Genomic DNA, 144179 nt, shown 5'->3' with positions numbered 1-144179 from the left:
GGAGCATATATGAAATAAACTAATAGAGAATACTTTATTTACACAAAAGGTAGTGGAATGCTTAAAAAAGAATGTTACAGAAAAAAGAATGGTTACAAAGGTACATACAGCAATATAAAATAAAAATGGTAAAGGTAGACTTACGGAAAACACGCTGCGTTAGAAACACATAGCGTTCCGCCCAGGAGGAATGATAAGAAATGCAGAGACTGCAGGTTAAACTTCAATGCGACAAATTGATCCCCCAGCTTGAACACAGAACACAGGGCTTCAATCCATTTTATCAGAAGGGTATCACACCTCAGGTGAGGTCATCACATCCTTTCTGATTGGTGGATTAGCTAATTGAAGGTCAGGAACCTCCCAGCTAAGTTTAAATATCTTTAAACTTATAACAGAATAAACTTAATAACTTCCCCTGTGGATGGACTACCTACAATATGGAGTGTTCCTAATACTTGTCCATATTTTATCTGTTATACAAGTGTAAATATGATGTGGTTGTCATAGTGCATTCCTGAGATATCTCATATCTTCAAATCTGTATGTCTCAGTGATCTGGGAATTGCACACAACCTGGATATGGAGTCCAGTTATATGTATATAATTTTCCAAGCTTCCAGCTATCACTGATACATCATTTTTGTCACATAAACCATCCAAATATGACTGATCATTGATCTGCCATATCTCATACACCTGAATGTCAGCCTGTTACTCTTTTGTTATACACCCCCTATGGTGCTTGCTTCCTATAGCCACAAACACAAAGGGATGAGCAATCTACATGTCCTGGTGACAACGTTATCATAATTGAAAGGAAACACATATAGGCTCTAAAGGTGCCCACACATATACCGATGTGCTCACGATACGATTTTATGGCCAATTTCCTCATGAACTTTCACGGGAGCTCCCTTGCCGTCGTGATCACGATTTGGGAAAAAAGACACCCAATCTGTCTTACGATCTCACGATCTATCAGATCGTACGCATCGTGAGATTGGACATAACAAATCGTGAGTTTAAAAAAAAAAAAAACAGGCTCTTGACTATTGGTGGGAAATTTAAATAGCCATAACAATGGGAGGGGCTATCTAGGGAGTATAAACAGCAGGAACCCTTTAAACTCTGTGTACATTCTGCTCTGCTACTAGATGAGGCTAGGTGTATTCCTGCTGAATCCCGTACATTGCTACTGTGCTCTTTGTATTTGGCTTGCCTTATACAAAGTTTATTCTACCTGCAAGTGTGTGCTACCTACCTGCATTCTATCCTGTTCCTGAATTCTGTACTGATGCGTCCCTATCAGTATAAAGTGTTGGTCGCTGAAGCCGGGGTCCGGGAGATTAGGAAGAGGGCCCAGCGAAGAAGGACGAGAGCATGCTGGACCAAGGAGTGGCTGCTACAAAGGGATACCTGCTCTCACATGTCCCTGCTGATAGAGATCAAGGAGAACAACCCGGAGGACTATCGGAACTACCTGCGCATGGATGACGCCAGCTTCCAAGAATTGCTGCATCTGGTGACCCCCCACATCAAGAGACAGGACACAAGGTGGCGGAGGGCAATCCCTGCTGAAGACAGACTGGTGGCTACCCTGAGATACCTGGCTACAGGAAGGTCACTGGAAGACCAAAAGTTTGGGACACTCATCTCACCACAGTCTTTGGGCGTCATCATTCCGGAGACCTGCAAAGCCATCGTAAAAGTGCTACAGTACCAGTATCGCAAGGTAAGTTAAAAAAAAAACACCACACATTGGTTTCTTGTGCAAAGAAACATTTTTATATTTATTTTTTACTCAACATATAAAGCAAGAAATTGCCTTCTTTTAATACAATGTGCACTGACCTGCAGGCAACTGAAAGTGTGCACTAAACTGTGTGCAAAATACTTTTTTTTACAAAAGAACATTATCACCAAATGTTATGAATCTCAATAGGTAGCCGGCTGTATGTGATAGGGTGGGTCAGACGCCAGTTTGAACAGGCCAATACACATATGGCACAAGTACACATTGTGGCCCCGGCTTCCAGCTATGTGTACTTGTGCCATGTGCGTAGTGACCTTGTTCAAATGGCGTCATCACCACCCTATCCCATGCAGCAAGCACCGATTGGAATTCATAAAATTTGGTGACATTAAAATCAAGACAAGAAAACAACCAAATTAAATATCACCAAATTTAATGAATCCCAATAGGTAGCCGGCTGTATGTGATAGGGTGGGTCAGACGCCAGTTTGAACAGGCCAATACACACATGGCACAAGTACACATTGTGGCCCCCGGCTTCCAGCTATGTGTACTTGTGCCATGTGCGTAGTGACCTTGTTCAAATGGCGTCATCACCACCCTATCCCATGCAGCAGCACCGATTGGAATTCATAAAATTTGGTGATATTACAATATAGAACAAATTTACATCTCTGTATATTGGGACGACTCATCTGCTGCATCCAGCAGAGCATTATACAAGGTGGTGCTGGTGCTTGGGGTGCTTGGTGGGGGAGTAATATCTAACTGGGCAGGGGGGGGGCGGACATACCTATTTGGGGCAGGGGAAAATAGCATTGGATCTGCAATGTATGTCGAATTTGAGATATTTTTGCTCATACAGCGACTCAAGAGGTCGTAGTTTAACCGTAAAAATTTTTTGGGGATATCTGCATCCAGATTTCTCAATGTGCTGTTCACATGAGCTGTGAAATCATCAATTGCATCTGGGGGTTTCTGCAGCAGCCGTTCTGCGTTTTGTAAAAAATGGTCCTCTCGTTCTGTAAAATTCTCCTTTCTGCCTTTTTTTTTCTTTTTTTGGGGTTGTTGCGAAGATGAGGGTCCAGGTGGAATTGGAGTTTCCACTTGTGTGCTATTCTCCGGATCACTATCGCCACCGAGCAGACTGAGGTCCGGTGTGGATGTTAAATCAGGGTCTTGGGTGGGAGTCTATATAGGGAAAAAAGATATAAAAAATATTATAGTCATGTTTTAACATCTTTTTTCCTATTTTTACAGTTTCCTAACACCGTGGAGGAGTGGACTAGCATCGCGGAAGATTTTGAACAACGTTGGAATTTCCCTAACTGCGGAGGAGCCATCGATGGGAAACACATCCGCATCAACCCACCTGCCAACACCGGATCATATTACTACAACTACAAAGGATTCTTCAGCATCGTTCTCATGGCAGTGGTGAATGCCAACTACGAATTTCTGTTTGTGGATGTCGGCAAGAATGGGCGTGCTTCAGATGGTGGATCCTTCAAAAAGACGGCTTTCTACCAGAGACTCGCCAACAAAACCCTCAACCTGCCCTCACTGGACCAGACAAAGCACGGCCTAAATTACGTTTTCGTTGCAGACGAGGCTTTTGCATTACATGAACATGTGATGAAGCCATTTGCACACAGGGGCCTGACCAGAGAGAAAAGGATATACAACTACCGTCTATCCCGGGCACGGCGCATTGTGGAAAATGCGTTTGGAATAATGAGCAACCGCTTCCGCATTTTCCACACCACCATCAATCTACATGTGGAGAAGATAGACTGGGTCGTGATGGCGTGCTGTGTGCTGCACAACTTTCTGCGAAGAAAATCTACTCAACGAGGACCAGTCCCAGCTAGACCAGAAGATGTAGGACCCCTGGAGGACATTGAACATTTGACATCTGTGTCTGCACCAACAACTACAACAACATCCACCGCATGTGCCAAAGAAGTGAGGGAGGAGTACATGACCTATTTCAATGGACCAGGTGCTGTACCATGGCAGGAGGACTATCTGTGAACTACTGACTAAATTGGACATTTGGGATTTAACAACAAAAACATTAAGGATTTTGGTTTAAACTGTGTCACTACTTACCAAGACTTCTGCAACCTCCTCATCTCCCTCACGCTCAGACATCAAGATGATTGATTCCCTTTGAGGCTCTTGTTCACTGATGAATGACATCATTTGGTAGTACCACAGCGCAGGAGTATATATTTCATCTGTAGCCGCTCCTGATTTTTTGGAGTCATCCACCTTCTTTTTTTCTTTGATGTATACTGTCCTGAGATTTTGTATCTTTTGCCGTACAGTTTTCAGGTCTGCATCAGATATGTATGTTTTTGTATACACCAACAGTTCCTCGAGTGCGGCCAACTTCTGCGACTTATTGTGGTACTTCTGAGAACTGATCTTCCACAGACAGTCTTTCGAGTGCAGGATTTCAATGAATCCTGTAACAAATTCAGGTTCAGAATCCATGGACATTATCTATGAATAAGAAAAAAAAGGACATTTAAATATTTGTGTATATAGTTTTGTAAAATGTAATGTTGTTATAGTTCACATTTTTAATGTTTTAATATTTTCTTTTTTACAGGTTTTTAAAGGTTTGTTATGGTATTCTAATCATGTTTTCTTTTACAGGAATGTTATGTGTTTATTGCTTGGTAATATAATGTTTTTCTTTGACAGTATGGGTTTTCCACCTTTGGGCCTGTCGTTGTGGTAGAACTACAGATCCCAGGATGCCCTAAAAATAGTTTCAAAGGTGGGTGGCAGGTCATCCTGGGATCTGTAGTTCCACAACAGCTGGAGACCGAAAGGTAGAAGACCCCCAGCTTGAAATAATGTGTGTTTTTAAATGTAATGTATGGTGTTTTTTTTGGAAAAAACGTGTTTATTTATTTATTTGAGGTATTACACACATTGGTGGGCAGTGGGGGAGCTTAATGCATGACCCAGCCACCGCCCACCTCAATACGGCGGGCGGTGGCTGGGTCATGCATTTATTGCCTAGGGGCATACATTGGTGGGCAGTGGGGAGCACATATTGGTGGTCAGTGTGGTTGCAAACTGTACAAATACTCACCAAATATCCAACAAAACAAATATCCAGTGTGCAGGCTCCCAAAGTGCGACTGACTTGCTCCATACACGATGCTGCACAAGATGGCGATGGGGCGTGTCCAGGCTTCTGTCAGTCAAATTCTGCATTGTGTGATGAATCGTACGATTCATCGTGAGGAAAAAAACCCTCACGATCGGCGTCGATCGGGTTCATGGTTGGCTAATCTGCCCTACAGCACGGCAGATCAGAAGATGCGATATACGACGAGCGGGGACGCGCATCGGCATCGTGCTCGTGAGTATAAATTCACGATTTGTACTTTTTTTACCCGATTCGTCGTCACGATTCGTCGAAATTGGCCAAATCGTGTAAAATGTCGCTATGTGTGTGGGCACCTTAAGCTAGACAAATCTGTGTTGTATTTCCTAATTTCATTACCAGGCTAGTGGGACTTGGCCTGTATCTGTTAAATTCATTACCTGGGCAGACTCTAACCAACAGGTTTCCTGACTTGTAAACTTCAAAAGAATAATTACCATGTGAGTCATGACATTAGCATCTTATTGATCAGTGAGGGGCCAGAGCTCAACAACAAATTATTATGGAACAAACCCAATCAAATAAAATCTATAATTCTTCACACCTCCCCATTTAAGAAGAGGTGCGGGGATATGATCTACCAGATCATTCCTCAAGCGTCTCACCCATATCGCCCTGACGAGAAAGCCCAGTGATTCTATGGCTTTTAATTACCAATCTGTTATGATGTGAAAACTATAATTCACACTATGTGCCATATCGCTATATTCCTCACATCCAGCATTGACATTTCCGATTGGATCCTTCCCCTATCGCTACAATATAGTGACTTTTACGTGCTATGGGGCATATGTATCAAAGCTTGATGTGAGATAAAATTGTGAAATATATATCACCAACCAATCAGCTCCAAACTATCATTTCTTAAACACAGCCTGCAAAATGTAAGTTAGAAGCTGATTGGTTGGTGATATATATCTCACAACTTTATCTCACTTCAAGCTTTGATACATATGCCGCTTAGTGCGCCCTCTAAGTGTTATTTTTGTTATTTCTGTTATTTTTTGTTCCCACTAACAGGGGAGCTAATTGAGGTGCTGCATCATTGTAGCGCAAGACAAGGGCATTGTTTTTATACTTGTACAATATATATATATATATATATATATATATATATTAGGGGTGTGCAGGTTCGGATTTCTGAAATCCGAACCCCCCCGAGCCCTCCCGATCCAAGGCCGATCCGAGTCAGGCTCGACTTTTTCCGCCTGACTTGGATCTGAAATCGAGGCAAAACGTCATCATCTCGCCTTCCGGGTCTCGTGGGTTTTGGATTCTATATAAGGTACCCGCGTCTGCGCCATTTTCTCACTCGGCTGTGGACAGTGAAGAGGGAGGGTGGGAGTTAGGGCTGGGCTGTGTAGTGTAGTGTTGTGTTGTGCTGCTGTTGTCCATAGGGGCTGTGTCCACTCCTCCAAAGTCCATAGGAGCTGGCTGTGTTGTGCTTTGCTGCTATTGTCCATAGGGGCTGTGTCCACTCCTCCAAAGTCCATAGGGGCTGGCTGGACTGTGTTGTGCAGTCAGTTGTCCATAGGGGCTGTCTCCACTCCAAAGTCCTGTGCAGTGTCCCAGTCCTAAAGGGGTGCTGTAGTGTTGTCCAGGGGATGCTCTGTCCATCAGGGGTGCTCCCCCCAAGTGCAAAAAAATAAATATTTTTTCTGTGTTTGTGAATTGTGTGCGCAGTAGCCGCACGTGCATCAACAAAGTAGTGCCAAGCGTGCGCCTGTGTCATAAGTAAAGGGCCGGCTGGCTTGACCGTTAAAGGGTGCTGTAACCCCCAAAGGGCACTCCAAACAAAACACAAAAATATATTTTTTTGTGTTGTGAATTGTGTGCGCAGTAGCCGCACGTGCATCATCAAAGTAGCGCCAAGCGTGCGCCTGTGTCATAGGTAAAGGGCCGGCTGGCTTGACCGTTAAAGGGTGCTGTAACCCCCAAAGTGCACTCCAAACAAAATAAAAAAATATTTTCTGTGTTTGTGAATTGTGTGCACTGTGGCTGCACGTGCATCAACAAAGGAGCAGCGCCAAGCGTGCACCTGTGTCCCATAAGTAAAGGGCCGGCTGGCTTGTCCATTAAAGGGTGCTGTAACCCCCAAAGGACACTCCAAACAAAATAAAAAAAATTTTTTTTTGTGTTTGTGAATTGTGTGCGCAGTAGCCGCACGTGCATCAACAAAGCAGCACCAAGCGTGCGCCTGTGTCCCATAAGTAAAGGGCCGGCTGGCTTGTCTGTTAAAGGGTGCTGTAACCCCCAAAGGGCACTCCAAACAAAATAAAAAAATATTTTCTGTGTTTGTGAATTGTGTGCACTGTGGTTGCACGTGCATCAACAAAGGAGCTGCACCAAGCGTGCGCCTGTGTGCCATAAGTAAAGGGCCGGCTGGTTCATTTCTTAAAGGGTGGTGTAACCCACAAAGTGCACTAGTCTCCAACAAAAATAAAAAATTATTTTCTGTGTTTGTGTGCGCCTTAGCCGCACGTATATATCAATATAACATAAATGGAGGACCAAACTTTCTCCGATAAAAATAAAATAGGGAAAGATCAAGAACCACTTCCTCCTAGTGCTGTTGCTGCTGCTGGGAGTTGTTCATCATCCCAGAGAGGAAGTAGGAACACCACTACTTTTACTAAACAATTGACCCTCCAACAGTCCTTAGCGAGGAGGATGAAGTACGACAGCAGTCATCCTGAAGCAAAACGTATAACTGAGGCCTTGACTACTATGTTGGTGTTAGACGTGCGTCCGGTATCCGCCATTAGTGCAGTGGGATTTAGACAATTGATGGAGGTAGTGTGTCCCCGGTTCCAAATCCCGTCTAGGTTCCACCTGCATCCTCAAAGCAGCAGCGCCAAGCATGCGCCTGTGTCCCATAAGTCTGTTAAAGGGTGGTGTAACCCCCAAAGTGCTCCAAAAAATAAAAAACAATATTTTTTCTGTGTTTGTGACTTGTGTGCGATGTAGCCGCACGTGCATCAACACAGTAGCAGCGCCAAGCGTGTGCCTGTGTCATAAGTCAAGGGCCGGTTTGGACATCTGGTCCAGACTGAAGGACGTGCCAACAATTTCTGACAAGTCTACTGTCACTGCATATGATACTGTCCTCAAAGCAGCAGCAACAAGCGTGCGTCTGTCTGTTAAAGGGTGGTGTTACCCCCAAAGTGCGCTCCAACAAAATAAAATAATCTTTTTTTCTGTGTTTGTGTGTGAAATGTATGCGCAGTAGCCGCACCTGCATCCTCAAAGCAGCAGCGACAAGCGTGCGTCTGTCTGTTAAAGGGTGGTGTAACCCTCAAAGACTAAAAAGTGGAATGTTATGCAATGGCCAAGTCAATCCCCTGACCTGAATGCGATTGAGCATGCATTTCACTTGATGAAGACAAAACTGAAGGGAAAATGCCCCAAGAACAAGCAGGAACTGAAGACATTTGCAGTAGAGGCCTGGCAGAGCATCACCAGGGATGAAACCCAGCGTCTGGTGATGTCTATACGTTCCAGACTTCAGGCTGTAATTGCCTGCAAAGGATTTGCAACAAAGTATTAAAAAGTGAAAGTTAGATTTAGGATTGTTTAGTTTGTCCCATTACTTTTGGCCCCTTAAAAAGTGGGAGGCACATATAGAAACCGTTGTAATTCCTACACCGTTCACCTGATTTGGATGTAATTACCCTCAAATTAAATCTGAAAGTCTGCTGTTAAAGCACATCTTGTTTGTTTCATTTCAAAGCCATTGTGGTGGTGAATAGAGGCCAAAATATGAAAATTCTGTAAATGTCCCAATATTTATGCACCTGACTGTCACCATCGACAGCACGCCCCCTTTGGTGCGAGACCCATACTATGCTGGTCTCGCGCATGCGCACGACGGATCTCCCTCCATCGTGCGCATGCGCATTAGAGCATCATCGGTCTGAATTAGGCCCACTGTGAATAACTGTTTCAATATTATGGGTATATAAATATATAAATACCCTTCACTCATTATACTTAGTATATATGATCGAATTCATCCCTCCTTTAAGAAAATCCAATACCAATATATGACTGTAATTTATTTGTAAACACTGATGATAATTTTAGGAGGATTAAATGTGAAAGTTAATTTACAATCAATGTGGTTGCTTTAAATTATCATAATATAGATGAACTAAGCCAGTATATATCGCTTATTTAAATTTTATGTTTGTTAGTCAGTGTTCTTTGGGATATAAACAGTGGCAAAAAGTAATTACCAGCTGCAAAATACCCCTAACTTTCAATAGGAAGTATTAGAATAAAAAAGAAAATTATCGGCTCATACAGAATCAAACTTAACCTATAAGATAGATAGCAGCTTAGGGAATTGTGAATAAATAAATCTCTTGGTGCTGTTAATATCGTAGGATCTTCACACCCCTGTTATTAATGTCCAGCTTTCATCTCTACCAAGGTTGTAAAGGGACACATATTACATTAATTTGATAATGTTTTAGGTGTTAAAATGTTCATCTATTAAGGGCATCAAAGGTATGCATTTTCCTTTAGCATAAAGTTTCTATAAGGATAATAAATCATGGCTTCACACACGCTCTGTAGATCTTCAATCAGCGGTGAGAGTTCATTTACAATCAATATGGTTGTATTAGATCATCATGATATAGGTGAACATAGCCAGTATATACCACTTATTTAAATTGTATGTTTGTTAGTCAGTATTGTTTAAGATGTAAGTAGTGGCACTGAGTTATTACCAACTGCAAATTACCCGACATACAAACAGCACTTCTAATGCTGGCCATACACTATACAATTATCGGGGCGATCCTGCCGATATCCGCGGATCGCCCCGATAATTGTACTGTGTGTGGGGGCGACCAAGATTAAAATATCGATCGGTCTGGCATGCTAAATCGACCAGCATGTCGGACTGATGCGATATTTGCAAGCTTGTAGTCGGCCGCATCGGGTAGTGTATGCAGTCACTGCCCGAGCGACCAACTTTTCCCCCAGTTCTCTGCATGTGCATGCACTCACCTTTCTATCCCCAGCGACTGCAGAGCTATGCGCTGAGCGGACGAACTTCCGGGTAGCCACTGTTCACTTCCGGCGTCATAGATTAGTTGAAGTCTAGGCAGTCCCGTGAGCCAATCAGCGGTCGCGCTGACTGTAGAGCGCCTGCTGATTGGCTCCGGCTACTGACAGTTCCCACGTGGTGTGACTCAGCCCACGTGGGAACTGTCAGTTGCCGGAGCAAATCAGCGGGCGCTCTACAGTGAGCGCTGCCGCTGATTGGCTCACGGGACTGCAATGCCCCGTGAAGAGCCGAGAGCTGCCATTCGGGAGCTATGTGTATGTGTGACAACACACATACACATAGCTGTGTTCCGTGGATCGGGTAAGGACATTTTTTGTTTTTAAACACCCATGGATTACTGCGGAGACCAGCGCTGGATGTAGGTGAGTATGAAATCTTTTTTTGCAGGCCCATTTTTTTTGGATATTCTACGTGGAGAAAGGGACAGAACATCTGGTATAAGTAAGTATGTGTGAATGGGTAGGTGTATGTAATAAACTTATACTGGGCACGGTGTGTGTGTTTTGGATTTTTTAACCTATTTATTTTACAGTGAAATTACACGTGCCGCATGTCTGCTGGCACTTGTAGTTCCACAAGTGCAAAATGGCAGGCATGCTGGCACTTGTAGTTCCACTGTAAAGTACAATAGTGCTACATTATTTGGCCCCCCTATTACCCCCATACCTACCGCTCCAGGGGTATGGGGATGATCCCCAGGCTTCAGCGTAAGCCTGTGGTGCTCGGGAGAGGGGGGACCCTTTTTTGGGGGGCCCCCGACTCCCCCGAGATCACCGGCTTGCGCTGACCGACTTGGGGTGTAATGCTTTGGACCTGGAGCCCCGGTGATTGGGTCTCTGGGCTGTGGCATTACACCCCGGTCGGTTGGGTCTGGTGCTGGTCTTAAATATAGGGGGTACCCCACGTCTTTTTTGCCCCCTATATTTAAAACCAGCACTAGTCCCTGCAGCCTGGTGTTGGTTTCTAAAATACAGTGGAACCCTACACATTTTGTTCCCCGTATTTTTAGAAACCACCACTGGCTGGCAAGCCTGGGGCTGGTTTGCCTTTTGGGGGGGACCTTATGTCATTTTTTTTGTAAATTTTTGCTACTTTTTTTTACAGGTTCAACAACAACGGGAATTTTCGGGAAATATTCTAGGGACCCCCCCTAAAGATGTGTAGACATGGGGGATCACTATGGGTCCCCCATTTATAACTACTGAATGAAGTTGTGGTTTATAATTGCCGCGGCAAGTGCATAAATGTGACTTTGAAGAAAGTGATGCAGAAGAGCATTTAGAATTTTTGCGGGGCAAAAATAACTATGCCCAGCAAATTTGGGGTACTTGAAAATGGGGGTCAGCATATTTTATAGTTGCTAAAGTGCAAATTCTTTTGTCCCTCCCCTGTGAGGGAACAAAAATATGACAGAGCTTGGCAGATTTTTGCTTGAAAAAATCTGTTGGTTGTGCTAAAATATCTGTCAGTGTATGGGCAAGATATCTGTTGCTTTTAAATTGGTCTGTTGGTCAGACAGATATTTTTATCTGTCAGTGTGTGGGCAAGATATCTGTTGCTTTTAAATTGGTCTGTCGGTCAGACAGATATTTTTATCTGACAGTGTATGGCCAGCATAATTTGGATACTGAATTTCTCCTCCACATAAACTGATACATATGTTTCAATAGGAAGTATCAGAATAAATAGAAAATAAGCTGCTAATACAGAATCAAACTGTATCTTTTATCCACACATACACATTAATTCCAAGACACATTAATATATGGTGATAGTGTCTAGGAATTGGTTATCCTATTCGGGGTCTTTATTACCCAAAAAGTGGATAGCAGCTTATGAAATGGTGAATGAATAAATCTCTTAGTGCTGTTAATATTATAGGATCTTCAAACCCCTGTTATTAATGTCCAACTGTTATCTCTACTACGGTTGTCAAGGGACACATATAACATTTATTTAATAATATTTCTGATGTTAGTGCTTAAATAACATCAATGTTCATCAGAGGTATACGTTTAACTTTAGCATAAAGCTCCTGTCAGGGTAATAAATCGTGGCTTCACACACGCTGTAGATTCTTAGTTAGCGTTCCGTGTTATAACCAGAACCCTTGTCCCCTGAATAACCCCACACATTCTAATGTATGTTTCAATGCTTGTCTAGTGGACACAGTTTGTCTCTATAATATTCAAAATTTGGGAACAAAGCCACTGTATCCCATGTGTTCCAGCACCCGTGCACAGATGCCAAAACTGCCGTGCAGAATATGCCTCTCTGGCATGCAGATTGCAGCAGCCGCGTTTCAATTGGGACTGATATCTAAGCTGTCCACATTGATTATTTTCACATATTATCACAAATTCACATATATAAATCAGAGCAGCACAAGTGGTTAGCGTGTTGTTCCGCCGACGTACATTTCACTATTTGACAGTTTTTTCAAGGCAACCCTACATTCTAAACATGAATATGGGTCCTGGCTCAAAGAGTCACACCCAGGGATATCAGTTAATAAGCACCTGGAGATAGACAAAAAAAGTTTGTTTTACATTTGAAAAACATGGGAATGACTGTGAAGTGGTGGTCATCTTAACAAATTATTGCAATATTTTGGAACCAACATTTCCAGGATTCAAAGGAGTTGCAGTTTGAAAAGCAAGTGAGTGCCGAGTTTGTATGATTTTTTTTTATGTAGATGGTGTGGTCACATACCATGGGCACCCCAGATGGTTGAGTGCCATGGATTAAGCCGGTCATTATTTAAATTTTGTGGTCACACTTGCTAGGGCACCCTGTTTTTCAAATGTAAGACAAACTTTTTTTTGTCTATCTCCAGGTGCTTATTAACTGACATCCCTGGGTGTGGTCCTGTCTCTTTGAGCCAGGACCCATATTCATGTTTAAACTGTATGCAAGCTTGAGCCAAAGGTGGCATACCAAGATCATTTATCTGAGAATCAGTGTAGGGACTGGCCAGATGGGAATGACCGTGAAGTGGTGATCAGTTTAACAAATTATTGCAATATTTTGGAACCAACATTCCCTGTATTCATAGGAGTTGCAGTTTGAAAAGCAAGTGAGTGCCGAGTTTGTATGATATATATATATATATATATATCTATATATATATATTTACTAGTTACTATTTAATTTAGAGATGTGTGGTCGGTTGGTTCTCCAGAAATCAGAATCCACCCTAATTTCGTGAATCCGGATAAATCCGAGTCGCGGTTCTAATCTCCTGAGGAGACCCGGGTAAATCCGGGTCGCGGTTCTGATATTTTTGTGATTCGGATTTTAAATCCAAATTTTGGGTTTTAATAACCAAAACCAAATCCAGATCCAAAACCTTGAAGGAGATAAAGATCAAATACCAAAATACAGGGGTCGGCGCACATCCCTAATTTAATTGAATGTAACCATCCAAATTTTCTTTCCTTTATTTTGTCTAGCACAGTGGTTCCCAAACTGTGCGCCATAACCCAAATCATATTATTTATGGTTAATGTAATTTAAATATCTGGGCAAACAGAAGTGCAAACCTGTCCACCACCACATAACTGAACCTAATGATGAGAGATAAGCACAATTAACTTCACTTTACTACTTAATTTCATTTTTTTTCTGAATTTCTCAACAACAAACTTAAACTTAGAGGTGCCGTGAAAACAATGTGATACTCTAGGGTGCCGTGATTCCAAAAAGTTTGGGAACCACTGGTCTAGCACAGTAGAGTAGATATGTTGGATAACATTTTATGCTATTTATATCGCACCTCCTATATGTTTTTTTGTGACGTTTCTGGACTTGACCACAACTCCAATGACATCATCTACCACCTCTACATCTCAAACATTGCCACATTATGGGGCCTATTCATCATCGAAAAATGGCCCGGTAACTATGCGGAAACACTAGTTTTTAGTTACTGGGCCATTCATAATCATGGGTCCCATAGGACCCCCTGATATTCAACAAATTCTGAAAACTGAAAGTTTTCAGAGTTTGCTCACAAGGACAAGCGCCATCTTCAGACGGCGCTTGCTCTCGTAGCCCTGCTCCTTCCTATGGGAAGGAGTTCCGGGGATGTGAAGAGGGATCCCTCCGCCATCTTCTCACGGACTCCCCGGCAGCTTTGCGCATGTATGACCTCCGATCACGCATGTGTAGCCGACCCAATTCTTGACCGCATATATGAAGAGGGATGTAGTTATCACACCGGTGGACGGGATGCCGCCAGTCTAAGTCCCGACGGAGGAAGCCGACACAGGACTTAAGATAGGCATCAAAATATTGACGCCTATCTTAATCTCATTGCTGGAATACAGTCAGATGCCATTCCAAATGAAGTAAGCTGTGGGGGGGGTCTTAGCTGTGAGCCACGTGGGGGTAGGTGTTAGGCAGCATAGCGGGGTTAGGGATAGGTTGTTTTGGGGGGGAGGTTAGGCACACCTGGGGGGGTTAGGGTTAGGCACACCTGGGGGGTTACAGTTAGGCACTAAGGGGGAGGGTTAGGTTTAGGCATGAAGGCGGGAGACTTAGGTTTAGGCACTAATGGGGAGGGTTAGGGTGCAGGGGGAAGGGTTAGTGCTAGGCTACAAGAATGGAGGGTTATAGGGAGAAGGGGGAAGGGTTAGTATACTTACCCAACCCCTGTCGGGATACCGACCATCAGAATGCAGCTGTCGATATTTTGACATGAGGCATCCTGACTGCTGGTATTATATACCCTTTCCATCAGAAGCATCCATACAGTTTCATATTTTTTCATAAATGTCTTAATTTTTAGCATCATGAAATTGTACACCTGTACCCATGCTTTGTACTATGTATAGCATAACTTTCATCTTTTCAGACTCCCAACTACTGTACCCACTCTGTACCCATTACCTCTGGTCTCGCTGACCTTGTTGGACCTCACAGCCTGTTCACATTCTGAGGGTCTCCACTCATAAAATAAAGATCAAATCAAGCAAAATATATTTTAAAATATATTTATTATGAGTTTTTGCCACAAGTAAAATTACACTCTTTGTATATGCATTACAGAATTAGGAAATTATTGACCAAGATTGTCTACTGGTTATAAGCTTGTCCTATAAGACAGCCAAGCTGGTGGAAGCCTCTTAACTCACAAAGAGTCATCCTTCAGCACTCAGGAAAGGAAAAATCCACTGTGGAGGAAACCTCTGGTGACCCTTGGCATGAAGGACTGCCCGTCCCTCTGGGCACTAAGAGGCTATGCAGAGTTACATTATCAAACTTATACAAATACACCATACTAATAGCTAACATTGACTGATGTCATTAATATAGCTCCTGTCCACATCTCCTAACACTACCCAATTTAAATTCCTTGCAAAGCTGCACAATTTGCTGAAGAGGACGGTCATCCTCATTTGAGTAGCACCAAATTTACACCAATGGCTAAGATACAGCGATAGCTGTGTTGTCCTACTAGAACCTCAAATGGAAGAAATAAACAAGCTCAAAGTCATATTTTAAGGTAGTCAAGCTCAAAGTCTGCAGGCACATCTAAGTGAGGCTCATTTGTCTTTGACGAGATACTTACCTCACGGGCATCTTTCCCCCTGTGGTCTGGGTGTATATGAGGAATATATCTGGTTGCAAAAGATGTATAGTGAGTATGTTAATGACAGCAATGATAATGCTATGTCAGTGTCCTGGGTGTGTGAGAGAGGCAGCAACAGCAAAGAGTTACCATTATGACATCACAGTATGACCTCTATGATGGTCTACATTCCATAAAGGAGAGAACATAATCTCTAGCGATGTGTGATATGTTTATATTCCTCCATCACCTCTGCTTCCCATTATACACCTGCCATTTATTACACATCTGTCCTTTACCATCTCCATATTCACCAAAGTTCTCTTTTACTGCATCCAATCATTCAGTCAATCAGCTCCTATCACCGCTTTCTTATTTCATTAATTGGAAGCTTCTGTCTACTTTCCAATTTTCAAGCTGCTACTTGGTTAAAAAATTTCAACAATATTATGAACAGTTATATAGAGCAAAATCCATGGATCCTGTTCTCCAGAGTAGGCTTTTGGTTGAAGTCAGATTTCCCAGGTTCCCAGATCCAGAGAGATCTTTTGGAGGAAGAAATCTCTATGACAGAACTGACTAACACCATCGCTGGTCTCCGTTCTAATAAAGCCCCAGGCCCCGATGGCTTTACAGGCGAGTATTATAAAATATTGTGTCATAGTATTTCCCCTATTTTGTTAGATCTTTATCAGTCAATTCATAGGCAGTCCCCATCTTATCCCTCATTCAGTAATGCCCACACCATATTTTTGCCTAAGCCAAATAAAGATCCCCAATTGGTGGCCTCTTACTGCCTGATTACTTTGCTCAATTTGGACTTTAAAATTTTAGCTAAGATAATGGCCAATAGACTACAGTCCATTCTCCCTGACCTCCTTACACCACATCAGTTAGGTTTTGTAAAAGGCCCACACTCGGTCAGAGGCATTCGCACAGCCATCGCTGCTACTATAGCCTCTAAACAGGATTCCTCCTCTTCCAACATGCTTCTCAGTCCCGATTCCCATAAAGCTTTCGATACTTTCCTTTGGTCGAACCTGTATGAAATTTTGACTTGCCACGCTTTTGGTCAGGATTTTATTGGTTTGATATGCTTCTTTACTACTTCACCATTAACATTGTTATTATTGAATGGTCTGCGGGGAGGTGACATAACCATGAGTAGAGGCACTCGCCAGGGTTGCCCCTTGTCGCCGTTACGGTTTAATCTCTCTCTGGACCTCTTACTCCATTTAATTCATCAATCTCCGATAATTCATGGCATTCGAATAGGCTGCAGAGAAACTAAGATTCGCCGATGACATTTTGCTGTATCTTTCCCATCTCCTGTCCTCTCTACAGAATTCTATGTCTTTGCTTAGGGACTTTGGAGCGGTTTCTGGCCTACAGGTTAATTTAGAAAAATCGGTCGCTTTTTATTTTAAACCAGGCTTTATACGACCTAGCTGGCTACAACTCCCTTTGCATGGGATAGAAGTTTTACTTATTTGGGAGTGCAAATTACCAAGAACCCCTCATCTTTATACTCTTTGAATATTTCTAAAGCTTTGGCATCCATGCTTCGGGATCTTGATGGGTGGCGTCATCTCCAGCTCTTCTATTTGGGCAGGGCCAGTTTGATTAGAATGGTTTCTTTTCCTAGATTGATGTATTTATTTCAATCTCTCCCTCTGTTACTCACTGTGGCAGACACCAAAAAACTTAACACAACCTTCAGTAATTTTATTTGGAAAAATTGCATAAAATTGTCCTGATTCATTTACAACAGCTAAAAACCCATGGGGGTATACATTTTCCCATTATAATGAATTATAATCATGCTGCCCTGCTACGCCACCTTCGTGATTGGCTGCAGGGTTCTAGTGTCTACACCGACTTGGTATTGGAAGCTAATTTTTTAGATGAATGGAACTTGTGTTCTTTTCTCCATCTCCATGATGCCGAAAGCCCCTTGCAGTTAAGGGAGAATCCTCTCCTCTGGAGTACACATAAAGTGGGGCACATATTGCGACATAAATATGGGTTCAGTGCATATAATATGCTTTTCCTTCCCTTTCTATGCAACCCAGAATTCCAAAAGGACTCGTCCTCTAACCCCTTCCTTTTATGGTCTGAAAAGGATATTACTTCTATTATGTGTTTGGTTGATAAACGTAATAAACGGCCCCTCACATTTCATCAGGCGGTGGACAAATATGACTTTTTAGTTTCCTACCCTTTTGCATATTTTCAGGCTTATCGTTACATTAGTCATGTTGTTTGCAATTTTTCTGATTTGGATTGGGATAATCCCTTGGATAATTTTTTGTCGTGTCCCACTCCTAAATGTAAAGCTCTCTCTTTTTACTCTGCTTTTTTACAGGATAATTTAGACAATACCAAACTTCAATCAGGCCTGCCTCAATGGTTACAACACTTCCCAAACTTAACAATTGACCAATTGCTCAAGGCCCTTGATGACTCCTGTTGTCTCCTTCCTATGGGCTCTTATAGGGAATTATTTTTAAATGTTTTCCACAGAACATATTGTATATTGGCCCCCATCGGGGCTTTTTAATGGATTCTTCCCATTCCCATAGATGTCCTCATTGTGGGGATGATAATGCAGATTTATATCATTGTCTATGGTCTTGCCCTTTAGTTAGAGCCTTTTGGCTCCAGATTCGTAGATTTGCTTTAGGGCATTTGCTCAATTTTGTTCCCTTTACTCCTGAATGGGCAATACTAGGGATCCTACCTCAAGGTCAGAGAGTGTCTCCTGGAAGTCAAAAACTCTTGCTTGCTTTGAGTGCAGCCGCTAAAAAGACTATACTACTGGTATGGATTCAGCTGGGGATGCCACTCTTCTCTTTATTCAAGGAAAAACTATTTTATTTGTTTAGAATGGATTAGGTGGAGGCTTCTCTGTGTAAAGAATCTAAAGTGTCAAAAAATTTTAAAGTCTGGGAAAGTTATATAGTTACACTCCCATCGCAAACTCAGTGGTTGCTCATCCAATGTTTTTCGTCCACCTCGTGGCATTTGTCGCACCTAATAGATAACGACCCTCCTATTTCACGGTTAGGGGTTCCCTAGTCCGCACGGCACGATTATGTTCAAATTTATGTTTTTTTAGGTTTCCCTTTGCAATTTTGTATAATATATATATATATATATATATATATAGAATGCTGTTGGACCGGCACTCCAATCCACGTGTGATACTGCCTGTGTGCCTTTGCTCAAATTAAAATACACAGAAATGTGTTCTCCCTCCGGGGATGAAGAGCACTGCACGGCACTACAGGTCTTGAAAAAAGTCTTTATTTCCACGACGTTTCGGGGTCCGCAACCCCGTCCCCAGGTGAATATACAGATAAAAAGACAAACAAATAATGCCTACCTTATATCCCTCACCACGCTATGTGATTTGCTCCCACTCTCCGTCCAGGCTCCGGACTCCAGCGAGCTTCCGGCAGGCGGCGGCCGATGATGACGTCAGCCGTCCTCAGGAAGACAGTTGCTAAGCAACACCAAGCTGGATACCGGAACCCAGCGGCTGTAGGGTAAAAATACAAAACACCATAAATACACTACTCCAAATAGTAAAGCCTTAAAGGGTACAATAATAATAGATGTTAACTCAATATTGAAAGTTTAGAACCATATACAAAACTCATTATATATAAAAAATTATTAAATGGGCTAAACAGGGAGTAACTAAAAAAATGGCTATGCAAAAAAAAGAAGATACACAGGGAGATCCAGAAAAGTAAACTTAAAAAATATATATCATATATCGTTAATCATAATGAGAAATATTGTAGATCATAATACGGTATTCCAAGAAATACGTTCGTTGAGTCCTCTAGGGGCTACTGTGTCGAGTTTGTAAATCCAAGAAGCCTCTCTCTGCAAAAGTGCTTTTGATCTATCTCCGCCCCTGAGGGTAGCGCTGGGGGACAAAGTGAAATAATAATTGGTGAAAAATGCATGAACATACTTAAAATGATGCTAATAGCTTAGCTAAATGGTAACATAGTAACATACAATGCGATTTAGGATTGCAGAAAAGAATCTTATACAGTAATGCTAAATATGTATGAAATCACCCATCGGGGCTAATAATCTATATTAGACCTACAAGACATTGACTGGTAAACGCAGGAACAAATCAACTCACAGGCAGTCCGAATGGTGGTATCAGTACATAGTTGTAAATTCTATTATAGATTATTGGTTATTATAAACAAAAGAATAAGGTATCCTTATCCGCATAATGCCCAGGATATCTTCTCGTTAAGGCCTCGCGGATGTACTGTGTCCAGTAGAGTAATCCATTTAGTTTGACCTACGTAGTTCAAGCCACAAGGGCATGAGAGTAGATATATCAGATATCTGAACGTACAGGTTAAGACATGCTGTATATAGTACTTCTTTCCAGTATGAGGATGACAAAAAAAGGTGGAAGGTACCATGTAGCTACACGTGACACAGGAGGCGCAACGATAACAGCCAGGTTTTTTATACATAGTTCCACTTTGAGTAAACATGGGGGAGTGTGAAGTTATGTCTGCTTTCACCAAAATGTCCTTTTGGTTTCTACCTCTCTTGTAACTGATGAGAGGGGAAGTTTTAGACAATGAGGCAAGATCTTTATCCATACGGACTATCGGCCATAGTGCTTTGTTAGCTTTAGAGACCATCGGACTACTGAGGGTAAACTCAGTGACAAATGGAATACTATCCCTCATGGTGGATTTTGCTGTTGGGTATAGCAGTTGATCTCTTGTCATCATTAATACTTCCTGTTTATGTTTTAAGAGTGTACCCTTATTATATCCCCTAGCAAGGAACTTCTGAATGATTTTGTCTATTTCTATCTCCATCTGTGTGGAGGTATTGGTGATGCGAGCCACCCTCATCATCTGGGAGTTGGCAAGACCATTTTTGAGTGCTGGCGGATAAAGCTTGTTGGAAACCAAAAGGGTATTTCTATCCGTTTTTTTCGAATACAGTGAAGTAAAGATTTTGCCTTGATTGAGGGTAATGCATACATCAAGAAAATGTACTGAAACTGGACTACAATTGAAAGTGAATTTAATCGGGGTATTATCTTGATTGATCCTGTCAATGACATCGGTCAACTGTTCCTTACTCCCAATCAATATCAAGAAAAGGTCGTCTATATATCGTGTGTATGTAAAAATATATTTGGACGTTTCAGGATCCGTGAAGAAAATTGATGTTCTTTTTCGAACATGTAAATGTTCGCGAACGATGGCGCTACGTTCGATCCCATCGCACATCCCTTCTTCTGTCTAAAGAACTATCAGTTAAAGTAAAAATAGTTACGCGTTAGGGTAAATTCTAGCAATTTGATGTACAGGTCAATATTGTATTGATCAAAGGCATTATTAAGTAGAAACCGTTCCACTACTTGCAGACCCTCTGTTTGGGGGATGACGGTATAAAGACTCTTCACGTCTAGTGTGCACAGGAGTGCATTTTTGAGGTATTGCCGTAAGATCCTTTAATTTAATCAGAAACTAAGTAGTGTCCTTAAGGTAAGTGTATGTTACTATGTTACCATTTAGCTAAGCTATTAGCATCATTTTAAGTATGTTCATGCATTTTTCACCAATTATTATTTCACTTTGTCCCCCAGCGCTACCCTCCGTGCGCAGCGGGAGCCGCTTACATTGTTGGACTGTATTTGGCAGTTACCATGGAGACAGCTTTTGCCCTGTCTCTCCCCTCCTTCTACACGACGCCGTTTGATGACGTCACGCAATGGGCGACACTCGCCACACGGAGGCGCGCCGCCGGACAAGAGACCTCATTCGTTTGTTCACTAGATTTAAGGTAAGCACTTACTCAACTTTTGTTAATCACACCTTGATAAAAAGGCCGTTGGGGCCTTGAAACGTCGGTTTATGTTGGATTAAAACCACTTTCTTGTTTTACCAAGTCCGGAGGAGTGCCGCCTATTTTTGTTCTATGGAGCAAGAGACATGCTATATATATATATATATATTTTTTTTTATTATTTTTTATTTTATTCTTGTTTATTTATATATTGTTTTTTTTTAGATTTATGTTTGATTGATTTAAAGTTACATCTTACAATTTGTCTACTATGTGATATTTGTATCCATGTTTTTATTTCTATGATATTCTATATTGTATTGATTTTTTTTTGTCAAAGATGCTATTGACATATATTTACAAAAAAAAAAGAAAACAAGCAAGAGATAGAAATAATACCAAAATACATAATTAAAATATAAATACTGTTTTATGCAGTTTATACATTGAATTCAAGTTAATAGTGAGGCCAAGACTAGATATTTTAGCACCTCTAAGGAAAAACGAGCTAGGTTTTCCTGCCAGATAACCAGCGTTACATCAGTGTGCAAAGTTTTGACAAAAACTTGCTACTAATGGTATCTTCCTCATAGGGGTAAATTTACTAAGAATCATATTTGGTCAAGATTGCAATCTTCGTTGTGTTCAGGCATTTTTTCAACTTACAAATTTACTAAAGGCAAACTCAGGTGAGTTTGGGAGATTTCTCTGTTTACTCTAAAACACTCGGGTGGGATTGCAAACATGATTAAATGACCATCGGCCACACTCAAAAGAACTTTCCCTGAAAAGTATACAACTCAGGATTTTATCGTGTTTACAATTACAGGTATAATTGTAGCAAACTCTGACCTAAATAGAAGTTTCAAATAGACCACCTCCTGAGGGGCGTGTTTTGTTGAAAAATATACAGATCAGGTTGATCTGTGTATTTTTATGCATCAATATATTGTTTTAAGGGTTAATTTAAAAAAAAAAATTATGTGGATTCCAGCAGGGATTAGTTAAAACTGCATTGTGTGAAGATGATGTAAACACTGATGAGGGTGAGGATGATAATGACCACATCTTGCCCCTGTAGAGATCATTGATAGCACTGTTAGCTTCGCTGCTTTAAGCACATCATTAACACCACTGTTAGCTACCTTAAGCCCATCATTAACAACACTGTTAGCTGCCCATTGATAGCTTGTTTTGTGGAGGGCCCAAACATACCAGTCACTTCAGCCACAGACTGTCATCCCGCTTGCCACTGCTGTGTGGCAGTGTTTCATAGATGCCCTAAGTTGTTTACCTGGAGCCACAGCTCCAAGGAATAAAGAGCGCATGCTGAGAATTGTGAAGGCAGCAAGAAAAGATGGAGAGGTGGATGTCATTGTCCACCTAGGGACAAATGACCTGGCCAATGCTGAAGTCATGGCAGTAACAGATGAATTCAGGAAGTTAGGGACTGCTCTAAAACAGGTGGCAACCACTGTAACTTTTTCAGAAGTACTGCCAGTACACAGAGGGGCAGATATAAATCATTGCATCAGAAACTTCAATGTTTGGCTACAGAAGTGGATTTATGAGGAGGGATTTGGATTGACAGTCCATACCCATGCCATCTGGCAAGATAGAAGCTTATACAAATATGATGGCCTGCACCCATCTTCAAAAGGAACTAGAATACTGAGTGACCAGTTTGAAAGTTTCAACAAGAACTATTTAAACTATTTAAACTATTTAAACAGTGAACCAAACAAGAAAAAAGAAATCTGCTCACCCAACGAATAGGTATTATTTCTGCTGGCAAATGGAACAGGAAGTATATCCACAGCAACAGAAGATAATTCAGAACAAAACCAAATAAACATAGGCAGACAGATGAACAGGAGAAGTAAGCAAAAAAAAACAAAACTATAAGAGCAATGTGTGCAAATGCTAGGAGCTTAGGAAATAAAATCCCCAAACTAATTGCAATAATGACAAGGGATGATCTGGATATTGTGGCTATTACGGAGTCATGGTGCAATGAAAATCATGACTGGGACATAGCTATACCGTGATATACTTTATTTAGGAAGGACAGAATGGGAAGAATAGGAGGAGGAGTAGCAATGTATGTCAAGGAAAGCATAAATACTATGTTAATACATAGTATTGAAGACAAAACCGAGTCCCTTTGGGTGACTATAGAAACATGGGAGAAAGTGATTCTTCGTATTGGGGTGATCTACAGACCACCAGGTCAGGAAGAGGAACTGGACAATAAACTATTGCAGGACATCACTAAAATGGCATTAAAAGGAGAGGTTATAATAATGGGAGATTTTAATCTACCCGATATAAACTGGGTGTTGTCTGTGGCAAGTTAGAAGTAGGGACATCCTGAATTCATTGCAGGGAGCCTGTCACAACCAGAGTTTCTTGGCATGGTGGTCGACGGGTATTACCTGTGAGGTCATTATGGCAGGGGGCGTCTGGCGGTGGCGCTGGTGTTTGGCGAGGGGCATTGGTTTTCCGTGGTTCTGTGCAGGACTACCCTGCATCCTCCATTACCTTCCCCTTGCCTGAGTACCTGTGTCAGCTGTACCCTGCACCCTGCCTCCTCTCACATTTCCTCTGGACAATTCACCTCAGCCTGCAATTCACCTCTTCTACCTGCAAATCACTTCAACCTGCAAATTCATTGCAGCTTCACAAGACCCGGATTACTGGACTGCTCCTATCTGCCACTACCTGGACTTTTACTCATTGCTTCACCTCACTTCCTATTTGCACTTTAGTGCCATCCCTGGACTTTATTTTCTCCCATTGTTCATGTCTGCCAAACCACTCATTAAAAGTTCCACGTTTTGTTTTAAATCTGCTTCTGTGTCAGCTCCTGTCACCACCCCAGGCCCACAACAAAACCAGAACCTCACAGTTTGCACTGGCCCCATGGATCCGGCCATGGAACAGGAGTCTGGAGTAGATTTATTTCGGTGCATTGCTGGCCGTCTGGAAACCATGCAACACCAAATGGCTCAGTTTTTGCAAGAAATGTCTAAACGACAGGATAATCTGCAAATATCCTTGTCCACTTCTGGGGTAACAGCAACTACACCCACTTCTATGAAGGGTAATACAGGAAGCAGGGCATCCCCTCGCTTACACCTCCCTATGCCAAGCAAATTCGACGGCAACCCTAAACTCTGTCACGGGTTCCTGAATCAGTGCGATATACATTTCACCTTACAGCCTGATAATTTTCCCACTGCAAGAACTAAAGTAAGCAACATAGTGTCCCTGTTGTCCGGTTCGGCCTTGGATTGGGCTTCCCCACTCTGGGAGCATTCAGATTCTCTGCTGGATAACTACGCAGGATTTGTATCATCATTCAGGAGGATTTTTGACAAACCTGGACGTACAGTATCAGCATCGTCCAGTATCATGACCCTGAGACAAGGAATCCGTCCTGTCAGCCAATATGCTGTACAGTTCCAAATTTTGGCATCAGAACTCAAGTGGAATGAGGAAGCCCTCACCTCTGCCTTCTGGCATGGACTCTCGGACTGATTAAAAGATTACCTGGTCACTCATAAGCTTCCTACCAACCTAAATTATGTGATTTCGCTCTGTAACAAGATTGACCTACGCTTCAGAGAACGTCAGGCTGAAAAAGCATAGGCCTGACAGGCAAAGGTCATCTACCCTTCCGTTGGCTACCCGTCCATCCCCTCCTCCTATGGATGAAGAGCCTATGCAGGTGAATTACACCCATCTCTCTAAAGAAGAATGTCAGAGAAGGATATTAAAAAAACGCTGTCTATACTGTGGAGATACGGGTCACCTGGTGGTCTCCTGTTCCCGTAAATTGGGAAACGCCCGATCCTAACTGATACTGGAGACATCAAGTTAGGAGTAATGAGTCCGTCCTGAAATAATAAAGACTTCGTAATAACCTTAGTTATAGACCCCAAGCCTAAACCTGCCTTTGTTACTGCTCTACTAGACTCAGGAGCAGCCAGAAATTTTATAACCCCAGCCTAGTTGACAAACTATTGATTTCCTGTTCATCTCTCAATCATGCGCTTTCCTTCACTGCCGTAGATGGTTGGCCTCTGGCCAATGGAATTGTCACCAAAGAAACTCAACCAGTTCTAGTCCATATTGGAGCTCTCCATTTTGAGTCGTTGAAGTTCTTAGTGATACCTGAGGCGTCCCAAAACATCATTCTAGGATTACCCTGGTTACGCCAGCACAATCCTAGGATAGACTGGTGCTCTATGCAAATTATTTCATGGGGGGCTGACTGTCAGAAATTCTGTCTTCCCAAGATACGACCTGTAAGGAAAACAGCTTCATTAACATCTCCAGCAATTCCTAAGGAGTATCAAATGTTCACTGATGTCTTCTCTGAACAACAAGCAAATATCTTACCTCCTCATAGAGAATGGGATTGCCCAATTGATCTGTTACCTGACAAGATGCCACCTCGTGGTTGCACCTATCCTCTGTCCTTGCCTGAGACCAAAGCGATGTCTGAATACATCCAGGAGAATTTGGAGAAAGGATTTATTTGCCCCTCCACCTCTCCTGCTGGAGCTGGGTTCTTTTTCGTTGCCAAGAAGGACGGTGGCTTACGACCTTGTATAGACTACCGAGGCCTGAACGATATAACGGTCAAGAATCGATATCCACTTCCAATAATCACAGAATTATTCGACAGAGTCAAAGGGTCCATCATATTTTCCAAGTTAGATCTGAGAGGGGCCTACAATCTTATTCGGATTCGCTCAGGTGACGAGTGGAAAACCGCTTTTAATACCAGAGATGGACATATTGAATACCTTGTAATGCCTTTTGGCTTGTGCAATGCCCCTGCTGTCTTTCAGGGCTTTGTTAACGAAATTTTCCGGGACTTATTATACATTTCAGTTGTTGTCTATCTGGACGATATATTGATTTTTTTGTCTTCTCCAGGGGAACATCATAAACATGTGAAGGAAGTGCTGTCTCGTCTGAGGAAGAATAACCTCTATTGCAAACTGGAGAAATGTGGCTTTAGTGTGCCTAGTGTGCCATTTCTTGGTTATGTCATTTCCGGCTCCAGCCTAGAAATGGATCCCAAAAAAGTGCAGGCAATCCTGGATTGATCCCGACCTCAAACCTTGCAAGCCATCCAGAGACTACTCGGATTTGCTAACTACTATAGATGTTTCATCAAGGGATTTTCCTCACTGATGGCTCCCATTACAGCTCTGACACATAAAGGCACTAATCCTGCTCTATGGTAACCCGAAGCGGAGACAGACTTCCATCTTTTGAAACAAGCCTTTATCACAGCCCCAGTCCTAAGACAACGAAACCTGGACAGACCTTTTTTATTAGAGGTTGATGCCTCATCAGAGGCAGTGGGAGCGGTCCTATCCCAGCGTTATGAAGATAACAGAGTTCATCCTTGTGGGTTCTACTCCAAGAAATTTTCTCCTTCTAAAAGAAATTATGCTGTAGGTGAACAAGAACTCTTGGCAGTGAAGTTGGTGCTGAAGGAGTGGAGATACCTACTGGAAGGGGCTAAATTTCCCTTCACTGTCTTCACTGACCATCGGAACCTCCTCTTCCTCAAGAATATGCAGGAGATATTCGCCCGATGGGCGATATTTTTTGCTCCTTTCCAGTTCATCCTGACTTTTCGATCTGGAGCTCTCAATCAAAAGGCAGATGCCCTATCTATATCTCTCCTCTGTAAGGACAATTCGGAGACCCTACGTAGTGCTCCTGTGTTGGAATCAAGAGTGTTTGTCACTGTACAAATACAGCCCCTACTGGGAAGACCTTTGTGGCCCTGGAGTTAAGGAAGCAGCTCCTCACCTGGGCTCATTCCTCTCGCTTTGCAGGTCACTCAGGTACTCGGAAAACTCTGGAACTTTTAAAAAGAAGTTACTGGTGGCCATCCATGAAGGCTGATGTGTTGGAATTAATTTCTTCATGCCCCTCGTGTGCTCAGCATAAATCTTCATGTCAAGCCCCAGCTGGTGATTTGATTCCCCTACCTATTCCATCACGTCAATGGATGCATCTATCCATGGACTTCGTAATGGATTTGCCGAGCTCTCAGGGCTACACCACCATCTGGGTTGTGGTGGATCGATTTTCCAAGATGGCCTATTATGTCCCTCTAAAGAAACTACCTTCTGCTCCTGACTTGGCTCATTTGTTCATCCAACACACATTTCGTCTCCATGGCCTTCCTACCGAAATAGTTTCTGATCGTGGTGTGCAATTTGTGACAAAATTCTGGAGATCTCTATGTTCCGTTCTGCAAGTGAAGTTAAACTTGTCAACGGCCTACCACCCCCAAAGCAATGGATCCACGGAGAGGGTTAACCAAGACCTTGAGACCTTCCTAAGGATCTTCATGTCTTCATCCCAAGACAATTTGTCTGAACTACTGCCATGGGCGGAATTTGCACACAATGCCTCCTATCATTCTGCTACCAACCAAACTCCATTCCAAATTGTCTACGGTCTTCACCCTCGGATTCCTGAATTTCAAAGTCTACCTGTCTTTGATGTGCCAGCCTTGGAGGATGATACTGTACGAAGATTTGTATCCATATGGACTCAAGTGCGTACTGATTTGGAGAAGGCATCCTCTCGCTACAAACTTCAGGCAGATAGGAGACGTAGGAAGATGCCATGCATGCAAGTTGGGGACCAGGTCTGGTTGTCCACCCGGAACCTACGCCTTAGAGTGCCTTCAATGAAGTTTGCTCCCCATTTCATCGGCCCCTTCTCCATTACCCAAATAATTAATCCTGTGGCTTATCGCCTTCAGTTGCCTGCTTACCTGAAAATTCCCAACTCATTCCATATCTCCCTCCTAAAACCCCTAATACTGAATAAATTTCGCAAGGCCCTTCCTGCTCCCCCTCACATCCAGACTGAGAGAGGCGTGGAGTACGAGGTCCTGGATTCCCGTATCCACAGAGGACGATTACAATATCTTCTGGATTGGAAGGGTTACGGCCCGGAAGAACGCTGTTGCACTGATACTTGAGACATCCATGCCCCCGCCCAAGTCAGGAGGTTCCATGTTGCTCATCCAGAAAAGCCTGGTGAGTGTCCTGAGACCACCGATAAGGGGGGGTACTGTCACGACCAGAGTTTCCTCGGCATGGTGGTCGACGGTATTGCCAGTGAGGTCATTATGGCGGGGGGCGTCTGGCGGTGGCGCTGGTGTTTGGCGAGGGGTATTGGCTGTGCATGGTTCTGTGCAGGCATGTTGTTACTTTGGGCTGGTGAGGCCTGGTGATGCTTCCGTTCTGCTCCAGCATGGGCGCCGCCATCTTGCCTCCGGTCATGTGACCTAATCGCCCAATCCTGGTTTGTCACATGCTCTCTGTGGCCAGTCACGGCACAGCACTTGGTATTTAGGGAGATTCAGAGCCTCACTTCATTGCCAGTGCAACATGTTTCTCAGCTTAGCTGAGAGAGAATTCCCTGTGCTCACCATCTGCTTTCCTGTGATACGCTACCTGCCTGTCTGCTTGTCTGCTTCAACCCCACTGGACTACCCTGCATCCTCCATTACCTTCCCCTTGCCTGAGTACCTGTGTCAGCTGTACCCTGCACCCTGCCTCCTCTCACATTTCCTCTGGACAATTCACCTCAGCCTGCAATTCACCTCTTCTACCTGCAAATCACTTCAACCTGCAAATTCATTGCAGCTTCACAAGACCCGGATTACTGGACTGCTCCTATCTGCCACTACCTGGACTTTTACTCATTGCTTCACCTCACTTCCCATTTGCATTTTTGTTGCCATCCCTGGACTTTATTTTCTCCCATTGTTCATGTCTGCCAAACCACTCATTAAAAGTTCCACGTTTTGTTTTAAATCTGCTTCTGTGTCAGCTCCTGTCACCACCCCAGGTCCACAACAAAACCAGAACCTCACAGTTTGCACTGGCCCCATGGATCCGGCCATGGAACAGGAGTCTGGAGTAGATTTATTTCGGTGCATTGCTGGCCGTCTGGAAACCATGCAACACCAAATGGCTCAGTTTTTGCAAGAAATGTCTAAACGACAGGATAATCTGCAAACATCCTTATCCACTTCTGGGGTAACAGCAACTACACCCACTTCTATGCCGGGTAATACAGGAAGCAGGGCATCCCCTCGCTTACACCTCCCTATGCCAAGCAAATTCGACGGCAACCCTAAACTCTGTCGCGGGTTCCTGAATCAGTGTGATATACATTTCACCTTACAGCCTGATAATTTTCCCACTGCAAGAACTAAAGTAAGCAACATAGTGTCCCTGTTGTCCGGTTCGGCCTTGGATTTGGATTCCCCACTCTGGGAGCATTCAGATTCTCTGCTGGATAACTACGCAGGATTTGTATCATCATTCAGGAGGATTTTTGACAAACCTGGACGTACAGTATCAGCATCGTCCAGTATCATGACCCTGAGACAAGGAATCCGTCCTGTCAGCCAATATGCTGTACAGTTCCAAATTTTGGCATCAGAACTCAAGTGGAATGAGGAAGCCCTCACCTCTGCCTTCTGGCATGGACTCTCGGACTGATTAAAAGATGACCTGGTCACCCGTGAGCTTCCTACCAACCTAAATGATATGATTTCGCTCTGTAACAAGATTGACCTACGCTTCAGAGAACATCAGGCTGAAAAGCATAGGCCTGACAGGCAAAGGTCATCTACCCTTCCCTTGGCTACCCATCCATCCCCTCCTCCTATGGATGAAGAGCCTATGCAGGTGAATTACACCCATCTCTCCAAAGAAGAACGTCAGAGAAGGATATTAAAAAACCTCTGTCTATACTGTGGAGATTCGGGTCACTGGTGGTCTCCTGTTCCTGTAAATCGGGAAATGCCCGATCCTAACTGATACTGGAGACATCAAGTTAGGAGTAATGAGTCCGTCCTCAAATAATAAAGACTTCGTAATAACCTTAGTTATAGACCCCAAGCCTAAACTTGCCTTTGTTACTGCTCTACTAGACTCTGGAGCAGCCAGAAATGTTATAACCTCCAGCCTAGTTGACAAACTATTGATTTCCTGTTCATCTTTCAATCATGCGATTTCCTTCACTGCCGTAGATGGTTGGCCTCTGGCCAATGGAATTGTCACCAAAGAAACTCAACCAGTTCTAGTCCATATTGGAGCTCTCCATTTTGAGTCGTTGAAGTTCTTAGTGATACCTGAGGCGTCCCAAAACATCATTCTAGGATTACCCTGGTTACGCCAGCACAATCCTAGGATAGACTGATGCTCTATGCAAATTATTTCATGGGGGCTGACTGTCAGAAATTCTGTCTTCCCAAGATACGACCTGTAAGGAAAACAGCTTCATTAGCATCTCCAGCAATTCCTAAGGAGTATCAAATGTTCACTGATGTCTTCTCTGAACAACAAGCAAATATCTTACCTCCTCAAAGAGAATGGGATTGCCCAATTGATCTGTTACATGACAAGATGCCACCTCATGGTCACACCTATCCTCTGTCCTTGCCTGAGACCAAAGCGATGTCTGAATACATTCAGGAGAATTTGGAGAAAGGATTTATTCGCCCCTCCACCTCTCCTACCGGAGCTGGGTTCTTTTTCGTTGCCAAGAAGGACGGTGGCTTACGACCTTGTATAGACTACCGAGGCCTGAACGGTATAACGGTCAAGAATCTATATACACTTCCACTAATCACAGAATTATTCGACAGAGTCAAAGGGTCCATCATATTTTCCAAGTTAGATCTGAGAGGGGCCTACAATCTTATTCGGATTCGCTCAGGTGACGAGTGGAAAACCGCTTTTAATACCAGAGATGGACATATTGAATACCTTGTAATGCCTTTTGGCTTGTGCAATGCCCCTGCTGTCTTTCAGGGCTTTGTTAATGAAATTTTCCGGGACTTATTATACATTTCAGTTGTTGTCTATCTGGACGATATATTGATTTTTCGTCTTCTCCAGAGGAACATCATAAACATGTGAAGGAAGTGCTGTCTCATCTGAGGAAGAATAACCTCTATTGCAAACTGGAGAAATGTGGCTTTAGTGTGCCCAGTGTGCCATTTCTTGGTTATGTCATTTCCGGCTCCAGCCTAGAAATGGATCCCAAAAAAGTGCAGGTGATCCTGGATTGGTCCCGACCTCAAACCTTGAAAGCCACCCAGAGACTACTCGGATTTGCCAACTATTATAGATGCTTCATCAAGGGATTTTCCTCACTGATGGCTCCCATTACAGCTCTGACACATAAAGGCGCTAATCCTGCTCTATGGTAACCCGAAGCGGAGACAGACTTCCATCTTTTGAAACAAGCCTTTATCACAGCCCCAGTCCTAAGACAACCAGACCCGGACAGACCTTTTTTATTAGAGGTTGATGCCTCATCAGAGGCAGTGGGTGCGGTCCTATCCCAGCGTTATGAAGATAACAGAGTTCACCCTTGTGGGTTCTTCTCCAAAAAATTCTCTCCTGCTGAAAGAAATTATGCTGTAGGTGAACAAGAACTCTTGGCAGTGAAGTTGGTGCTGAAGGAGTGGAGATACCTACTGGAAGGGGCTAAATTTCCCTTCACTGTCTTCACTGACCATCGGAACCTCCTCTTCCTCAAGAATATACAGTGTGTGAGTCCTCGTCTGGCCCGATGGGCGATATTTTTTGCTCCTTTCCAGTTCACCCTGACTTTTCGATCTGGAGCTCTCAATCAAAAGGCAGATGCCCTATCTCTCCTCTGTAATGACAATTCGGAGACCCTACGTAGTGCTCCTGTGTTGGAATCAAGAGTGTTTGCCACCATACAAATACAGCCCCCTACTGGGAAGACCTTTGTAGCCCTGGAGTTATGGCCCATTGTTCATGTCTGCCAAACCACTCATTAAAAGTTTCACATTTTGTTTTAAATGTGCTTCTGTGTCAGCTCCTGTCACCACCCCAGGCCCGCAACAAAACCAGAACCTCACAGAGCCTCCCTCCAGCAATAGGGAAGGGAGCCCACTCGCAATATTAGACTTAATACTTACAAATGGAGACAGAATATCTGATGTAAAAGTGTGTGAAAACCTGGGATCCAGTGATCATCAAGCAGTATTGCTCATAATTAAGACAGATGCTGACTCACCCCATACAAAAGCAAAGGTGTTAGATTTTAGGAAGGCTGATTTTGCAGGGATGGGAAGATGTGTAAGCGAATCTTTGGCAGAGTGGAGGAAATTGAAAGGAGTGCAGGAGAGGTTGGAAAATTTAAAAAGTGCAATATTAAAGGCAACAGACCTTTGTATAAAAAGGGTTTTTAAAACAATAAGGAAAAGGAAGCCAGTGTGGTTTGGGAAAGAGGAAGCAAGTATTGTGAAAGCAAAAAAGTTGACCTTTAGGAAATACAAGCAGATGCAAAATAATGAGGACAAAGAGGTGTATCTTGTAAAACAGGAGGAGGCTAAGAAAGTAATCAGATGTGCAAAGGCAAAAGCTGAGGAGAAAATGGCACAGTCAGTTGGTAAAGGGGGCAAAACTTTTTTACAGTATATAAGTGAAAGGAGAAAAACAAAAGGTGGAATGAAAAGACTAAAGACAGAAAGAGGGAGTCTTGTTGAGGGAGACAATAATAGCTGATCATCTTAATAATTATTTTTGTTCAGTATTCACTACTGAAAGAGAGGGCAAGGGGCCACAGTTAAGTTGCAGGTGTTACCTGAAAAATGAGGTAGGAACAAGCACATTTACAGAGGAGAAGATCCTAACAGAACTCTCAAAACTGAAAGTGGATAAATCAATGGGGCCAGATGGGATACATCCAAGGATGCTAAAAGAGCTTAAAGGGGTGCTGGTAACACCATTAACAGAATTATTCAACCAGTCACTAGCTACTGGAGTAATTCCAGAGGACTGGAAAAGAGCAAACGTCCCACTGCACAAAAGTGGAAGCAAGGAAGAGGCAAGCGACTACCGACCAGTGAGCCTTACATCAGTAGTAGGAAAATTGATGGAAACACTCTTAAAAGAAAAAAGAAAATCTCAAATCCAGTAAATTGCAGGATCCCAAACAGCATGGATTTATTGGGGGAAGATCATGGCAAACAAATCTTATTGACTTTTTTGACTGGGTGACTAAGGAAATAGCATAGATATAGCTTATCTAGACTTTATAGTAAGGCTTTTGACACTGTTCCATATCGCAGACTGTTAAATAAACTGGAAATCATGGGATTGGATACAAAGATAGTTGAATGGACTTCAGGCTCCACCCCCGTGGGAGATGGCTGCAGTCTGAAACAGCTCCCTTACACTGCAGCTTTTACACTGCTCCCAGACCTCTTGAGGGTCTGAAAAAACTTTGCGACCGCTATTGTGAGGAACATTTTGGCTGTGCATGGAGAAGTATTTTACACCTCTCATGCCCCCTAAATAGCAGCGCCAGAAGCAAGAAAAGGTGAGGGGTGAATCCAAGATGGCCGCAACTCACACACAGTCACCACACCGAGCCACCTCTGCCTCTCCCTCTTCCTCACAGACTGCTTCTAAGGCCCTGGAAATCCCCCCTTATGCTTTAGCCACTTATGCTGACATAGTTCAAGCTATTAAAACAACCATGGCTTCTCTGATCTGATGCAGGAACAAGCTGAGTCTTTTAAGCAAGCACTCCAGGAAGCTAATCACAATATACTGCAGCTTACACAGAGGGTGCAATCTAATGAAACTAAAGTGGGGGAGGTTTTCCATGATGTTTTTTTACTGAAGCAACAACATGATGCCCTACAGAAAGAACATTATCAAATTCTGAACAAGCTCGATGATCTAGAAAACTGCTCGAGGAGAAACAATTTGTGCATAGTCGGCCTCCCAGAGTCACTTAAAGGTGACGCACTTACTAGTTTTCTCACCACCTCTCTACTGGATATGCTTGATATACGGGACTCCTGTGGCGACTTTGTGATAGAACGTGCTCACCGTATCGGCCCACTGCGAGACAAACCGGAGGTTTGGCCTCGAGTGACCATCTTTCGCTGTCTGAATATTCTCCACTGTGAGGCAATATGGCAAGCTTCCAGAAAGCATTGCGCTTACATGGGATGGTTGCAAGATCTTCATATTCCAGGACTATTCGGCAGAGGTCACGAGAGCCCGCAAAGCTTTTAATCAGGTGTGTGCTAACCTGGTTAAGGACAACTGCCGCTTTGCCCTGCTGTTCTACGTATATTTACTGGGGACTCCTCCGTAGACTTTTCCTCTCCAGAGGACGCTGCTGCATTTCTTTGTGAGGAAACTGAAATGGCGGCTGATGATTCTTCTTGCTCCGATATAGAAACTATATGTCAGCCCTGAGAGTCCATAAGTTTCATTATCCTCTCCCTTTTTATATTGCCTATTATCGCAGAGGTTTAGACCTCTATATACAGTAGGTTATTCCCGATTTCTTGATCTATGTATGTGATTATTTTTTTGCTGTTTTTTTTATGTAATTGTTTCAGTTACTTGATTTATTTATAGAGTAAAATGAAATGACTGGCGCTATAAATATTAGATAATGAAAATGAAAAAAATGGGTAGGAAGCGGAAGTCTAATAAAACATATTTAGACACATTTAATAACAATTGGACATATAAATAACATATTCAGTGAAAGGATATATAAAAATAAGGAAATAAATCAATGTAAAATCACTATTTGTGGAGCATCGATGGTGAGTCAAACGATTAATCACTATCTATGGACATCCTGGGTATGAATCTATGAGATAGTATCCAGATGATAAAGTCAGGAGACAATGTTATAAAGGTTCAAATAGCCACAAATAATTACCAGCTTGAAGTCCTTCGGGATAGCAGTCCCTCAGGATTAGGTCCGCTGAGCAGAACACTGTATTGCTGGTCGTGGGTATAGATGTAGAAACTGTTGTCTCCTTGTATATGAAAATAAAGCCTGGTATATTCACAAGGTTCCTTGGATCCGCAGTCAGATAGTACCAACGTCTATAGAGAGGATAAATGATTGCTTGACGCGTTTCGCTGGATGACAACTCCAGCTTCGTCACTTGAATTATTTAAACCTTTATAATTTGTTATATTATTGTCGCTGGCGGTGGTGACTGTCATGACGATATGTTTGCACATTGCGCCATCCAAATAGTTTATGTTGATGGCTGGTCTATGTTTATGCATATGGGTGGACTGCTCAGAATTAGCTGCAGCTTCCTGGAGCCTTATTCACTGCTCTTCTATTAGTGTTTACTGATATATTTCTTATTTACACAGGGAAGTCCTAATTTCCGGCCTGATGGCTTGCAAGGACTCATGTACCTTGCCCTGGTTTGTTTTATTTTTTTTTTCATGTATGTTTTTTTTTTTCATTATTACTTTGTACTCCCTTTCCCTATCCCAGAAATGTCGCAGAGTCTCTAGAGATTTTACTATTTCCAAATGGTTATATTATCAGCAATATGTCATGTTTCATAACCTGTGGCTGTATGAACCTTGGGTACATATTTACATATTTTCATGTATTATTTGCATTGTCCCTGGTCTTTTTCTATGCTTAAGATTGCATTATGACTAATCTCAAATTTTGTTCCTGGAATGTGGGGGGTTATGTTACAAGAAACTCAATTACTGCCTCCTGAAATCGTAAAACTTGACACCATGGGATTTTCTGTATTAGCCTCGGCCTCTTATAACTCTAAAGGTTATACATACACAACAATTTTTTGAACGATTATCCATAACGATATCGTTTATCGTTCTATCGTTGAAAAAAATCATTCACTTTCTGAGTTAAAACGATGAATGATTATCGTTCATGCGCGTTCACGTTTGTAAGGGAATATGCAAAAATCGGTTGTAGTTCTAAAAAATCGTTCATTACATTTAGTAAATTAAATTTTCGGTCATTTTTCCCTTGAAAAAATGAATGAAAATCGTTTACTAAAATCCTTCATTTACTAAATCGTTGTGTGTGTATGCAACTTATGAAACATGGTGTGGTTACCCTGATTCAGAAACAATTGGCCCCACAAATTCACTTATCCTACTCACACCCATCGAGGAGATATACAATCACTGATGTTAGTATAGCAGGTGAGAGGTTTGCAATATGTAATTTGTACACTCCCAATCAGTACTCCAGATGTTTTTTTCAGGTTCTTTTGGGTAAATTATGCCCTTATATGGACTCCTCACTTATTTTTAGTGGAGACTTTAACATGGTTTTCTCCCCTTACATGGATAGACAGCAGCCTCCTTCCAGACACCGTGCTGCCCCGTCCCTAGGCCTCCCTTCCCTGGCATCGGAATTACGCCTGATAGACGTGTGGCAAGTACTCCACCCTACCAATAGAGAATTCACTTGTTTGTCCGCTGCCCATGCCACACTGTCCCGTATAGACTACACCTTACTTTCAGACTCTTTGCTTTCCAGAGTGGATGACGCAGGTATAGAGCCCATCAGATTATCCGATCATGCACTGATTTGGTTCACGCTGACCCCTTTGGTAGATACGGGATCCTATAAGCCTTGGAGATTTCCGTCTTACCTAGCCAACTCAGTTACATTTCGTAATATGCTGGATGCAAAATGGTGTGACTATGCCACGAATAATGCCGATCATATAGATAACCCGGCTATATATTGGCAAACCGCCAAATCTGTTCTTAGGGGAGAAATAATCACTTACATGTCTAAATATAGGAAAGATTGTTCCAAATTGTACTTAAAGGCCCAGGCAGAACTAACTGAATCACTTAATTGGGGTTCGGGATCAGGCTGCTGCTCGCCAGACCTATCGGAATCGCTGCCACTTTTATAAACATGGCAATAAGTCAGGGAGGCTGCTGTCTAATCTGCTGCATACCCATTCCACCCCCTCTTCTATTACCTCACTCATGACACCTTCTAGCACTGTGTCCAGAAAGGGGAAGGACATTGTTAATTGCTTTGAGGCATATTATACTGATTTATATTCTGATCCTGTCATAGATCATGCTCAGAAGCAGGACTTCTGGGATATACTGGTCTTGCCGACCCTCTCCCCTGAGCAAGCAGAATCCCTTACTGTTCCCATCACCCAGGATGAGGTTTCCAATGGTATTAAGGGTTTAAAGGCACTTAGAGCTCCTGGCCCAGATGCATACTCAGGGGAATTCTTTAAAATCCTTTCCTCCCATGTATGCTCTCCCTTGGTATAATTTTATAATGCTATTCTTTCTGAAGCTTCTATACCTTTACATTTTAACTCTGCTACACTTAGGGTTCTGCCCAAGCCCGGTAGAGATGTCACACTGTCTGCTTCCTATAGGCCTATAGCCTTGCTAGATGTGGACTATAAACTATTCATGAAAATTATCTCTAATAGGATGAAACTTTTATTACCTGATGTTATTGGTTCAGATCAGACCGGATTTATCTGGGGTCACCAGTCCACTGTGAATATTCGCAAAGTGGTTTCTGTTCTGCCGTCGACTGTGGTCTCGTCTTGCCCACAGGTTATTATTTCCATGGACGTGGAGAAAGCATTTGACTTAGTCACCTGGGATCACCTGTACTATACTTTGATGAAATGTGGTTTTCCTACTAAATTTATTTCCTTATTGAAAGCTTTATGCACTGCCTCTACAACCAGGTAGCCAGCAATGGCTTCCTATCTGCTTCCTTCTATGTACACAGAGGCACTCGTCAGGGTTGTCCTATGTCTCCCCTTTTATTTGCGATAGCCATGGAACCCCTGGCTGTAGCGCTCTGTCAGTCACATAGCTTTACAGATATATGTATTGGTTCGGCCGAGCTTAAATTGTCACTATTTGCAGACGACATGCTTCTGTTTGTTTCCAATCCTGCTTCATCTATACCAAGTATTATTTCTCTGTTAGCCCAGTTTGGATCATTTGCAGGGTATAAAATCAATTTACACAAATCAGAATTGATGCCTATTGCGAATATCACAGCAGCGTATTTGAGGGATCCTGCCTATCAACATTTTCGTGTTACAGCCTCCCATTTCAAATACTTAGGTATTAATATTCCTGTGGTTACCTCCTCCCTATATCGTCTTAATTATACTCCTATTATTGCCCAACTGACTAAATTGCTGGATGCCTGGAAGATGCTTTCCCTGTCCCTACTTGGTAGAATCGCTTTGCTTAAAAGTGTAGCGTTTCCCAAATTATATTACTCCATACAAATGCTCCCGATTAGCATGTCACTAACAGACATAAATACCTGCACCAAGCTCTTTACCAAATTCCTGTGGAGAGATGGCAGACCCCGGTTGGCAGTGAGCAAGTTACTTCTTCCTAGGTCTCATGGAGGGCTGTGGCTCCCCGATATTCTCACATTTACTAGGGCGGTGCATTTTAGGTATATTGGTGATTGGTTGTTGAACAGGGAAACGTATACCCATGCGCCTACTGAGGTAGCTATGTTTTCACCTTACTCAGCTGCTGCTTTGTTGCATATGCCTAGAAAATCTATCTCAACTTACATATTTCGTAATATCTTATTTCATGATACCTATTTGGCCTGGAGAGCTATTTGCACCAAACTATCTAGACCCTATACCGCCTCGAAGAATATCCCTTGTACTGGTAACCCTATGTTCCCACCAGGACTAGATAACTCTGGCTTTTGCCAGTGGAAACAGAAGGGTATTGCCTTAATTAAGGACATTTTCGACCCAGGTGGAGTTATTCTCCCTTTCTCTACCCTCCATACTGATGCCCATATTCCACACAGACAATTCTATATGTACCTTCAAGCCACACATTATGCTCATTGTCTTAAATTCCCGGTTCATTCCTCCAATTTGCCTGATCCTCTGCACAGTCTCCTATCCTTTCTGGTGCTACACCCCTATAAGACTAAGTATATTACCACAGATCTGGTGGGAAGTTCGCACGACAAGGTATGGAAACATACATTTTTATCATGGAGCAGAGACCTGACTACTGTCACTTTCATGGATGCTTGTTGCATACTTATGATGCTACTCTTACATTTTTGCACTATTTCTGGCTACAAGAGGTTCACATAAAAACTATTAATAGAACATATATTTTGCAGGCTCGCAGGAGCTTTATGGTGCAAGGGGAGACGGGTGATTGCTTAAAATGCAGGCGCCCGAATGCTAAGTTTTTTCATAATTTCTGGACATGCCACAAGATTGCAGTTCTGGGGTAAGGTAATGATCTTTATTAACTCTATTTTCATTTTTTTATAGTGATCCGCTGGCCTTATTATGTGCTAATTTCACAAACTGGGATTTGGGCCCTGATAAATCTCGCATAGTCCCATTACTGACTGTCATTGTCACTGTAGCTAAAAAAGTAATTTTATGTGCTTGGACCTCTCCTTCCCCTCCCTTTTTGGGAACGGTTAAGTCCATTAGGCTCCAGACCCTGTATTATGATAGACAAGCAGTTTTCCCTGCGCTGGAAGCGGGGGTTACATCCTTTTATAAAATATGGGGTGCATATATTGAATCACTCGACTCCTCTACACAAGCTCAGATTTTGAAGATGTTTGAGACTACCTCATGGTATTTACACAGACAGTTATCTTGACACGGAAATTCTTATGTATAGTATTTCCTTTTGATCAATTGTAAACCTGGATGTTCCTATATATAGTATGGATGCTCAGGGGACATGCTCTATACATCACCCGGATATTGACCACATATTCTCTCTTCATTGATTCTACTGCAACGCTGCCTTTCTTTCTTCCTCCACCTCCTTTTTTCTAATATTTGTATTTTTTGCTGTTATTTTTGTGTTTTGATCCAGATATCCATATGTATTGTTTTACTTTTCTTTGGATATTATAATATTGTTCATTGGCTATTTTTGCAGTGTTATACAATTGTTATTTGAACTGGGACTATATTTCTACTTCCCTAATGTAGCGGCTGAATCTATACACCAGTTTGCTTTTTCCATGTTACCTTTATATAACTATTGCACATTGTGATTTACTGTTATTGATATCTGCCTGTAACATTTTCTATTTTTTCTGTCACTTGATTTTTGAAAATCCAAAACAGATCTTTAAAAAAAAAAAGATAGTTGAATGGATATGATCATGGCTGCAGGATAGGAAACAGAGTTGTAGTGAATGGAGTGAGTGCAGTCTCAAGAGGGAATGTTACCAGTGGAGTACCTCAGGGATCTGTACTTGGACCAGTGCTTTTTAATATCTTTATTTGTGACATTGCAAATGGTATTGAAGGGAAACTATGCCTTTTTGCAGATGATACAAAAGTATGTAACAGGGTAGACACACCAGGAGGGGTAAAACAAATGATTGATGATCTAGTTAGACTAGAGGAATGGTCAAAAACATGGTAACTACAGTTTAATGCCAAAAAATGCAAGATCATGCACTTGGGTCTCAAAAATCCAAAGGCTAAATATAGCATTAATGGCACTATACTGAAAACTACTGAAGATGGAAAGGGATCTAGGAGTCACTATTTCAGGTGACTTAAAGGCAAGCAAACATTGTAACAAAGCAATGAGGAAGGCAAGTCAGATGCTTGGTTGCATAGGGAGGGGAATCAGTAGCAGAAAGAAAGAAGTGATAATACCACTGTATTGGTCATTGGTACGTCCTCATCTCGAATACTATGTTCAGTACTGGAGGCCATATCTCCAGAAGGATATTAATACATTAGAGACTGTACAAAGTAGGGCAATTAAAATGGTGCAAGGTCTACACCACAAAACGTACCAGTAAAGACTAAAAGATCTTAATATATATATATATATATATATACATATATATATAGTTTGGAGCAGAGAAGGGAAAGGGAGGACATGATAGAAACGTTCAAATATATAAAGGGTTTTACCAAGGTAAAGGAAGGAGACATTCTTCAAAGAAAGAGAAGTATTAGAACAAGAGGACATGTTCTGAAACTGGAGGGTGGTAGGTTCAGGGGAAATTTGAGGAAAAATTACTTCACAGAAAGGGTAGTGGACAAGTGGAATAGCCTCCCATCAAAGGTGGTAGAGACTAAGACAGTAGAGCAATTTAAACATGCATGGGATGGACATAAGGATATCCTTCAGAAGAAGTAAGGATCAATAAGGGTTGAGGTAACAATATATGTTTAAAAATGGGTCAGACTAGATGGGCAAAGTGGTTCTTTTATGCCATCAAATTCTGTGTTTCAATGTTTTATATACTTTTAAACTGCCGTGCATTTGTGCTGCTACTCTAACGCTTAGTTTAGCCAGCCAGCTCATCTGCAGCCCTTGGCCTATATTGGTGAAAAGTGAAAACAATATTGTGACTTGTAAGGTGGTCAAAATTGACTGGAAATGATGGGAAATTAATGTTATTGAGGTTAATAATATTGTAGGAACAAAACAAGGGCAAAATTATATGATTTTAGCTGTTTAATCATTAAAAAAAAATACAAAACCAAAACACGTGATGTAGTATTTTGGTTTTACAAAAACCACCAATGAATTAGAACAAACACATAGGGTTCAGTGCACATCTCTAATATTATTTATATATACACACACACGTATATAAAGCAAAAAGCTGTAGTGGGACGAGTGAGTATATTTATCAAAAAACTTTAATGAAAGGTTTTACTGAAACGTTAAACCCCAATTGGAATATTTATAAACAAAGGCGGGAAGTTGGATAAAACTACTCTTATCTGTGAGGGGTGGCGTTAATTTAATCAAGATAGTGATACTCCCGAAACTATTGTATGTTTTTTGTAATTCTCCTATATATCTCCCAATAGCAATCTTTAGACAGATAGATAGTATGGTTTTGTCTCTGATTTGGGCTAAGAAGCAGGCCAGTATAAAACTGAACTTACTGACAAGGACTAGAAAACGTTGTGGACTTATAATAACATACATGAAAATGGGGTATCGTGTCGCCCAGTTGGCTCACCTATGGTGATGGATTAGAGATCTGGATCTGTAAGGCTTGCCTAAATTAATGGTTGCACAACTATGAATTTCTCACACACTGTTACAGATGTTGTTGAGTGGTAGTGTGAGAAATTCCTAGTAGTTACGAAACACCTTGTTACAGATGTTGTTGAGTGCTAAGGTGTTTCGTAATAATATGGTGACTCGAGTTTGGACGGTAATAACATGGTGACGCTAGGAAGCTGTTGGGTGAAGGGAGCTTGGATCCGAATACACCTCTTTGGCACTCCAAGATGTTGCTTGAATTAGAGAGAATTCAGGTCTGTGAGGTTTGGAGTGAGTGGGGAATGGTCTCAGTGGGTCAACTATACTTTTCAGGGGTGTTAAAATCATTCTCCCAGTTACAACAAGAGTTTAGCATTCCCACTGCTTATTTTGTTAGATTTCTTCAGTTAAGGCATGCCTTGTCTGCCCAACTTTCAGAGGGTCTCTCCAGATATTAACTTCTCTTTAAAAAAGCGTATGTCTACTGACGACTGTAGATCTTTATCCAATTTTTATTCTTTTTCTGCTGGATGCTTATCATTTAGTGGAGTTATTGGATCTTAATGATTTGGGAGCCCTAGTGAATGGATGAATGGAAATTGGCATTGAAATGCCCACAGGTATCTACGGTTTCTATTTGTTTTCAACAAATCCAACTGTGTATATAGCATATATTACTCCAATACATAAATTTGGCAGTAGTACAAACTCGTAAGTGCCCTAAATGCAGGGTAGATGACTCGTCTTTCTTAAATTTGGTATGGGATTGTCCACAGGTGCTACATTTCTGGACTCAAGTATTGGGGCTATATCAGATACTGGAGTTCCGAGGGCTGTTTTATCAGCAAATGTGTGTTTACAGGGCATAGTTGATGAAAATGGGCCAGATAGAAACACTACACAATATATTGTGAATCTATACAGCCTTGAGCTATGATGGGAGGAGCCAACACTGGAAGTGGGAGGAGGCATTAGTAGATAGGGTCGGGTTCAGGATTAATTCTTAAACCACTCTCCCTAAATGAAAAGTCTAGATCCGCTCCTGTCCTTAACTATGGTTGTGTACCATACTCGCTGTTATTTTTCTCTATGTAAGTGGTCATTACTTTGTAGTAGGGGTGTGCACCGGCCACTTTTCGTGTTTTGTGTTTTGGTTTTGGATCTGGATCTTTCTTCGTGTTTTGGATCTGGATTGGTTTTGCCAAAACCACCCTTCCGTGTTTTGGGTTCTGGGTTTTGTGTTTTGGATCTGTATTTTTTTGAAAAAAAGCATAAAAACAGCTAAAATCACAGAATTTGTAGGTTTTTCTGCTCCTATGCTATTATTAACCTCAATAACCTTAATTTCCACTCATTTCCAGTCTATTCTGAACACCTCACACCTCACAATAGTGTTTTTATGTCCAAAAGGTTGCACCGAGGTAGCTGGATGACTATGCTAAGCGACACGAGTGGGCGGCACAAACACGTGACCCATCTAGGAGTGACACTGCAGTGGCAGACAGGATGGCAGTTAGAAAAACTAGGCCCCAAACTGTACATAATGCAAAGAAAAAAAGAGGTGCAAGATGGAATTGTCCTTGGGCCCTCCCACCCACCCTTATGTTGTATAAACAGGACATGCACACTTTAACAAATCAATCATTTCAGCGCCAGGGTCTGCCACACAACTGTGGCTGAAATGATTGGTTCGTTTGGGCCCCCACAAAACAAGCTGGCAATTAATGTGTCCCTGCACAAACTGGCTCTACGGAGGCAAGATGTCATCCTCATCCTCCTCATCCACCGATTCCTCACCCTCTTCAGTGTGTACATCCTCATCCTCACAAAGTATTAACTCGTCCCCACTTGAATCCACCACCACAGGTCCCTCTGTACGTTCTGGAGGCTGGTCTCCCTGGAAGAGCTGATAATTCATTTTGATGAACATCATCTTCTCCACATTCTGTGGAAGCAACCTCCTACGCCTTTCGCTGACAAGGTTCCCGGCTGCACTAAACACTCTTTCGGAGTACACACTGGAGGGGGGGCAACTCAGGTAAAATAGAGCCAGTTTGTACAGGGGCCTCCAAATTGCCTCTTTTTCCTGCCAGTACAGGTATGGACTGTCTGACATGCCTACTTGGATGCTGTCACCGATGTAATCCTCCACCATTCTGTCAATGGTGACAGTATCATATGCAGTGACAGTAGACATGTCAGAAATTGTTGCCAGGTCCTTCAGTCCGGACCAGATGTCCAAACTTGGTCCTGCCTGCCCTGCATCACCGCCAGCGGGTTGCTTAGGATACCTAAGTTTTTTCCTGGCAGCCCCAGTTGCGGGAGAAAATGAAGAAGGAGCCGTTGACGTGTCACGTTCCGCTTCAGCTGACAGTGTGTTCACCAGCAGGTCTTTGCACCTCTGCAGGCTTGTGTCGGCCGGAAAGAGAGACACCACATAGGCTTTAAACCTAGGATCGAGCACGGTGGCCAAAATGTAGTGGTCTGATTTCAACAGATTGACCACCCTGGAATCCTGGCAAAGCGAATGAAGGGCTTCATCCACAAGTCCCACATGCCGAGCGGAATCGCTCCGTCTTAGCTCCTCCTTCACTTTCTCCAGCTGCTTCTGCAAAAGCCTGATGAGGGGAATGACCTGACTCAAGCTGGCAGTGTCTGAACTGACTTCACGTGTGGCAAGTTCGAAGGGCTGAAGAACCTTGCACAACACGGAAATCATTCTCCACTGCGCTTGAGTCAGGTGCATACCCCCTCCTTTGCCTATGTCATAGGTGGATGTATAGGCTTGTATGGCCTTTTGCTGCTCCTCCATCCTCTGAAGCATATAGAGGGTTGAGTTCCACCGCGTCACAACCTCTTGCTTCAGGTGATGGCGGGGCAGGTTCAAGAGTGTTTGCTGGCGCTCCAGTCTTCGGCACGCAGTCGCTGAATGGCGAAAGTGGCCAGAAATTTTTCGGGCCACCCAAAGCGTCTCCTGCACGCCCCTGTCGCTTTTCAGAAAATTCTGCACCACCAAGTTTATTGTGTGAGCAAAACATGGGACGTGCTGGAATTTGCCCAGATGTAATGCCCGCACAATATTGGTGGCGTTGTCAGATATCACAAATCCCCAGGAGAGTCTAAGTGGGGTAAGCCACTGGGCGATGATTTCCCTCAGTTTCTCTAAGAGGTTGTCGGCGGTGTGCCTCTTACTGAAACCGGTGATACACAGCGTAGCCTGCCTTGTAACGAGCTGGCGTTTCTGAGATGCTGCTACTGGTGACGCTGCTGCTGTTGCTGCGTAAGGTGATACATCTACCCAGTGGGCTGTCACAGTCATATAGTCCTTAGTCTGCCCTGTTCCACTTGTCCACATGTCCGTGGTTAAGTGGACATTGTGTACAACGGCATTTTTCAGGACACTGAGGACACTTTTTCTGACGTTTCTGTACAGTCTCGGTATCGCCTGCCTAGTGAAGTGGAATCTAGACGGGATTTGGAACCGGGGACACACTACCTCCATCAATTGTCTAAATCCCACTGCACTAATGGCGGATACCGGACGCACGTCTAACACCAACATAGCAGTCAAGGCCTCAGTTATACGTTTTGCTTCAGGATGACTGCTGTCGTACTTCATCCTCCTCGCTAAGGACTGTTGGAGGGTCAATTGTTTAGTAAAAGTAGTGGTGTTCCTACTTCCTCTCTGGGATGATGAACGACTCCCAGCAGCAGCAGCAACAGCAGCAGCGGCAGCAGTAGGCGTAGCAATGCAGGATCCTCCGGAGGAATCCCGGATAGGAGAGTCAGTCATGCCAGTGATATGGCCTGCAGGACTACTTCCGATCCTGACTAAGGAGGAAATTGACGAGGAGGGAGTTGACGGTGTGGTTTGCAGGCGCTTGGATACAACAGGACAACGGGATTTAGGTGTCCCTGGACTGCTTACGGTCTGAGCCAAAGTTTCTGAACTTGACAGTAACTTTTTATGAACGCGCTGCAGGTGCCGTATAAGGGAGGATGTTCCTAGGTGGTTGACGTCCCTACCCCTACTTATTTCACCTTTACATATGGTACATATGGCAAGACAGTTGTTGTCCGGATTTGGATAGAAATATTGCCAGACCAAAGAGGTGGAATGTTTGGTCTTCTGCCCAGGCATGACCGTGATGGGCTTTTTCATCCCACGGACAACAACTGTCTCCCCCGGAGCCTGATTTAAACAAACCACATCACCATCAGAATCCTCCTCGCCAACTTCCTCCTCAGCGCCAGCTACACCAGTATCCTCATCCTGTTGTACTTCAACAGTGACATCTTCAATTTGCATATCAGCAAGTGGACTGTGGGTGCTCCTTTCAGCACTTGCAGGGGGCGTGCAAATGGTGGAAAGAGCCACCTCTTCCCGTCCAGTGCTGGGAAGGTCAGGCATCGCAACCACCACCACACTTGGACTCTCCTTGGGGATTTGTGATATCTTCTTAGAAAGCACAGTTCTTCGCTGTGCTTTTGCCAGCTTAACTCTTTTGATTTTTTTAGTGGGAGGAGTGCTTCCATCGTCATGTGAAGCTGAACCACTAGTCATGAACATACTAGGGATCGACCTTAGCCGTTCCTTGCCACTCCGTGTCGTAAATGGCATATTGGCAAGTTTACGTTTCTCTTCAGCTGATTTAAATGTCTTTTTCAAGGTCATTTTCCTGAACTTTGCCATTTGGGATTGTATGTGCCCTCTACTATGACATTGGGCATCGGCCTTGGCAGACGACGTTGATGGCATGTTATCGTCTATGTCATGACTAGTGGCAGCAGCTTCAGCACTAGGAGGAAGTGGTTCTTGATCTTTCTCTATTTTATTTTTATCGGAGAAAGTTTGGTCCTCCATTTATGTTATATCGATTTGATATATACGTGCGGCTAAACACAGAAAATAATTTTTTTTTTGGTTTGGACTGGAGTGTACTTTGTGGGTTACAGCACCCTTTAACGGTCAAGCCAGCCGGCCCTTTACTTATGACACAGGCGCACTCTTGGCACTACTTTGTTGATGCACGTGCGGCTACTGCGCACACAATTCACAAACACAGAAAATAATTTTTTTTTGGTTTGGACTGGAGTGTACTTTGGGGGTTACAGCACCCTTTAACGGTCAAGCCAGCCGGCCCTTTACTTATGACACAGGCGCACGCTTGGCACTACTTTGTTGATGCACGTGCGGCTACTGCGCACACAATTCACAAACACAGAAAATAATTTTTTTTTGGTTTGGACTGGAGTGTACTTTCGGGGGTTACAGCACCCTTTAACGGTCAAGCCAGCCGGCCCTTTACTTATGACACAGGCGCACGCTTGGCACTACTTTGTTGATGCACGTGCGGCTACTGCGCACACAATTCACAAACACAGAAAATAATTTTTTTTTTGGTTTGGACTGGAGTGTACTTTCGGGGGTTACAGCACCCTTAACGGTCAAGCCAGCCGGCCCTTTACTTATGACACAGGCGCACGCTTGGCACTACTTTGTTGATGCACGTGCGACTACTGCGCACACAATTCACAAACACAGAAAATAATATTTTTTTTGGTTTGGACTGGAGTGTACTTTCGGGGGTTACAGCACCCTTAACGGTCAAGCCAGCCGGCCCTTTACTTATGACACAGGCGCACGCTTGGCACTACTTTGTTGATGCACGTGCGGCTACTGCGCACACAATTCACAAACACAGAAAATAATTTTTTTTTTGGTTTGGACTGGAGTGTACTTTCGGGGGTTACAGCACCCTTAACGGTCAAGCCAGCCGGCCCTTTACTTATGACACAGGCGCACGCTTGGCACTACTTTGTTGATGCACGTGCGGCTACTGCGCACACAATTCACAAACACAGAAAATAATTTTTTTTTGGTTAGGACTGGAGTGTACTTTCGGGGGTTACAGCACCCTTTAACGGTCAAGCCAGCCGGCCCTTTACTTATGACACAGGCGCACGCTTGGCACTACTTTGTTGATGCACGTGCGGCTACTGCGCACACAATTCACAAACACAGAAAATAATTTTTTTTTTGGTTTGGACTGGAGTGTACTTTCGGGGGTTACAGCACCCTTAACGGTCAAGCCAGCCGGCCCTTTACTTATGACACAGGCGCACGCTTGGCACTACTTTGTTGATGCACGTGCGACTACTGCGCACACAATTCACAAACACAGAAAATAATATTTTTTTTGGTTTGGACTGGAGTGTACTTTCGGGGGTTACAGCACCCTTAACGGTCAAGCCAGCCGGCCCTTTACTTATGACACAGGCGCACGCTTGGCACTACTTTGTTGATGCACGTGCGGCTACTGCGCACACAATTCACAAACACAGAAAATAATTTTTTTTTTGGTTTGGACTGGAGTGTACTTTCGGGGGTTACAGCACCCTTAACGGTCAAGCCAGCCGGCCCTTTACTTATGACACAGGCGCACGCTTGGCACTACTTTGTTGATGCACGTGCGGCTACTGCGCACACAATTCACAAACACAGAAAATAATTTTTTTTTGGTTAGGACTGGAGTGTACTTTCGGGGGTTACAGCACCCTTTAACGGTCAAGCCAGCCGGCCCTTTACTTATGACACAGGCGCACGCTTGGCACTACTTTGTTGATGCACGTGCGGCTACTGCGCACACAATTCACAAACACAGAAAATAATTTTTTTTTTGGTTTGGACTGGAGTGTACTTTCGGGGGTTACAGCACCCTTAACGGTCAAGCCAGCCGGCCCTTTACTTATGACACAGGCGCACGCTTGGCACTACTTTGTTGATGCACGTGCGGCTACTGCGCACACAATTCACAAACACAGAAAATAATTTTTTTTTTGGTTTGGACTGGAGTGTACTTGGGGGTTACAGCACCCTTTAACGGTCAAGCCAGCCGGCCCTTTACTTATGACACAGGCGCACGCTTGGCACTACTTTGTTGATGCACGTGCGACTACTGCGCACACAATTCACAAACACAGAAAATAATATTTTTTTTGGTTTGGACTGGAGTGTACTTTCGGGGGTTACAGCACCCTTAACGGTCAAGCCAGCCGGCCCTTTACTTATGACACAGGCGCACGCTTGGCACTACTTTGTTGATGCACGTGCGGCTACTGCGCACACAATTCACAAACACAGAAAATAATTTTTTTTTTGGTTTGGACTGGAGTGTACTTTCGGGGGTTACAGCACCCTTAACGGTCAAGCCAGCCGGCCCTTTACTTATGACACAGGCGCACGCTTGGCACTACTTTGTTGATGCACGTGCGACTACTGCGCACACAATTCACAAACACAGAAAATAATATTTTTTTTGGTTTGGACTGGAGTGTACTTTCGGGGGTTACAGCACCCTTAACGGTCAAGCCAGCCGGCCCTTTACTTATGACACAGGCGCACGCTTGGCACTACTTTGTTGATGCACGTGCGGCTACTGCGCACACAATTCACAAACACAGAAAATAATTTTTTTTTTGGTTTGGACTGGAGTGTACTTTCGGGGGTTACAGCACCCTTAACGGTCAAGCCAGCCGGCCCTTTACTTATGACACAGGCGCACGCTTGGCACTACTTTGTTGATGCACGTGCGGCTACTGCGCACACAATTCACAAACACAGAAAATAATTTTTTTTTTGGTTTGGACTGGAGTGTACTTTCGGGGGTTACAGCACCCTTAACGGTCAAGCCAGCCGGCCCTTTACTTATGACACAGGCGCACGCTTGGCACTACTTTGTTGATGCACGTGCGGCTACTGCGCACACAATTCACAAACACAGAAAATATATTATTTTTTTAGCACTTGGGGGGAGCACCCCTGATGGACAGAGCACCCCCTGGACAACACTACAGCACTCCTTTAGGACTGGGACACTGCACAGGACTTTGGAGTGGACACAGCCCCTATGGAGAACTGACTGCACAACACAGTCCAGCCAGCCCCTATGGACTTTGAAGTAGTGGACACAGCCCCTATTAACAACAGCAGCACAGCACAACACAGCCAGCCCCTATGGACTTTGAAGTAGTGGACAACAGCAGCACTACACTACACTACACTACACAGCCCTAACTCCCACCCTCCCTCTTCACTGTCCACAGCCGAGTGAGAAAATGGCGCCGACGTGTGTACCTTATATAGGATCCAAAACCCGCGAGACTCGGAAGGCGGGAAGATGACGTTTTGCCTCGATTTCAGATCCGAGTCAGGCGGGAAAAGTCGAGCCTGACTCGGATCGGACTCGGATCGGGGGGGCTCGGGGGGGTTCGGATTTCAGAAATCCGAACCCGCTCACCCCTACTTTGTAGTAAAGTTAAGTTGTTTAATAAGTATACTTACTTGTGCATCCTCCATCTTTTTCATGTACTGAATTGAATTGCCTATAGTTGAGACATATTGGAAGGAGCGGCACTGCATCTCTGAAGGGAAACGTACATTATATCTGGAACACTTGAGATTTTGGTGCATATATCCCCTTTTTGTGTATGTAAAATGTATGCATACTGTATGTGGTTAGGGTCCACCAAGTTGTGCCAATTTATGCTTGCTTACCAAAAAAAATTAGGTTCGGGCCAGCCCTGGGTGTTCACAAAACATTTATGTGTATATGGCATTGAAGTGATATTAAGGTATTCTAAAGTAACATTGAAATATTTGCATTACTCTGTTTCATTAGGTTGTCAGTGTAGAACAGTTACATATACCTTTTAAGTGAAGATGTAAAGCTTTATTTTAGTTATAAAGAAAGAATAATTAATCAAACTACTGCTATGTGCTGAATTATACAAAATAGCAATTCAAAAGGTAATTTCTTATTTCAATAATCCAAAAAAAAATACTTTTATAGCTACACCCACTGATATTCACTCAGAGCCACAACCTCTGTGTTGCACTTTATTGTATTTCATTGGCCATGAAAGCGCTTGGAGTACTTTCACCTCACTCCTCCTCTGCTCTAGAATCTGTAATGGGTAGAGCTCGGATACAGTTAGTGTCTATGTATGTACTTGCAAACCAGTGAGAGAGCTCAACCAGGAACCAAGGGCCCTATTTAACAACAGTACATTACCACTTTTAGCGAGTGCTAAAGGCGTAATATCTAGAGATGAGCTGGTTCGGTTTTCAGAGAGCCGAACCCACCCCGAATTTTGTAGATCAGAGTCGGATCCAAGCCGGCTCGGATGTTCCCGCCTTACTCGGATCTCTCAAATTGAGGCAACACCATAGAGACAAAATCTCACGACTCGCGAGCTTTCGTCTCTATATATAAGGGACTCGGCAGGCGCCATTTCACTCCGGCTGTGGAGACTGAACATGGAGGATGGGTAGTGTAGGGCTAGGGAGAGGTGATGTGCTGTTCTGTCTGCTGTGTCCTGAGCTGGTGCTGATCCATTCTGGGCTAGTGTTGTTGTGCTGTCTGCTCTGTCCATCTGGGCTGTTGCTGGTCCATCAGGGCTGGTGCTACTGCTGTCACTGTGCTGTCTGCTGTGTCCATCTGGGCTGTTGCTGATCCATCTGGGTTGGTGCTGTCTGCTGTGCTGTGTCCATTTGGGCCCAAGTTCTGGACCCCCCCAAAAAATAAAAATAATATTTTTTGGTGTAATATATATTTGTCTTGTGTGGCTTAACCACACAAGATCTAGCAAGTCGGCAATGCAACCTATTGCTGCCCAACTCCATCAATCTTTGCTCTGGGCCCAAGTTGTTGACCGGCAAAAAAAAGAAAACCGTGTGTATTTTCTTGTCAATTTTTTTCTGTGTGCGCATGACTGCACGTGTGTGAATTTTGTTACCGCACCTTGGCTACACCATTAGTGCTTGTGACACTGCTTCAAGACCACAGAAAATATGGAGGGCTGTCACATGAAAGGACAGCAAGGCCAAGAACCACATGTTGTAGCTGCTGCCAGCAGAACAAGACCATCAACTTCCTCGTCCTCTATGAAGGCCCATGCCCCAGGGCTTAAGTCACGCCATCAATATGGTAAAGCTACTTTTACTGAAGTTAAGAAAAAACAATTGAAAGGAAATTTGCCTTTAGATAAACAAAAAATTGGAAATATCCTTTCCTTGCCACTTCGTGTAGTGAATTGCATAAGGCCTTGGCCTTTCTTTATGCAGACTGCTGGTTCTGATTCTGAAAAAAAAAACAACTGTGTGCCCTGAGAAATTGAAATCACAAATCCCCGAGGAGAGTGCAAGTGTGTCCGTGGTTGCCATGTGTGAGCCAGACCTAAATACTAGTGTACTGGAGGATCCTCCAAGTTCCAACATTTGTGTGCCCTCTGTAAATGTGGGGAAGGGCAGTCAACATCTTGCAGATGTAGTCAGTGAGGATGCTTCTGTGGAAATGCACATGAAGGAGGAGGTTATTTTGGTAGTTGAAGGTGGTAAGGATGTTGATGATGAAGATGTTGGTGATGAGGATGTTGATGCAGAGGATGTCCTTTGTGTAAGTAAGGCAACAGCTGTTGCCCATGGATTGAAAAAGCCAAAGTCCATTGTTGTCATGCCGGGGAAAAAGACAAAAAAATCCACTTGTCACGTGTGGAATTATTTCCACCCCAATCCGGACAACAGTTGTCAAGCCTTATGTAACCATTGCAAAGCAAGAGTGTGTAGAGTGAGGGACCTAAACCACCTAGGAACCTTCTCCTTGTTACGTCACTTGGAGCGCATTCATCAAATATCAAAGTGTATGTCGCCAAGTTCCAAAACTCAAAACGTAACAAGTCCAGTGTCACCTACCTGCTCCCTCTCTGTGGGATCCAAGCGCCTTTCGTTCTCCAATACCAACACCTGCATCAACATCCTCATTCGTGATCGGAAGTAATTTAAAAAAAAACAATTGACTATTAAAAAGTCCTTTGATAGAGGAAGTAAGTATAACAGCTGTCACCCAGTTTCACAGCGGATCACTGACGCCAAGACGGCTGTGCTAGTATTAGATGGTGAAATAATAAAAAATGAGGATGATAGTGTGGAGGAAGTGCAAAAGGAGGATGAGGGGGAAATTTGTGTCCTACCTGTCGCTATTGTGGATGTTGATGAAAAGGATTTGGTTTGTGTAAAATCAGCCACCAGTGGCAGCTTTTGTTGCTTTTCTGTCTTTCTTTTATCATTAGCAAGGTCTTGGGTGTGGAATTATTTTAATCTAAATTCTGACAACAGTTGTGAAGGCATCTGTTCCATTTGTAAATCCAAAGTTAGCAGAGGAAGGGACGTTAACCATCTAGGCACCTCCTCCCTGTTAAGTCATTTGCAGCGAGTTCATGCGATTTGTTCAACAAAATTATAATTTGTAAATTAATAACGAACAGTCCACTATCAGCTACCAGCAGTTTTGAAAAGCACATGCAATCTCCACCACCAACACCCTCATCATCAACCTCCTCCTTAATGATTGAAGGTAGTCCTTCCAAAAAATGTTTTGTGGGGGCCCAAACAAACCAAGGAGTTCAGCCACGAAAGTGTCAATCCTAGTGGCTAAAGTGCTTGGTTTGTTAAACTGTGCATGTCCTTTTTAATATCCCACATGAGCAGTGGCGTTAGTTCATCCCAGATGCCCGGAGGCAAGTTCTTATTTGGTGACCCTCTGTCACAGCTGCTGACACTGTATGGATGAATGAGACCGAGAGTTGTTGGTGAGGGGGGTACCGGACATGTTACACTGACAAAGAAGCTGCTGAGGAGCAGCAACACCAATGAGTAGGGACAGGGCTATAGATAGACGGAGGCAGCAGCTGATGGTCTGACACGGAGCTCTCCACTAGTGTATGGTGGCTTCTTAGTTGCCAGGAAGAGGTGCCATGTATTGGGTGTCAGTAACGGTACACTACAGCCCTAAGAGGGGTGAATATATTGTGAGCAATGGAGGAGGTGCCCCTTCAGTGCTGGAGCCCGGCAGCAGGCGCCTCCATTGTCTCCCATAGTTCTGCCCCTGCACATAAGAGTGGGTGGGAGGGACAATTCCATCTTGCACCTCTTTCCTTTACATTTGGCACAATTTGGGGCATTGCCGACTGACATTATTATAGTTTATTAAACTGCCATCCTGTCTGCATCTGCTGTGTGGCAATGTTTCATACAGTAGATGTCCTATATTTTTTTAAACTGCCGTGCATTTGTGCTGCTGCTCTGTTACTTACTTTAGCCAGCCAGCTCGCTGCAGCCTTTGGCCTGTATTTGGGAAAAATAGTGAAATCAATATTGTGAGCTGTGATGTGCTTAAAAATGCCTAGAAATGCCTGAAACACAGTCCCAAATTATGTGGTTTTAGCCGTTTATATATTTTTTTGGAAAAAAATACAGATCCAAAACCAAAACCTAAAAACAAAAACACCAAGGAAAAAAAATCCAAAACCAGATTCAGATCCAAAACCAGGGGAGATCCACATCCAAAACATGGGGTCGGCGCACATCTCTAGTAGTATCCTTTCAATATTTAACAAACAGCGGTAAACGCCTTTTCTTCGATGTCCATAGGGTCCTCAGGGATATCATGGAAGATATTATGATTGGAGAGATCCATGCACAAAACAGTTAAAGCTTCAGCTCCCAGCATGCATCGGGTCTTCCTACATATATACCCAGGGCCGGTTCTATACATACGCATGGTACGCAGCCGAGTAGGGCGCCAAAAAGTGGAGGGTGCCTCAGCTGCCACCATGCGTTCTGACTGTCTCTGTGACACAGTTGCACCGCGCATGTAGTGCTGACCGGACGGAGTTCGATCAGCACTACACAGTGACAAACACACAGCCAGCAGCAGTGTGTTTGTTTTAATTAGCAGCCAATGAGAGTCTGTCAGACGCTCATTGACTGCTGCGCCCACTGCCGAAGCTGGGCTGGAGCACTATCATGAGCTCCATCTTCTGGCTTCCGCAGTGGGTAATGGGAGAGACGTCATGACGTCTCTCCCATAATGCAGAACGGGCTGGCCCAGGAGGACGGGCAGAGGAGCGGATGGCGGCGGCGGGAGCAGGACCCGGAGCGGGGATTCAGGGAAGTGTTTTTTAATTTTTTTATTATGTGTGTGTCTACTGGGGGGGTGCACTAAAAGGGGGAGACTACTATTAGGGGCACTACAAGGAAGGGGGGGGACTGCTACTCGGGGAACTGCATAGGGGGGGACCTCCACTGGGGGCACTACAAGGGGGGGACCACTACTAGGGGCACTACAAGGGGGGGACCACTACTAGGGGCACTACAAGGGGGGGGACTACCACTGTGGGTACTGCATCGGGGGACCACTACTGGGGGCACTGCATCGGGGAACCACTACTGGGGGCACTATATAAAGGGCAATACTGAGGGAACTGCATACTGGGGCCACTATTTAAAGGGCCCTGCATAAGGGGTAACACTGTTGGGGGCACTGCATGGTGGGGGACTACTACTGGGAGCACTGCATAGGGGGTACCACTACTGGGGTAACTGCATAGGGGGGACTACTACTGGGGGCACTGTATAAGGGGCACTGCATAGGGGGATCACTACTGGGGGCACTACTGGAGGCCTGCATAAGGGGGACCTCTAAGGGAGGACCACTACAGGTGGCACTGTATAAGGGGCACTACTGGGTGACTGCATAAGGGGGACAACTACTGGGGTCACTGTATACGGGGGATCACTACTGGGGGCCTGCATAAAGGTGACCACTAATGGGGGCCTGCATAAAGGCGACCACTACTGGGGACAATGGTATAAGGGGCTCTACTTGGGACCTGCATAAGAGGGACCACTACTGGGGGCATTGCATACTGGGGGTACTGTATAAGGGGCACTACTAGGGGGACTGCATTAAGGTACATATGGAATGGAAAGGACTGTTCCCAGAGTGACGAGAAAGGGGTGTGTGTCATGGTTATGGCTTTTTCCATGAGACCATGGCCCCTTAATTTGTTTGGGCACATGCAACAACATGCCTGGGGGCACAAAAAAAAATATACTCGCTTACCAATAAATTTGAACTAGGGGCCCCGCCCCTAGACATAGGGCTTCAGTTTAGTTAACAAGCCTCAAGGCATGAGCAGGAAAGAGGAGAAGGAAGAGCAATTGTACACCAGAAACACTAACACAAAATGAGGAAATCTGTGACCGAAAGAAAAAATTACTTATGCAGCCAGGTGCATCAGGGTGGTTGCCCTGTGGACCCTATGGAGTTACCTAGGTAAGTCTACCATAACTCTAATTTTCTTCTTCAGGATCCATAGGGATGCACAGGGATACCATGGGGATGTCCTGAAGCAGTTCTCCTAGGGTGGGTGACACTCCTGATCAGAAAGGAGAACTTGCCGCCCAAAGGAAGCATCCTGAGAGGCAAATGTATCAAAGGCATAGAACCTAAGAAAAGTGTGGACCGAAGACCACATGGCTGCCTTGCACAATTGTTCAGCAGAGGCACCACGACTAAATGCCCATGATGTCCCTACAGCCCGAGTAGAATGTGCTGTCACCGTGCTTGGGACAGGGAGATCAGCCTCTGTGTACACCTGAGAGATAGTCATGCATAGCCATCTCAACAAAGTCTGCTTATTAGCTGGCCATCCTCATTTGTGAAAACCATATAATACAAAAGAGCATCTGATTTTCTAACAGAGTTTCTATGCTCCACATAAATACAGAGAGCGCGAACTACATCCATGGAGACTTCACCTCCAAAAAGATCTGGTGCCTGAAAAGCTAGAACTACAATTTCTTCATTTACATGAAAAGGGGACACTACCTTAGGAATGTAACCCTCCCTTGTATGAAGAACAGCTTTATCCTCGTGAAAAATAAAAAATGGGGAGTGACAAGGAAGTGCTGCCAAATCAGAGACTCTGCGAGCAGAAGAGAATGCAAGAAGAAGCAGTGTCTTCACTGTCAACCACTTCAAATCTACAGTCTCTTGTGGTTCAAATGGGGGCCCCTTAAGAACCAAAGACAAATCCCATGGTGCTACCGGTGGAACAAAAGAAGGCTGAACACGTAGAACTCCTTGGAAAAAATTCTAAACATCTGGTAATGAGGCAATCTTCCTCTAGAACCAACCTGACAGTCCAGAAACTTATATATAAAAGAAACAGACAGTGAGGTATTAAAATGTGTTAAAGGAAAATGTGTTATACTGCGGTGTCCTGAAGCAGATCAGCAAAGCAATCTAGGGGGACCCACACCCCAAAAATGAACAAAAGCTGCACTACACAGTCTAAATATTAGCAGGACTTACATATTATTGTGCCTCTGACTGGTGCGCATATTACATTGCCAGACTCCATGCTGTAACCCATGTAGTAGAAGTGCTAGTCTGAGTGGGAAGTGGCTCAGGCTTCCCAGGTGTGCAAATCAATGCACTAATTAGTTTACACAGAATATGGATCTCAGACTGCACATATATATATATATATATATAATTGGAGGTGCTACCTGTGGAGACCATTGATATATACACAAAGAAGAAATACAGGTGCACAACTCCAAATTAACTATTGTATTTACTGCAAAATGTATTTATTTATATATAATCAGTTAATTTGGAGTTGTGCACCTGTATTTCTTCTTTGTGTATATATCAATGGTCTCCACAGGTAGCACCTCCAATTATATATATATATGTCCAGAATGTGCAGTCTGAGATCCATATTCTGTGTAAACTAATTAGTGCATTGATTTGCACACCTGGGAAGCCTGAGCCACTTCCCACTCAGACTAGCACTTCTACTACATGGGTTACAGCATGGAGTCTGGCAATGTAATATGCACACCAGTCAGAGGCACAATAATAGGTAAGTCCTGCTAATATTTAGACTGTGTAGTGCAGCTTTTGTTCATTTTTGGGGTGTGGGTCCCCCTAGATTGCTTTGCTGATCTGCTTCAGGGCACCGCAGTATAACACATTTTCCTTTAACACATTTTAATACCTCACTGTCTGTTTCTTTTATATATATGTATTTCACTTTTTTATTTTTATTCTTTATATGCGGCCAGCGGCTGCTCTTAACACTTCACTTTTCTTATTAGCGCGGTGCCTTGGGGTGGTTTGGCTGGGCTAGTTTGGGGGTGTCCTGCGCTCTGGATTTGAGCCTTAGTATGTTAGGGACCTGCCCGACAAGAGGTTACCCGGATATGGTGGGCAGGCCCATAACCTTGGCCAAGATTATGCCAAAAACCTCTATTGTATTTACTGCAAAATGTATTTATTTATATATAATCAGTTACTTTGGAGTTGTGCACCTGTATTTCTTCTTTGTGTATAGTCCAGAAACTTGCACTCTCAAAGTGGCCAGGCAGAGACAGATGTCTAATCCCACCTGAAGAAAACCTTAGGATTATACTTCCTATGGGAAAACTATTGACCAAAAGAATGCCAAACTCTGTAATAGATGCGGGCCGAAGCAGGCTTCCATGCCCTAAGCATTGTTTGAATTACAGAACTGGAAAAACCTTTTTGCTCTTAGAATGGAAGATTCAAGAGCCATGCCGTCAAAGCCAGACGAGGCAAGTCCAGATGACGGCAGGGACACTTAGCAGATCCTGCCAATGAGGAAGAGGATACGGAATGTCTACAAACAGATTCTGTATGTTTTGAACCAATGACATCTGGGCCAAGCCGGAGCCACCAATATTACGGTTCCACCTTCCTGCTTGAATTTCCTGAAAAAATTCTTGGGAGGAGAGAAATATGAGGAAAGAGATACGCCAGCTTGAAGTCCCATTTTACTGCCAGTGCATCCACAAAGGCTGCTGATAGGTCTCTGGACCCGCACCTGGGGACCTTGTGGTTGTGATGTGAGGCCATGCGATCTCTTTCTGGTAGGACACATTTGTTTACCAGGAGCTGAAACACTTCCAGATGAAGAAACCACTCTCCAGCGTGTATGTCCTGGCGACCGGTATAAATATTGCCAAGATGGCCGGAGGATGACGTTCTGCCCAAATCGGAACTTTTTGTCACTTCTTTCATGGCTGCGTAACATCTCGTGCCTCTCTGGTGATTGAGGTAGGCCACTGTAGTCGCATTGTCGGACTGAATCTGGACCGGCCTGCCCTGGAGCAGGTCCTGTGCCATGATAAGTGCCTTGTACACTACTCGTAGTTCCAGAATGTTTATAGGCAGATGACTTTCCCGATTTGTCTATGTTCCCTGAAAGGTGTGATGACCTGTCAATGCCCCCCATCCATGAAGACTGGATCCTGTGGTGAGAAGCACCCAATTTGGAATCCAGAATGGATGCCCTTTGTTCAGATGGTCATTTCTTAGCCACCACAGGAGAGAGTGACAAACCTCTGCAGTGAGAATGATCCTCTGCGACCTTATTAGATGATACGGTCTGTTCCACTTGGAGAGAGAGAATCAACTTTTGCAGAGGCCTGGAATGGAATGAGCAGACCCCACCATGTCGTAGGTGGATACCATTGATACCAGACCCTGCATTGCTAACATAATGGATACTCTTCACTTGCGTATTCGCAATGACAGGGCCACAATCTTGTCCTCTGGCAAAAATATGGTTTGTGCCTGAGAATCCAGCAAAACTCCCAGATGTACCATCTGCTGTGTTAGAGAAAGTGAGGATTTCTTCCAATTGATTATCCAGCCGTGCTTTTGTAGGCAGGCTATGGTCAGATGAAGATGGCTTTGTAAAAAACTGGAGTGAGTATGTGCCAATATCAGATGGTCACCCAGATATGGCAGAATTTTTGCTCCCCGACGCCTGAGATAGATTTATTTTGGTAAATACCCAGGGAGCCGTAGATAGGCCAAATGGTAGAGCCTGAAATTGGTAATGTTGCAAACCATAAAAATTGTTGGTGGGATGATATAATAGGAAGATATGCATCCTGAATGTCCAGGGAAACCATGTAATCCCCTGGCTCCATTGCCAAAATATTTGACCGGAGAGTTTCTATACGTAACTTGGTTACATGGATAAACCTGTTGAGGATTTTTAGATTTAATATAGATTCAGTTTCTGAACCAGAGATAGATTGTAATGAAAAACATTTCTGGGGAGGATGCCTCCTGAAAGGGAGGGCATGTCCCTGAGAGACCACTTCTTGGACCCAGGCATCTGTTTGATGCCAATAATCTGCAAACTGAAGAAGTCGGCCTCCCACCCTAGGATCCCCCAGGAGGTGACCCACCCCATCAGGCCGAGGGTTTGACGGACGATTTAGAAGCTGGACGTCTTGCCAGGCCAGACCTCTTAGTTTGTTGTCTTGTGAAAACTAGTCGGCGTAGAGGAAGACTGTTCCCTTGCTTGTTCCTGAGGATGGAATGACCAAAAAGAAACCTGCCTAGACTTTATAGTCGCCGTAGATGGCAGACCTGCTGATTTTGAAGCCGCCAGAGTAGCTATTATTTTATCCAACTCTGAAAGAAAGGTAAGACTTCCAGCACCTTCTTTGATCCTGTATCAGCTTTCCAGGATCTTAACCAAAGGGCCCTGCATGCCACTATTGAAGCTGCTGATGCTGGAATTTTAGCTTCTAAAGCATCTACTGCAGCTCCGCCCAGATAGGAAGCCGCTTGCCATATGTGGGATATATAGATCATCTGTTCTCTGGTAGCATCTGGTAGAAAGTCTTGTAATGCTGCCATCCAGCAGCTTTAGCTACTCAGGCTCCAACCATAACTGGATGGGTAACAGTTCCAGATGATGAAAATATTGCCTTAAGGCATGCTTCAATTTTGTGGAATCCTTCACAGAAGATGCTGACAGAATGGGCAATGTAGCAATTCTGATTAAATGCGGTACATGAGCATCCACAGTAGGAGGTACCTCTCGCTTAGTACATACAGAAGCTAGGAAAAGATACAACAATGTTATTCTTTTATTCACATAAAATAGTTTATCTGGGTTACCCCATGCCTCATCCATAAGATCAGTGAGCTTTTCAGATACGGGAAACTCCATGTTGGCCACCTTCCGGTGGTGAGTAAACATTGGAGCCTTCTTACTATGAGCTGGTTCATCATCCTGAATATCTAGGACTGATTTAACCGCCCTCACCAAAGAAGGAACATCCACTGTAGACGAATGATCCTTCTCCCCCAAGCTAGACCCTGGAGAGGAACCCTTTTGCATAATCTGATTCCTCTGATGATACGTCTGAGTCCATATGTTGAGCAGACTAATAAAAAGATCACTTGCGCTTAGGCGCCTTACTAACTACCGATCTGCTTTCAACATTAGATGGTGCCATACTCTGACTAGAAAGGCCAAAAACATCCTTCCAGGAAGGATGCATAGGAGGTGCAAACATAGCATTCTGTTGTCATGCCATCCAAGGAGGCATCGTGGGAGCAGCCATACAATCCACAAACTGCTTCATTACCTGGGACAAAGAGGATACCAAATATGGCTCTTGTCCAGAGACAGGTAAACTGGACTGGTGAGGTGGCTCTTTATAAACAGACAACACACAAACCATCCTTTACAGCCTAAGAGGACACATAGGCTATACATGATTTACATGAAACCAGCACAAGGAGCTCCCCCTCCTGTTTCCCTTTATCTTTTGACATGTTCAATAAAGGTAAGAAATGCAATGCTATGTGATAGCCTTCCCAAAATCTTAAATGAATGCGAAGTACTCAAAGACAAACCTCCACCCCAAAGGATGGAGAGAAAAAATAGTGACAGTTATAATTGACAGACTGAAATAAAGTGTCAGTAGCAGCTAGCAAACAGTCACATACAATGCACATGTAATATAATTACAATGGACTCTAAATCAACTACAAAAACACCAGGAATGGTAAGCTATAAAAGCCCTATATACCTTAACCATGGGAGAGGTATACAAGGAGACTGACCCAAACCCTCCTGAGACCAACAGCTACAGCGGAGCAACCCAGATTGCGAAAACCTTCGTAGGGACTGCGTCTGGGTCAGGGGTGGAGCTGCCGGGAGCACCTACCTCCCTTAAGCTGAGTCAACCGGCGGGCACGCTGGCCTCGTGGCAGCAGAAGAGTGTGCTGCTGATCCTGGGCGTCAGGCGATAAGGCCCCGGCGGTCTAGTGAGGATGCGGACAATTCCGGGCACTGACTGCAGCGGCTTCTGGCGAGTCTCTGACATCCGAAGCAAGGACGGCCGCGCGCTATCCCCATAAGCAAGGGACCACCTTACCTGACATCTCTGTGCATCTGGTTTCAGTCCGGGTCGCAGCATTGCTGCTAGCAAGCTCAGCCACGACCCACCAGAGGCAGATGGAGTCGCAGTAAATGCATTTTAATTCAGACGCTTAGTACTGCAAACCCAAAAACATAGAAATAATATAAAGCATAAAATAAAAGTTTGACTGCCTAAGCAGTCCCCTGTTACAAGGTGCATCTTGATCCTGCCGCATCAAACAACTGAAGGCCTATGGCTATATATAGAGGAGGACCCGAGGCATCCTAGGAGCTGAAGCTTTAACTGTTTGGTGCCTGGATCTCTCCAACCATAATATCCCCCATGGTATCCCTGTGGATCCCTATGGACCCTGAATAAGAAACTAAGATTACCACAGTTTGCCACTATTGTTTACACCATATCTAGATGGCGAAAAAGATATGGTTCCGATTGCCAGCAACATCCTTTCTGTCTACAGCCTGTCTTCCAGGCTTTGCCATGTCTCCACTGGGTGAAACTCATGCACATGTGCAGACTGGCCTTCATACATGCACATGACACAGCAGCCAGTCACTGGAGGAGATGGGCTGCCAGCAACAGAACAAAGGATGCTGCAGGGGAGGATGTCACTGGACCTCGGAGGGATAATTATGAATACCAGTGACATATTCATTAGTATTACTGATATATTACCAGCAGCATATTTCATTTAATAAGACTCATTATCAACTGGGGCCCTGAGTGTGGAGTGGTGGGAATTTTGAGTCATTTAAATGTACTGTACATAAATGTGTAAATTCATTGAATTGTGTGTGATGCAACGTGCATCCATACGGTATCCCCTAAATCATGCATATCAGTACGCACCACTAAGCACCAAATTCAAACTAAAATGTAAGATTTAGGAGCAATGAAGGGTGCCGTTGCCAGCGTTCCAATGACACATTGTGGGTATCGCCCATGCATCTCCCCTAATTGAATCGACCCCTTAGAGTTTTGTGGTCACAGAGATTCTGTTGGTCAATTCTATCAGGGATGGCAGAGAGTCATGGTGGCTTATGTAAGTCTGCCCCTATTTTTAAGGCAATAATAATTTAAAAAGGCAAAACCAGGTTGGTTTTGCATTTTACATTATTGCGGCTTTAAAAATACAAGCGGCATCACCAGAACCGCGCCCATGCCTGCACATCGCAGGTTATTACATAAGCCCTATACTGCGTTCTGTATGTATTACTTAGACAACTGAAAAGAACAGGTCTGGGCAGTCAGGCAGAATAGCCAGTTATGACACAGTACACCTCCTACAAGCATTGTATTATCATCATGAAAATCTGTGCATGGATGCTATTACTCCGTCCATTCCAATCTATTACAAACATTTTTAAAAGCCGGACCCAGCCAAACATTGCAATTCCAAGTCGGATCCAAGACCGGCTTAGGTTTCCCACCTGACTTGGATTCAAAATGAGGCAAAACGCGTCATCCTCCTGTCGGATTCTCGCATGTATTGGATTATATAAAGGTCCCCGCAATTGGTGCCATTTTCACTCCGGCTGTAGAGAGAGAAGCTAGCAGACGTAGTCAGTCACTGTCAGTCACTCAGTGTGTGTGTCCAGTCGGGCTCTTGGCCTGTAGGCTGCTGCTGTGTTGTCCATAAAGGGGCTTAGGCTGCAGTAAATAAAGGGGGGCTTACTTCATTGGGTGCTGTAGCTGCTGTGTCACTTGTCCTGTCAATTTACTGTGGCTGCTGCTGTGTTGTTGTCCTGTCCATCAGGCTAGGGCTGCAGTCCATAAAGGGATGCTGTGTTGTCCAGGGGGGGTGCTCTGTCAATTAGGGGTGCTTTCCTCTGATGTAAACAGCAAGTCTTGGTCCCATTATCCCTAACAACATCTGTTTACAGTATGTTCTTGCAGCACTTCCACAAGCAAGGCCACCTCATTTCTATTAGCTATATAAAAATTAAAAAACCTCCTCCAGATCAAAAATGTCCTTTTAGGAACTGAAGAACTTGATCCTAGATTGATCTTACTTCATTTTTTTTTTTTTAAGAATCAAAACATTAAGATAAATAAATAAAAAATGAATCAATCCTTCCGTCCTTTCCCTGTCTTCAGTCCATAAACATATTCCAAGAGAGACGGGCCTCTGACCTAGTTAAGAAAAACAGTTTATTAAACTGCCATCCTGTCTACCACTGCAGTGCCACTCTGTGCCATGTTGGAAGCTGAACTGCCACATATTAGTTCCGTCCACTGCTGTCGCTTAAACTTAGTCAGCCAACTAGCTGGATGCTACCTTTTGGCCTAAACTACAGTAGATGCAATCAATAAATATTGCGAGTTGGTCAAAATTGACTGGAAATAAATGTTGAGATTAATAATACTGTAGGAATAAAAACGGGCCAAATTATGTGATTTTAGCTGTATTTATCAAAATATTTTTAGAAAAAATAGAGATCCAAAACCAAAACACTCAAGGGGCGGTTTTGGCAAAACCAGATCCAAAGCACAAGGAGATACAGATCCCAAAACCAAAAACATGGGGGTCGGCACACATCCCTAATAGATACAACCAGGAGCTTTTGGAACAAAGTAGAGCCATATAGAATATTTAGTTATAGTGGTCAGCACAGCTCTGCATAAGTTTGCTTTATTTCACTTATTTTTAGAAGTACATCTTTCACTGCAAAGGTGACTAATGGTGCATACACACATCAGATCTGTCAGATGAACGATTGTACCAACGATTTGAACGATTTCAGATAGTATTAAAATGAATGAAATCCTCAATATCTGACTGCAAACACAGACGATGTCAGATATCGTTATCTGATATGCGGGAACGCGCATCGTTCATCGTTGCAGGCTCACTTCAGATTTTCTTTCAATTTTTTTAATCGTTATCTTCCATATCTGACAACAAATCTGACCGTGTGTATGCACCATTATGGTGCATACATATTGTCAGATGAACGATTTCACCAACGATTTCAGACAGTATTAAAAAGAATGAAATCGACCAAATCTGACTGCAAACACATCAGATGTCAGATATCGTTATCTGAGAAGCTGGAACGTGCATCATTTCAGGCACACGTCAGATTTTTTTTCAGATATGAACGCTTTTTAAAATCATTATTGTTCAAATCTGAAAGAAAATCTGACCGTGTGTATGCACCATTAGAGTATTTGGTGCAGCGAGGAGGAGAGCGGATGGTGCACATTCTACATGGAAATAATGACCTCATTATCATACATGTATGCTGCAGTTCCGTCCCGACGACTCCTCTGGCAGATGGACCTGCAAAGCATCTTTGAAGAGAAAAAATATGAAGGAAAGCATTGGAATATGCTCTCTCATCCATATTTTCCTTACTTAATAGTTAGGATTTATGAATGGAATAATTGATACTCCTGTTTCTTAACATATATGTACAATTAATTAAAAACAGTCCCTACATGTCATTCTGTTGTGTATGCTGCGGTTAGGTTCTAAACCAGACAATATGGCTTCTATACACGAACACTGCATCAATTTTCACTCAATCACATCAATCTTTATTTCGGTCTACTTCAAGGTAGTCAATGAAAGAAAGTCTGGGTGCTGTGGTTTAGTGTAAATTGTGCATCTAGACATAGGGGGGTATTCAATTTGGGAGCGAAAAGTCAGTGCTGGACTTTTCGCTCCACATCACAGGTTTTCCCGGGATAAAGTATCGGGCGCATTTTTCCTTTATGGTATGCAATTAGAAATCAATGAAAACTGGAATTTTCGTGAAATATTCCAGGAACCCCCCTAAAGATGTCTAGACATGGGGGATCACTATGGGTACCCCTGTTTTTACTTGCTGAAGGAAGTCGGAGTTTCTAATAGCCGCGGAAGGTGCATATTTGCGACTATGAAGAAGGGGTGAAGAATACCACTTAGATTTTTTTTTTGGTAAAAATAACTATTGATATCAAATTTGGGGTACATGAAAATGGGATAAACGTTTTTTAAGTCCCTAAAATGATTTTTAAAAATTCTGCAAAAATGCACCTCCAGCTACTTCCGTAATGAAGAAAACACCTGCCGCATACTTAGGAACCCCTCTGAATTTAATTTGGCTATTTTAGAAGTGTGTTCCCTATTTATTTTTTACCCCCAAAATTAAAGTACATTTTTTGGGGGTGTCCCGTTTTTTTTTTTTTTTACTTTTTTTTGGCACAGTTTATTTTTAAATGACATTCCCAGGGGTGCAGGCTATTTTTTTTTTACGCCTGCACCCCTAAACCCCATTTCTGCACTTTCTTTGCCACCTTTTCAGTGGTGAAAAGTTATACCCGTTTTTTTTCAAAGACTTTTCGAACCTGCGAAAGACTTTGAAATTGAATACTGGGGATAATTGAAATAGCCGAAAATGACGTCATCAACGATAAATTATCGCAGATTCCGACATTTCGCTCCAAATTGAATATGGCCCAGAATGTTATGAGATGAGCAATAATAAATACATTTTGTTTCACCCAGCTTTAATGTTTTTATCACCGAATTACATATATCTTGGGAGGCATGATGACAGACATATTACATTACCAACTTCCATAGGTGATGTAATCAGGTTTCGACAATTACAATGTGGAAATTCATAAGGTCGGCACCATAATGTTGAATGTCAAATTGTCTACATGGTTAAAATGTAGACACCTACAAAATGTCAACATATATGAAAGAAATGTAAACAGTCAAAATGCTGACAATAGAAATGTTAGGATTAGGCCTAAAATTGAGTGTCAACATTATGTATCAGTTGACAATTTGGCTGTCAAACTTTTGTCCGGATCGACGTTAGGGTTTACATAATGACTGGACACAACATACCAGACCCATTCCATAGATCCTGTGACATAATGTACTGTCCACAAGGTTTCTGACATAAATAGGAATAAGATGAAATGTCTGAACAAAATATGCCAGATGGAATTACAGACAGTACATACAGTATGTGGCTTTAGTGAGAGGTGACATAGAGGTCCCTTAACATAGTAGAATTAAGCAATAACCTTTTGTGGAACATTGACTTTCAAAACATTTAAAGACCATGACTAATTAGTTGGGAAATTTGGAATTAATAGTTTACCAACAGCTGTTATCAGGCTCAAGAATGACACCTCCAGATATCTTCATAGTCGTCTCACCCCAAGATATTATATCCCCCTTAAGATTTGATGTTTGACACTTGCTCAAGGTCATGATGTCTTGAGCACTCAAGAGAGAACTCCAAAGATGGAGATGACTTAGTCTCCCGAAGAAAGTATTGTTAAACAGTCCCAACAGATCATAACGGTCTTTGGCAAGAAGAACCATACCTCCAGGTTTTACCACATACCCGGGCTGGACATTCTTCTCTTTTCCCTGCAGCCCACTTACCCAGAGATCTGCCTTTGCTGTGGTGGAGTCCCATTGCACACAGTAATGTACCCAATCCTCTGATGTATGATGCAGATTAAAGTCAACAGACTTCCCTCCAACCCATAGCCATAGGTTAGAACCAACACTCAGGGCAAGTTCATGGTCACTATTTGGGGTGGAGTAGGAAAAGACTTTCTGGTTGCCTTCACGCTTGGTTCTCACCCACATACAGAGCGTAAATTGTTTCAGCTGGAAAGGTTTTAGAAGATTAACTTCCACGTGAGCAGCTGGGTAGTTCTTGGAGAAGTAGAAGGAGGGATAGTATGATGATATTGCAGGGGAACCTCCTGGAGAAAGAACAAAATGTAAACACGGCAAATTAGCCAGACAAGAATTGAAAAAAAATAAAACAAAAAACTAACACACACTCCTCTGGATCTCTCAGATTGATACTTGATCATGCTCTTCTCATAAAAGGGCTTATGTATAAAATAGTATTAGCAGGATTATCCCCCAAAAACACTTGTTTTCTGGGGGTACCCTCAAATGATCATCTCCTGGATGTTCCAAGGAGGGACCGCAGCAATTATCTCCGATATCTGCCACAGTCACTCATATTTCTGCAACAGCAGTCCCCCATAGGTTTCCACGGGGGCTGCAAAGCTTTCCATAGCTTGGCCCCAGCAGCTAGTGCCATCTGGGGTGTAGCCTATGGACTACTCTGAACAAAATACTGTGAGAGGGTACTGTAGGAACCCTCCCTAGTAGTGGTCACCGCACATGTGCCGGATAGTAGACAGCACATGTTCATAGCACTGTGGGGCCCTGATAGATATAATGTGATAACATACTGTAACTCCTCTAACACTCTGCAAGGATGGACTCCTTTAGGAACCCATGTCAACTATTGTATATTTTTTAATATATCATGGCAAACAATTTGTTATTGCCGCAAATAGCGGTTATAAGAAATTATAATTGTAAGGTCCTAAAACATTGATTTATATTAAGTGACGTTAAATATTTTTATATGGTAAAATGCACAAAGTAGTAAAAGAATCATGCCTCTAATATCTGAATAACACATTCAATGGCCGATGAGTAAAACCATAAGATTACAAGTAACGGACACGGACACTGACCCTTTCAACAGACAGATTTACAAATGAAAATCACGAATAAAGATCACAGATTATAGGCCATAAAGTTAATCAGAGCATAAAAATGAAACTTGGACACTTTTTTTTTGTGTAACATACATATTTTGTATTTTTGTACTGTGCACAGTGGCATCACAAGGGGAGTGCGGGCCGCACCCGGGTGTCACCCGCCGAGGGGTGACACCAAGGTGCAGTCTTCCCCTCAGTGACAGGAGCCGGGTGCTATAATATATCATTAAGTGCAGCACTCGGCTTCTCTCAGTGAGGGAGCCTGCACTGCCCGCACCCCCCACCACTCTCCATAATCTACACGGGCCGGGCACCGGGTTCAGGCCACGTGGCCACGCCCCCTTTTCAGGGGGGGGCGTGCGCTGCTTCGCTGCACACAAGGCATCCCTCCCCGCACCAGGTGTCACTGCGGGGAGGGACGCCACTGACTGTGCATCTACACAATCACTTTCCCCCACCAACACTTCACATATGATCAACAGAAAATAACTTGTGTGTGTCACAATGGGATCACCAGGGAACACCCAGCACTGCAGAAATTATGAAGCCCAGGTGAGACGGCGGTATCTCCCCCATCCTGGCTTCAATAAACTCAGGGAAACCATCATTTGAAAGAGGCATCCACACTTTCAAAATGATGTGGTCTCTTAGTGGTTATGTTCTCAACCTCCACTGCAGAAATAAGAGTAGATACATAGGATGCCCGATCTTCCCTATCCCCTGGCACCCACGATATCTGGATTAGGATAAATGTAAATATAGGAGTGTGAACTTTTTCCTTTTTAATATGTGAATTTGGGATGAAGAATAACCTGGAGTAAGGGCAACATTACCTGAAACTGTTTGGGGATTTTTTTTGAGGGCTAACAGTTCAAATGGTTATATAATCCAGTTACGTTTTAAATTACCTGTTCGGCCTTTCGTGGGTTCTTGTACCACCCTCCTCTTCACATCTAAAAGCTCAGTCTCTATCTGGGTCAGTTTATTGCGGATCTCTTGCTGACAGAGTTCTGGAAAAAAATGATAGCTTGTTTAAATAGGCATATTGCCGCATCTACCGTATCCTTCTCATGTCTATACCAAACTTATTGTTCTGTACATAGAAGACAATTCTGACTGATGAGAATACATGACAACCATCCTCACAGGTTTACACAAGCCATGCACCACACAAGCAGAAGTTCCATTTTCACTGTAGCCCCTCTTCCTTGACCACATGATCCCTACGCTGCATTCATGACCTCTCCATGTGCAATCCCTGAAACACAACAGCAGAAAAACAGACAACATGTGTGTGTTAAATTATTGTTTTGCAGTAATTCTGGCATGCATTAGCTTATGCTTTACAGCCAACAACACTTCTGTAGCATGTGTGAAAGTTATGGTTGGTTAATTGTACTTACAGGAGTTATTTTGGAAACAGTTACTCTAAAACAATCATTTTGTATGGTTCTAATTATTATCTTTTCTTTATATGGTGCCACAAGGGTTCCGTAGCACCATACAATGGATAGAATATAGTCACATTACAAAAATCAAGGGTGATCAAACAGGACAGTATAAGACAAGTTTGCAACATTACTAAAATACACAATTACAACCCACAGAATACATAATTACAGAGACCACAAAATGAGAGAGGGCCCTGCTTGCAAAACCTTACATTCTATAGGGGCTATGGGTGGAGGAAGTATGGAGCAGAATTGGGGATAGCAAAGATTTGAGAAAACCATAGTTTTGATTCAAACAGGTGGTTTGGTTTGGTAAAAAGGATTACTTTTTTAAATGGGTTGCCCACATACATTGCATAGATAGCAAAAAAATAAAAATTAAGCCATCCCTCAAGGATGAGGGAGGAATTCAGTGCTGTAGAGGGCAACATCTGTACATGGAAACAGATTCTGCACTCACATGCAAAAATGAGAAAGCAGACTTTTTTATAGTGTGGATTCAATTCCTTGTTGTTGTGTGATATATAGGTTATACTAAAAATTAGATTTTGTAAGGGAAGCGAGAGACACTTTAATAAGCATTAAAGGGTGGTATTCTTGGTTTAGCTGGTGGTTGTAGAGCCTTTTTAGTTTCAGAATTGTTTTTTATTTTTAAACACCCCCAAAGTTGGTGTCTATTGAATATTGGCCTTAAGTTTGATACGTGTGTCATTTACACCATCCAGGTGCACTTGAGCTGGAAATGCACAAATACTAATGTAATGAAAACATTCAATTGTAAACGGGCTACATGAAATAGAGTTCCGTTATTCACAACTTAGGCATTAAGAGGATTTTGCACGCAAGTCCGTTCTACGGACAGATCTTGCATTCTTTAGCACAGTGCATGTTCCATAGAAGAGTGCACACATCTACAGGCTATCCATATCTGTGCGCAACTCGGTGGCATGTCCGCTTGTGGCTGAATAGGCATACATTTTGGCACACAGGCTAAATTTAGTGAGAGTGTGTCAAGCACATGTCATAATTATACAGAGGTCTGTCTGAGGTCAGAGGCATCTCTTGTACCAAAGATAGGGCTGGTGCAAGTGCACAATGAAAATGATGAGCTGTAAAATAAATTGAATGGTTAAGGGCAGTTCGGTCATAGATGCTTACAACTCAGCATACAGGCAAATATCTGCATTTTGCTTTGCTTTGTACATTCAATGCTTTAAGTGGCTCGAAAGGGATAGTAGGAAGGTCTCCCCAAAAAGAGCCTGTCTCTTCACTCCTGTGCCGGGGCTCCTGCACGGTCTGATCACACGCGCGTGTGGTCATTGCCAGGGGAAGGGGGTGGAGTTAGCTACAGGGACCAAACTACAGAGCTTGGTAAATCTGACAACATCTCATTCCCAATAGAAACCTATGGGGGCTACTACTGCCGTCGGAATGGAGGAACAGCAGCAGATATCCATTGTACATTGGGGTAATACTGAATAATTGCGAGTATCCCCAAAAAACTGGTGTTTCCAGGGAATATGTTGCAAATATTTAATGATAAATAGGCCCCTATGTCTTTGTTGACCATTTCGACATTCACAATACATTTTGCCATGCACTATAAAGTAGACATGTGCGCCGACCCGCGTGTTTTGGTTTTGGATCTGGATCTCCCCTGGTTTTGGCTCTGGATTGGTTTTGCCAAAACCTCACCTCCGTGTTTTGTTTTTCGGTTTTGGATCTGGATTTTTTTCTTAAAAAATCCATAAAAACAGCTAAAAATCACATAAAATTGGCCTGTTTTTGTTCCTACAGTATTATTAACCCAAATAACATTTATTTCCACTCGTTTCAACTTTCCAATCAATTTTGACCACCTCACAATATTGATTTTTTTCATCTAGTTAAGGGCCAAAAGGTTGCATCCAACTAGCTGGCTCAAAGCAGAGTGATAAATAGAGTTGAGGACTGTGTAAAGATGATGGTTGGGGTACCCCTTGAGGATTGAAGAATTGATAGTTGATAGTTGGTTCAGCAACTGGCTGAAGTAAGAAGAGTGAATACTTTATAATTGGTGCAGTCACTGGCTGTAGAATTGATAGTTGGCGCAGACACTGGCTGAAGTAAGAAGAGTTGATACTTGATAATTGGTGCAGTCGCTGGCTGAAGAATTGATAGTTGATAGTTAATTGTTGATGCAGCCTCCGGGCTGCGTAGTAGTGGAATACAGAGCTTTGAATAGGAAGAAATCAGTTCTGCAACAGCCTTGAGGGCTGCACCCATTACAGCTTTGAGGGCTGGTGAGGAGCGACAACAGGTGGCCTTTGGGCCGTGAAGCAGGATGCGGTCTTTGGGCCGTGAAGCAGCCTTGAGGGCTGTTAACCCTGAATGTCACTGTTGTGCGACTTGTGCCACCAGGTTAACACAACAAGCCGCTGTTGGTTCAGAATTTTTTTTTTAAAAAAAAAATGAAAGAGGCATGCAGGAGATGCTTCCTGTGGCCATTACAATTTCTGGACATTCATAAACCATAACATTAAAAAAAGTCAGGCAGCCAGCAAAACCCCAAACAGCACATAATGGAAAGGAAAAAGGTGCAAGATGGAATTGTCCTTGGGCCCTCCAACCCACCCATATATGAAGCAGGACATTCACAGTTTAACAAACCAATCACTTCAGCGACAGGGACTTCCACTTGTGGCTGAAATGATTGGTTTGTTTGGATCACCCACAAAACAAGCTGCCAATGTGCAGTGGACATTGGTGGCAATGATCCCATACACAAACTGGCTTTACAATACATTAGATTAGATGTCAACAAAAAGTTTGATGGTCGCTCACATCAACTTAATGACATTGTACAGGTGCTTGTAAAGGGTAGGGTTTACACTGAACCACAGAAAAAAAAAAAAAAGAAGGATTCCCTCCAGCACACTGCAGCAATATCAATAAAAATACTTGAATCCTACATAATAGAAATTCAGAGGTATTAGTTACATACATCTGCAAATATATCACCTTCTTTCCCCTTTTCGTGTGATGCCTTGGGGATGGTCCCTGGCTGGAATATTTTAGGGTACCTTTCACCTCAGATGTGAACACCTTAATGTTAGGGACGCCAGTATAGAGGAGCCTTGACGCTGGCCTGGCGCTTATTCATATATTTGGAAATGTATGTAACTAGTACCTCTGAATTTCTATCATGCAGGATTCAAGTATTTTTGTGGCTATTGCTGCAGTGTGCTGGAGGGAATCTTTATCTCTGTGATTAGATTAGATGTCGTCGTCATCATCATCATCATCATCCCCATCAGTGTGTGCATCCTCCTCTTCTTCACACAATATGAATTTGTCCCCACTGAAATACACCATTACAGACGCTTCTGTATTTTTTTGACTGGTAAAGGTCTTCCTGGTGGAATTTGTAATTCATTTTGATAAACATCATCTTTTCCACATTTTGGGGAAGTAACCTTCTACAATGATCACTGATAAGGTTCTCGGTTGCGCTGAAAACTCTTTCAGAGTACACCCTGGAGGGTGGGTAACTGAAGTACAGCAAAGCCAGTTTGTGTAAGGGACTCCATTTCACTACTGGCAGGAAAAAAAAGGCAATTTGGACTGTCTCATATGCCTATTTGGATGCTATCCTTAAAATAATCATCCACCATTCTCTGAATGGTGCCGGTATCAGAAAGTCATGGTAGACAGGTCCCTCATTGTAGCCAGTTTTCAGACTCAACCAGATGTCATGAGGTTTTGCTGACTGATCTGCATCACCACCAGCAGTGGGTCTCCTAGCAAAATTTATTTTTTTCCTGGCAGATGCTGTCGTGTCACTTTCCACTTGAGCTGACAATTTTTTCACCACCAGCTCTTTGCATCTTTTCAGATTTACTGTATGTCCATCGAAAAGAAAGACACAAGGTATGATTTAAACCTAGGATCAAGTATGGTCACCAAAATATAGTGAACTGATTTCAAGAGCTTGACGACCCTTGGATCCTGTCGAAGCGAATGAAGGGCTTGATCTACAAGTCCGACATACTTAACTGAATCACTCAGTTTCAGCTCCTCCTTCACGTTCTCCAGCTGCTTTTGCAAAAGTCGGATTAGGGGAATGACCCGACTCAATCTGGCACTGTCTGAACTAACTTCACATGTGGCAAGTTCAAAGGGTTTGAGAACCCTGCACAACAAGGAAATTATTCTCCACTGCACTTTACTAAGGTGCTTTCCCGCTCCTCTCCCTATGTCATAGGCCGCAGTGAAGCCTTGGAAGGCCTTTTTCTTCTCCTCCATCCGCTGAAGCATATAGAGGGTACAATTCCACCTAGTTACTACCTCTTGCTTCAGCTGATGGGCAAATTCAACAGTTCTTGCTGGTGGTGCAATTTTCGATACGCAGTTACTGAATGTCGAAAAGGTCCAGAAATCTTTCGGGTTACCGAGAGCATCTCCTGCATGCCCCTGTCATTTTTTTTTTTAAATGTTGCACAACCAAATTAATTGTGTGAGCAAAATATGGGATGTGTTCGAATTCGCCCACATGTAATGCTCGCACAATATTGCTGGCATTGTCAGAAATCACAAATCCCGAGGAGAGTCTAAGTGGGGTAAGCTATTTTGCAATGATTTCCGTGATTTTTTCTAAGAGGTTCTCAGCGGTACGCCTCTTAGTGAAACCGGTGATACAGAGTAGCTTGCCTCTGAATGAGCTGGCGTTTGCTAGATGCTGATGCTGCTGCTGTTTGCACTGCTGGAGGCAATACACCTACCCAGTTGGAGGCAATACACCTACACAGACAATACACCTACCCACTGTTGGAGTCATGTAATCTTTAGCTTGCCCTGTCCCACTTGTCCACATATCTGTGGTTAAATGGACAGTGGGCACAACGGCATTTCAGAGGACATTAATAAGTTTTTTTTTTAATGTCCTTGTACAGATTGCGAATTGCTATTCTAGAGAAGTGGAATCTAGAAGGGACACTGTAGTGGGGACACAGTACCTCCATTAATGGTCTAAAACCCACTGCATTAATGGCGGATACTGGATGCACATCTAATACCAGCATAGCTGTTATGGCGTCAGTAATCTGCTGTGCAACTGGGTGTTTGCTGTCAAACTTGCTCGCCAATGCAAAGGATTGTTTGACAGTCAATTGTTTGGTTGAACTTGAACGGCTAAAAAGTAGTCTCCTTCCAGGTCCCCTTCTGGGATGAAGATCCACTCATAGCAGCAGTAGGCGTAACACTCAAGGGTCCTTCGGAGGAACAACGGATAGGAGAGGAGTCAGTCCTTATGATATTGGATGCAGGAATATGTCCGATCACGAATGAGGATGTTGATGATGATGCAGGTGTTGGTGGAGGAGATTTCAGGCACTTGGATCCAGATAGAAGGGAGCAGATATGTGACACTGGACTGATTGTTGTTCGGTTTTTTGTCCACAAAGTTTCTATACCCTTTCCAATTTGAAGAATGCGCTGCAAGTGACATAACAGGGAGGAGGTTCCAAGATGGTTAAGATCCTTACCTCTACTCACTGTTGCATGGCAATGGTTACAAATGGCTTCGCAAAGGTTGTCCGGATTTGGGTGGAAAATTATTCCACACATGAGGTGTGGATTTTTTGGTCCTTTGCCCAGGCATGGCAACAATGAGATTTTTCCCACCATGGGCAACAAATGTTGCCTGATTTACAGTTTTTACACAAACATCCTCGCCAACAACATCCTCATCACCCTTGTTGTTATCACCAACTACATAAATATCCTCCTCATGCAATTCCACAGAATCATCCTCGATTTCTACGTCACCATGTTGACTTGTGCTGCTCATCCCCACATTTGCAGAGGGCACACAAATGGTAGAAGTAGGATCCTCTTCAAGTACAATATTAGAAAGGTCAGGCTCACACATGGCAAGCGCGGACACACTTGGACTCTCCTCGGGATTTGTGATTTTTCAGAGCACATGGTTGTCTTACTCATCTTAACAATTTTTTTTTTGTACCTCTCCTACAAGCAGAGGGGCTTAAATCATCACTAGTCATAAATTATAAAGGCCAAGGCCTTATAACTTTCCTTGTCATTTTGTAGTGTCACCAAGCAATTATAGTGCAGCTAACGCACACAACCAACCACGCACTCAAAAAATTGTTTTTATTTTTCACTGGTGGTGTGGCTAACATGCACACACACAAAAAAATGTTTTTATTTTATTTACACTGGGGTGAAGAGCACCCCTGATGGATAGAGCACCCCCTGGACAACACAGCAGAACAGCCAGCCAGCCCCTATGGACAGGACAACATCCAGCCAGCAAATATATGGATTAATATGGACAACAGCCAGCCAGCCCCTGTGGACAGGACAACAGCCAGCCAGCCCCTATGGCCAGAACAACAGCCAGCCAGCCCCTATGGCCAGAACAACAGCTAAGCAGCCCCTATGGACAGTACAACAGCCAGCCCTATGGCATGGATTGGACAACAGCCAGCCAGCCCCTATGGACAACAGCCAGCCAGCCACACAATTATTATGCACAACAGCAGCGCAGCACAGCTCCCAGCTCCCTCTTTACTCTCCACAACTGGAATGAAAAATAGCGGAAATCATGGGACCTTATTACAATCCCAAACCTGTGAGAATCCGACAGCGGGATGATGACACTTTGCCTCGTTTTGAGATCAGAGTCAGGCGGGGAAACCCGAGACGGCTCCGATCGGACTCGGATCTGCTAAGTTCACGTGGGTTCGGTTCTCAGGGAACAGAACCCGCTCATCTCTACTAAAGTAAACATGTTATGCTTTTGTATATTTTGCAGTGTGTGACTATAGTCTGACATAACCTGTTTTGTTTGCATGCTTGTATATGCATTCATATGGACACTGATGCATGGGTTTCAACTGCTATGCTCTTTATTCAGCCATTTGCAAACTATAGACATACAGTACACCAGACTGCACCCACTTCCCAACATTCCCCATGGTCCTAGGGACCATCACTGAAGATCCAGGCTTTCACATACAAGTTAGGGAGTGTCTACAAACATTAGGCATATCTAATGCAATAACATCACATAACCTGAGATTTAAAACATTTTAGATCTTAATTTCCTCCCACTATAAAAAGGATAGGAGAGAACATTAGTGACAATACCCGACATTCACCATAAGATTTAAGTGACGTCGCATGCAGAACCTACAGGTGACTTGCATTGCAAGTCATCTCTACCTTCCACTTTTTTTTGTAATTATGCTGCTACATTAACGTTTAATCTGTCATTTAGCTGTGAAACAGTAGCATTAGCAGTGCAGCTCTAGCACAAGTCTAAGGTGTCTATCATTTGGGCAGTGGGGCCCAGAAATATATACAGTAATTTCCCATCACTGCATATTGCAGCCATAAGACATTAACAAAATACTCCTTCTGGGACAGCAGCTCTGATAAGAGCCCATCCTCGGTGGCGTAACAAGGGTGGCGCAAGTGGAGAAACTGATACTGACCCTATGGCAAGCTACATGAGTGCCATTTTAAGACTTTTTCAGCTGGGGGAGCTCCACCTGCAACCGCCTGGCAAAAAAGTTCAATATAGATGATGTTCAAACTCATTAATAGTCTTGATTATTTATTATAGCTGTCCAGGAGGTGTATAACTTAAGCTAAGAAATAAATACAGATGAATATGGCTGTAACATGCATTACATGTAACATGTATTAGGATGTCTGATCAGATTTAGCTTAATGTGCTGTTGTGTATAGGTGATAGGTCAACTTTAAAATCAGTCGTTCAGTGAACTTGTACAACAAAATTTAGAAATATGTCCTAGCACACAGAAGAGGAACATTACAGGAAAACAATATATTTAAATAAATGAAGAAAGATTACATCACAGTTTATACAACATCTTATTAGTCATTGTAATGACAGGTTGCCTTCAGGAGAGTCTTCAATGCTTTGACATATTTAAAAAATAGGCCAGAAAAGCTCCGGTCTATTGAGCTCACCTTTAGTCATTGTTAACGGGAAAGAAGCTATCACCACACGGTCATTCAATGGCTGCGTATGACGGTAATCATTACGTAACGTAGTATTATGCCAATCCAACAAAGTGCCCTCCAGCAACTTAATCTGCAGAGAATTAAAAAAAAAAAAAAGTGTTTGGTTGAAAACAAAGTTGAAATAAATCTCTTTGTTTCACTAGCTAAGTCACTGCAGGGATGGATTAAGGTCTGTGGGGGCCCAAATCAATAATAATTGAAAAAACACACACACACACACATACACACTCACCAATTACTTCTCTTGTCATTCACCGCCGACACCCCAGCTGCACTCAATCACCCTCTTACATTCATCACCGACACACAATACAGACACAACCCTCATCATTCACTAACACCACCCCTGCAGCACCCACCGTCGTATACTGCTAATACATCTGCTGCACCCAGACAACACTTATTCACTAACAAGACAAGTCAGAGGAAAGATATTCCTATATGGGGCACTCATGGACTAAAATCGTATTATATGACTCATTTGTCAATGAGTAGAAGTTATTGCCAATCCACAAAAACAGAATTTAAAAAACATAACCTTTATTATTATCCTAAAATGGGCAGCAGCAAAATATAAATCATAATAAACAAAATGTGCATTTATGTGATAATTGATAATAAATGTAAATATGAAATATAATAAAATATCACAACTGTTTTTAATAAATGACTACTCAAATGGACAGTGTCTCATTTATTGTCTCTCAAAAGAAATATATATGATAGGTCACGGTTGCTAAATATTGATTTCCACAGGTGCTTGACTAATAATCTCCTCATGCAATGAGATGAACATCTCTATAAATTACATTCATCCGAAGATGTAGTAAGGTTCTTGAAGTGACATATAACTAATGACACTCAATTGGGCCCAAAATAGGTGATATATTATCTTATTAACAGACAAAATGTGGGCTGCTGTGACTAATGATATTTCACAAGGAATTCAGCCCACCTGTATCTTTGTTTTCATTGAATAGACCTCTAGGTAGTGTGGGATATTTTTATCTATATCAATTTAACCAAAATTGTAGAAGTTTATTATTATCATACAGGTGGTTTATAATATCACAGTTACATATATATATGTATTTATTATATTTGGAGTGTATAGGGAAGGACTATATGAATATTTTTGATTTATTTGCTATTTGTATATCTCTGTGCGGGTAATTCTCTTCCTATTGGAACCCTTATTCACTACCAACACCATAGCAGCACCCAGACATACCCCTTTATTTACTATCATCACCTAAAAAGCAATCAGATATTCCCCCATACACTATGAACACCCAGGCACCCCCTCCTACACTACTAGCACTCAGACACCCCCCTACTATAAATCCAGCAATAACTGCAGTGTTATAAAGATCTATTAGAACTTAACTCAAACTTCAACACGTTTCATATAGCCACCATATTGTAATGGTAGAATAAAGTTTTAGCTGGATGGACAACCTAGAATGCATAGCAGCCTTTTTAAATGCTATGAGGTTGCTAAGCGATCTTAATTAAGGCAAAACAAACAGGTGAAACTATAACATACTTGCCGACAATCTGGCTGCTCCTTCCGGGAGGGAGCAGCCAGATTGGCAGGGCAGGGGGCGTGGCCGGGTGGACGGATATCATTTGCGGATGTGACGGGGCCACGCGATTGCATCATTTTGGCCCCGCTACACAATGCCGATAAAACAGTCATTGTTTCAGTGTGAATCACGTCACTGTCCCCCCCCCCCAACCCCCGCTGCGGGGGTTTAACAGGTATTTGCAGGGGGGGGTGGGAAATCGGCAGCAGTCAGGAGACTTGCTTGCCTTTCCGTGGGGTCGGGAGCTGCACCCGTTTATCGGGAGCCTCCCGGCCGAATCGGGAGGGTAGGCATCCCTGATCTATAATTGTTGCTAGTTCTACCCAAATAACAGCAAAAACACAAAGGCTTCTGGCGTTCATTATTTATATACAAACTGCCATATTCCAAGCCATACTTAACCTTCAAGACACACCTGGTATAGCTGGATATGTCAGACTTGGGCATCAAAAACACGTTATGCAGGAACTCATCGCATATGTGGTCGCTAAGAGACAATCACCCATAATCCAATAAGATATAAGGCCGTGTCACGTGGAGGGTGGACTCGTTCTTTTCGTCTTATACAGTGCCACTAAAAAACCTTACGTTCTATATCTAGCCGGCATCTCTCCATTTAAAATTATGAACCTCCTCTCATGCATTTGTCTCACACTGTATTGCACTTAACATATACTACGGACAGGCTGCAATAAGCATCCCAGTCGTCCTGAAGGTTGGTAAGCAATCTCCGACTAGTATGTAATAGAACATGAGTCGTTACCTAATAAACTTCAGTGTGTATAAGATAAATGAATAAATACCCAATCTGTATTGATATATCCAGCTTCCATCTATAACATATGATATCATGAATACATACTATAATATAATACAAATCATTATATATGAAAATATAATAAAACATAAGCTATTATAAAAACCACTTCATTTCAAAATCATGATTTAAACCCCCTAGTTTAAGTGTATGCAAATCATAGATGTATTGCATTTCCATTTTCTGTGGTCTGAGGTCTCCATTTTTGGTACGCCAATCATCTTTAACCCATGCCAGACCACAAAAATGTTGTAACCCCTTAACGTAACTACCGTGATGATCTTTAAAATGTAAGGAGAATGGATGATTAATACAGCCTTTGCTGATATTGCGTACATGCTCCGCCCACTGTATTTTTACCTGTCTTTTGGTTTTGCCTATATATGCTAGATTACATGTGCATACAATCACATATATGACATAACTAGTCTGACATGTGATAAAATCACTAAATACTACCTTTCTATCATTTATCATGAATTCAGTGATTTTTGCAGGATTTACACATCTTGCAATCACTGCATCGATAGAACCATTTATTCCTTAGCAGAAGGTGGATAATGCACTCGAAACCACACTATTCTTAATATTAGCTGCCTTTCTGTATATGACAGTCGGTTTGGACGGTAATATTTTTTGAAGTATATCATCCCTCAGGAGGATCTCCCAATGTTTCCTAATGATCCCCTCAATACATTTAAATTGCTTATAGAACTGTGTATTGAAGGAAACTTAAGTTATTCTTCCTTAAATCAGAATCTTCTAAAAGAGAGGTCCTGTCCACCTTTTCCACTTCTTTCATACAGTATATATTTGTAATTTAGACGGACTGTACCCTTTCTTAATTTTTTTTTACATTTCTTCTGCCTGTTTTTAAAACTAGTGTCCCTAGAACAATTGCGCCTTAAGCGCATAAATTGTCCCTTGGGGACATTATTAAGTCAAAGTGTAAGGTGACTACTTGTTCTCTCTATGTAGGTGTTATGGTCTGTAGATTTTATAAAATTACTTGTTTCTATCTGCCCATTTATGACAACAAATTGTAAATCCAAAAAATTTACCAATTTCTTGCTGATAGAATAAGTTAGGACAATATTGAAGGGGTTGTTGTTCAAATATTCACAGAAATCATTGAGCATATCCACATCTCCCCTCCATATGAAGAAAATGTAGTCTATAGAATGCCACCACTGCACCAGGTTTGCACCCTAGCCATGCCCCACCCAGATATGGGACTGCTCCCATCTGGACATGAATATGTTAGCATAGCTGGGTGCAAACCTGGTGCCCATGGCAGTCCCGACCAATTGTTTATAAAAAAACTTCCATCAAAATTGAAGTAATTGTTTTGTAATATGAATGTTATCCCCTCAATAAGGAAATTAAAGAAGGTCATATCCATATTTTCACACTCTAGGGTGGTGTTGATGGCCTCTATACCTTGAGTGTGAGAAATAATGGTGTATCTGAGGTACAGATATAATACAGGAACCAAGAAATTTTCTTTAACCAAAATATTCAGAAACACTAGCGTCTAGAGCACCCGATTCCTTATAATGATGGATCAGGGATTGATAGGATTTGAAAATATTAACTGATGGGTCACCCTTTAATTTTAAGTATGTGATGCCATCATTCAATAGTCATAGACCTTTTTTTAATATAACTTTCCTTATCTAAAAGAACAATCCCCCCCCCTCTTATCTGCAGGTTTATTTATAATTTGTTTATTTTCTCATAAATTTCTTTCCTGTTCAGGTTATTACAATGGTTAGGAGCATTGCTTCTCATTTTGTTGAAATCATTGAGTACACTCTTGTAAAAGATGTCTACAAAACATTCTCGACTATGGGAGGGGTAGAATATAGATTTTTTTCTTAAGTACATTATTTTTGTCTACTATTTCAGGTTCAAAAGGTACTCCAAAAAAATCTTTTGAGAGCTAATTTCTGAATACATTTTTGGAGGTCCACATATAGATCAAAATGATTAACATCATTAGTTGGTGAAAATTTGAGACCTTTTTTTAGAACCTTAAGTGGTCTCCAATGTTAATTGAGGTGTGAGCTACTTTAGAAAATTGAAACCTCCTGAAGAGCAACTAAAATTGTAGAAAAAAAAATCTGGCTAATAACAGAACAATTGAAGATAATTTAATAAAATGAAAAATAAAAAAAAAAAATTCAGAAAATAAAAATGCATTTAATTATTACAGTGATATTGTTTTAGTTCGTAAATAAAATTTAAGCACAGGCACATTTCACTGTTAAATACCAGCTCCAAGGAGGTACGTGCAGTATAGGAGCAAAAGATATAAGCCAGGCTGTTGGGTGATTTTCCGGCAGGGCTGGGCGTGAGTTACTCGCTCCGCCGTAGACGCCATTGGTAGAACCACTGTGAAGCACGTCAGGTGATTGCTGTAGAGGCTGTGGCAATCAACTGTCATGCTTCCCTATGGCTCCACCCATGTGTCAATGCCACAGGGAGCACCTGTCAGAGGTCACTTCCTTCTAGTTGACTCGGCAGTACTGCAGCTAGGTGAGCTACCAAAATTAAGACCGCAAGCTAACGGTAGATCAGTGGTTGGAGACCACTGATCTAGGACATATGTGCTTAGATTAAAGATTTTTACACCTCCAGACCTTCTGTCTGTATATCAAGTGTATTTTTAGAGATACAAGGTTTTATCTTTTTTCTACCTACATATTTACATTTTTTCCTGCTCTGGAGCCTCTTTTCCGATGTTGAGGTTTCTGTTTCTTATAAAATGTGTTCTCTTTATTGGTATCTTTTTTGGAACCTCCTTATTCCTAAAAATTCCTGATCACGTGAATGATGAGGTTGATCTTCCCCCAAAATGTCAAATGTATTTGAAGTTGGAATAGGTGGTCCATGTTTAAATGTAATGGGTGAACCCCAAACCTTTTTATCGAAAGATCGTTGCTTGTATTGTCCGTTCCGCATATTTGGATAATTATATTTCTGCCTATGGGTCCATGGGTCAGATTTAAATCCTCCACGTATGGGAGTGTGTTTTGTGTAAAAAAAAAAAAAAATTTGGACAGTCCGGTGGGGTTCATAGACTTCATTGGGTAATTTCCTTCTAATATTATGATTTGTATGTGGATTTAATAAATTACGTTTAGGGAAAAACTGACTATTATATTTGGGTCCTTTGTGTTTTTCCTGATGGGTTATCTGCTGCTCTGAAACAGAAATCTTATCCCTATTGAATTTAAATTTTCTTAATTTTATGGATAATTCTGGTTTCTAATATTTTATAGTACTCCATATCTGTGAAAGGGACTGATTAGGAGTTCACATTGTGATATTTCTTCCTCCAAATTTTTCATCTGACTTTATCTCACTTGTAGAATGAGATATTTTTTAATTATATTTTCATATAGAATGATTTGTATTATATTATAGTATCTAGTCATGATATCATGTTATAGATGGAAGCTGAATATATATCAATACAGACTGGGTATTTATTAATTTATCTTATACACGCTGAAGGTTATTAGGCAACGACTCACGTTATATTACATTCTAGTCGGCGGTTGCTTAGCAAACTTCAGGACGACTGGGATGCTTATTGCAGGCTGTCCGTAGTATATGTTATGTGCAATATGGTGTCAGACCAATGCATGAGAGGAGGTTCATAATTTTAAAATGGAGAGATTATGGCTAGATATAGGATGTACGTTTTTTTAGTGGCATTGTATAAGACAAAAAGAATGAGTCCACCCCCCATATCTGACATATTAAGTATGGCTTGGAATATGGAGATTTGTATATAAATAATGAACGCCAGAAGCCTTTGCATTTTTGCTGTTATTTGGTTAGAACCAGCCACAATTAGATTCACCTGTTTGTATTGCCCTAATTAAGATCGCCTAGCAACCTCATAGCATTTAAAAAGGCATGTCGATCCAGCTAAAACTTTATTCTACCATTACAATATGTTGGCTATATGAAACGTGTTGATGTTTGTTTCTAAGTTCTTATGGATTTTTATAATACTGAAATTTTTATTATATTGCTGGATTTATGGTTTATTTATACCTATGTTTTTATTACATTGCTGTCATTGGTTAGAACCAGCCACAATTATAGATTCACCTGTTTCTAGTGCCCTAATTAAAATCACCTAGCAACCTCATAGCATTTAAAAAGGCTGCTATGCATACTGGGTTGTCCATCCGGCTAAGACTTTATTCTATCATTACAATATGGTGGCTATATGAAACGTGTTGAAGTTTGTGGTAATTTCTAATGGATTTTTATAACACTGCAGTTATTGCTGGATTTATGGTTCATTTATACCTATGTTTTTATTATATTGCTGGCTCTATGGTTTACCTATACCCATGTATTGTTGTAGTTTTAGAGACACTTATCTTGATAAAGATGCCGCAGTGCATTGAAACGCGGATAGAGTGTCTGTTCACATTGGGGGGGATCGCATGCCTGTCTGGATTGACATTGCCACTGTAGTGATATTCCCGGGCTCCATCTACCTACAGTGTACTTGGTGTTAACCACACATGGTATACAATGCCCCTTTAAGTTTTTATCAATAAAATATACTTTTATCTTCAATATCCACACCATCTGATTCCATTCCTTCTTTTATTTGACACAGTTTATACGACCAAATTCCTCATGGTGATATATATGAACAAAGACTTTGTGTATGCATCATATTGCTAACAAGTAAGCATACATGGTAAGCATTCTTACTGTATGGTGGACTGTCTGCACACTGGGTGCCTTCTAAGGAAGTTGGATACAATAACGATAAAGATATTCTTGGATGAGGACTATTTCACCACTTTCTGTAGAATTTAACACGAAGGGTGTAAAAGATTTTGGACTCTAAACCTTATCACACCATTGTATATTTGTTTATGTTTTTTACATATTGGAAAACAACATTTGGAAGAAACTCTACATCTGAAGAATTTCTGCGACCATCCATAGCACAAATATTGTAAGACTGTTCTTTTCTGTATGCATCATTCCTTCAGTCCACCCTGTTCAGATATATCATTTGAGGAAGCAGAGGATACACAGTTTCTCTCTCTGGGCCTATCGCAGAGAGGAGGAGCACCATTCATCAGTGGAGGTTCCTCTCTAGCAGGGGCGGTTATTCAATTTTCATTATAGAATATGAAGTACCGGCTCCTAAACCCTGATAAACCTGGTGTTCAGCACCAGAGGGTGATTTATGCTGAATTCCCCCAATCTGAACAGCTCACTGAGTTTATGGGAGAAGCATGGAACACTCCAGGTAGACCGTTCCAGATTCCAAGAAGATTAGTATCTTTTTACACAGGGAGAGTGTATTAGGTGGGAAATCCCCCCTCCCTACTGGGAATTCTTGCATGACACCTTTCTAAGTGGTTACTCCCCAGAAGGTTGTTTGCACAACTCCCTGTTCCTTTAGCTAATAAGGAAAGAGTTATTACTCAGATTTGTTCTTGATTCAGAAGCTAAATGGGTTTAGCTCTATTCGGAATCTGAAATCTCTCAACAGGTTCATCCATTTGCCCCAGTTCCGTATAGAGACTCTACGGTCAATTATGCTGGAAATGGAACATGGGAGCTTTCATGGTTCCCTGGACATACAGGATGAATATCTGCATGTACCTATTGCACTATACACCAAGGGTTTCTGAGTTTTGCCATTGGTCAACATTACCATTGCCTTTTGGTTGGTCCACAGGCCCTCGGGTGTTTACCAAGATAATGTCGGTCATAACTGCTCATTTCAGAAGTCAGGATACTGCCATACTTGGACGACCTCCATATATTAACAGTCTATGGAGGTTTTACAACATCATCTCCAGCTGAACACTGCTTGTCTACAGGAGCAGGGCTGGATAATCAATTGTAAAAGGTCTTTCCCTTTCTCCAACAAGATGGTACATCTGGGGGCACTACTAAATCCCTGGTACAAGGATCTTTCTACCAGTGGACAGGTTTTTGACTCTACAATTGCTGGTGAGCAAATTGCTCCGAAATCAGAGGGTATCCATTCACTGAGCAATACAGGTCCTATGGTCCATGGTATCCACCTTCAACATGGTGGAATATGCCCAGTTACAATCCAGGCCTCTACAAGGATGGATTCTCTCCAGGAGGAACAGACAGCATCATCTTATAAAAGTCTCAGAGGATCCTTCCCTTCCACTCCAGAGGTTCGTCACTCTCTCCTGTGGTGGCTGAGAAAGGATCAAAACAAATGGCTCCCGTTCTGGATTCCAAATTGGGTGCTTCTCACCACGGATGCCAGCTTTCATAGATGGGGACAGTGATAGATCATCACACCTTTCAGAGAAGATGGACAAAATCAGGAAAGTAATCAGCCAATAAACATTCTGGAACAACGAGCAGTATACAGAGCACTGATCATGGCACAGGACCTACTCCAGGGTAGGCCGGTCCAGATCCAGTCCGACAACGCGACTACAATGGCCCACCTCATTCATGAGGGAGGCACAAGAAGTTATGCAGACATGGAAGAAGTGACAGGTTCTGGTTTGGGCAGACATCATCTTTCAGCCATTTCGGCAATATTCATACCGGGAGTGCTAAATTTGGAAGCAAACCTCCTAAGTTGCCAGGACATACACGACAGAGAGTGGTCTCTCCATCCGGGAGTGTTTCAGCTCCTGGTAAACAAATGGGGTCTACAAGAGATAGATGGTGTCACGCCACAACCATGAGGTCCCCAGAGGTACGGGGCCAGGTCCAGAGATCTATCAGCAGCATTATGGACACACTGGCAGTAAGATGAGACTTCAAGTCAGCATATCTCTTTCCTCCAGTTTCCCTGCTCCCAAGAGTTCTCTGGAAAATCAAGCAGAAAGGCGGAGCAGTAATACTAGTGGCTCCGGCTTGGCTTAAAAGTCATTGGTTCACAGGCATACAGAATCTGTCGGTAGACAGTCCATATCCTTTCCTCTACAGCAGGATCTGCTAACGCAGAATCCCTGCCGACATTTGGACTTGCCCAGTCTGACTTTGACGGCGTGGCTCTTGAATTTCCATCTTAAAACCCAAGTGATATTTCAATTCTGTAATTCAAACCATGCTTAGAGCACAGAAGCCCGTTTATGCCCGCATCTATTACAGATTTTGGCATTCTTTTGATCAATGGTGTTCTCATAAGGAATATGATCCTAGGGTGTTCAGGATTTCCAGGATACTGGCTTTTCTGCAGGCAGGGTTAGACAATTGTCTCCATCTGGCCACATTGACTTTCCAGAAACCTGCACTCGCAGTCTGCTTCATTACCAGATGTTAGAATTTTTTTCCTAGGAGTTCTGAGAGTTCAGCCTCTTTTTTGTTCCACCGATGACACCATGGCATTTGTCTTTGGTTCTTAAGGGATTACAAGCTTCCCTATTTTAACCTTTAGACTCTGCAGATTTGAAGTGTTGACAGCAAAAACTATTTTTATTCTTGTCATCTCTTCTGCTCGCAGTGTCTCTGCTTTGGCAGCACTCTTGTCGCTCCCCGTTTTTGATTTTTCACCAGGATAAAGCTGTTCTTCATACAAGGGAGGGTTACCTTCTTAAGGTAGTATCCCGTTTTTATATAAAGAAATTGTTGTTCCAGCTTTTCAGGCTTCAAACCTTTGTATGTGAAGCCTCTCTGGATGTAGTTCCTGCTTTCCATATTTATGTGGAGGGTACAAACTGTTAGAAAATCTGATTTTCCTTTGTATTATATGGTTTTCACAAACAAGGATGGCCAGCTAATAAGCAGACTCTGGCAAGATGGCTATGCATGACCATCTCTCAGGTGTAAACACCGTGCTTGGAACAGGAAGATCAGCCTGTGACAGCACATTCTTCTGTAGGGCCATCGTGGGCATTCAGTCATGGTGCCTCTGCTGAACAATTGTGCAAGGCTGCCATGTGGTCTTCTGTCGACACTTTTCTTAGGTTACATGCCTTTGATACTTTTGCCTCCCAGGATGTTTCCTTTGGTGGACAAGTTCTCCTTTCTGCTCAGGAGCGTCACCCACCCTAAGGGTACTGCTTTAGGACATCCCCATGGTATCCCTGTGGATCCCTATGGACCCTGAAGAAGAAATATAGGAGTTATGGTAGACTTACCTAGATAACTCCTTTTCTTTGAGGTCCACAGGGCGCCCACCCTCATGCACCTGGCTTCATTGGGTGATTTTCTTTCGTACAGATTCCCTCATCTTCTGTAAGAGGTGTTTCTGGTGTACGATTGTTCTTTCTTCTCCTCTTTCATTCTCCTGCCTTTAGGCTTGTTAACTAAACTGAAGTCCTATGGCTAGGGGCGGGGTATGGAGGAAGACTCGGGCATTCTGAGAGCCAAAGCTTTAACTGTTTGGTGTCTGGTCTTCCAACAATAATATCCCCCATGGTATCCCTGTGGACCTCGAAGAAAAGGCGTTATCTATGCACAACTAATTTTCAGGTATGTAAAAAACGAATAGATAACGCTGTTCATCCACCTTTTCCTTATACTGAAATATTCACAGTCTATAAATATGCAGATTTAAGAGGGCTTATTCAATAGCGTGGAGCATAGGTTAGCAATATGCTGTAACTCAGCAGTTAATCAAAAGATTTTATCTGCCTAAAGCAGGAATATTAAAACTAATGCATAATTGGTTGCCAATAATTCCCCCCCAAAAGTTTTATCTGCACTTCTTTATTCAATAAGCCTATATCAAGCTACAGTATGTGACAAACATAATGTCTTGAGCTTGAAAGTCTACAGGTCTTCTAACCCTTCAGTGAGGAGACAGTGCTAATGCAATATTAGCACTGTATAATATTCCAGTGTGTATAGTCTATATCATTCATGTCAAACTTGGGCCAACCAGCTGTAGTGGAACTATACATCCCAGCATGCACTGCTAGTGTTGCCCTTAGGGCCAGGGGCGTATCTATAATGGGTGCAGGGTGTGCAGTGCACACGGGCCCCCGGGTCCAGGGGGTGCCGAAGTGCACACCCTGCACCCATATTATTTTAAAAAAACTTACCTCTCCGAGGTACCGCGCCGGGTCTCAATGCTGTACAAAAAGCCGGAAAAATGGCCAATGCGGCCATTTTTCCGGCGTTTTGCGCATGTGCAGTAGACTCTGGGCACACTCTAGTGCCCAGAGTCTACTAATGCTCCGGTGGTCAGCCGTGCCAGTGGGTCACAGGTTAGAGAGAAGGGGGCCCCAGACGGGGAATGCACATGGGCCCCCTCCTCTCTAAAGAAGCCCCTACTTAGGGCAGTGGCCCCCAACTCGTAGCTTGCAAGCTACCAGTAGCTCGCGGTCTTAATTTTGGTAGCTCACCTAGCTGCAGTACTGCAGAGTAAACTAGGAGGAAGTGACCTTTGGCGTGCGCTCCCCCGTGCTGTCGACGCCATGGGTGATGCCACAGGGAAACACGTCAGGTGATTTCCGCAGCCTCTATAGCAATCACCTGACGTGCTTCCCTGTGGTTCCACCAACGGCTCTACGGTACGGCATCCAGCCCTGCCGGAAAAATCATACAGCAGCCCTGCCTATACAATATCTTTTGCTCCTCTAAAGCACGTACCTCGTGGAGCTGGTAATTAACAGTGAAATGTGCCTGTGCTTAAATTTACTAACTACAATAATATCACAGTAATAATTAAATGCATTATTGTTTTCTATACAACATTTTAAAATTTTCCTTAAATGACCTTCAATTGTTCGGTTATTAGCCAGATTCTTTTTCTACAATTTTAGAAGCTCTTCAGGAGGTTTGATTTTACTAAAGTAGCTCACACCTTAATTAAGGTTGGCGACCACTGTCTTAGGGCATGCTAAAACTGTGGCAGGGTATGGTGGGATATGCAGTCCCACAACAGCTGAATGGCCACAAGTCTGACACCCCTGGTCTAGTTGGAGGAATCTACCTAGTAGATATGGCCTCTGCATTTGTGCAGGACATCTGACATGCATACCTCTGAGCATGTGAAAATAACAAAACCCGATTAAATAGTATCTTCGATCCACCAAAAATCAGCACAACCTAGCCCCCTGTCTGCCCCATCTCTCACTATTTTGTGCAAGCCAACCCTCACCACTCAAGCCCCAGCAAAAAATAAATAAAATATATGAACACACACAAATAGAGATAGACACAGACACAGACACAGACACACACACACACACACACACCTTGCCAACATTCAGCTCCCTCCTTCCAGGAGGGAGCTGAATGCCTGCATTCTGGGGGGGGGCGTGGCCAGGCTATGATGTAGTTTTGGGGGCGGGGCCAGGGACGTGACCGCACGATCGTGTCATCGTGGCCCCACCCCCTCTTCACAATGCCAGAAAAATGGCATTGTGAAGCAGGGGGCGGAGCCACGATGACGCGATTCAGCGCAAATCGCGTTATCGGGCTCCCCCCTGCTGCGGGGTCATTTAGTGGCAGTCCGGTGGGTAGGCAGCAGCTGGGAGGCTTGTCTGCCTTTCCGGGGGTTCGGGAGCGGCACCCGATATTCGGGAGGCTCCCGACCAAATCGGGAGGGTAGGCAAGCCTGATTATATATATATAATATAATATAATATAAATATATATATATATATCTCTATTAGGGGTGTGCACCGGCCACTTTTCGCGTTTTGTGTTTTGGATCTGGATCTTTCTTCGTGTTTTGGATCTGGATTGGTTTTGCCAAAACCACCCTTCCGTGTTTTGGGTTCTGGGTTTTGTGTTTTGGATCTGTATTTTTTTGAAAAAAAAGCATAAAAACAGCTAAAATCACAGAATTTGTAGGTTTTTCTGCCCCTATGCTATTATTAACCTCAATAACCTTAATTTCCACTCATTTCCAGTCTATTCTGAACACCTCACAATAGTGTTTTTATGTCCAAAAGGTTGCACCGAGGTAGCTGGATGACTATGCTAAGCGACACAAGTGGGCGGCACAAACACGTGACCCATCTAGGCGTGATACTGCAGTGGCAGACAGGATGGCAGTTTGAAAAACTAGGCCCCAAACTGTACATAGTGCAAAGAAAAAAAAAGAGGTGCAAGATGGAATTGTCCTTGGGCCCTCCCACCCACCCTTATGTTGTATAAACAGGACATGCACACTTTAACAAACCAATCATTTCAGCGCCAGGGTCTGCCACACAACTGTGGCTGAAATGATTGGTTCGTTTGGGCCCCCACAAAACAAGCTGGCAATTAATGTGTTCCTGCACAAACTGGCTCTACGGAGGCAAGATGTCATCCTCATCCTCCTCATCCACCGATTCCTCACCCTCTTCAGTGTGTACATCCTCATCCTCACAAAGTATTAACTCGTCCCCACTTGAATCCACCACCACAGGTCCCTCTGTACGTTCTGGAGGCTGGTCTCCCTGGAAGAGCTGATAATTCATTTTGATGAACATCATCTTCTCCACATTCTGTGGAAGCAACCTCCTACGCCTTTCGCTGACAAGGTTCCCGGCTGCACTAATCTTTCGGAGTACACACTGGAGGGGGGGCAACTCAGGTAAAATAGAGCCAGTTTGTACAGGGGCCTCCAAATTGCCTCTTTTTCCTGCCAGTACAGGTATGGACTGTCTGCCATGCCTACTTGGATGCTGTCACCGATGTAATCCTCCACCATTCTGTCAATGGTGACAGTATCATATGCAGTGACAGTAGACATGTCAGAAATTGTTGCCAGGTCCTTCAGGCCGGACCAGATGTCCAAACTTGGTCCTGCCTGCCCTGCATCACCGCCAGCGGGTTGCTTAGGATACCTAAGTTTTTTCCTGGCAGCCCCAGTTGCGGGAGAAAATGAAGAAGGAGCTGTTGACGTGTCACGTTCCGCTTCAGCTGACAGTGTGTTCACCAGCAGGTCTTTGCACCTCTGCAGGCTTGTGTCGGCCGGAAAAAGAGACACCACATAGGCTTTAAACCTAGGATCGAGCATGGTGGCCAAAATGTAGTGGTCTGATTTCAACAGATTGACCACCCTGGAATCCTGGCAAAGCGAATGAAGGGCTTCATCCACAAGTCCCACATGCCGAGCGGAATCACTCCGTCTTAGCTCCTCCTTCACTTTCTCCAGCTGCTTCTGCAAAAGCCTGATGAGGGGAATGACCTGACTCAAGCTGGCAGTGTCTGAACTGACTTCACGTGTGGCAAGTTCGAAGGGCTGGAGAACCTTGCACAATACGGAAATCATACTCCACTGCGCTTGAGTCAGGTGCATACCCCCTCCTTTGCCTATGTCATAGGTGGATGTATAGGCTTGAATGGCCTTTTGCTGCTCCTCCATCCTCTGAAGCATATAGAGGGTTGAGTTCCAACGCGTCACAACCTCTTGCTTCAGGTGATGGCGGGGCAGGTTCAAGAGTGTTTGCTGGCGCTCCAGTCTTCGGCACGCAGTCGCTGAATGGCGAAAGTGGCCTGAAATTTTTCGGGCCACCCAAAGCGTCTCCTGCACGACCCTGTCGCTTTTCAGAAAATTCTGCACCACCAAGTTTATTGTGTGAGCAAAACATGGGACGTGCTGGAATTTGCCCAGATGTAATGCCCGCACAATATTGGTGGCGTTGTCAGATATCACAAATCCCCAGGAGAGTCTAAGTGGGGTAAGCCACTGGGCGATGATTTCCCTCAGTTTCTCTAAGAGGTTGTCGGCGGTGTGCCTCTTACTGAAACTGGTGATACACAGCGTAGCCTGCCTTGGAACGAGCTGGCGTTTCTGAGATGCTGCGACTGGTGACGCTGCTGCTGTTGCTGCGTAAGGTGATACATCTACCCAGAGGGCTGTCACAGTCATATAGTCCTTAGTCTGCTCTGTTCCACTTGTCCACATGTCCGTGGTTAAGTGGACATTGGGTACAACAGCATTTTTCAGGACACTGAGGACACTTTTTCTGACGTTTCTGTACAGTCTCGGTATCGCCTGCCTAGTGAAGTGGAATCTAGACGGGATTTGGAACCGGGGACACACTACCTCCTGCAATTGTTTAAATCCCACTGCACTAATGGCAGATACCGGACGCACGTCTAACACCAACATAGCAGTCAAGGCTTCAGTTATACGTTTTGCTTCAGGATGACTGCTGTCGTACTTCATCCTCCTCGCTAAGGACTGTTGGAGGGTCAATTGTTTAGTAAAAGTAGTGGTGTTCCTACTTCCTCTCTGGGATGATGAACGACTCCCAGCAGCAGCAACAGCAGCAGCGGCAGCAGGAGGCGTAGCAATGCAGGATCCTCCGGAGGAATCCGGGATAGGAGAGTCAGTCATGCCAGTGACATGGCCTGCAGGACTACTTCCGATCCTGACTAAGGAGGAAATTGACGAGGAGGGAGTTGACGGTGTGGTTTGCAGGCGCTTGGATACAACAGGACAACGGGATTTAGGTGTCCCTGGACTGCTTACGGTCTTAGCCAAAGTTTCTGAACTTGACAGTAACTTATTATGAACGCACTGCAGGTGCCGTATAAGGGAGGATGTTCCTAGGTGGTTAACGTCCCTACCCCTACTTATTCCACCTTTACATAAGGTACATATGGCAAGACAGTTGTTGTCCGGATTTGGATAGAAATATTGCCAGACCAAAGAGGTGGAATGTTTGGTCTTCTGCCCAGGCATGACCGTGATGGCCTTTTTCATCCCACGGACAACAACTGTCTCCCCCGGAGCCTGATTTAAACAAACCACATCACCATCAGAATCCTCCTCACAAACTTCCTCCTCAGCGCCAGCTACACCAGTATCCTCATCCTGTTGTACTTCAACAGTGACATCTTCAATTTGCATATCAGCAAGTGGACTGTGGGTGCTCCTTTCAGCACTTGCAGGGGGCGTGCAAATGGTGGAAAGAGCCACCTCTTCCCGTCCAGTGCTGGGAAGGTCAGGCATCGCAACCACCACCACACTTGGACTCTCCTTGGGGATTTGTGATATCTTCTTAGAAAGCACAGTTCTTCACTGTGCTTTTGCCAGCTTAACTCTTTTGATTTTTTTAGTGGGAGGAGGGCTTCCATCGTCATGTGAAGCTGAACCACTAGTCATGAACATACTAGGGATCGACCTTAGCCGTTCCTTGCCACTCCGTGTCGTAAATGGCATATTGGCAAGTTTACTTTTCTCTTCAGCTGATTTAAATGTTTTTTCAAGGTCATTTTCCTGAACTTTGTCATTTGGGATTGTATGTGCCCTCTATTATGACATTGGGCATCGGCCTTGGCAGACGACGTTGATGGCATGTTATCGTCTATGTCATGACTAGTGGCAGCAGCTTCAGCACTAGGAGGAAGTGGTTCTTGATCTTTCTCTATTTTATTTTTATCGGAGAAAGTTTGGTCCTCCATTTATGTTATATCGATTTGATATATACGTGCGGCTAAACACAGAAAATATTTTTTTATTTTGGCTGGAGAGTAGTGCACTTTGTGGGTTACACCAGCCTTTAAGAAACGAGCCAGCCGGCTCTTTACTTATGGGACACAGGCGCACGCTTGGCGCTGCTCCTTTGTTGATGCACGTGCGGCTACTGCGCACACAATTCACAAACACAGAAAATATTTTTTTTTTTGGTTTGGACTGGAGTGTACTTTCGGGGGTTACAGCACCCTTTAACGGTCAAGCCAGCCGGCCCTTTACTTATGACACAGGCGCACGCTTGGCACTACTTTGTTGATGCACGTGCGGCTACTGCGCACACAATTCACAAACACAGAAAATATATTATTTTTTTAGCACTTGGGGGGAGCACCCCTGATGGACAGAGCACCCCCTGGACAACACTACAGCACCCCTTTAGGACTGGGACACTGCACAGGACTTTGGAGTGGACACAGCCCCTATGGAGAACTGACTGCACAACACAGTCCAGCCAGCCCCTATGGACTTTGAAGTAGTGGACACAGCCCCTATTAACAACAGCAGCACAGCACAACACAGCCAGCCCCTATGGACTTTGAAGTAGTGGACAACAGCAGCACTACACTACACTACACAGCCCTAACTCCCACCCTCCCTCTTCACAGCCGAGTGAGAAAATGGCGCCGACGCGGGTACCTTATATAGGATCCAAAACCCGCGAGACTCGGAAGGCGGGATGATGACGTTTTGTCTCGATTTCAGATCAGAGTCAGGCGGGAAAAGTCGAGCCTGACTCGGATCGGGGGGGTTCGGATTTCAGAAATCCGAACCCGCTCACACCTAATAAATATAAATTTATATATATATATATATATATATATATATATATATATATATAATACATACATACACGAACACATACATACAGGGGTTAAAGTGAGCAGGAATGGGGTGGAACTGAGTTCCGTCACCTCTAATGGTAGGTGGAACTAGTTCCACCTCCACCAAGTCCCTGCACAGAAGTCCAACAGAGAGCCACTCACTCTCTGCCTAGGGAGGCTCAATTTCTTCAGAGGTCCCTTATTTCAGAGACACCAGCATATAGGTAAGAAAAGAATAAAGCGAAGGCAATACATAGGGGTTGCAAAAAAACATTGGGCAGAAAAATAACACTGATATAGTGCCTAGGCGGCCCTCAGCCATTCACTTTACCGTTTCCTGTACACAACAGTGTGTGTGTGTGTTAGTGTACAGAACAGTTTTCACCCTTGTTTTGGCTTGTCAGACTAGCTAGCGGGCGTGTGGATGAGTAAGTGGCTGGAGAGATGAGTTCCACCACCTCTCCAGGACTACTTTAAGCTATGAGATTATATATATATATATATATTTATTAGGGATGTGCAGGCTCGGATAGGTTCGAGTTTGCACGTTGAGTTTGGATTTTTCCCTCTAAAAAAACAGAACTCAGAAAGAGGCAAAACGTCACATTGCACGGACGAACATCATGCCTGGACTTTTGTCCAGGAAAATATATATATATATCTAGTCAAAGTATGTCCACACTCACGTTTTTGTAGCCCAAGAGTGCTGGGGTAGCTGCCCAAAAGGGACCTTCAGGTCCTTTGTATAACCTTTAAAGAAAGGGGTGCACTCACCAGTCTTCTAAAAAAGTCCTTTATTCCAACATTTAGAGGTAAATACAGGATCAACGTTTCAGTCCCAACCATGGACCTTTGTCAAGATAACAATACAAGCAACTAACATCCCTTATGTACCCTCCTTACTGATTGCCAAATCAACACACCTGCGGTGGGAGTGTACCTATTAGGCTATGCATCAGTATCTGACTCTACAATACACATTATACAAGTATCTATGTTGCAGGCTCCTGTGTGAGCAGAGGAGAAACTCCTTACCTTGTCTAAATTTAGTGGTTTCTCTTTCTATGAGATGGATCCATCCTCCCCGCTGTTCTGGGAGTATAATGGGAACCGTCCGCGTGCGTGTCACTGGCTTCCTACTTCCTATCTATTGTAACGCACGCTTGCGTATCATCATAACTGCTCTGTTCTCAATCACAGCAAGCTGCGGGATCACGTGACGGTTGCTAAGCAACCCCCATGCATGTTATACTGTTAAAACTTGTGGAGGATTTCAGTCTCTAGGGTCAATAGCTGAATGGCAGAAAATAGATAATCCTCAAATTTCTATCAGAGGAGGGTAAACAAATAGGGGAAAGAAGTTAGCAAGCTATAGCTAGCTGTTAACTATTCGCTGACCAAAAGTACTAGTGCATAATAAAATACATAGAAACCTCTTAACTTTTCAAAATGTCATAAACCTGTCCAAGAGGCTATGCCACAACAAACCTCTATTTATTTGCCATACTGACCAGAAAAAATGAAAATAAAAAAAGTGAAAAAAATAAAAAAATTAAAAAATATATATGAAAAAATATATATGGTTATAGGTAGTGCACCCCTGGATTTAATATTTGTTGGGTCAATCTAAAAATATACCCAAATGTATTGCCTCATTAAGTCCTCTTGGGTAGATGGTATCCAATTTGTGTATCCACAGTGATTCCTTACGTAGGAGCATCCTGGCACAATCACCTCCGCGTCTCGGGGGTGGGCAGCCAATCTATGATCATAGATTTCAGCGAGGCTAAGGCATGTTGTGCCTCCTGAAAAAACGATATATATATATATATATATTATAATTTATTTTTTTTTATGCTGCCAAGCGGTCACGATCCCCCAGAAGATGTGGGCAGCAGAAAACAGAAGAAAGGAGAATAATATTTGTCTTTGGCGAATTTCTTGTGTAAGACCGTAACAGTTGCACTCTTGTACTACTTATATTAATTGCATGTCATAAAGTTTGTGCCTCTACCTTCTTACTGGAAGAGACCAATTAAATATCATTATTGCAACAATCACATCATGCCACATGACATAGGATGAAGCTCCACTTGGCTACCACCACAATTTGTTTGCAGGACAGGTGCAATTACTGATAAACTAGGCACATATTACATGGCAATACTAGTAATTGTGGAATATGATTGGCATTATTACGACCCATTAGATATTATTGGTCATATTATTGTTAGTGGAATGTAATACAGACAGTCGGGATGCCTCCTGCCAAAATACTGACAGCAGCATCCCGATGGTCGGTATCCCGACAGAGGTCGGGTAACTATAGTAACCCCCCCTTCTTTCCATAACCCTCCCTTCTTGTAGCTTAACCCTAACCCTCCCCACCCCATACCCTAACACTCCCCCTTAGTGCCTAACCCCCCCTCAATGGTGCCCAACCCCTCCCCCCTAGGGGTGCCTAACCCTAAACTCCAACCTCCTCCCCCCAAAAAAAACTAAACGCTAAACTCTCCATGCTACCTAAGCCTAACCCTCCCCCCCTGCTAAGGCACCCCAGACTTACCTGGTTTGGGCTGGAGTCTGGCGTCGGGATTAAGATAGGCGTCGGCATTTCAACGTCTATCTTAAGTCCCGTGTAGGGCTTCTACCGTCGAGATTTAGACCGGCGGCATCTCGGCCGCCGGTCTCCTAACTACATCCCATTGTTGGTATATAACTAGAGCATTATGGTTATCGCAGTAAATATTACTGGATATTACTACTACCGCTGCAATATTTAGAGCACTATTCTGATGGTGGCATTTTAATGGGCATTGCTGTTACTGCTGAACATATTAGTGAGCACTATTGTTAGTGGTAACATTTTAATGGACATCAGTGGCAAACGCAGGATTTCTACAGGGGGGTTTCCAAATGCTTGATTTTAGAGTGAGTGTGGCCAGTCCATGAAGAGGGTATAATTAGCACTTAACCAGCTTTAATATGCGTCATACAAAGTATATTGTGTTTCAGAATTCCAGCATGTACAGGACCAGCAATCACAGTAAGCCATTAAATGCGGCAGTAGGGCCATCCTGTCTGAGCTGAATGTATTTATTTTAGATGTGGGCACCATTCCAGAGCATGGGAGCAAGTCCATGAGTCTGGGGGAGCAGCAGAAGAACCTAGCACTGCCCTGGACATATATGTACATATTGGGCTCTATAGCAGCATATCCCTAAAAGTGAATGTTTTCCATATCTCTTAGTTGGTGCACAGGTTATTTATTACTGACTGATACATGTTAAAAGATCCGCAGGTGGTGCTAATTATTTAATTTGTGATACTGTGAAGAACATGTAGCGCTAGTAATACTCTATTCTATTACTATATCTATTGTGGTCATGGCATGGGCTGGGGAGGGGGGTTACCAGGCAGACGGAAACCCCCCTGTGTTTGCCTATGGACATTAAACTGGATTTATGGTTATTGCTGACAAATAATGGAGCATGCACACGATCAGATTTGTCAGATCTGTCGGATCTACGATTTGAATGATTTTACCAAAGATTTGAATGATTGAACGATTTTTGACTGCATTAAAATGAATGGAATCGTCCAAGTCTGACTGCAAACACAGCAGATGTCAGATATCGTTATCTGACCATCGGGAACGCGCATCGTTCAAATCGTTCATCTGACAGATATGTCAGATTTTCCTTCAGATATGAACGATTGAATGATTTTTTAAATAGTTATCGTTCAGATCTGAAGAAAAATCTGACCGTGTGTGTGCACCATTAGTAACCAATAGTCAGTTATTAAGGGGCGAGTACTAAGAGGGATGGCAGTGGTGTCCTAATAATATACACAGACATAGGATAACCTCTTTGTGGCACAGTTTAAAATTAATTTGGATTACTCTTCCCAACTTCTTTGCCAGTATGCCAACAAATAGTGGTACTACATTGATTATATTTTGTCATTTGGCCAGGTGACTGGCCAATAAATTGGTGCAATAAATTGCATTTGTCTTCATGATAGGCAGATTGCAGATCTTTTGCAGATCTTTTTGTCAAGCCAACGTATATTCGAAGGTAACTATCTATGAGAGTAATGCTAGGAATATACTAACTGCCTGGTGCAGGAGGTGGTGATGACTGGCTGCGATGTAAGGTAACCCGGCGCCTGGAGTACAGAGTCTACCTTGGGGATGGCCATCGACGTCTACAAAACATCGATGGTTGCCTGCCGATGTCAACTACTTTTGCCATCAAAAGAGAACCATTTCACAGGACGCACCAACACCCTGCACCAGGCCCAGGGCTCCCTCTTCCAGTTACCCCCTCAGCCCTGGCAAACCTGATGCCCTTGGAACAGAAGGGGAGCACAGCATGTCAATGACTCAAGTTAACATTGCTGCCTCACCGATTACCTCGGGATGCATGAAGGGATTTTCACCATGTCTGCAAGAGGCAGACATTGTGTAAGTAAATCATAGTGCTTATGTTTTTTTGTCTGCATAAAGCACTGCAAACCATGTAAGTAATTTCAGCACCGGCCAAAAAACAAAAAATTTCCCCCCAATCTCCCCCCGCCCCATATTGTATTTTGCAAGAAGGTGGGAACCCTAGTTTTACCTGATTATGAGAAAGCTGGATATGAGTGTCAAACACCGTCCACAGCACATTCTCTGTACAAGGAGGAGTCGTGAGGGAACCCTGGTAGCGATAGTAGTTGTTCAGATTCTCAGACAGCATGGCCAGAGGATCGAGCCTTTTAATTTGAGTCTCCTGGCCTGAGAACAAATAAAAAAATTATTTAAAAAAAAAAAACACCCCTGTAAAACACCTAGAGAGACACTAGGAAAGAAAACCATATGAAACATTTTAAATTATGGGGAGATGTATCAAGCCTTGGAGAGAGAAAGTGGATACATATTTTGTCATTTGTAAAGTACAGTCTGTAACCTGGGTACACACTAGGACGAAGTCTGCCGATAGGTCATTCAGATTAGGCAGGAAACTACATATCGGCCGGATAGTCTAGTGTGTACAGACTATCTGCGCGATCCCGCGAGATATCATTTGTCGGCCATGCTGCACGGCCAACCGAACGATATTGCATGCGGCGCTGTTGCAGGTAATGTAAGACGGAACGAGGGATCATTCATTACATCGCTCAATGTGTACCCCATGGACATATTGTGTGGACCCAGCATTAGAAGCCGATTGGTTGGTACAAATCTTGGAGGGAGATAAATAGGGGAGAAATAAAGTACCAACCAATCAGCTCCTAACTCACGTCACAGACTAGGTTTGAAAATTTACAGTGAGGAGCAGATTTGCTGGTACTTTCTCTCTCTCCATGCTTTGATACATCACCCCCTTTATCTCTTTCCCCAAGGCTTGATACATGTCAAAAAAAGTTGGCACAGAGTTTGACAAATTTATTCCCTGTTCTGGAAGTCTTTCACATGCAATGAGCAACCCTGTTCTCCTGTGATGTTAGAGAATATGCAGATATAAAAATGCATGACTCTAACTGGCCTAATGTGCGAGTGCAGGACCATACAACAGTATAAGCCATAACTTAAAAGTAAAATAAAAATATCCTTAACAAATTTTAAAAGGTCATGCCACAAGCACCAAGCTATAAAATATTTACATCCCACCCCCATTATTTACTTGAGTGCTGCTAGAGTTGGAAAGGAACAAGCACATTAGTCAATTAGTCAGCCTGTTCTGTCTGTCTCTGTAATCCATAGCAGAATCTCTTCCACACTGTTGCATCAACATCTGAAGACAAAGGCCTAACAATAAAAAGTTTGTAGTGTAGAGCAGCTCACATAACCATTAGGTTTTTACCAGCAGAGAGGAATAGAAGTGTTACAGTAATACAATCTGACTTATAAAATGTGTAATTCATTAGGAACAATAAAAGCACCCCATGTACATAAAGAAATTAGGTGTGAGAAACCTTGTGCACTACAGATCAGCACCTGCCTAGCGAATCTTGGCTAGTGTGGAAATGACCGTGCTGTAATACGTGTTCTCAAAATGGCCGTCCTACAGATAAAAGGAAGAAAAATAAAGTGATTGGAGCTGTTGGAAAGGAGCCCCCATGTTCAACCAGCCATTCACACATATGCTTTTATAAGCTGTACTATAAAAATTATATATGTAATTTGTTGCTTTAGGCGTAAACTTCTTTACTACTATATTAGAAATGTTTTCCATTATATTAATAACCATTAGTAAGTAAATAGTGTCAGGTGCGTATCTATAATGGGTGCTGAGATTGGAGGGCACTCGGGCATCCTGCACCCATATTTTCGGTGCGGGGAGGGATGCTGTACGTGCAGCAAAGTAGTGTGCCGCTGAAAAGGAGGCGAACCCACGCAGGAAGGGGCGTGGCCTTGCAGCCCAACCCCCGTAGTCCTGGGGCGGTATTGCAGGAGGTGCGGAGTGCCCTGGGCGCAGTGTCAGCCGACTCCCTCACAGTGTCAGGAGCAGAGTGCTGCACTTAATCATACAGTGCAGCACCCCTGCCCCTGTCACTGAAGTCTGCACCTTTGTGCCAACCCCCCGCACCCACCTTGTGACGCCACTGCATATTTTTAATACTTAGCGCCGACGTGGGACTCTGGAGAGGTATCAGCACTGTATAAAAATAAAAAAGCCTGGAAAGTGGCCACCGTGGCCATTTTGCCAACATTATGCACATACGCAGTAGGAAAGCGCAGGAAAAATGACTGCCGCACCATTTTTCCAGTGAAATAAGAGGATGGACCGCGCTAGTATATTGGAGGACAGATGGATATATACCTAATCAACAACACATCCTAACAAAAATCAATATATGAATAGAACATAGATTCATCTATTCTATAGCATGTGAAGAAATGTCAATACATATATAGCATAACACATAATATGACTGTATTATACGGCTTAAATTGAGAGAGAGCGCAGTTTTACATGTTTTTATGTTATTTGTTGTATGCAGCAATACATGTTGTGCAATGAATATTACAAGTTAAAAAGTAAAACGAAAATAAAAAATTAGGTGAGTGCCAAAACAAACAAAAGGTTCCTGTATGGTATCCAGTTAAAAGATCCTTGTCCAAATGGCAATGATTACTTGGTAAGTATAGTCATTGGCCTCTATAATGGGAAAATCTGGGATATTGTCCAGCTATAGTTATAGTTACCAGCTTTGTAATGCAAAGTTACATCCTAGCTTTTAAGTATAAGGCCCATGAGATGTGAAGTTGGAGTGGTGCTGCTGTGAAGTTAGAAGGTGCCAGTCGGAGGTCCGCAAGGAGGTCCCAATGTGGCTGGACGACACCAGTGGGGCGCTAGACGCGATTCATTGTGGAAGACCCACATATTCCTCAATAGTATAATCCCCTTGGTCCATAATGGTGGCTTTAAATACCTCTGAATGTAACTAACTAATTGTACCACAGCTACTGCTAGTTTACCTCTGCATTTCAAGGCTGGTAACTATGACTCATACTTGCCAACTCTCCCTCATTGTCAGGGAGACTCCCTGAAATAGCAGCAATCTCCCTGTCTCCCTGAAGAGTCTACCAATCTCCCTCATTTCACCTTACCCCCCATTATGACACTGTTATATAAAAGAAAAAACAGAGATATGTACATTCAAATGGGATCATTAGTATAATTTCCCTGCATTGGTTAAAAGGCACAATGATCCCTATGGTTACATGTATTTTCTGAGAAGTGATCAGTGTGTTTTCATCAACAAGTAGATCTTACTAACTACTTTGGGGCTCATTTACATGTGTATGTAAATCAATTTTATGACACGCCCCTCAGATGTAGCCATCCACGCCCACTTTACAGCCACGCTCATAGGTGCTGAAATGCTTTTTCAAAAGTAGGCAAGTATGCTATAACTATAGCTGAACAATATTCTGGATTTTCCATTATAGAGGCCAATGACTATACTTAGCAACTAATCATTGCCATTTGGACTAGGATCTTTTAACAGGATACCATACAGGATCCTTTTGTTTGCTTTGGCACTCACCTAAATGATTTTTTATTTTCTTTTTTACTTTTTAACTTGTAATATTCATTGCACAATATGTTTTGATAGGTTATTTGTTTTATGCAGCAATAAATGTAACACTGCGCTCTCTCAATTTAATAAGGGTGATATTCAATTAGTTTCGCACCTGCGATAAAAGTTCCGCCTGCCGGACTTTGCCTACATCGCATTTTTGGCTGCGTAAACTTATCGTGCGCACCCCCGCTATTCGCCGTATTCAATTCCAAAAGACGCGAAAAACGGCGACACGCAAAGTCAGAACAGGTGGAAAGTGGTGTCAGAATCAGGGAAATCGGCCTGAACCTCCCCAAAAAGAATGCAAAAACATTGGGGATCAATGTAGTAGTGCCCAATTAGTCCTAATAAAGCAGTTTGGGGTACTTCAGTTGGTACAATTGCCTCCAATTAGCGTCTTTGCACAAGTGGTGAAGAATGGCATAAAAGCAGTATTTTTTGGAGAAAATAAGTATTCCTGCCAAATTTGGGGTTTCTGAAAATGGGTGCAAGCATCTGTTAATGTCTCTAAAGTAAAGTTAAAAAAAAAAAAAAAAAAAAGGTAAAAATTCCTCCATCATAAAAGCACCTGCAATCCCAAAAACACCTGGCCCCTTCTTAGAGCACCCCCAGAACCTTATTTCACTAGTTTTTAAGTTAGTCCCCCCACTTTGTACTTTTTCGCCCCCAAAATGAACACTTTCTTGGGGTGTTAATTTTTCTGGAATTTGACGCAGTTGTCCTTTGGGGGGCTGTTCCAAGGGTTCTTAGAGGTTTCCCCACCTTTGCACCCCAAAATAAAAATGTTGCTCTTCTTTTCTCCTGCTATTCAGAGGCGAATTGCATTAACTTTCCGCTTACGCGAAAAGTGGGCAAAATTGAATATGGAGATAAGTTTCCGCCTGGCGGTTATATTATAGAGGTATTGACATTTCTTCACATGCTATAGATGAATTTATGTTCCATTCTTTTTATATAGTAATTCTTGTTAGGATGGGTTACTGATTAGGTACTATATATCCATTTATCCTCCAATATACTAGCGCAGTCCATCCTGTTATTTTGTTTAATAAACTAATATATATACACACACACACACACACACACACACACACACACACACACACACACACTGTATATAGGAATAGACAAGTAAGGTTGACACAACAAAAGGTCGACATGGATGAAGCTAGACAGGTACAAAAGGTTGACACAACAATGGGTCTATTAGAACTCTCTTTTCAGCAGTACAAGCTGTTGCATTACTCACCTCATATAGAAATGCAAGAACAGCTAGCCCATCGGGCGCACTCTTGGCCAGATCAAAGGTCTCGTATAAGTCAGAGTTATAGTGCACAATGTGCAGCTGTAATGAGTCAATGACAAGTTAAGAAAGTAAAGGGACATCAGGGTCAACACAACGGAAGCTAAAAGGAACAGACATTGGACTCAGAGCTGCAGCACTCACCTCTGCCATGTACCGCAACCCATCAATAGTGTGCTCAGAGCCGCTGGTTTCCAGATCAAGACCGCCCCAGTGCAAGTGCATTTGTACTGCAGTGTAGGTGTGGGGAAGTCCAGCCTTAATTTTCATTGTAGATGGAAGTTCTATTTGCACTGGACATGAGGAAAATACATTATGTATGAGAAATTTAGGGAGTGGAAGACTAAAATGCAGTTGAAGTGAAAGATAACAATAGTCACAGCCTAGTAAATGGATGCAAATGAATGATGGGGGGGGGGGGGGAATTGTAATAAATATCAGATATCCAAGTTAGAACACAGAATACATTATCAGGGGTGTTACCTGCAAACAGAGTACACTAAGGGGCGTCAGCAAGGAATCGGTACGTAATGCCGGCTGTCGGGATGCCTCCTGTCAAAATACAGACATCCTGATTGTTGGTAACCCTCTCCACCCTAACCCTCCCCATTGGTGCCTAACCCTCCCCCCTAGGGGTGCCTAACCCTAACCTCCCCTCCCAATAAAAACCTAACCCCACTATGCTGCCTAAACCTAACACATTACATCATGAGGAGCAGGAGCCAATAGTGTCACAGGTAAGACGCTGCCAATGCCAACCCCTTAGGGCGGGATGTACAAAGCATCGTATTCGCGATGTGGTACATCCCCCCTGTCTTCGGGTACATACCACGGTTCATTACCGCAGTATGTACCAAGAATATGGCAAAGAACAACTCTCCCGTTAAGAGCTGTCCTTTGCGATGGCCCTGGACAGAGTGACCTTCAGGTTGAACACCAAGAAGTCCCTCTAGCGTATCTGTGTACATGCGCAGAAGGCCGAGGGGGGGTTATGGGAGGGATCCAATCTGATCCCTCCCACCATGGAGCATCCCGGTAAGAAACCCATAGGCTTCTATTGGGTAATGGCACCTGAAGGTGGCGTTACTTATTGGGACGAATGCATTCCAGTGCTTAGTACATTTGGGGAATGCAGTAAAAACCCCGAAAACGGCATTTCATTTTCAGGAGTTTTACCGCATTTTCACCCTTAGTACATTCTGGCCTTAATGTCAGTGGCCAGCACTGACCATGGTAAAAATAAAGAAAATGAATGAGCCACATTAGGTCACTGAGCATTGCAGTATTTTATTGGGAAGTGGCCGCTCAAGGGGGAAGTACTAAAACTTGTAATAACTTAAAGGAAAATGTAGTTATTATTAATAATTTTTTATAGAGCACTTTTTTCCTAAAGGACTCAAAAGGGGCTTATTCATCATCACTTAATTTTTACAAAAGCAGGTGAAAATGCACATTTCTTCAGGTTCCATAGGAATTACCTTGGGGTATGTATTTGGATCGCATCCAATGCGCCAAACAGCAAAGCTTTGGAGTTCCCAGCATGCACTGGTCCTCCTCACTATATACGCCACCCCCAGCCATTCAGTTTGCTGCAGAAAGAGATGGAGAGTGGAGAAGGAAGAAAAATTGCACAAGAAACACTCAATCATCCGAAGAGGGAATCTGAACAAACAGGCTTAAAGAACAGATCCCAACAGAGGCCAGGTGCATCAGGGTGGGAACCCTGTGGACCTCAATTCTTTTTCATTAAAAAGGTATGTTATACCATAATTTCTGTATTTCTTCTTCGGGTTCCATAGGGTCCACAGAAATGACCTTGGGGACATCCTAAAGCAGTTCCCTTACAGGTGGGGACGCTACTGCGCAGAGAGGAGAATCCGACGCCCAAGGGAAGCATCCTAGGAGGCAAACGTATCAAAAGAATAGAATTTGATAAACGTATTCACAGAAGACCAAGTGGCTGCCTTACAGAGTTCAGCCGAGGCGCCATGTCTTACTGCCCACAACGGTCCCACTGACCGAGTGGAATGTGCTGTTACCCTGTTAGGGACAGGGAGAGCAGCCAGAGTATAGACTTGCAAAATTGTCATACGAAGCCAGCGAGCCAAAGTCTGTTTGTTCGCTGACCAGCCTCTTTTATGAAATCCATATAACACAAAAAGAGACTAAGATTTCCTGATGGAGCTGGTCTGGTCCACGTAAATACAAAGAGCTTGAACCACATCCAAGGAAGCTTTACCTGTAGACAGGTCTGAAGACTTAAGACCAGTACTACAATTTCTTCATTTATGTGAAAACGGGAAACCACCTTAGGGACGTATCTTGCCTTGGTACGGAGGACAGCTCTATCTTGATGAAAAATCAGATATGGCGAGCAACATGACAATGCTGCCAAGACAGAAACTTTGTGAGCTGAAGAAATGGCAAGGAGAAAAAGTGTCTTCACCATCAGCCATCTCAAGTCCACCCTATCTAAGAGTTCAAAGGGATGCGCCTGCAGTGACCTGAGAACCAAAGACAAATCCCATGGTGCCACCGGTGGGATAAATGGGATGTTGCAGCCGAAGAAACCCCTGAAATAATTTAACATCCAGCAGAGGGGCAATCTTGCGCTGAAACCAAACTGTCAAAGCCGAAACTTGGACTCTCAAGGTAGCCAGGCGAAGACCTAAGTCTAATCCTGCCTGCAAAAAAGCAAGTACTCTAGATACCTTGAACACTTTAGGGTCATATTTTCTGTGGGAGCACCAAAGAAAATATGAGTGCCAAATCCTGTGATAGATGCGAGCAGAAGCAGGCTTCCTTGCTCTCAGCATCATCTGAATTACAGAAGCAGAGAAACCCCTGGCCTTTAAGACAGATTGCTGTAAAAGCCAGCCGAGGTAAATCCTGGTAAAGACAGAGACCCTGCATTAGCAGATCCTGCCGTAGAGACAGTGGAAGTGGACTGTCTACTGACAAACGCGTCAGCTCGGACAACCAATGCCTCCTGGGCCAGGCAGGGGCCATTAGTATCATCCTGCTGCCCTTCTGCTTGAACTTTCTGATGACTCTTAGGGAGGATGGAGATTGGAGAACACAGGTACGCTAATCTGAAGTTCCATCTCACTGGCAGAGCCTCCACGAAGGCAGCTGAGGGACCTTGTGGTTGTGACGTGACAGCATGAGGTCTACATCTGGTAACCCCCACCTGTCCAACAGGAGTTGGAACACCACCGGCGTGTATGTCCTGGCGACTTAGGAAGTCCACTTCCCAGTTGAGAACACATAGGATGAAAATTGTCGAGACTGCTGGAAGATGGCCTTCTTTTCACAGCAGGATCTTTGCCACTTCCGTCATGGTCGCTGAACTTTGTGTGCCTCCTTGATGGTTTATGTAGGCCACTGCTGTCGCATTGTTGGACTAAATCTGGACAGGGCTGTCCTGAAGAAGGTCCTGCACCAGTATGAGTGCCTTGCGCACTTGCCGAAGTTCCAATATATTTATTGGTAGATGACTTTCTTGGTCTGTCCACCTTCCCTGAAAAGGTGTGACGACCCATCACTATTCCCCATCCTCGCAGTCTTGCGTCTGTGGTGAGGAGTACCCATTCCAGGATCTATAACGGACGACCCTTGTCTAAATGAGTCATCTCCAGCCACCAAGCAAGGGGGAGCCAAACCTCTGATGAGATAAGAATCATCTGATGCTTTATCCGATAATATGGACCATCCCACTAGGCCAGGATCCACAGCTGTAGGGGCCTGGAGTGGAACTGGGCATAAGCCACCATGTCGAATGTGGCCACCATGGAGCCCAGTATCTGCATAGCAAAGTGAACTGACACCATGTGCTTGCACAGCAGATTGTAGCACTACAGTCTCGTGTTCACTATCTTGTCATTCGGCAGAAAGATACTCTGTTCCAGAGAGTCCAGCAGCACCCCGAAGTGTATCATCCGCTGAGTTGGTGAAAGAAGACTTCCAGTTGATCACCCAACTGTGCTCCTGTAAGCAAACAATGGTCATCCATAGATGACATTGTAACATCTCCTGAGACTGGGCAAATATCAGAAGGTTGTCTAGATATGGCTGTAGCCTGATTCCTTGTCGCCTGAGATGAGCCATCATAACTGCCATTATCTTTGTAAATACTCGAGGGGCTGTGGTCAAACCGAAGAGTAGAGCCTGAAACTGATAATGTTGCCGATCCACCGCAAACCTGAGAAAGGCCTGGTGGGATCTTTCAATTGGGACATGCAGATATGCATTCTGAATATCCAGCGAGACCATAAAGTATCCTGGCTCCATCGCCAGCATAATTGACCTTAGTGTTTCCATACGGAACTTTGGCACCCTGACAAATCTGTTGAAAGATTTTAGATTCAGAATAGGGCGGTGCGACCCATTGGGTTTTATAAGAAAAAATAAATTTGAGTAATAACCCTTTCCCTGTTGTGTCACAGGAACTGGCAACTATGGCTTCCGAGTCCAGAAGGGCCCCCACAGATTCCCGGTAGGCCGACACTCTGACCGAGTCTGCAGGAAGGTTTATAAGAACAAACCTCTGGAGGGGGATGCCTTCGGAATGTAATGGCATAACCCTGAGAGTCCAGCTCTCATACCCAAGCATCCATAGTTGTCTGCTGCCAGGCCTGGGAGAACTGTAACAGTTGGCCTCCGACCCCGACATCCTCCAGGGGGGAGGCCCACCCCATCAGACAGTAGGGTTACCGCCTGGCTTGGAGGCCGGGCGCTTGGTTGACCAAGATCTCTTGGGCTGCATTCTACGAGACTGACCCTGTCTGGCCAAAGACTGTTTTTTTGTCCTATTGTGTGGCTGAAAGGACCGAGACAACTACTGCCTTTTAAAAGCAGACGTAGATGGTAATTCAGCAGACCTGGGTGTTGCCAACAAGGTCATTGGGTCCTCTAATCCTGGTCCAAACAGTACTTTGACTGTGAAAGGCAAATATTTTAGAGCCTTTTTAGATCCTGGATCTACCTGCCAGGTCTTTAGCCAAAGGGCTCTCCGGGCTGCCACTGAGTTAGCCGAGACCCTAGACACCAGGATGCCTGCGTCAATACCAGCTTCCCCCAAATACATAGCCGCTTCCTGCATCTGGCCCAGAAGAGACTGCTGCTCTTTTGTTGGATCAACTATAGTCTCCCCTAGAGACTTCGTCCAATTGTCCCATAGCCTTGGCCACCCAAACTACAGCCATGGCCGGCCTGGTAATGGCCCCAGATAGTCATCTGAAATCAAATGTTTTCACTATCAAGCCTTCTATCTGTAACCTCCTTTAAAAAGGATGCTGCAGGAATAGGCAACATAGCGCTCCTGATTAATCTTGTGACATGAGCGTCTATCGTTGGGGGAATTTCCCATTTATTACACGCTCCTGGTGTGAATGGAAACCGAGAGGTTACATTCCTTGTGGCATGAAATGCTAGCTAGGAGTAAGTACCCATGCCTCAGACATGAGATTTGTCAACTGCCCCAATTGCAGGAAATAATCCTTAGACACTGCTTGACGTCTAAAGACCACCTCCTTAGATGTCAGCGCAACCTCCTCAATATTGAGGACAGACCTTAACACTCTTACTAGAGAGAGAACATCCACAAGGGATTGAGTATTCTCCTTTACTGAGACTGACCCAGAACTCTGAGAATCATCGTCTGACGAGCAGGTTGAGCCAGACTACTGAGGCAACACCTGACGAGAATGTCTTTTATGCCCCTGCTTCTTTACTACCACTGGTCTTTCCACCTGCGGAGAGGCTGAAGATGGTAGTGTACTCTGGCTAGAGTAAGCAGCCGCATAAACCCAATAGGGATTCATGGGGGACAAGCACATAGGATGTACATGCTGTGGGTACCCCATAGCCTGAGGCACCACCGCAGCTGGAGCACTTACCTCCCTGGCCCTGCCTATTAAATAGGATAGAACCACAGGTGTGATGGCCATCCAAGACGGCTCCGGTGTTGGTGCAGGTGTACCAGATATATATCTCCCATCCTCATCTTTACCTTCAGACATAATAATGTATAAATGGTATAAGGTATGCATGTCTAAATGCAATGTGACTTTCTATCAATGACACACCCTATCCTCAGAGGGATAAAGAGAAACAGTAATAGATGTACCAGACAGTGTACATACAGCAGCTAGCATAGTCACATACAATGCAAAAAAGACGCACAATTGCTACAGCAATATGGACTCTGGATCAACTGACCGGCCCCCGGAGGGGGATGGTAGGATATAGAGTGAGCTATATGCCAAACCCAAGGCAGGATGTATATAGAGAGACAGACCAAACCTCCGAGACCAAATGCTACAGCTGTGGATAGACCAACGCTAAATTGCGCACGTCTCACACACGAGGTGGTCAATTTATAGCAAACCAGACCCCGGAATCCGGAGGGGAGGAGCGGCCGGGGGATTGCCTCATCTCCCCTAAACTGCGATGTTGACGCCCGGGTACGCTGAACTACAAGGTAGCAAGATGTTGACTAGTGCGCTGTAGTGCGTCTTACCACCCGTCCCCTGCAACAGACGATATGGCCCTGGCCGCCTTAGTGAGGAAACGTTAGACGAGATCTTCACCTGCAGCAGCCTCTGATGTGTCTCAACACCAGGAGGTAAGGGACTGCTCTAGTGGTTCTGGAAAAATGCCTGTCTGCCAAAAGCATTGAACCATTTTTGCAATTACAGGGAAATCATGTCCATACACCCTATGAGAAGCTTGGTTGAGGCAGGGTCCAGATCACAGGTGGTGGGTCGCAATATTTGGATAATTTTAGCATATATATTTTTACTCAGGCACACTTGGGGGAGATTACCTTTGCCCAGAAAGCGCTCTACACAGCCTACTGGGTGTGCAATAGACACATGCTATATGAAGGACAAACATTAAAATAATCTTCCCATAAGATACCAATACTGAATTGTGTGCAGAAGGAGAAGGAAGAGGTGAAGCCGGCAGCTGAATACTTGTGTTCCGAGTTCCGAGTGCCTCCCCGCTGTAAGTAGTAAGCACCCGGTTTTATTCCATCAACCAACTTGCATGAGAACATTATGCAGAAGTGCTTCTAATACTCTATTGTGTTACTCCTCAGAAGAATAAAAGCTTCATTAAAGATATGAAGTTTGAACACAATTGTAATCTCCAATTCAACAGTTTGCAAGATGTGCAGGAGAGGGCGCTAATGAACTATGCAAGACATTACTAGGTGCTGTGTTGGGAGAAATGGAGGCTAGACAAAAGTTGTGATACTGGCACTACGTCAAGGTGAAGTGCATACTACCGATTAGTAGGATTTGATGGATTATAATCTGAAGCAAAATTTAACTGTTTTGTTACTTTTATATTCAAAGGTCCAGAGAGGCAAAGAAACAAGGGCTTAACTATGTTTTACTGTATTTTTTTGGGCCAACACCGTTAGACATTACAATCAGTGCAATTAATTTTTTTTGTATTTCTTTAAATAAATTCAATCTGCAACTGCGCAGTTGCTATTAAAAGAATGTCATGGTACCGGTGGGAGCTTCACCGTAGAGAGCCTGGCCGGGCAGTGGCATCACAACGGGGGTGCGGACCACACCCCGGCGTCACCCGACGGGTGACACCAAGGTGCAGGTTCTCCCTCAGTGACAGGAGTCGGGTGCTGCACTGTATAATTAAGTGCAGCACTTGGCTCCTGACACTAAGGGAGCTGGCCGGCACAGCACCCCCCCCCTTCCCCCTGCCTCCCAGTGATAATGGGACCACAGGGGTTCAGCCGTGAGGCCACGCCCCTTTTGGCACCGCACAGCTTTGCAGCGGGCAAACAACGTCCCTCCCGAACCAGGTGACAATGTAGGGAGGGACGTCACTGGGCCAGAGTACTGCCAAGTGGCGTAGTCTAATGTAAGGAGGCATTGCCATTCCTCCTTACAAGAAATTATATAAAAACTGTGGATAATCTGCGTAACATCGGCCGGCTGCGGTGACCCATGGGGTCCTGTAGCCAGCTGCCGCAGTTTAGAGGAAGAGCCCAGAAATCCAACTTCTTCCCTCCCCCGCAACGGCGGTGACACGCCTCAGATTTGGGAAACAAAGATTATCACTGTCCCCTCCCACAAACGGCAGCAGACTGTCAATCACTAACAGTCTGAGAGCGAGTTAGGACCCAGTCTGCGTACTCGCAGAATTGGTCCTGCGCAGATTCCCAAACAACGGGAGTGCACTGCTGAATCAGGTCCTCATACCGCTGTATACAGTATATCTCTTCCCAACTCAATGGAAGCACCTGTTGCCTCACTGTTACTTGTAACAGTCTTTGTGCTCATGACAGATTGAGAAGCAGGTTCTTAGTTAATACAAACTCCTATCACGAGGCTGAAGTTCTCTTATTCATGTTCCAGCTTCTTATTTAGACCGTTATATTAAAACAATCAAGTTAGATCACCAAGTTCACATTGTATAAACTAAAAATTGTGTCCCATGCACAAATTTCAATTGTATTTTGTCTTCCAAAAGAAGGTTTTGGGCATGAAATAGGGCAGTAAAAAAGGCACAGGTACTAATTTTATTCATTTGAATAACTACAGTTGATCATGTGTAAAATAGCCTTGGTCAACAAATTTGACACTTGGAACCCGCAGAGAGTGGTCACTTACATATGACCCACTTGCAATTTGCCTCTGCGTAAGTCAGTCTGTTGCTGTGCAGGTGGGGAGAGCTGCAGTGTTTGCGGCTAGGCAGACCTACTGCAAGGGCAAGATGGCTGCTTGATGTGCGTCGATGTTACCGCTAAGTACGCAAGTAAGCGATATCTACGGAGATGAGAAGGCAGCAGTGGGCTTCCCTATGTTTGGGTGAATTGGATAAAAAAATGCATTTATGCACTTTCAAAAAATCTAAATATTCATATTTTGGGATCACTTATTAAGAGATATTGGGCCCAATTCATGTTTGTGCACAATGCCGATGTTCACGCAACCGAGCGATCAGGCGACTGCACATGCACCGTGATCACACGCGGCAAAGTACCTTAGCGATGTTACTTGTAGTGAGGATGTAATCGCAGTGTGATTGACAGAAAGGGACAGTTTGGAGACGTTAATGGGGAGTGGTCATGGCAGTTTTTGGGGTGTGTATTTGCCGTCAGCTGCAAGCTCGTCCTTGCAAAAACATGGCACCTGCGTCGTTACTGCCTTGTCCAGTCTGTGTAGCCATTGGTCTCATTGATGGGTATAGCAATTGCAAATTATTTTGTGATAGCTTCGGTGGGAGTCTTTTTACATTTAGCATCAGCTTCACTTGCAAACATTAGCAGTTCCGTAGCTTAGGAATCGCAATTGCGTAGAAACATGAATCAGGCCCATTGTACTATTTTGGATCTTGAGTTAATATTTCACGGTGCACAATTAAAAAAGGCAAACAAAGAATCCCATACAAGTGCTCATTGTCTTGCAGTCTATTAAATTAAAACATTACCTTTATTATTGTTGTCCACTTTTATACAAAAAAAATACTCATTAAAACAATCTAAACTCTACAGTCGTGCTCAATCCAGTGTCATTTATACACGCAATAGTGTTATCGCGTATGTGTGTCCAAGTCTATCAATTAAATACAAAGAGACATACCCACTGATGTCTCAATCTTTATTATTAATAATAATAATAATCTTTGAATATATAGTGAATTAGATGCCTATGGATTATTTATTTTAAGGCAATTTGATATTTTAATTTTGCTCAGTGTAACCCATTGAGACCTATATCACTTCAATAAAAACATGATATGCTCTTCAATGTTACAAAGTTTATTGGTAAAGTGATAATTTTAACAATAAGGGGCATATTCATCAACACTAAAATAACATTTTTAAGGCTATTTTCCTTAATTAACATTATTTTAGTATTCATGAAGAGACTTAACACAGGAGATATCAGTGATATCTCCTGTGTTAAGTCAGTCTGCGTTAATTTCCACACTCCCCATACATTAGTATGGGGATATGGAAATTAAGGTATTCATCAAATTCCGAAAATTATGTATTTCCGGAATTTGATGGAGTTACTATCCGCCACTGTGAGGTGGCGAATAGCAGGTAAAACTTGCCAGCATGTGCAGGTCCCCCGGCTTCTCCCTCCGGCGCTCAGGTCCATCGTCTGGCTCCGGAAGCTGCTCTGACACGTGTTCTCCCAGCAGAACACAATAAAGTTTAAAAAAAAAAAACACTTTTTTTCCCTAAACTGTACTGTGGTCTGCTGGGAGAACACGTGTCAGAGCAGCCTCCGGAGCCAGAGGCGCTGCAGTGGCCAGGTAAGTCGGGGACAGGGGGCTGGTATGCGGAGGGGGAGGAGGGGTTGGGGGGGACACACAAACATTACCGCAGCTGTAGGCAGTGCTGCACATGCACTGGTTTTACGGATGTAACAGCGCATGCGCAGCATAGATTGCAGCTGCGGTAAGGTAGTGTAGAGAGGGAAAACTATTTCCCGAAAAGCTGTAATTGCAAAAATGATAGATAGTTATGGGGAGGAGGAATGATGAATTCCTCTGGTAATTAGGTAGAACTCCATGCGAGTTCTAAACCTAATTACCTCCATCAGTTTTTTAGGTATGATAAATAGGCCCATCCATCACCATACATCTAAAAATAGGACAAACTTATGGTATTTTACTAACTCATGCATACCACAATAGTCAGGTGATATATAGGTCTCATGTTGTACATATATATCATTAAGTGTCTTCAGAGTTTATTTCACTTACATAGATGTAAATCAAATCAATATTTTGAATGCTATCAGATTGTTTAATTAGAAGTGCTGTTTTCACATTTATAACTCCCATACAACACTGACACAGCTCCATATATTGTCCTTTCACTACGGGGCTGTTGGTATATAGACAGTAAAGATAAGCAGCTGACTTTCTCTCATGGAGCTGTCAGTGTGAGAAGTAAACACAAACAATTGCACATTATTTATTCCCCTCTTGTTGGCTTATCACCCGGGCTGTTGGCATGAACAGCAAGGTAATAACTAGAGATGTGCGCCGACCCTCGTGTTTTGGTTTTGGATCTGGATCTCCCCTGGTTTTGGATCTGAATCTGGTTTTGGATTTATTTCCTTGATGTTTTGTTTTCGTGTTATGGTTGTGGATTTTTTTCTTAAACCATAAAAACAGCTAAAAATCACATAAAATTGGCCTGTTTCTGTTCCTACAGTATAATTAACATCAATAACATTTATTTCCAGTAATTTCCAATCAATTTTGACCACCTCACAATATTATTTGCTTCATCTAGTTAAGGCCAAAAGGTTGCATCCAGCTAGCTGGCTGACTAATCTAAGTGACAGTGGGCGGCACTAACATGTGGCAGTTCAGCTTCTAATTTCCAACACGGATACAGTGTGTTATACAGTGTGGGTTGGATACAAAATCTCAGGGGAAGAACATAAAATGGACAAATATGTTCGTTATATTTAAATAATAGATAATCCTTGTGGGGTAGATAAATTTATAGAGGTATAGAAATTATAGTGTATAGAGTTATGGATATATGCAGTAATACAAGTTGGCTATTTACTGTTATAAGGATTTGTACTTACAAGGGCACTATAATCAGATGATGATTTGAGTTCATTCTAGTTTCAGTTCACACTGAAATCTTGAGACAATATGCTCCACTGTATTAGGATAATTTGTTTCAATATTGTGACTTAGAGGCATATTATTATTATTTATTATTATTATTATCCTTTATATGGCACCTGATAAAAATGTCAATCACACTGATTGCTTGTAATAGGTGGATGCAAGTACTCATAATCTTAAGAGTAGCGTGTAGCCAGGGTGCCCGGAGCACGTGCGTGCTACGGCGCCCCCCTCACTCAAGTGTTCCAGGGAGGAGGCGGGTCCATATGGGATTAATGTGAAGTAAAAATAAAGATTGGGGGCAGCCTTGTAGTGGTGCCCATATGCAGTGCCCCCTGTGCCCCAGGAGAGGACCCCCTTATGCAGGCCTCCAGTAGTGCACCAAGTAGTGATCCCCCCTTACTATGCAGTGCCCCTTATACAGTGCCGCCAGTAGAGGTCCCCCCTGTGCAGTGCCCCCCTGTCCCCAGTAGTAATCCCCTTTATATAGTGCCTCCAGTAGTGGTACTCCCTATGCAGTGCCCCTTATATAGTGCCCCCAGTAGCAGCCCCCCCATGCAGTGCCCCTAATCGAGGTAACCCTTATGCAGTGCCCATTAAATAGTGGCCCCAGTTGTAGCCCCCCCATGCCATACCCCCAGTATTGCCCTTTATATAGAGCCCCCAGTAGTGGTCTCCCCCTTGTAGTGCCACCAGTAGACACACGTAATAATGAAAAAACCCACTAACCTGAATCACCGCTCCCGCCGCCATCCGCCTGTCCATCCTCCCAGGCCGGCCCGCTCTGCATTATGGGAGACACGTCATGACATCTCTCCCATTACCCACTGCAGGAGCTGGAAGATGGAGCGGCTCCGGCAGTGGGCGCAGTAGCAGTCAATGAGAGTCTGACAGACTCTCATTGGCTGCTAATTAAAACAACCACACTGCTGCCGGCGCCGGTGGCTGTGTTTGTCAGTCACTGTGTAATGCTGACCGAACTCCATCCGGTCAGCGCTACACGTGCGGTACAGCTGTGTCAGACACAGACTGCCCGCAGCCCGGGGGGCACATGGCACTCTGCTCCCCGGCCCAGCCTGCCTCTGCCCGGCAGGCTGTTAGCTTAGACAGCTGCCGGGTACACAGCGGGCGGCGCCTTCATGCACCTTCGGCGCCTGGAGCTTGCGCTCCACTGGTACCACTCACCCTACGCCCCTGCAGGTACTTAAGGCATGTTTGACAGGTCATCCAGTTCTGCCTCTTTTCCATTCCATACCCTCCATTCCATACCCCAGCGTTCCTGTGCATATCCTGATTATCTGGTTCTTACCTCGGCTATTCCCTGTGACCCGATTACGCCTGGTACCATCTCGTCTGTTTGGTTCTGACCCGGCTTGTCGACTACACTAATATCTTCTGCACTCCAACTAAGTACACCAGAACCTGTACAGGGAAACCTTACCCGAGGGCCGCGACCTGTGTGTCGGACACAGCCAAGTCCATACCTTTTTGCGAGGGTCCCTGGTGAATACCGTCGACACAGACTCCATAGGCAAACGCAGGGGGGGGGGGGTTTACGTCAGCCTGGAAACCTCCCTCCCCAGCCCACACCATAACCACAACAGAAATAGTAATATAATGGCATTTTACTAGCGCTGCATGTTCTTCTCAGTATCATAAATTAAATAATTAGCACCACCTGTGGATCTTTTAACATGTATCAGCCAGTAATAAATACACCTGTGCACCAACTAGGAGATCTGGAAAACATGCACTGTTAGGGATGCACTGCTATAGAGCCCAATATGTACATATATGTCCAGGGCAGTGCTATGTTCTTCTGCTGCTACCCCAGGCTCCCGAACTTGCTCTAATACTCTGGAATGGAGCACACATCTAAAATAAAAGCATTCAGCTCAGGCAGGATGGCCCTACTGCCGCATTTAATGGCTAATTACTGTGATCGCTGGTCCTGTATATACGAGTGTGTCTGAATCAGGCCCTTAGATCGGAGTTCAGGTGCTAGAAATGTTTTCCCTGGCGGGATCTTGACCTTAGTAACTGCAGCAAAGCACCCCGGATTTAAAATTTGTCGTCTTCCTTTACTTAATCTTCCTGGGCAGAATTGAATGCTTGAGACAGGGCATTAGATTTGACATTCTTGCAACTTGGACGATAGGTAACAACCAGTTTAAAACGGTCAAAAAACAGCGGCCACCTGGACTGGCGATAATTGAGACAATGAGCAGTCTTGAGATAAGTGAGGTTCTTGTGATCTGTGTAAACTGTCACCAGATATTTTGCCCCCTCCGTCAGATATCTCCACTCTTGCAACGCCAGCTTAATAGCTAGTAACTCCTTATCCCCAACTGCATACTTCTCTGGAGCAGAAAACTTACGGGAAAAGAACCCACAGGAGTACCACTTGCTCTGTTTATCCTTTTGTGACAGTACAGCCCCAACTCGAACCGTGGAAGCGTCCACTTCCAAGAAGAAAGGCAGATTGCAGTCAGATTGTCTTAGAATAGGAGCTGACATGAAGCACTGTTTTAATAGAACAAAGGCCTCTTCAGCTACGTGAGACCATCTCCGGGTATTTTGTCCTTTCTTGGTGAGTGCAGTGATTGGGGCTGCTATGGTTGAGTAGTTTTTGATGAACTGGCGATAGAAATTGCAGAATCCCATTCTCCCCACCCGCTGCCCATTAGGGAATCAGTGCTGCCGGACCCGGTAAGTGATGACCAGTGTCCGGGACAATGTGACAATGGTATAAAAAGTGTTTGGAGACAGTGGTAAGAGTTTTCATTCTCTCAGTGTCCCTCCTCGCATTGTTAATGTTATAGAAATGTTCCAATATGCTTGTCTTTAATTGGCACTTCGTCATTCCTATATACAATTTCTGGCGAGGACATATGAGGCAATATATCACCCCATGTGTGGAGCAGTTAATGAAATCTCTGATTTCCCACGCCTTACCAAATTTGTCTATTACGCTTTCTTTCTTATTGATAAATGTACATGCTCTACAGTGTCCACATTTGTAAGTACCTCTGATCTTAATTGCTTTTATTGTTTCTCACAAAGTGGCTTCTCATGAAATGATCCTTTACATTTTGGATCTTCTCCAACTGATGTGTACATTATTCCCAATAATCTGAGCCAAATCTTCGTCTGTTTGTAAGACATGCCAATATTTTTGTGATGCATTCTTGATCTCACTCCACTGGTTACAAAAAGTCCCAATAAACCGAATGGGTTGAGACTTATTCATCTTGTTTGGGAAGATCAAGAGGTCTCTGTTGGTCATTTTTGCATTATGATGTGCTCTTTTTTTGTAGTGGTATTACTATATCCTCTTAAACTCTCGCCAAGTTCTTTGGCTCTTCTATCAAATGCTTCATCCTCAGTACAATTGTCTCATTCTTAGAAATTCTCCCTTTGGGACACTTTTCTTTGTGGCTAGAAAATGAGAACTCTGGTGATGCAAAATGCTTATTTGTAGCAGTCTGTTTTCTGTAGATATGTTATTAATTTACCTTCTTCATTGATCTGGATTGTTAAATCCAAAAAAAATAACCTTAACTGGATCCACCTCAGCTGTCAACTTCAGATTCAATGCATTAATGTTCAGCTTGTTTATGAACTCCTCTAGGGTCTCTTGTTCCAGTTCCCAAATTATGAGTACATCATCTATGTACCTCAACCACATTAACACATTTTCTGTGTATATTAAGTTGTCCTCTGTAAATACTACCTCACATTGCCACCAACCTAAATATAGGTTGGCGTATGTAGGGGCACATGTAGTCCCCATAGTGGTTCCCCACACTTGTAGATAGAACTTCTCATTGAAAGTGAAGTAGTTCTTTGTCAGAACAACATTAAGGAGTTCCAGGAGGAAACCATTAAGTTCTGTGTTTTGTTAGTATTGAAAAGAATACGAGCAGTTATTACCTTGCTGCTCATGCCAACAGTTCGAGTGATAGGCACGCTGACAGCTCCGTGAGAGAAAGTGTATTAGCAGTCAGCTGCTTATCTTTACTGTCTATCCTAACAGCCCCATAGTGAAAGGACGATAAGGAGCTGTGTCAGTGTTGTATGGGAGTTATAAATGTGAAAACAGAACCAATTAAACAATCTGATCAAAGTAAATCAAATGAATATTTTGAATGCTATGTAAGTGAAATAAAAACTGAAGACACTTAATGAAATATATGTACAACCTGAGACCTATATATCACCTGACTATTGTGGTACACATGAGTTATTAAAATACCATAAGTTTGTCCTATATTTGGAAGCATGGTTATTTAGGGCTCTATTTACTACAATTCGCATTTTGAATGCAGATTGTACTGTGATATATTACCGACTGAATTCGTTTGTTTGTAACTGCGAATCCCCTCCGCACACTTATGGTATTTTTGCAAAAAATACCTTTGACAAGTGCCTGTGCATGCGCCGACCGGCCGCTAAGCCCCGCCATCGCACCCCCCATGACCCTTCCTCTCCCCCCCGAATCCCCCTCCCTTTATTACACTTACCTCCGGTGATCGGTGCTCCGATGATGTCATCCTTGGCTCCAGTCAGCTGACATCCCATCCTGCACTGGGACCCGGTCAGCTGATGACTGGGTCCCAGTGCAAGATGGGAGACCAGCTGACCGGAGGGAGGACATCACCGGAGCCCCACTCTCTGGTAAGTTGTTTTTTTTTTAACTACATTTTTTTCTTTCCAGTGTATCAGCATGTGGTCTGTTTAGACCACAGAGCTGATCACTGGGGCTGGCTCCGGGCTCTGCTCTGCCTGTTAGAGCAGAAGTCCGGTAACCGTGGAAGACCTTGGATAATGCCACCTCCAGGTGGAGTTATTATCACAGGGCTTTCCCCTGGTATTTTTTCACAATTTATTTTTAGTAACTTTGGCCAGATCACATTTCCTATTACAATTAGGGGAAATGCAATCTGCTTACTAAAAATAAGTGATAATTAGGGTTTGGAGTAGAATTTTACGAATTCTACTCCAATTGCCCTTTAGTAACTTTTGGTGATACTAAAATAATGTGAAAATGGTGTGAAAACACCCTTTTTCACTTTATTTTAGTAAAAATAATGTTAATAAATAAAGCCCTTAGTGTTAAAATTATCACTTTACCAATAACTTTGTAACATTGAAGAGCATATCATGTTTTTATTGAAGTGATATAGGTCTCAACAGGTTACACTGAGCAAAAATTAAAATCATCAAATAAATTGCCTTATAATAAATATTCCGGACTTCCGGTGGGCAGGGCACCCAGAGTGGCCGCTTTTTATATGGGCTCCTGCCCCTGTTAAATCAGCTCTTCAAGTGCATATTTACCCCAGTAATTACTCTAAACAGCTGAGAACTACTACACCTAAACATTGGTGCAGATTTTAATCCAGGTATCGGGTCTGGAGCCACTTACTATCCACTGGAGTCGAGCCTGCATAGTTTCAGGCGCACATGACCGCCCGCAGCTATTTTTTAGGGCACGAAAATTGAGAGAGTGAGAAATTCTTCTGCCTCTCCAGTCATTGCAACTTTATACTCACCCTTGCCTATGGACCCCCGATAGCTGTATTGATTCCTGTCTGCAGCTATTTCTGACGAGGTGCATCTGGGGACCTCGCGTGACAATTCCTCCCATTGCCACAGGACCCGGGTCCCGTAGTTTGACCTGTGAAGCTCCCGTTTTCTTTGAAATCACTGACTGCGTCACTGCCAAAGACTCCTGTATCTCTTCCTGTCTGGGATAGTTGATTTATCTGCAGTGACCTGACCTCTGTAGGGGTGGACTAGGATAAATACTTGCACTTTTCTACTTTATACTGCTGCCTTCGCTGATCTTCCACTGAGCTTAGCATTCCTCCCTGTGTCCCCCTGCCAAATCATTGCCATAGAGCAAAGTGGTGCTTTTTCTCCTGACCCTGCCAGGGACATATCATCGGAATTCGGCTGGATACCTGGCTCCTATCAAAGACCAGGGCCGGACTACAGGTGCCGATCATCTTGTCCCTGGGACTCTTGTTAGGTGAGGCGCTGCGTCTTTTGGTACATTGGAGCTGACATTCGTGTCTCTATCTGCACCCTCATATTCACTGATCCTCTGCTCTGGACACTAACTGGAAATTATTAGAAGTGGATTGTCTTAGGGATGCTGGTGCAGTGATGGTGGCTATTTGTTCTGTTGTCCCTCTTCCTTGTTTTAGTATACTGGTGCTGAAGCTGTTAGTGGTGACTGCTGCTGACTAAATATTTCTGCGCTTTCTATATCTGCAACTATTCTGTATAGTAAAATTTATTTGACATAGCATCTTATACAAATTTTCATTGCACCTGTACATCACTGATACCTATTGATGTATATTTCTGGTATACTGTATATATTCACTTCCGTTATACAGCTGTATCTATAGTGTTATATATGTTACACTGCATTTTGTAATATGTTCATGTATGGGAATTCTGAATTGGACATGAGCCCCTCACTAACTTCCCTCTCCTCTGTCTCACCAGCGGTGAAGGTCATGTACTCAGTGTCTGACACTGAAGCTCTCGCCACTCAGTTGGCGCTCGAGTTATCAAAGATCTTATTACCCTACATAGAAAGCAGATTTAATCGTTTGATGTCTCTTTTAGACAGTGACTATTGTTATGAATGACCTGGCTTCCTCTCAGACTACTCAAATTCAGTTACAAAGTGATTTTGAGATTGGGGACCCAACCTATTCTAGCCTTAGAACTGAGGCTGTTGGCCCTATGCCTACGCATATTTCTTAGACTACTGTCTCTATTACTGCCCCTGCATCATCTGCCCACTGGGTTGAATATTTTAGTCTTGCGGCAAATCCTGACTCCCTTCTTGAAAATCAAGCTCCACATATTGATTTGGGTACATACCTACTGTACACTGCCCATTCTTTATCCAACTGGAGGATACACAGCGATTACAAGTTTTGTTTTATTGGTACCTACATTATAATCTCTCCTTTACCCATAGGACTGCTGTGTGTTTATATACCAGAAAGGAAAGGCAAATCATTACAGAGCTAACTTTATACCTTTTCGCTGGCCTCCTAGGTTTTATTACATAAGTGTTTACTTGATGTCTTTATTACTGCTTTCAGGGTCACATATATTATTCCGCCTTTCTGACTCTATAATTTAATGGGGACACATTTCTATCTCTAAATAATTAGTATTTCCCACTTCAAAGTGATTAGTAGATGCCTCCCTATCATTACTATTGGTCACTATGCGAGCCACTTAGGTTATCTTGGGGAACCAACATTATCCCTGGTGTTTTATGTTAGTTAATTGACTGAGACGATTACGACAGCATGATATACAGTACTGAGGCTTACAAATACACATCTTAATTCCACACTGTTACAGTACATTGATATTCTTAGCCTATATATTGCATTTGGTGTTTTCAACATCTTTTTGTTATGTTTTTGTACACTTCTGGGATAATTTATACCAATCAACCCACACTGTTTAGATTGTTCTGGTATGAAAACGTGATCTCTGGTGCATCCAGTTTGAATTGTTTTAATTTATCTGGTGTGTCGGTGTAATCCCTGGCACACTAGGTTAGTTCATTGGTTGAGAAAATTAAGAAAAAGCGTTATTCTGAAGCACTTCTGCTCTGGTACTGTTCGTCTGCAGTACCTTTAATTTATACTTTTGTCCCTTTTTATCTTCTGTACTACAAACCGAATGTTGCTGTACTGTACATACTGTATCAAGCTCTATTGTTGTACTTTGTCAATGTAACTCATTCATTGTGTCGTGGCTGTATATTTGTTTTTGTATGCCTTGCAAAATTGTTGACAGTTTTACTTATGCTGGCCATACACTCTGCAATTATCGGGACGATCTGCCCGATATCGGCGGATCGCCGCGATAATTGCAGCGTGTATGCGGGCGACCGAGGGTTAAATATTGCTCGGTCGGGCATGCTGGATTGTCCAGCATGCCCGTCCGATGCGATATTTACCCGGGAAACTGTCGGCCGCATCGGGCAGTGTATGCCCAGCGCGGCCGACAGACAGACATTTCCTGTGTTCCTTCCTATGGAAGGAACAGGGAAATGTCTCCTCCCCCGGGGGCGGAGCGCGGATGTCGGGCTATACACTGAGATTTCTCTCACAGTGTATGCCGCGGACATCTGCAGCTGGCAGCCAGCCAGATAAAATGTCTGTCGGTCTGACAGACATTTTATCTGGCAGTGTATGCCCAGCATATCTGATACTTGTGCTTCAGAATTAATAAAAAGATTTAAAAAATAAATAAATATTCCATAGGCATCTAATTCACTATATATTCAAAGACTATTATTGAAGATTGAGACATCAGTGGGTATGTCACTTTGTATTTAATTGATACAGACTTGGACACATACGCGATAACACTATTACGTGTATAAATGACACTGGATTGAGCACAACTGTAGATTTTAGATTATTTTAATGAGTATTTTTTTTTTTTTTTTTTTGTTCTTTATTTTGCTGTGTTTTAAGTAACCACTGTAGTGAACAACAATAATAAAGGTTAGGTTTTAATTTAATAGATTGCAAGACAATGTGCACTCATATGGGATTCTTTGTTTTCATTTTTTTATGTGAATATTGATCTGTCCTGGAGTAGCACCCCTACAAGAATAAGTATTGATAAAATTTGAGTATCAATGCGATATCTAAAATAGGGTGATTTTGTATAGATATTTTCTTGGTGCGACCCTCTTCTCCCCCCTTCTCTTCCTTCACCGATCAGAAATTCATAATTTCAACGTGCGTCAGGAGTATTCAGACACAGTGGCATCACTGGAGTAGTGACACCCAATGCGCAAAATAGACCCTCTGTACGCGTTAAAGGTGTTCTCGTCCAAAAAGGGGAATGGTCTCATGACACACACTTACACTGGGACATGCCCAGCACTCCCGCCGACTCCTCCTCAGTAACCGGGAGCTGCACAACATCACAGCGCAGTGCCCAGCTCCCGGTCACTGAGAAGGAGCCAGCTTTGAGTCAACCCCTCTGAGTGACACCTGGTGCGGGTAAGCAGCCCCCCCTGTTGTGATGCAAATGATCAAACATCAAAACAAGATATACTCTGCATGGCTGGATTAAGGCTTGTATAGGTTCTTCTATCGACCTGAAACCCCCTTACCCTCCATCCGTACTTCCAGTGTAGCCGCACTGACTGGGAAAGTGCTGCAACATTATTATTATTAGTTGACAACTGCAACACTGTGCAGGTGACTGGGTGTGGGGCTAATAGGTACTCAATAGGGTAGACAGATGTAAGAGATTTGTGCGCTTACTAAAATGCTGAAAGGGAAGTAAGGGAATATGTATTTTGGCTTTAATGGTTCTTATTGCTGTATGGGTAAAAATTGTGCTATTACAATCTGATTTGTAGTTTAAGTTTGTGGCCAATTCAATTGTTAGATTTGCAGTCACAAATTGACAAACCCAACACTGTTATGCCTTGGAAGAAAATAAAAAAACACAAGAGATTATTCAGGTTTAAATACAATTGCAATTTCCAGAAATATACACCAAATATAAACGCATGAAGAACGGGCTTAAAGTTTAAAGTTAAATGCAGTACCATGTCCATCGTCAAGATCAACCATTGTGACTGCCCGTGCGGTGCCCTACCTACACTCATACACTCTTGTGCGGAGCCATCACCATCTTCTGGTGATGGCTCCGCACAAGAGTTAGCAGAGGCACTGTTCCAACGCCTTTTCTTGGCTCTGTGCATGTGCCATCTTTCTGAAAATCTCTATGGAAACATGATGCTAGCGGGAACAGGTATGGGAGGGATCTGCGGCATACAGCCACCAACCCCCCCCCCTCCCTCTGGATAAAAGCATACTGTGGCTGTAATACTCCCCTCTCCCTGCTGTCTTCCTTTGTTCTCTCTTTCTATTGATTTCTAAGAAATAAAATGTACCTTTAATAAAAAAATAAAATAAAAGTCTACTTTTCTATGATTCCTACTGTACATGGAGTTTTATAAAATATTAATTTACAGTATTACACGGGTATGAGTCATGCAAGACTTCGCTGGAAGCCTCCCAACAATTGTATTAAGCCTTGGAGAAAGAAAGTGGAGAGAGATAAATTACCCTCGCTCCTGTCATTTTTCAAACACCTGTACTGGAGAAAGGAGAAGAGATTCCGCACAGAACCGGTTTTATTATACCCTGTAGATATAAACCAACCAAGTTATAACGTCTTTATCCTGATAGATTATTGTAAAGCGTCGGTGGTGCTCCCATAGTACAAATGTACAATTATATACACAAAAAAAAAAAAAAAAGAGAGCAAAAGATGGGCTAATTGTTGGGGCACTTATATTTTATTTTATACTCACACTAAATATTACATAACTTATTTGGGTAGATTTAAAAATTGCATAGGGACCCGTGCTGCACAAACATTTAATAACACATAGATAAATTAATAATTTTAAAATAAGTATTGCATTTATAAGATGGCACAAATATTTGGAAAGAAGGAATAAACAAAGATATATGAACCCTCTACTGTGTCTCCACTGTATCCCAATACACCTTATTATTCAACCTATAATACCTGGTATTCCCTGGCGGTCTCCCATCCAAGTACTAATCAAGCCCAATACTGTATAGCTTCCAAGATCAGACGAGATTATCTATTCGCAGCAGCTTACTGACCGTCTTGCCAGTTTAAGCTATTATACTATATTACAGTGCATGGGCTGCCTGTTAATTATATTTTTTTGTTTTGAATATTTGATTCTCAGCTTGTTCACTATACGTTTAATATGCATGGTGTAGCTTAGCATATGATATGACTGAAAGGGTATTTAACCCTCTACATGCTACCATGCTGATCTGCATAAAAGACGTTGTAAATGCCGGATTACCACTGATGTTATAGCCTTTAAATGTAAAGAGTATTATACACACTCAGCGTCAAGATTAAGATGGTCACTGTTATTTTCTTATTAGCCGCTTAAACATCTGTTAACAATAGCAAGTTTTACTTACTCTGACATTCTGAATGGTTAGCTATTTTTCAGACAATCCTATTGCAGCCAGGATTTTTAGGTATATAATATACCCCTTTTGGAGTTTTTAAGCACCTACGTATAAATATACGGTATATAGTAATATAATTAAATTGCTGAAACCACTATCTACAATTATACAATACTATTTTTCGTGATACCATTGAGTAAATCTGACTGATTTAACACCCATGTTGTATGCATTGCGGATCAATTAAAGTATGCCCATGCAAATACTTTTCCTCGAATTGTGCAAATTTAACAAAGTGGACTCTTCCATTGGGAAGTCCTACAATTACCTAATTTTTGTGTTTACCTGGGCATTTCACCTTTCCCCCGAATTTTCACATACCTGCAACCATACCAGACTGTATGCGACCAATCTCGTCTGATCTTGGAAGCTATACAGTATTGGGCTTGGTTAGTACTTGGATGGGAGACCACCAGGGAATACCAGGTATTGTAGGTTGAATAATAATGTGTATTGGGATACAGTGGTGACACAGAAGAGGTTCATCTATCTTTGTTTATTCCTTCTGATCCATAACTTACCATGGTGCTGGTACATGTCTGGGGATAATTAGGTACTCTTCTGCCTGTATATAACCCACATCGTAATGATTTAAGGATTATATTAAACTACAGGAGATTTGTTACCTTCTTTCCAAATATTTTCACCATCTTATAAATGTAATACTTATTTTACAATTATCAATTTGTCTATGTGTTATTAAATGTTTGTGCAGCATGGGTCCCTATGCAATTTTTAAAGATACCCAAATTAAAGTTATTTTATTTTATACTCACACTAAATAATATTACATAAGAGTGCCCCAACAATTAGCCCTTCTTTTTCTCTCTTTTTGTGTATCTAATTTTTCAAACACCACCTGTAACATGCAATTAGGAGCCGATTAGTTGATACTTTATCTCTGTCCACTTTCTCTCTCCAAAGCTTAGTACATAGGCCCATTATTTTTAGTGTACATTGTGGATTAAGAATATCTTTATTCAGTGACAAGGACTAATGGTCCCATTTATGACCAAGCAGAGACATTGATCATTTTTATTTGATGTAATAGTTATTCACCCACCTCACAGAGCTGGAGAAAGCTTACATTGGCAATAGAATACTGTAAAAGGAGTTTCACTTGTAAAAAGACCCACTGGAGATGTGACAACAACAACTAGAGGCATGGCTGCACCTACAATATGGTCATAGACCCCAATCTGATAAGCATTTGCCCAATATTGGCAGGTATGCATATTGAGGAGTTGTACAACAACAGTCACCTGAGAAAATATTGTTTTTTTGCCAGCAATAGGGCCCTGTGATAAACATGCACCTTAGTAACTGTTGACTTGCACATCTGTGTAAAGTGGACATTAAAAAGGGACTAAGGAGCCTATATATCAAGCTTATATTTACATAAATTTATGCAGAAACTGCAGTTTCTGCATTATTTATGTATTGCTCCTATGTACTAATAGCACATTGCAGGAGTGCTAATTAGTGCTGGAGATCGTAGTCCCCATTATCATCAATGGGGACTACGTTCAGCCCCTATGTATTAAACTCCAAAAAGCAAAGCTTTTCGGAGTTTAGCCCTGGTAGTTTACACCATCTTCAGATGGTGTAAACTACTGTAAGCCTATGGGGGCTCCAGGTGCAGGAGAGAAATCTTTCTCTCTCCCCCACAGCCCCCGGAAGCGGTCACTGTGCACATGCGCAGTGTCAGCTTCCCCCGGGAAGTCTTTCATTTCTGTGAAAGAAATCTAAATGCTGGGGATATAACTCAGCAAGGACATTGGTTACCACAACCACTGTCCCTGCAAGCTCCCCTTGGTACATAGCCGGGATATTTTCATTAAAAATGTAAATATTCCCGGCGAGATAGATACATAATAATCGTGGTAGTGCCGCTATTATTAGTACATAGACCCCTAAGATGTATTTACTCATTCTGACCCAACATCTACATACGGAGTACAACATGCTGAATTATCCCAATATCCTGCACCTTTAATAAGTTATCTAGTTACTAAGTTATTGTACACTCCACCCAATCATAAATTTACATGGTCAACACAACTGGGAAGACAAAGGCTGAATCTACTTTTACAAATATACATTTAATATAGCAGTGACATGTTATAATCTTGTATGTAACTTTATAAACTTCACATTTCAAACACATTAGAAAGATGTAAAGGCCCCCATACATCAGATGGATTGCGGCGATCGGGAAACACCGATCCGCCGGTTGGAAATGCCGACCGGCGAATATCGGTGTTCCGCGATTCGTCACATGATCAGTGAAATTCTACATGTAAAATGTCAGTCATCTGCCAATCACGATCATGATCGGCAAATCTGTGAAATCCAACATTTTGGATTTCACCGATCTGCCATCTCTGGATCGCAGTGATCCGTCTGATGTATGGGGGCCTAAACTCATCTCACTACCCTTATTACTTGTTTTTACAAAAGACCCTATTATATCATGTAAAGCTAGTTAAAGTCACCAACTTACCTGAGTGACCATTGTTGGACACCTTGAAAGTCCCAAGCAATGGTCCATCATAGCCTTCTAACTCCAGAGGTGCAAGTTCCTTATTATGAACAACTTTCTTCCTTTGGATATCAATAGGAGACTGGTGCTTTGCTGCACACAAGGGATACTTTTTCCCCCAGTTTGCTTCATCCACTTCTCCTTCTGTGTAAAATCCATAGTCAATGTCATAAGAAAAAAAAATACCTTAACTACCCCCGATTCATAGTTACATTAACTTTCTTTGGCTGAAATGATGTACTTGTGAGTATTGTTTTAACCAATCTGCATCAATATTGTTTAACGGTTTCAACTTGAAATTTGTCAAACTAGCTTAAAATAGAAACAAGCAGCTTTCGGTCACAGTCCATTGTAAAAAAAATTAATTCAAAACCTATGTACAAAATATCATTAGTAAATGTTGTATTTCTACCATAAGGCATAATAATCAACCTTATGAATTTTTGTACATTTTTTTTTCATAACAAAAAAATAGCACACAACACAGAAGAAAAAAGCAGCTGGTCAAAAAGTGCACTTTTTACATACAGTTTTGTACAGGGGAGAGTAATATATTAAACTAGAGCATGAAACAAGGGTACAGTGCATGTTAAGCAAAACCTATGACCAACCAAACTGCAAAGTCTACAGCAACATACATAAAAACATGTACAATTCTAGTTATCCAAGCATACTAGAATACTTTAAGTATCAAAGATGTAAAATCCAAGCATGTGAGAATACATTGATAACCTGATCATTAGAGCTACCAGTGAGTCTAGTTATAAAAGCATCTTTCCAGATTCCCATAAGATCTACTACTACAAATCATCTCCAATGCATAATGAACTCACTATTAAAGTGTATGAAAGATACATTGTCTTAATGTATCACATCTTGACATTTACTGCAGCATTATAATAGTGCAAGAGATCATTTCACAAAGGTCCCACACCTATAATGTTAAGCTCAGGATTGTCTGCTTACCTTGGTAAGTCCATTCTACCACATGGGATCTACAGACTATAAAACAAAGAGATAGTAGCAGGTACACATTGAGAGCCATGGTTTTCCCCACAGCTGGTGCTGTGCATGTGCCTTTGGTAGGAGTTGTGATCTACCTTTTAATCTACAGCTCTGTATATGTGTAAATAATAATTTAAAAAGTCTATGAATCCAGATTCACCCTCCCACTTCACAAACAGGCCTACCACCTCTCCCCACACCCCAGTGTGCTTTTATCTTACACCAGAGGAACTACAGATTAGATGAACTGCACAGCTGCCCTGAGGTTTTTATTGATTGACACACACAAGCTTGTCAGGTTTTGTCAGCCTGGTTTGTAGAGTTTGTGTCATCATCCTGCCCTGTGTTATTATTAATTTACCCAGCAAACATTGCTCTACTGCAAGTTTTCACTTTATGTACCCAAATATTCACTACATCTCATTGTTCTCTACTTGGCACAAATCTACTGCAACTGATAATTGCTTTTATAGAGACACACATTTTCAACATGCAGAACACGCCCTTTGGACTGTGTATCTTGTGTGTGTGTTTATTAACTGAATGGGGGGCGGGCATCTACATGATGCCATTACTGCCATTGTTCTGGTAAAGTGCCACAATAATCGACAAGGGATGTAGTGAAAATGTCAACAGTTATAATGTCAACATTGTTAAAATGTCGGCATGTGCAGAACATCGACATGTTCACAATATCGACATGTGAAATGCCGTCGATCTGCTCGTACTGGCAGCGGAGGGTCAGGGTTGGGCTGCAGCAGGGGCTGGCTGGCAACTTTCAGCCTGGGGGGCAACACAAGCAAGTGGCCCAGGCTTTATATAAAAATAAAACAACAACCTGTGAATGAATATAAAATATATATATATGCAGGAACGTGAAAGGGCTGAAGTGTTAGGTTACGGTTAACAGGTGAATCATGGACAAAAAAATGGTGCAAAGTGGTCTAATTATTAAACTTAAAACAGACTTTTGTCAAGCATTAGTGGTGGAGAAAGCCTACCACTAGAAATTTACTTTGAAGAAAAGTGCAGAGAAGCCTTTTAGTTTCTTTGTGGGTTCAATGGACACACACACACACACACACCACCATCTCGACCCCCAATTAATTTATCACAAAATGTATACAGTACATTTATATGTATACACATATATAATATACAGGGCCAGTTCTCCCGTTACGCATGGTACGCAGCTGCGTAAGGCGCCACATAGTGAAGGGCGTCTCAGCTGCGTACCATGCGGGCCGCGATGCAGACTGTGTCTCTGTGACACAGCTGCACCGCGTGTGTAGCACTGACCGGATGGAGTTCGGTCAGCGCTACACAGCACAAACACACAGCCGCCGGCGCCGGCAGCTGTGTGTTTGCTTTAGCAGCTGATGAGAGTCAGACAGACTCTCATCGGCTGCTGCTGCTCCCACTGCCAGAGCCGGACATCTTCCGGCTCCCGCAGTGGGTAATGGGAGTGACGTCATGACGTGACGTCACTCCCATAATGCAAAGCGGCGGATGGAGGAGCTGGTATCTGCGGCGGGACCAGGAGCGGGTTTCAGGTAAGTGTTTTTTTCTTAATTTTCATTACGTCTCTACTGCGGGGGCACTACAAGGGGGGATTTCTAGGGGGGAATACTACTGGGGGCACTACAAGGGGGGATTACTAGGGGGGAATACTACTGGGGACACTACAGGGGGTAATACTACTGGGGGCACTACAAGGGGGGATTACTACTGGGGACACTACAGGGGGTAATACTACTGGGCACACTACAGGGGGTAATACTACTGGGGGCACTACAGGGGGTAATACTACTGGGGACACTACAGGGGGTAATACTACTGGGGGAACTACAGGGGGTAATACTACTGGGGACACTACAGAGGGTAATACTACTGGGGGCACTACAGGGGGGGGAATACTACTGGGGGCACTACAAGGGGGGGCTTACTACTGGGGGCACTACAAGGGGGGAGGAATACTACTGGGGGCACTACAAGGGGGGATTACTACTAGGGGCACTACAAGGGGGGCCACTACTGTGGACACTATATAAAGGGCACCGCATAGTGGGTACCACTACTGGGGGCACTGCATAGGGGGGGAGTACTACTGGGGCACTATATAAGGGGAATACTACTGGGGGCACAAGGGGCACTGCACAGGGCAGGGGGGACCACTACCGGGGGCACTGTAAAAGGGGCACTGCATAGGGGTACCACTACTGGGGGCACTGCATAGGGGGACTACTACTGGGGGCACTATATAAGGGGAATACTACTGGGGGCACAAGGGGCACTGCACAGGGGGGACCACTATCGGTGGCACTGTAAAAGGGGCACTGCATAGGGGGGCGCCAAAAAATATACTTGCTTACCAAAAAATTTGGGCTAGGGCCGGCCCTGATAATATATATATTGCACTCACGGTCAAATGGCTAACAGCAGGGGCGCACTCAACATATGTGTGTGCTTAATACATAGGGAGAGAGAGAGATACACTGTCACTTACCACACATAGCGGACTGTCACTGATGATGCAGGCAGTGTCACTCAGGGTCATCTCTTCTACTTCCTCTGTCTCATGGGTGGGGAGTATAGTAAGTGCCAGGCCCAGCGGTGCTGCTGCAATTGATGTGCAGCGCGGGCAGTGCTGCATGTTGCTGCTTGTGCCCGGTTACTGTTACGCTCGCCTCCTGCTCCTCTTAGGTGACCGTTGTGGCAGAGACTAGTGTGGCTTCTAAAAGTTGTTGGTTACAGAGGGGCGGCCGCAGCAGTCAATTTCGGCTTGGCCCCTCCAAACCTTTTTGCGCCGGGGCCGGTCACTAGATTGTGACGTCGGAGCCGCGGCAATTAGCTGCGTCAAAAAGAGGAGGAGCTTAAGCAGAGGGGAGGAAACAGAAGTGGTCACCTTCCTCTGCTACGGCTGGACCTCCTCCTTAGTTACAGCCCGCGGCCGGCCTCAGCGTATGGGTCAGCCAGACTCATTAGTAGTAACACTGTCAATGCCACTGCAGGCACTTCAGTGCCTCGCTGACACTGTTCTCTTGATTAAAAATAGTGTCAGAAACTCTCTGAAAAAGTGTCAGATCCGCCACTGCTCCCGGGTGCCTAACGCAACTGGCGGCCCCATAACAGTAAAATCGTACTGGCCCGGGGGGCAGATGGCACCCTGCCCCTGCCCGCCACTGGGCTGCAGGAGGGGAGGTTACATTTAGGCTGCGGGAGGAGAGGATAGGCTTAGGCACTAGGGTAGGGGTTGGCAATAAGCAGCCCCCCAGATATTGTAAAACTACACATCCCAAAATACCCTGTCATAGTTTTGCTATTCGGCCATGCTAAAAATGTTGCAATGCATGCTGGGATTTGTAGTTCAACAATAGCTGGAGAGCAACTTATTGCCCACCCCTGCACTAGGGGGAGGGTTAGGTTTAGGGGTTAGGGTTAGCAATACTGCCAGAAGCACCACTGGATCAACCAGAAGTCTTCATCAGCTGACCACCAGACTCAAAAAATATCGCTGAGGCACCATTTTTGAAAAGGGCACGCTCGGTTCTCACCATTGATCCCGTCAGTGCTTCTGTGTTTGCTTTTTTAAACAAAGAAGCAGGTATTACGGACATTCCAGATCTGAGCTGCTACCTCCCCCGGGTCCTAACGCCTGCTACACCGCCGCCTGCACTGTCGCCACTCCACCACCGCTAACCCATACCCCCTCTCCCCCACATCCCAGCCACAGCAAATGCCGGCTTCCTTCCCCCCGGGCCCGGCCCCCGCTACCAACGCAGAGTTCAGCCATCTTGGTGCACTCAAGTGAAGCCACAGTGAGTACACCTGCTGAAGGCTCCTACTAAGGCTGCGCAAGGAATTTAAACTTCCTATCTGTATAATGGCGGATTTGTGAGGTAATAGTTTAAAAACTGTAATTTTCTCAATTACCTGAACCAAAAAATGCCCTATTCTGGAACAATAGCTACCTAATAAAACAAACCCCAAGTCTAAATTTGCCCCCTACCCTGAGTTATGCTTTCCCAAAAATCCCCCATAGAGAATAGCAGAAAACTGGTCCTAACTCAGAATGTCAGAAAAAAGTGACAGTTGGAGCCTTAGATTACTCCCAAATCCTCATTTTTTATGTTTGTGCCCTGAAATTTGGCAAGCAGCACTGAGCGACAGTTCTACCTGTCCGTGCCCAATTTCCCCCCGCTATCTCCAATAGCTTTTGAGGTGTATCCCCTTTAACACCCTGACCCCCCTTCGGAATTTTTATTCCACCTTAATATAAGGGTATGACCGTGCCCTTATAATATATTAGGGATGTGCGCCGATCCCCGTGTTTTGGTTTTAAATCTGTATCTCCTTTGTGTTTTGGATATGGATTTGGTTTTGTCAAAACTGCTCTTGAGTGTTTTGGTTTTGGATCTGTATTTTCTTTAAAAAATGTATAAAAATTGCTAAAATCACATAATATGGCCTTTTTTGTTCTTACAGTATTAACCTCAATAACATTAATTTCCTACCATTGTCAGTCAATTTTGACCACCTCACAGCTCACAATATAGTTTTAATCCAGTTTAGACCCAAAAATTGCAGCAAGCTAGCTTACTGACTAGCGGCAGCAGTGGGCAGTGTTTTCATTGATCAAGAGGCCTAAGGGAGATGGAGCATGTATGTAGTTGAAGGCAGGAAAAGGAAGGAAATTTATGAGGGAGGAAGGGAGAGCATGGGTGAATAATATGTCCCTTGTTTTGCCCACAAAATCAGCTTCAGAATTTTTTTTTTAAATTAAAGGGGCATGCAGGAGATGCAGTCTGTGGCCATAAACATTTGTGGACATTTTCGGCATTCAGCAACCGCATGTCAAGGATTGCAACAGCTGTGGCAGTTCAACTTCCAACATGGCACATCAGGAAACATATTGTTTATTATTTAAGAGGCCTGAGGGAGTTGAAGTATGTATGTAGTTAAAGGCAGGGAAAGGAAAGTTTGATTAGTAGTAAATTTAATTTCATTTTTTTTATTTCGAAGCAAATTTATGAGGGAGGAGGGGAGGCATTTACAAAAAATACAAAAAATATTTAAATCATTCACATCAGTCCTTGAGTGCTATGCCTGCTGCTACTGAGAGTGGATCTTCAACCCAGAAGGGGACTAGGAACACTACTAGTAGTTTTTAGAAAAAACAATTGACTGTTAAACAATCCTTTGCAAGGGGGAGCAAGTATGACAGCAGTCACCCTATTGCACAGCAGATCACTGATGCCATAACAGCTATGCTGGTATTACATGTGTGTCCAATATCCACCAATAATTCAGTGGGTTTTAGACAGTTATTTGAGGTTCTGTCCCCGCTACCAAATCCCATCTAGATTCCACTCACTAGAAAAGCAATTCCCAGCCTGTACAGAGATGTTAAAAAAAATTAGTGTCCTCCAAAGTGCCGCTGTACCCACTGTCCACTTAACCACAGATATGGGGAATGAGTGGAACAGCAAATGTAAGATTACATGACTTTAACAGCCCACTTGGTGGGTGTATTGCCTTCAGCGGCACCAACTGCAGCATCTAAGAAACAGCAGCTCATTCAGAGGCAGGCTACTCTGTGTATCACCAGTTTCATTAAGAGGCATACCGCTGACAATCTTTAAGAAAAACTCAGGGAAGTCATTGCAAAATGGCTTACCTCACTTGGACTCTCCTCAGGATTTGTGATTTCTGACAACGCCATCAATATTGTGAAAGTATTACAGCTGGGTGAATCCAACGTCCTATGTTTTTCATACGCAATCAACTTGGTAGTGCAAATTTTTTTTAAAAATGACAGAGCCGTGCAGGAGATGCTCTCTGTGGCCTGAAAAAATTCTGGACATTTTCACCATTCAGCAGGTGCATGTAGAAGGTTGCAGCACCTGCAAGAAATGTTGAATTTGCCCTGCCACAAGCTGAAGCAAGAGGTAGTTACAAGGTGGATCTCCACCATTTATATGCTTCAGCAGATGGAGGAACAGCAAAAAGGCAATTTGGAGGCCCTTGCACAAACTAGCTTTGCTGTACTTGAACTGCCCACCCTCCAGTGTGTACTCCGAAAGAGTTTTCAGCACAGCCGGGAACTTTGTCAATGATAGGTGTCAGAGGCTACTTCTTCAAAATGTGGAAAAGATGATGTTCTCAAAATGAACTACAAATTCCACAAGGAAGACCTTTACCGCCAATTACGTCAAAAATTTACAGAGGAACCTGCAGTGGTGGATTCCAGCAGGGACAAGTTGATATTGTGTGAAGAAAGATGATGTAGACACTGATGAGGGTGAGGAATTGGATGATGATGGCGACTCTGTAAAACCAGTTTGTGCATGTAGAGATCATTGCCAGCAATATTAGCTGCACATTGGTAGCTTGTCTTCTGTGGGTCCAAACAAACCAATCGCTTCATAATTAAGGATGTTGTTGATGAAGGTGTTGGTGTTGAAGAAGGCAGGTGCTTCAATCTAGCAGAAAGAATGGAGCTAGCTGTTGCTGGACTGCTTGTGACTTTTTTAGCCAAAGTTTCTGAATTTTACAAAAACTTTTTGGATGGATGCGCTGCAGATGACTTAACAGGGAGGAGGTTCCTAGATGTTTAAGGTCCCTACCTCAAATTACTCTGGCTTTACAAAGGGTACAGATGGCTTTACAATTGTCCAGATTTGGGTAGAAATAGTTCCACATATAAGAAGTGGATTAATTTGTCTTATGCCCAGACATGACAATGGGCTTTTTCTTGTCATGGGCAACAACTGTTTCTTCCACTGGTGATTGATTTACACAAACAACATCCTTGTCAATAACATCCTCATCAACAACATCATCATCATCAACATCCTCATCACCAAAACCTTTATTAGCATTAGCTACACCTCATCCTAGTGCATGTCTACAGAAGCATCCTCGATTTCTATGTCAGCATGTTCACTTGTGCTTACATCATCATAAGAGGCAGAAACACCAGTCATAAATAAAGGCCTTAGCCTTTCCTTGCCACTTCGTGTGGTGAAAGGTATATTGCCAATTTTATGTCTCTCTGCAGCTAACTTTCCCTTTGATGTTTTTTTCATTACCAAAGTAAAAGATTGTTTTTTTGATTTTAGATGCCTTGATTTAAGCCCTGTATGCCCTTGGGCATCGGTTTGGTAGATGATGTAGATGGACTTGGATAGTCATGACTGGTGGTAGTGGCAGCAGCCCCAGCACTAGTATCCAACTGATCATTCACCATATCAACAAACACGAATGAATTGGGGTACAGCACACACGTCAATTTGGACCAATTTTAAATATTACACTGCGGTATCAATGACCTACAGTGTCACAATATGTTTTATGAATAATACACTGCGGTTCCACTTAGTGTCATAATAATTTTTATGAATAATACCATGTGCTACCACTTACAGTGTCACAATATATTTTATGAATAATACACTGCGGTTACACTTAGTGTCACAATATTTTTATGAATAATACACTGCTCTATCCCTTACAGTGTCACAATATTTTTTATGAATAGACTATGCTACCACTTAGTGTCACTATATTTTTTATGAATAATACACTGCGCTACCACTTACAATGTCACAATATTTTTTATGAATACACTGCGCTACCACTTAAAGTGTCACAATATTGTTTATGAATAATATACTGCGCTTTCACTTACGGTGTCACAATATTTTTTATGATTGCGCTACTATTTACAGTGTCACAATATATTTTATGAATAATACACTGCGCTACCACTTACAGTGTCACAATATTTTTTATGAATACACTGCACTACCACTTAAAATGTATCAATATTTTTTATCAATAATACACTGCGGTACCACAAAAAGCACATTAGCTTACATTTTTATACACAGAATATCGAGGCCAGCAGCCTACTGTAGGGCACTGGATATTGGTCCAGCATCTTTGTAGTCTTTGTAGTTTAGGCCGTGCACTGTCTATTGCCTCCAGGCGGTGAGAATGAAGTTCCGCCACTATCTCCATTCTCATAATTCTCTCTGGCGATAGCATTGATATGAATGAATTATATTAATTATATGAATTATAAATAGAGCACTATAACTCTCAGGTACATCAGCCTTTCAGCCAAATGCATGTTAGCTAGTGTCACAGCATTAGGGGTTTGTTGTTTCAGTCAGGACCCCTTTGGGCTAGCTGTATATGCTGAAGTGTGAATGAAGCTGGATGGCATAATAACACTATTCCACATGCAGGCCACTAGGAGTAGTAAAGTACTGATGCTGAAGAGTGATTAGCAGAACTGGTATTGAGAACAGGTGCAGGTTAGCAAGATATCCTGTGTCTGTAGCATTAGTAGGTTATCTTGAAGCAGACTGCAAATATACTGGAACTGGGTATCGGGAACACAACTGAAGCAGGCTGCAGAAAACACTGGAACTAAGGACCTCATTTCAGAGGCAGTCACACGGAGCGATTGGTTGTAGCGAGTGATGATTTTTTCAACTGCGCATGCGTGTACATTGCAGTGCGCAAGCCTGTCTTTCTGACTGCAATCCTCTTGCTCGTTAGTCACTACGAGGTCGTAACTGAGATTGAGATTTCGTGCCATTTGTGGGTGGTTACAGGGGAAGGTGCTTGTGAAAGGGGGTGTGGTGGTGCGGATGCAGGCGTGGTTGACCTTAAAAAGGGCATTTTAAGGGCGTGCATATTTTACTGAGCGAGTCATCACACACGTCATCTCGTTGCAATAACGATGCTAACGATGCTACTGCTCGTAGTGCTAAAGGTAGCCCAGGGTCTACCTTAAGCATTGCGAGTGCAGGTGATGGTTTCTGCCTCAACCGATGTCTGTAGGCAATTAACACTGTAACAGGTGTTAATCGTGCTGACGTAGGTTGCCGCCTGCGACCGACTCTGAATTAGGCCGTAGAGATAGGAGGTGTGCTTTCATTGTTGTGGGTGTTTCTGCGCGTACGATGTGCGTTGCGACTGAGCGCTTGTTTTGCAAATTCTCAATCACTTTGGGTGCTACCAATCGCTCCCGAGCGAGTGCCTCTGAATGAGGTCCTAAGTCCTGGAGCACTAATGGAGCAGAGTGCTGTGATATATGCTGTGAAGTAATACTGGAACAAGTTTGCTGGATTAAACTGGAGAGAAATGCAGTGAAACTTATTACTGGAGTAGGTGAGCTTGAACACACTGAAGCAGAATGCTGTGAAGTAATCATGGGAGCAGGTGGGCTGGAACACACTAGGGCAGAATTCTTGTGAAGCAAATACTGGAGCAGATTTTCTGGGTTGCACTGGAACAGAAAGTTGTGAAGCAATACTAGAGCAGTTACTGAACCAGGAGCCAGGGTACTGATCCTCAGAGAGAGATGTTGTACTGGCAATATGCTGTAAGCAGTTCCTGGTTTAATAGTACACCCTGAGTACTGATAGGCTGGGTGAGACATGTGACCACAGAGTTGGGAGCTGATTAGGCAGAAAGGATCATGTGATATAGTCCAAGATGGTGTTGCTTTTGATGCAGAGTAGCAGGAGCTACCGGAGTGGAACCCCTGCCACATTAACAGAAAAGTGACTACTGGTCTCAAATATACAGTTGACACTGCCGAACCAGGTAATGCGGACCTGGATACCGATGTGTGAAAGCCAGATTGCCAGTCCAGGCTTAGACTAAGCTTCCCACCACTGATATTATGTGGCTCTTTGAATGCAAGGGTTTAACTAGGCATTGGCATTGCTATGCTGTTCTATCTTCCTGTTTTGAATACATACTTTCCCAGTTATTAATGCAAGAGACATAAGTAACTGGAGAAGTGTAAATAGTGGGGGAAAAATACATAAAAAACATAAGAATTGTGAATTCACAATTATAAGTAATGATATAAGAATTTACTTTATACAGGTTTATACAGATAAAATATATCATGTATTAAGACTGTTACTCTATTATTTTTTATTTGATTTATTTAATACATTTCAAACATAAAAAGAATTTTGGTGCAAATCATTCAATATTATCTTGTTAGTTACTGTTATAACTGTCTCAATCTGCAATAAAACATATGGTGTCAGGATAAGGGATTGTGTCTATGTGCACCTTTTTTATGGCATGTTCTGATCTGCATGGTTATCCACCTAAATAGTCATCAAAGACAGGTCAGCGAATACTGCTCTATGTTTACAGACAACGGGATTGTCTATAAACATCTATTCCATCTATTTTTGACATATCAAGTACCAAGTAATTTTAGCATTTGTTCCAAATAGGGGCAATTACCTGGAATTATAATACAGAAATACATGAAATCAACAGCAACGGAGGAGTATTGGATTTAAGATGTGAGGCTTAACGCTGAAGCTGAAGTATTTGGAGTATTGAGGGCCTGATTCAGAGAGCTCCGTCGTGCGCATGCGCCAGATGCGACGAGCGAAGGACTTTCCTTCGCTCGTTGTGTCTGATCAAAGGGGGCGTGCTGTCGATGTTGATTGACAGCACGCCCCCTTTGGTGGGCGTGCCGGGGGCGTGCCTCCCTGACGGGGGCGTTCCCAAGGGAACGCCTACCGTCAGAAGCCGGCCCACTGACATCACTAGTGATGTCAGCGGGAGTGATTTTGGCTCTGATAGAGCCAAAATCACCCGGGCCTTGCGGTTGAAAAACTCAACCGCAGGCTCCGGCTCGCAGTGGCGATGGTCACGATGGTCAAGACCATCGCGGCCATCAAACTGCACGCTCGTATAGGCTGTGGGTGGTGACCCACAGCTATACGAGCGTCCAGGAGGACGCTCCATAATTATGGAGGGCGGCCCTCATTCAGAGCGTGCGCTCTGCTCAGAGCGTCCGGCTCTGAATGAGGGCCATAGTCAACAAGGTTCCTTCTGAGGAATCATGGGTAGAAGAGGAGTCAATCATGCTTTGAATACCAACATTGGATGCAGCAGGACTACTCCCGATGATGAATGAGGCTGTTGATGATGCAGGTGTTGGTGTTGGAGATCGAAGGCGCTTGAATCTCACAGAGAGAGAGCAGGTAGGTGATACAGGACTTGTTACTTTTTGAGTTTTGGAACTTGGCACCGAACACCTTGATATGTGATGAATGCGCTCCAAGTGACGTAACAAGGAGGAGGTTCCTAGGTGGTTTAAGTCCCTCCCTCTACTCACTCTTGCTGGGCAATGGGCACATATGGCTTGACAACTGTTCAACTGATCGGGGTGGAAATAATTCCACACGTGAGAAGTGGATTTTTTTGTCTTTTGTCCCGGCATGACAACAATGGGCCTTGGCTTTTTCAATCCATGGGCAACAGCTGTTGCCTTACTTACACAAAGGATATCTTCATCATCAACATCCGAATCACCAGCATCTTCATCATCAACATCCTCATCATCCTTAGCACCTTCAACTAAAAAAATATCTTCATCCTCCATGTGCAATTCCACAGAAGCTTCCTCGATGACTATGTCTGCAAGATGTTGGGCACCCAAATTTTGGAACTTAGAGAATCCTCCAGTACACTAGTATTTAGATAAATAAATGTACATACTGCGCTCAGCTTAACCTTTACCTAAGTTAGGAAGCTGGTCTTATGTGAACTGATATAAGAATCGTGAGAATCAATGTTTATGAAAAAAGGGGGGGTTTAATGCAAGAAAAGGGGGCATATACAAAACAAATATATGTCAATGATTACAACAAAGATACATAAATTGGTTGAGAAAGATGATAAACAATATTCAAATAGGTGGTCAATAAAAATAACATATATAGGAGATCGTAAATAAGATGAACTGCTGTGCTTGTAGAAGGCTGAATTCCAGAACTCAGATTGAGTCCAAGGGATATTGTTAATGAGATGAGAGTTCTGGGCAAAATAGTCTTTATAAATAGGGTTGTAGCGGCATCCTGCTAGTTATATAGTAAGTGTGTTGAAGCGCTAGGTGAGGTGCCCGGGTAAAGCTTCCTGAGGAAGGGAGTACGGAGAGATCGGCAGCCAGGAAGCTCAGGAAGCTTTACCCGGGCACCTCACCTAGCGCTTCAACACACTTACTATATAACTAGCGGGACGCCGCTACAACCCTATTTATAAAGACTATTTTGCCCAGAACTCTCATCTCATTAACAATATCCCTTGGACTCAATCTGAGTTCTGGAATTCAGCCTTCTACAAGCACAGCAGTTCATCTTATTTACGATCTCCTATATATGTTATTTTTATTGACCACCTATTTGAATATTGTTTATCATCTTTCTCAACCAATTTATGTATCTTTGTTGTAATCATTGACATATATTTGTTTTGTATATGCCCCCTTTTCTTGCAT

At 43.2% G+C, this 144179-nt stretch overlaps 2 pseudogenes; one reads left to right on the top strand and one right to left on the bottom strand.

Moving 5' to 3' along the window:
- Positions 1-66984: 66984 nt before the first annotated feature.
- On the bottom strand, positions 66985-132037 carry LOC148532167 (carbonic anhydrase 6-like; annotated as a pseudogene).
- LOC148532168 (5S ribosomal RNA) lies at positions 128621-128739 on the top strand (annotated as a pseudogene).
- Positions 132038-144179: the final 12142 nt, after the last annotated feature.

Source organism: Taudactylus pleione, unplaced genomic scaffold (genome assembly GCF_031769625.1).
Source record: "Taudactylus pleione unplaced genomic scaffold, aTauple2 ptg000082l, whole genome shotgun sequence".
NCBI classification, from domain to species: Eukaryota; Metazoa; Chordata; class Amphibia; order Anura; family Myobatrachidae; genus Taudactylus; species Taudactylus pleione.
The sequence above is the reverse complement of the archived record's forward strand: the minus strand, read 5'-3'. Positions and strand labels throughout refer to the sequence as shown.